The 133573-nt window shown below is 36.7% G+C and overlaps 10 protein-coding genes across 16 annotated transcripts; 4 read left to right on the forward strand and 6 right to left on the reverse strand.

Annotated features, from left to right (window-relative positions):
* Positions 1 to 27748: 27748 nt before the first annotated feature.
* rbm25b (RNA binding motif protein 25b) lies at positions 27749 to 36540 on the reverse strand. Its single transcript, XM_077510735.1, has 17 exons — positions 36373 to 36540; positions 35872 to 35972; positions 35567 to 35772; positions 35380 to 35437; positions 35062 to 35222; positions 34792 to 34974; positions 34633 to 34716; positions 31907 to 32160; positions 31440 to 31557; positions 31280 to 31369; positions 30879 to 30952; positions 30310 to 30460; positions 29735 to 30170; positions 29388 to 29668; positions 28418 to 28516; positions 28288 to 28335; positions 27749 to 28220 (listed from the first exon to the last, which is right to left on the reverse strand). Exons 2-17 carry the CDS (start codon positions 35948 to 35950, stop codon positions 28128 to 28130), a joined length of 2415 nt encoding a protein of 804 aa, XP_077366861.1. The 5' UTR covers positions 35951 to 35972; positions 36373 to 36540; the 3' UTR covers positions 27749 to 28127.
* A 1640-nt stretch (positions 36541 to 38180) lies between these two features.
* Positions 38181 to 43209, forward strand: hsp90ab1 (heat shock protein 90, alpha (cytosolic), class B member 1). The gene is made up of 12 exons (XM_077510736.1): positions 38181 to 38349; positions 39297 to 39431; positions 39510 to 39716; positions 39987 to 40146; positions 40228 to 40361; positions 40438 to 40755; positions 40839 to 41004; positions 41095 to 41285; positions 41379 to 41526; positions 41613 to 41881; positions 42197 to 42530; positions 42655 to 43209. The coding sequence occupies exons 2-12, from the start codon at positions 39297 to 39299 to the stop codon at positions 42771 to 42773; spliced, it is 2181 nt and encodes a 726-aa protein (XP_077366862.1). The 5' UTR covers positions 38181 to 38349; the 3' UTR covers positions 42774 to 43209.
* Positions 43210 to 47492: 4283 nt separating this feature from the next.
* Positions 47493 to 52042, reverse strand: slc35b2 (solute carrier family 35 member B2). The gene is made up of 4 exons (XM_077510737.1): positions 51829 to 52042; positions 50606 to 50796; positions 50372 to 50532; positions 47493 to 48486 (listed from the first exon to the last, which is right to left on the reverse strand). The coding sequence occupies exons 1-4, from the start codon at positions 51846 to 51848 to the stop codon at positions 47557 to 47559; spliced, it is 1302 nt and encodes a 433-aa protein (XP_077366863.1). The 5' UTR covers positions 51849 to 52042; the 3' UTR covers positions 47493 to 47556.
* An 891-nt stretch (positions 52043 to 52933) lies between these two features.
* On the reverse strand, positions 52934 to 60818 carry nfkbie (nuclear factor of kappa light polypeptide gene enhancer in B-cells inhibitor, epsilon). The gene is made up of 6 exons (XM_077510974.1): positions 60083 to 60818; positions 56134 to 56236; positions 55381 to 55591; positions 55164 to 55252; positions 53590 to 53838; positions 52934 to 53507 (listed from the first exon to the last, which is right to left on the reverse strand). The coding sequence occupies exons 1-6, from the start codon at positions 60388 to 60390 to the stop codon at positions 53439 to 53441; spliced, it is 1029 nt and encodes a 342-aa protein (XP_077367100.1). The 5' UTR covers positions 60391 to 60818; the 3' UTR covers positions 52934 to 53438.
* Positions 60819 to 62723: 1905 nt separating this feature from the next.
* On the forward strand, positions 62724 to 69439 carry tmem151ba (transmembrane protein 151Ba). The gene is made up of 3 exons (XM_077510973.1): positions 62724 to 63255; positions 66045 to 66958; positions 68791 to 69439. The coding sequence occupies exons 1-3, from the start codon at positions 63151 to 63153 to the stop codon at positions 69314 to 69316; spliced, it is 1545 nt and encodes a 514-aa protein (XP_077367099.1). The 5' UTR covers positions 62724 to 63150; the 3' UTR covers positions 69317 to 69439.
* A 4646-nt stretch (positions 69440 to 74085) lies between these two features.
* On the reverse strand, positions 74086 to 82675 carry drc5 (dynein regulatory complex subunit 5). 4 transcript variants are annotated; one of them, XM_077510385.1, is made up of 9 exons: positions 82562 to 82675; positions 81895 to 82019; positions 81774 to 81804; positions 81471 to 81563; positions 80565 to 80735; positions 79917 to 80482; positions 79344 to 79793; positions 77744 to 78058; positions 76570 to 77622 (listed from the first exon to the last, which is right to left on the reverse strand). In XM_077510385.1, the coding sequence occupies exons 5-9, from the start codon at positions 80710 to 80712 to the stop codon at positions 77578 to 77580; spliced, it is 1524 nt and encodes a 507-aa protein (XP_077366511.1). In that variant the 5' UTR covers positions 80713 to 80735; positions 81471 to 81563; positions 81774 to 81804; positions 81895 to 82019; positions 82562 to 82675; the 3' UTR covers positions 76570 to 77577. The 4 variants fall into 4 exon arrangements, with proteins under 4 accessions (XP_077366513.1, XP_077366511.1, XP_077366510.1 ...); XM_077510387.1 differs by lacking the exons at positions 81471 to 81563; positions 81774 to 81804; positions 81895 to 82019; positions 82562 to 82675 and adding exons at positions 74086 to 74484; positions 81226 to 81293 and having other exon boundaries at positions 77569 to 77622; XM_077510384.1 differs by lacking the exons at positions 81471 to 81563; positions 81774 to 81804; positions 81895 to 82019; positions 82562 to 82675 and adding an exon at positions 81226 to 81293.
* A 1040-nt stretch (positions 82676 to 83715) lies between these two features.
* Positions 83716 to 88484, reverse strand: rnf8 (ring finger protein 8, E3 ubiquitin protein ligase). Its single transcript, XM_077510388.1, has 8 exons — positions 88052 to 88484; positions 87791 to 87919; positions 85881 to 86308; positions 85571 to 85778; positions 84511 to 84576; positions 84329 to 84415; positions 84178 to 84255; positions 83716 to 84101 (listed from the first exon to the last, which is right to left on the reverse strand). The coding sequence occupies exons 1-8, from the start codon at positions 88172 to 88174 to the stop codon at positions 83844 to 83846; spliced, it is 1377 nt and encodes a 458-aa protein (XP_077366514.1). The 5' UTR covers positions 88175 to 88484; the 3' UTR covers positions 83716 to 83843.
* A 730-nt stretch (positions 88485 to 89214) lies between these two features.
* On the forward strand, positions 89215 to 95639 carry aida (axin interactor, dorsalization associated). Of its 2 annotated transcripts, XM_077510389.1 has the most exons (11): positions 89215 to 89555; positions 90101 to 90167; positions 90239 to 90292; positions 91577 to 91631; positions 91720 to 91783; positions 91861 to 91961; positions 92117 to 92125; positions 93956 to 94078; positions 94150 to 94272; positions 94361 to 94478; positions 94597 to 95639. In XM_077510389.1, the coding sequence occupies exons 1-11, from the start codon at positions 89449 to 89451 to the stop codon at positions 94694 to 94696; spliced, it is 921 nt and encodes a 306-aa protein (XP_077366515.1). In that variant the 5' UTR covers positions 89215 to 89448; the 3' UTR covers positions 94697 to 95639. The 2 variants fall into 2 exon arrangements, with proteins under 2 accessions (XP_077366515.1, XP_077366516.1); XM_077510390.1 differs by lacking the exon at positions 92117 to 92125.
* A 1036-nt stretch (positions 95640 to 96675) lies between these two features.
* mia3 (MIA SH3 domain ER export factor 3) lies at positions 96676 to 112375 on the reverse strand. 3 transcript variants are annotated; one of them, XM_077510531.1, is made up of 28 exons: positions 112096 to 112375; positions 110509 to 110642; positions 110348 to 110434; positions 108141 to 110250; positions 107444 to 107782; positions 106917 to 107047; positions 104955 to 105086; positions 104784 to 104805; positions 104627 to 104715; positions 104456 to 104533; positions 104261 to 104371; positions 104095 to 104166; positions 103909 to 104013; positions 103368 to 103490; positions 103206 to 103293; positions 103065 to 103117; positions 102907 to 102997; positions 102690 to 102828; positions 101975 to 102137; positions 101861 to 101896; positions 101697 to 101764; positions 101496 to 101581; positions 100499 to 100612; positions 100089 to 100133; positions 99969 to 100015; positions 98915 to 98977; positions 98246 to 98636; positions 96676 to 97439 (listed from the first exon to the last, which is right to left on the reverse strand). In XM_077510531.1, the coding sequence occupies exons 1-28, from the start codon at positions 112214 to 112216 to the stop codon at positions 97219 to 97221; spliced, it is 5259 nt and encodes a 1752-aa protein (XP_077366657.1). In that variant the 5' UTR covers positions 112217 to 112375; the 3' UTR covers positions 96676 to 97218. The 3 variants fall into 3 exon arrangements, with proteins under 3 accessions (XP_077366657.1, XP_077366656.1, XP_077366658.1); XM_077510530.1 differs by having other exon boundaries at positions 98915 to 98980; XM_077510532.1 differs by lacking the exon at positions 98915 to 98977 and having other exon boundaries at positions 112096 to 112374.
* An 852-nt stretch (positions 112376 to 113227) lies between these two features.
* On the forward strand, positions 113228 to 117530 carry taf1a (TATA box binding protein (TBP)-associated factor, RNA polymerase I, A). The gene is made up of 12 exons (XM_077510659.1): positions 113228 to 113392; positions 113503 to 113702; positions 113823 to 113986; positions 114105 to 114218; positions 114305 to 114503; positions 114695 to 114816; positions 114902 to 115060; positions 115140 to 115206; positions 115301 to 115424; positions 115500 to 115654; positions 116779 to 116814; positions 117060 to 117530. The coding sequence occupies exons 2-12, from the start codon at positions 113576 to 113578 to the stop codon at positions 117092 to 117094; spliced, it is 1302 nt and encodes a 433-aa protein (XP_077366785.1). The 5' UTR covers positions 113228 to 113392; positions 113503 to 113575; the 3' UTR covers positions 117095 to 117530.
* Positions 117531 to 133573: the final 16043 nt, after the last annotated feature.

Below are 133573 nucleotides of genomic sequence, written 5' to 3' on the forward strand. Positions count from 1 at the left end.
TGGTCGTTTAAAAAAAACAAAAAAAAAACGCCTTACTATACATGGTCGTTTAAAAAAAAATAAAAATGCCTTACTATACATGGTCGTTTAAAAAAAAACCGCCTTACTATACACGATCGTAAAAAAAAAAAATGCCTTACTATACATGGTCGTTTAAAAAAAAAAAAAAAAAACTCATACATGGCCGTTTAAAAAAAATGCCTTACTATACATGGTCGTTTAAAAAAAAAAAAAGCCTTACTATACATGGTCGGTTAGAAAAAAAAAAACGCCTTACTATACATCGTCATTTAAAAAAAAATAAAAATGCCTTACTATACATGGTCGGTTAGAAAAAAAAAACGCCTTACTATACATGGTCATTAAAAAAAAAAAAAAAACTCATACATGGCCGTTTAAAAAAAATGCCTTACTATACATGGTCGTTTAAAAAAAAAAAAAAAGCCTTACTATACATGGTCGGTTAGAAAAAAAAAAACGCCTTACTATACATGGTCATTTAAAAAAAAATAAAAATGCCTTACTATACATGGTCGGTTAGAAAAAAAAAACGCCTTACTATACATGGTCATTAAAAAAAAAAAAAAAACTCATACATGGCTGTTTAAAAAAAATGCCTTACTATACATGGTCGTTTAAAAAAAAATAGAAATGCCTTACTATACATGGTCGTTTAAAAAAAAAAAAAAAAAAAAACGCCTTACTATACATGGTAGTAAAAAAAAAAAAAAAAGCTTTACTATACATGGCCGTTTAAAAAAAATGCCTTACTATACATGGTCTTTTAAAAAAAAAAAAACGCCTTACTATACATGGTCGTTTAAAAAAAAAAAATGCCTGACTATACATGGTCGTTTAAAAAAAAATGCCTTACTATACATGGTCGTTTAAAAACAAACAAACTCATACATGGCTGTTTAAAAAAAAAAAACAACAAAAAACGCCTTACTATACATGGTCGTTTAAAAAAAAAAAAGCCTTACTATACATGGTCGTTTAAAAAAAAAAAAAAAAAAAAATGCCTTACTATATATGGTCGTTTAAAAAATAAAAAATGCCTTACTATGCATGGTCGTTTAAAAAAAAAATGCCTTACTATACATGGTCGTTTAAAAAAAAATGCCTTACTATACATGGTCGTTTAAAAAAAAAAAAGCCTTACTATACATGGTCGTTTAAAAAAAAAAAAAAGCTTTACTATACATGGCCGTTTAAAAAAAAATGCCTTACTATACATGGTCATTTTTAAAAAAAGAAAAACCTCATACATGGCTGTTTAAAAAAAATGCCTTACTATACATGGTCGTTTAAAAAAAAAAAAAATGCTTTACTATACATGGTCGTTTTAAAAAAAACAAAAAACAAAACTCATACATGGCTGTTTAAAAAAAATGCCTTACTATACAAGTCGTTTAAAAAAAAAAAAACTCATACATGGCTGTTTAAAAAAAACGCCTTACTATACATGGTCGTTTAGAAAAAATGCCTTACTATACATGGTCATTTAAAAAAAAAAAATGCCTTACTATACATGGTCGTTTAAAAAAAAACAAAAAAAAACGCCTTACTATACATGGTCGTTTAAAAATAAAATGCCTTACTATACAAGGTCGTTTAAAAAAAAACCAAAAAACTCATGCATGGCTGTTTAAAAAAAAAAGCCTTACTATACATGGTCATTAAAAAAAAAAAAAAAAAAAACTCATACATGGCTGTTTAAAAAAAACGCCTTACTATACATGGTCGTTTAAAAAAAATACAGCCTTACTATACATGGTCGTTTAAAAAAAAAAAAAAAAAAACTCATACATGGCTGTTTAAAAAAAAAAGCCTTACTATACATGGCCGTTTAAAAAAAATGCCTTACTATACATGGTCATTTAAAAAAAAAAAACCCTCATACATGGCTGTTTAAAAAAAATGCCTTACTATACATGGTCGTTTAAAAAAAAAACGCCTTACTATACATGGTCGTTTAAAAAAAAAAAAGCCTTACTATACATGGTCGTTTAAAAAAAAAAAAGCCTTACTATACATGGTCGTTTAAAAAAAAAAAAAAAAAATGCCTTACTATATATGGTCGTTTAAAAAATAAAAAATGCCTACTATGCATGGTCGTTTAAAAAAAAAATGCCTTACTATACATGGTCGTTTAAAAAAAAATGCCTTACCATACATGGTCGTTTAAAAAAAAAAAAGCCTTACTATACATGGTCGTTTAAAAAAAAAAAAAACGCCTTACTATACATGGTCGTTTAAAAAAAAAAATGCCTTACTTTACATGGTCGTTTAAAAAAAAAAGCCTTACTATACATGGTCGTTTAAAAAAAACAAAAAAAAAACGCCTTACTATACATGGTCGTTTAAAAAAAAATAAAAATGCCTTACTATACATGGTCGTTTAAAAAAAAAAAAAAAAAACTCATACATGGTCGTTTAAAAAAAAATGCCTTACTATACATGGTCGTTAAAAAAAAAAAAACCCATTACTTTACATGGTTGTTTAAAAAAAACCCGCCTTACTATACATGGTCGTTTAATAATAAAAAAAAAAAGCCTCGTTTAAAAAAACACAAACAAAAACGCCTTACTATACATGGTTGTTTAAAAAAAAAAAAGCCTTACTATACATGGTCGTTTAAAAAAAAAAACCCCATACATGGCTGTTTAAAAAAAACGCCTTACTATACATGGTCGTTTAAAAAAAAAAACCATTACTATACATCGTTGTTTAAAAAAAAATGCCTTACTATACATGGTCTTTTAAAAAAAAAAAAAAACGCCTTACTATACATGGTCGGTTAGAAAAAAAAAAACGCCTTACTATACATCGTCATTTAAAAAAAAAAAGCCTTACTATACATGGTCGTTTAAAAAAAAAAATAAAAAAAAAATGCCTTACTATATATGGTCGTTTAAAAAATAAAAAATGCCTTACTATGCATGGTCGTTTAAAAAAAAAATGCCTTACTATACATGGTCGTTTAAAAAAAAAAAAGCCTTACTATACATGGTCGTTTAAAAAAAAAAAAACGCCTTACTATACATGGTCGTTTAAAAAAAAAAATGCCTTACTATACATGGTCGTTTAAAAAAAAAAGCCTTACTATACATGGTCGTTTAAAAAAAACAAAAAAAAAACGCCTTACTATACATGGTCGTTTAAAAAAAAATAAAAATGCCTTACTATACATGGTCGTTTAAAAAAAAAACGCCTTACTATACACGATCGTAAAAAAAAAAATGCCTTCCTATACATGGTCGTTTAAAAAAAAAAAAAAAAACTCATACATGGCCGTTTAAAAAAAATGCCTTACTATACATGGTCGGTTAGAAAAAAAAAAACGCCTTACTATACATCGTCATTTAAAAAAAAATAAAAATGCCTTACTATACATGGTCGGTTAGAAAAAAAAAACGCCTTACTATACATGGTCATTAAAAAAAAAAAAAAAACTCATACATGGCCGTTTAAAAAAAATGCCTTACTATACATGGTCGTTTAAAAAAAAAAAAAGCCTTACTATACATGGTCGGTTAGAAAAAAAAAAACGCCTTACTATACATGGTCATTTAAAAAAAAATAAAAATGCCTTACTATACATGGTCGGTTAGAAAAAAAAAACGCCTTACTATACATGGTCATTAAAAAAAAAAAAAAAACTCATACATGGCTGTTTAAAAAAAATGCCTTACTATACATGGTCGTTTAAAAAAAAAATAGAAATGCCTTACTATACATGGTCGTTTAAAAAAAAAACAAAACGCCTTACTATACATGGTAGTAAAAAAAAAAAAAAAGCTTTACTATACATGGCCGTTTAAAAAAAATGCCTTACTATACATGGTCTTTTAAAAAAAAAAAAAACGCCTTACTATACATGGTCGTTTAAAAAAAAAAAATGCCTGACTATACATGGTCGTTTAAAAAAAAATGCCTTACTATACATGGTCGTTTAAAAACAAACAAACTCATACATGGCTGTTTAAAAAAAAACAACAACAAAAAACGCCTTACTATACATGGTCGTTTAAAAAAAAAAAAGCCTTACTATACATGGTCGTTTAAAAAAAAAAAAAAAAAAAAAATGCCTTACTATATATGGTCGTTTAAAAAATAAAAAATGCCTTACTATGCATGGTCGTTTAAAAAAAAAATGCCTTACTATACATGGTCGTTTAAAAAAAAATGCCTTACTATACATGGTCGTTTAAAAAAAAAAAAGCCTTACTATACATGGTCGTTTAAAAAAAAAAAAAACGCCTTACTATACATGGTCGTTTAAAAAAAAAAATGCCTTACTATACATGGTCGTTTAAAAAAAAAAGCCTTACTATACATGGTCGTTTAAAAAAAACAAAAAAAAAACGCCTTACTATGCATGGTCGTTTAAAAAAAACTAAAAATGCCTTACTATACATGGTCGTTTTAAAAAATAAAATAAAAAACTCATACATGGCTGTTTAAAAAAAATGCCTTACTATACATGGTCGTTTAAAAAAAAATAAAAATGCCTTACTATACATGGTCGTTTAAAAAAAAAAAAAAAACGCCTTACTATACATGGTCGTTTTAAAAAAAAAAGCCTTACTATACATGGTAGTTAAAAAAAAAAAAAAGCTTTACTATACATGGTCGTTTAAAAAAAACAAAAAAAAAACCTTACTATACATGGTCGTTTAAAAAAAAAAGCCTTACTATACATGGTCGTTTAAAAAAAAAAAAAAAAAACTCATACATGGCTGTTTAAAAAAAAATGCCTTACTATACATGCTCATTTAAAAAAAAACTCATACATGGCTGTTTAAAAAAAACACCTTACTATACATGGTCGTTAAAAAAAAAAAGCCTTATTATACAAGGTCGTTTAAAAAAAAAAAAAAAAAAACCTCATACATGGCTGTTTAAAAAAAATGCCTTACTATACATGGTCGTTTTAAAAAATAAAATAAAAAACTCATACATGGCCGTTTAAAAAAAAATGCCTTACTATACATGGTCATTAAAAAAAACAAAAAAACTCATACATGGCTGTTTAAAAAAAATGCCTTACTATACATGGTAGTTAAAAAAAAAAAAAAAGCTTTACTATACATGGCCGTTTAAAAAAAATGCCTTACTATACATGGTCATTTAAAAAAAAAAAAACCTCATACATGGCTGTTTAAAAAAAATGCCTTACTATACATGGTCGTTTAAAAAAAAAAAAAGCCTTACTATACATGGTCGTTTAAAAAAAAAAAACCGCCTTACTATACATGGTAGTTTAAAAAAAAATAAAATGCCTTACATACATGGTCGTTTAAAAAAAAAAAAAAACGCCTTACTATACATGGTCGTTTAAAAAAAACAAAAAACGCCTTACTATACATGGTAGTTTAAAAAAAAAAAAAGCTTTACTATACATGGTCATTTAAAAAAAAAAAAACCCTCATACATGGCTGTTTAAAAAAAATGCCTTACTATACATGGTTGTTTAAAAAAAAAAAAAAGCCTTACTATACATGGTCGGTTAGAAAAAAAAAACCGCCTTACTATACATGGTCGTTTAAAAAAAAAACGCCTTACTATACACGATCGTAAAAAAAAAAAATGCCTTCCTATACATGGTCGTTTAAAAAAAAAAAAAAAAACTCATACATGGCCGTTTAAAAAAAATGCCTTACTATACATGGTCGGTTAGAAAAAAAAAAACGCCTTACTATACATCGTCATTTAAAAAAAAATAAAAATGCCTTACTATACATGGTCGGTTAGAAAAAAAAAACGCCTTACTATACATGGTCATTAAAAAAAAAAAAAAAACTCATACATGGCCGTTTAAAAAAAATGCCTTACTATACATGGTCGTTTAAAAAAAAAAAAAGCCTTACTATACATGGTCGGTTAGAAAAAAAAAAACGCCTTACTATACATGGTCATTTAAAAAAAAATAAAAATGCCTTACTATACATGGTCGGTTAGAAAAAAAAAACGCCTTACTATACATGGTCATTAAAAAAAAAAAAAAAACTCATACATGGCTGTTTAAAAAAAATGCCTTACTATACATGGTCGTTTAAAAAAAAATAGAAATGCCTTACTATACATGGTCGTTTAAAAAAAAAAAAAAACGCCTTACTATACATGGTAGTAAAAAAAAAAAAAAAGCTTTACTATACATGGCCGTTTAAAAAAAATGCCTTACTATACATGGTCTTTTAAAAAAAAAAAAAACGCCTTACTATACATGGTCGTTTAAAAAAAAAAAATGCCTGACTATACATGGTCGTTTAAAAAAAAATGCCTTACTATACATGGTCGTTTAAAAACAAACAAACTCATACATGGCTGTTTAAAAAAAAACAACAACAAAAAACGCCTTACTATACATGGTCGTTTAAAAAAAAAAAAGCCTTACTATACATGGTCGTTTAAAAAAAAAAAAAAAAAAAAAATGCCTTACTATATATGGTCGTTTAAAAAATAAAAAATGCCTTACTATGCATGGTCGTTTAAAAAAAAAATGCCTTACTATACATGGTCGTTTAAAAAAAAATGCCTTACTATACATGGTCGTTTAAAAAAAAAAAAGCCTTACTATACATGGTCGTTTAAAAAAAAAAAAAACGCCTTACTATACATGGTCGTTTAAAAAAAAAAATGCCTTACTATACATGGTCGTTTAAAAAAAACAAAAAAAAAACGCCTTACTATGCATGGTCGTTTAAAAAAAACTAAAAATGCCTTACTATACATGGTCGTTTTAAAAAATAAAATAAAAAACTCATACATGGCTGTTTAAAAAAAATGCCTTACTATACATGGTCGTTTAAAAAAAAATAAAAATGCCTTACTATACATGGTCGTTTAAAAAAAAAAAAAAAACGCCTTACTATACATGGTCGTTTTAAAAAAAAAAGCCTTACTATACATGGTAGTTAAAAAAAAAAAAAAGCTTTACTATACATGGTCGTTTAAAAAAAAAAGCCTTACTATACATGGTCGTTAAAAAAAAAAAAAAAAAAACTCATACATGGCTGTTTAAAAAAAAATGCCTTACTATACATGCTCATTTAAAAAAAAACTCATACATGGCTGTTTAAAAAAAACACCTTACTATACATGGTCGTTAAAAAAAAAAAAGCCTTATTATACAAGGTCGTTTAAAAAAAAAAAAAAAAAAAACTCATACATGGCTGTTTAAAAAAAATGCCTTACTATACATGGTCGTTTTAAAAAATAAAATAAAAAACTCATACATGGCCGTTTAAAAAAAAATGCCTTACTATACATGGTCATTAAAAAAAACAAAAAAACTCATACATGGCTGTTTAAAAAAAATGCCTTACTATACATGGTAGTTAAAAAAAAAAAAAAAGCTTTACTATACATGGCCGTTTAAAAAAAATGCCTTACTATACATGGTCATTTAAAAAAAAAAAACCCTCATACATGGCTGTTTAAAAAAAATGCCTTACTATACATGGTCGTTTAAAAAAAAAAAAAGCCTTACTATACATGGTCGTTTAAAAAAAAAAAACCGCCTTACTATACATGGTAGTTTAAAAAAAAATAAAATGCCTTACATACATGGTCGTTTAAAAAAAAAAAAAAACGCCTTACTATACATGGTCGTTTAAAAAAAACAAAAAACGCCTTACTATACATGGTAGTTTAAAAAAAAAAAAAGCTTTACTATACATGGTCATTTAAAAAAAAAAAAACCCTCATACATGGCTGTTTAAAAAAAATGCCTTACTATACATGGTTGTTTAAAAAAAAAAAAAGCCTTACTATACATGGTCGGTTAGAAAAAAAAAAACGCCTTACTATACATGGTCGTTTAAAAAAAAATAAAAATGCCTTACTATACATGGTCGGTTAGAAAAAAAAAAACGCCTTACTTTACATGGTCGTTTAAAAAAAAAAAAAAACGCCTTACTATACATGGTCGTTTAAAAAAAAAAACACTCATACATGGCTGTTTAAAAAAAAAGCCTTACTATACATGGTCATTTAAAAAAAAAAAAAGCCTTACTATACATGGTTGTTTAAAAAAAAAAAAAAACTCATACATGGCCGTTTAAAAAAAAATGCCTTACTATACATGGTCGTTAAAAAAAAACAAAAAAACTCATACATGGCTGTTTAAAAAAAAAAGCCTTACTATACATGCTCATTTAAAAAAAAACAAAAAAAAAAACAACTCATACATGGCTGTTTAAAAAAAATGCCTTACTATACATGGTCGTTAAAAAAAAAAAAAAATGCCTTACTATACATGGTCGTTTAAAAAAAAAACGCCTTACTATACACGATCGTAAAAAAAAAAAATGCCTTCCTATACATGGTCGTTTAAAAAAAAAAAAAAAAACTCATACATGGCCGTTTAAAAAAAATGCCTTACTATACATGGTCGTTTAAAAAAAAAAAAAGCCTTACTATACATGGTCGGTTAGAAAAAAAAAAACGCCTTACTATACATCGTCATTTAAAAAAAAATAAAAATGCCTTACTATACCTGGTCGGTTAGAAAAAAAAAACGCCTTACTATACATGGTCATTAAAAAAAAAAAAAAAACTCATACATGGCCGTTTAAAAAAAATGCCTTACTATACATGGTCGTTTAAAAAAAAAAAAAGCCTTACTATACATGGTCGGTTAGAAAAAAAAAAACGCCTTACTATACATGGTCATTTAAAAAAAAATAAAAATGCCTTACTATACATGGTCGGTTTGAAAAAAAAAACGCCTTACTATACATGGTCATTAAAAAAAAAAAAAAAACTCATACATGGCTGTTTAAAAAAAATGCCTTACTATACATGGTCGTTTAAAAAAAAATAGAAATGCCTTACTATACATGGTCGTTTAAAAAAAAAAAAAAAACGCCTTACTATACATGGTAGTAAAAAAAAAAAAAAAGCTTTACTATACATGGCCGTTTAAAAAAAATGCCTTACTATACATGGTCTTTTAAAAAAAAAAAAACGCCTTACTATACATGGTCGTTTAAAAAAAAAAAATGCCTTACTATACATGGTCGTTTAAAAAAAAATAGAAATGCCTTACTATACATGGTCGTTTAAAAAAAAAAAAAAACGCCTTACTATACATGGTAGTAAAAAAAAAAAAAAAGCTTTACTATACATGGCCGTTTAAAAAAAAATGCCTTACTATACATGGTCATTTTTAAAAAAAAGAAAAACCTCATACATGGCTGTTTAAAAAAAATGCCTTACTATACATGGTCGTTTAAAAAAAAAAAAAATGCTTTACTATACATGGTCGTTTTAAAAAAAACAAAAAACAAAACTCATACATGGCTGTTTAAAAAAAATGCCTTACTATACAAGTCGTTTAAAAAAAAAAAAACTCATACATGGCTGTTTAAAAAAAACGCCTTACTATACATGGTCGTTTAGAAAAAATGCCTTACTATACATGGTCATTTAAAAAAAAAAAATGCCTTACTATACATGGTCGTTTAAAAAAAAACAAAAAAAAACGCCTTACTATACATGGTCGTTTAAAAATAAAATGCCTTACTATACAAGGTCGTTTAAAAAAAACCCAAAAAACTCATGCATGGCTGTTTAAAAAAAAAAGCCTTACTATACATGGTCATTAAAAAAAAAAAAAAAAAAAACTCATACATGGCTGTTTAAAAAAAACGCCTTACTATACATGGTCGTTTAAAAAAAATACAGCCTTACTATACATGGTCGTTTAAAAAAAAAAAAAAAAAAACTCATACATGGCTGTTTAAAAAAAAAAGCCTTACTATACATGGCCGTTTAAAAAAAATGCCTTACTATACATGGTCATTTAAAAAAAAAAAACCCTCATACATGGCTGTTTAAAAAAAATGCCTTACTATACATGGTCGTTTAAAAAAAAAACGCCTTACTATACATGGTCGTTTTTAAAAAAAAAAAAAAACGCCTTACTATACATGGTAGTAAAAAAAAAAAAAAACCTTTACTATACATGGCCGTTTAAAAAAAATGCCTTACTATACATGGTCTTTAAAAAAAAAAAAAAACGCCTTACTATACATGGTCGTTTAAAAAAAAAAAATGCCTGACTATACATGGTCGTTTAAAAAAAAATGCCTTACTATACATGGTCGTTTAAAAACAAACAAACTCATACATGGCTGTTTAAAAAAAAACAACAACAAAAAACGCCTTACTATACATGGTCGTTTAAAAAAAAAAAAGCCTTACTATACATGGTCGTTTAAAAAAAAAAATAAAAAAAAAATGCCTTACTATATATGGTCGTTTAAAAAATAAAAAATGCCTTACTATGCATGGTCGTTTAAAAAAAAAATGCCTTACTATACATGGTCGTTTAAAAAAAAATGCCTTACTATACATGGTCGTTTAAAAAAAAAAAGCCTTACTATACATGGTCGTTTAAAAAAAAAAAAAAAAACGCCTTACTATACATGGTCGTTTAAAAAAAAAAAATGCCTTACTATACATGGTCGTTTAAAAAAAAAAGCCTTACTATACATGGTCGTTTAAAAAAAACAAAAAAAAAACGCCTTACTATACATGGTCGTTTAAAAAAAAATAAAAATGCCTTACTATACATGGTCGTTTAAAAAAAAACCGCCTTACTATACACGATCGTAAAAAAAAAAAATGCCTTACTATACATGGTCGTTTAAAAAAAAAAAAAAAAACTCATACATGGCCGTTTAAAAAAAATGCCTTACTATACATGGTCGTTTAAAAAAAAAAAAAGCCTTACTATACATGGTCGGTTAGAAAAAAAAAAACGCCTTACTATACATCGTCATTTAAAAAAAAATAAAAATGCCTTACTATACATGGTCGGTTAGAAAAAAAAAACGCCTTACTATACATGGTCATTAAAAAAAAAAAAAAAACTCATACATGGCCGTTTAAAAAAAATGCCTTACTATACATGGTCGTTTAAAAAAAAAAAAAGCCTTACTATACATGGTCGGTTAGAAAAAAAAAAACGCCTTACTATACATGGTCATTTAAAAAAAAATAAAAATGCCTTACTATACATGGTCGGTTAGAAAAAAAAAACGCCTTACTATACATGGTCATTAAAAAAAAAAAAAAAACTCATACATGGCTGTTTAAAAAAAATGCCTTACTATACATGGTCGTTTAAAAAAAAATAGAAATGCCTTACTATACATGGTCGTTTAAAAAAAAACAAAAAAAAAAACGCCTTACTATACATGGTAGTAAAAAAAAAAAAAAAGCTTTACTATACATGGCCGTTTAAAAAAAATGCCTTACTATACATGGTCTTTTAAAAAAAAAAAAAACGCCTTACTATACATGGTCGTTTAAAAAAAAAAAATGCCTGACTATACATGGTCGTTTAAAAAAAAATGCCTTACTATACATGGTCGTTTAAAAACAAACAAACTCATACATGGCTGTTTAAAAAAAAACAACAACAAAAAACGCCTTACTATACATGGTCGTTTAAAAAAAAAAAAGCCTTACTATACATGGTCGTTTAAAAAAAAAAAAAAAAAAAAAATGCCTTACTATATATGGTCGTTTAAAAAATAAAAAATGCCTTACTATGCATGGTCGTTTAAAAAAAAAATGCCTTACTATACATGGTCGTTTAAAAAAAAATGCCTTACTATACATGGTCGTTTAAAAAAAAAAAAGCCTTACTATACATGGTCGTTTAAAAAAAAAAAAAAGCTTTACTATACATGGCCGTTTAAAAAAAAATGCCTTACTATACATGGTCATTTTTAAAAAAAGAAAAACCTCATACATGGCTGTTTAAAAAAAATGCCTTACTATACATGGTCGTTTAAAAAAAAAAAATGCTTTACTATACATGGTCGTTTTAAAAAAAACAAAAAACAAAACTCATACATGGCTGTTTAAAAAAAATGCCTTACTATACAAGTCGTTTAAAAAAAAAAAAACTCATACATGGCTGTTTAAAAAAAACGCCTTACTATACATGGTCGTTTAGAAAAAATGCCTTACTATACATGGTCATTTAAAAAAAAATGCCTTACTATACATGGTCGTTTAAAAAAAAAAAGCCTTACTATACATGGTCGTTTAAAAAAAAAAAAAAACGCCTTACTATACATGGTCGTTTAAAAAAAAAAAATGCCTTACTATACATGGTCGTTTAAAAAAAAAAGCCTTACTATACATGGTCGTTTAAAAAAAACAAAAAAAAAACGCCTTACTATACATGGTCGTTTAAAAAAAAATAAAAATGCCTTACTATACATGGTCGTTTAAAAAAAAACCGCCTTACTATACACGATCGTAAAAAAAAAAAATGCCTTACTATACATGGTCGTTTAAAAAAAAAAAAAAAAACTCATACATGGCCGTTTAAAAAAAATGCCTTACTATACATGGTCGTTTAAAAAAAAAAAAAGCCTTACTATACATGGTCGGTTAGAAAAAAAAAAACGCCTTACTATACATCGTCATTTAAAAAAAAATAAAAATGCCTTACTATACATGGTCGGTTAGAAAAAAAAAACGCCTTACTATACATGGTCATTAAAAAAAAAAAAAAAACTCATACATGGCCGTTTAAAAAAAATGCCTTACTATACATGGTCGTTTAAAAAAAAAAAAAGCCTTACTATACATGGTCGGTTAGAAAAAAAAAAACGCCTTACTATACATGGTCATTTAAAAAAAAATAAAAATGCCTTACTATACATGGTCGGTTAGAAAAAAAAAACGCCTTACTATACATGGTCATTAAAAAAAAAAAAAAAACTCATACATGGCTGTTTAAAAAAAATGCCTTACTATACATGGTCGTTTAAAAAAAAATAGAAATGCCTTACTATACATGGTCGTTTAAAAAAAAAAAAAAAAAAAAACGCCTTACTATACATGGTAGTAAAAAAAAAAAAAAAAAGCTTTACTATACATGGCCGTTTAAAAAAAATGCCTTACTATACATGGTCTTTTAAAAAAAAAAAAACGCCTTACTATACATGGTCGTTTAAAAAAAAAAAATGCCTGACTATACATGGTCGTTTAAAAAAAAATGCCTTACTATACATGGTCGTTTAAAAACAAACAAACTCATACATGGCTGTTTAAAAAAAAAAAACAACAAAAAACGCCTTACTATACATGGTCGTTTAAAAAAAAAAAAGCCTTACTATACATGGTCGTTTAAAAAAAAAAAAAAAAAAAAAATGCCTTACTATATATGGTCGTTTAAAAAATAAAAAATGCCTTACTATGCATGGTCGTTTAAAAAAAAAATGCCTTACTATACATGGTCGTTTAAAAAAAAATGCCTTACTATACATGGTCGTTTAAAAAAAAAAAAGCCTTACTATACATGGTCGTTTAAAAAAAAAAAAAAGCTTTACTATACATGGCCGTTTAAAAAAAAATGCCTTACTATACATGGTCATTTTTAAAAAAAGAAAAACCTCATACATGGCTGTTTAAAAAAAATGCCTTACTATACATGGTCGTTTAAAAAAAAAAAAAATGCTTTACTATACATGGTCGTTTTAAAAAAAACAAAAAACAAAACTCATACATGGCTGTTTAAAAAAAATGCCTTACTATACAAGTCGTTTAAAAAAAAAAAAACTCATACATGGCTGTTTAAAAAAAACGCCTTACTATACATGGTCGTTTAGAAAAAATGCCTTACTATACATGGTCATTTAAAAAAAAAAAATGCCTTACTATACATGGTCGTTTAAAAAAAAACAAAAAAAAACGCCTTACTATACATGGTCGTTTAAAAATAAAATGCCTTACTATACAAGGTCGTTTAAAAAAAACCCAAAAAACTCATGCATGGCTGTTTAAAAAAAAAAGCCTTACTATACATGGTCATTAAAAAAAAAAAAAAAAAAAACTCATACATGGCTGTTTAAAAAAAACGCCTTACTATACATGGTCGTTTAAAAAAAATACAGCCTTACTATACATGGTCGTTTAAAAAAAAAAAAAAAAAAACTCATACATGGCTGTTTAAAAAAAAAAGCCTTACTATACATGGCCGTTTAAAAAAAATGCCTTACTATACATGGTCATTTAAAAAAAAAAAACCCTCATACATGGCTGTTTAAAAAAAATGCCTTACTATACATGGTCGTTTAAAAAAAAAACGCCTTACTATACATGGTCGTTTTTAAAAAAAAAAAAAAAACGCCTTACTATACATGGTAGTAAAAAAAAAAAAAAACCTTTACTATACATGGCCGTTTAAAAAAAATGCCTTACTATACATGGTCTTTTAAAAAAAAAAAAAACGCCTTACTATACATGGTCGTTTAAAAAAAAAAAATGCCTGACTATACATGGTCGTTTAAAAAAAAATGCCTTACTATACATGGTCGTTTAAAAACAAACAAACTCATACATGGCTGTTTAAAAAAAAACAACAACAAAAAACGCCTTACTATACATGGTCGTTTAAAAAAAAAAAAGCCTTACTATACATGGTCGATTAAAAAAAAAAAAAAAAAAAAAATGCCTTACTATATATGGTCGTTTAAAAAATAAAAAATGCCTTACTATGCATGGTCGTTTAAAAAAAAAATGCCTTACTATACATGGTCGTTTAAAAAAAAATGCCTTACTATACATGGTCGTTTAAAAAAAAAAAGCCTTACTATACATGGTCGTTTAAAAAAAAAAAAAAACGCCTTACTATACATGGTCGTTTAAAAAAAAAAATGCCTTACTATACATGGTCGTTTAAAAAAAAAAGCCTTACTATACATGGTCGTTTAAAAAAAACAAAAAAAAAACGCCTTACTATACATGGTCGTTTAAAAAAAAATAAAAATGCCTTACTATACATGGTCGTTTAAAAAAAAACCGCCTTACTATACACGATCGTAAAAAAAAAAAATGCCTTACTATACATGGTCGTTTAAAAAAAAAAAAAAAAACTCATACATGGCCGTTTAAAAAAAATGCCTTACTATACATGGTCGTTTAAAAAAAAAAAAAGCCTTACTATACATGGTCGGTTAGAAAAAAAAAAACGCCTTACTATACATCGTCATTTAAAAAAAAATAAAAATGCCTTACTATACATGGTCGGTTAGAAAAAAAAAACGCCTTACTATACATGGTCATTAAAAAAAAAAAAAAAACTCATACATGGCCGTTTAAAAAAAATGCCTTACTATACATGGTCGTTTAAAAAAAAAAAAAGCCTTACTATACATGGTCGGTTAGAAAAAAAAAAACGCCTTACTATACATGGTCATTTAAAAAAAAATAAAAATGCCTTACTATACATGGTCGGTTAGAAAAAAAAAACGCCTTACTATACATGGTCATTAAAAAAAAAAAAAAAACTCATACATGGCTGTTTAAAAAAAATGCCTTACTATACATGGTCGTTTAAAAAAAAATAGAAATGCCTTACTATACATGGTCGTTTAAAAAAAAAAAAAAAAAAAAACGCCTTACTATACATGGTAGTAAAAAAAAAAAAAAAGCTTTACTATACATGGCCGTTTAAAAAAAATGCCTTACTATACATGGTCTTTTAAAAAAAAAAAAAACGCCTTACTATACATGGTCGTTTAAAAAAAAAAAATGCCTGACTATACATGGTCGTTTAAAAAAAAATGCCTTACTATACATGGTCGTTTAAAAACAAACAAACTCATACATGGCTGTTTAAAAAAAAACAACAACAAAAAACGCCTTACTATACATGGTCGTTTAAAAAAAAAAAAGCCTTACTATACATGGTCGTTTAAAAAAAAAAAAAAAAAAAAATGCCTTACTATATATGGTCGTTTAAAAAATAAAAAATGCCTTACTATGCATGGTCGTTTAAAAAAAAAATGCCTTACTATACATGGTCGTTTAAAAAAAAAAAAGCCTTACTATACATGGTCGTTTAAAAAAAAAAAAAACGCCTTACTATACATGGTCGTTTAAAAAAAAAAATGCCTTACTATACATGGTCGTTTAAAAAAAAAAGCCTTACTATACATGGTCGTTTAAAAAAAACAAAAAAAAAACGCCTTACTATACATGGTCGTTTAAAAAAAAATAAAAATGCCTTACTATACATGGTCGTTTAAAAAAAAAACGCCTTACTATACACGATCGTAAAAAAAAAAAATGCCTTACTATACATGGTCGTTTAAAAAAAAAAAAAAAAACTCATACATGGCCGTTTAAAAAAAATGCCTTACTATACATGGTCGTTTAAAAAAAAAAAAAGCCTTACTATACATGGTCGGTTAGAAAAAAAAAAACGCCTTACTATACATCGTCATTTAAAAAAAAATAAAAATGCCTTACTATACATGGTCGGTTAGAAAAAAAAAACGCCTTACTATACATGGTCATTAAAAAAAAAAAAAAAACTCATACATGGCTGTTTAAAAAAAATGCCTTACTATACATGGTCGTTTAAAAAAAAATAGAAATGCCTTACTATACATGGTCGTTTAAAAAAAAAAAAAAAACGCCTTACTATACATGGTTGTAAAAAAAAAGAAAAAGCTTTACTATACATGGCCGTTTAAAAAAAAATAAAAATGCCTTACTATACATGGTCGTTTAAAAAAAAACCGCCTTACTATACACGATCGTAAAAAAAAAAAATGCCTTACTATACATGGTCGTTTAAAAAAAAAAAAAAAAACTCATACATGGCCGTTTAAAAAAAATGCCTTACTATACATGGTCGTTTAAAAAAAAAAAAAGCCTTACTATACATGGTCGGTTAGAAAAAAAAAAACGCCTTACTATACATCGTCATTTAAAAAAAAATAAAAATGCCTTACTATACATGGTCGGTTAGAAAAAAAAAACGCCTTACTATACATGGTCATTAAAAAAAAAAAAAAAACTCATACATGGCCGTTTAAAAAAAATGCCTTACTATACATGGTCGTTTAAAAAAAAAAAAAGCCTTACTATACATGGTCGGTTAGAAAAAAAAAAACGCCTTACTATACATGGTCATTTAAAAAAAAATAAAAATGCCTTACTATACATGGTCGGTTAGAAAAAAAAAACGCCTTACTATACATGGTCATTAAAAAAAAAAAAAAAACTCATACATGGCTGTTTAAAAAAAATGCCTTACTATACATGGTCGTTTAAAAAAAAATAGAAATGCCTTACTATACATGGTCGTTTAAAAAAAAAAAAAAAAAAAAACGCCTTACTATACATGGTAGTAAAAAAAAAAAAAAAGCTTTACTATACATGGCCGTTTAAAAAAAATGCCTTACTATACATGGTCTTTTAAAAAAAAAAAAAACGCCTTACTATACATGGTCGTTTAAAAAAAAAAAATGCCTGACTATACATGGTCGTTTAAAAAAAAATGCCTTACTATACATAGTCGTTTAAAAACAAACAAACTCATACATGGCTGTTTAAAAAAAAACAACAACAAAAAACGCCTTACTATACATGGTCGTTTAAAAAAAAAAAAGCCTTACTATACATGGTCGTTTAAAAAAAAAAAAAAAAAAAAAATGCCTTACTATATATGGTCGTTTAAAAAATAAAAAATGCCTTACTATGCATGGTCGTTTAAAAAAAAAATGCCTTACTATACATGGTCGTTTAAAAAAAAAAAAGCCTTACTATACATGGTCGTTTAAAAAAAAAAAAAACGCCTTACTATACATGGTCGTTTAAAAAAAAAAATGCCTTACTATACATGGTCGTTTAAAAAAAAAAGCCTTACTATACATGGTCGTTTAAAAAAAACAAAAAAAAAACGCCTTACTATACATGGTCGTTTAAAAAAAAATAAAAATGCCTTACTATACATGGTCGTTTAAAAAAAAAACGCCTTACTATACACGATCGTAAAAAAAAAAAATGCCTTACTATACATGGTCGTTTAAAAAAAAAAAAAAAAACTCATACATGGCCGTTTAAAAAAAATGCCTTACTATACATGGTCGTTTAAAAAAAAAAAAAGCCTTACTATACATGGTCGGTTAGAAAAAAAAAAACGCCTTACTATACATCGTCATTTAAAAAAAAATAAAAATGCCTTACTATACATGGTCGGTTAGAAAAAAAAAACGCCTTACTATACATGGTCATTAAAAAAAAAAAAAAACTCATACATGGCTGTTTAAAAAAAATGCCTTACTATACATGGTCGTTTAAAAAAAAATAGAAATGCCTTACTATACATGGTCGTTTAAAAAAAAACAAAAAACGCCTTACTATACATGGTAGTAAAAAAAAAGAAAAAGCTTTACTATACATGGCCGTTTAAAAAAAATGCCTTACTATACATGGTCATTTTTAAAAAAAGAAAAACCTCATACATGGCTGTTTAAAAAAAATGCCTTACTATACATGGTCGTTTAAAAAAAAAAAAAATGCTTTACTATACATGGTCGTTTTAAAAAAAACAAAAAACAAAACTCATACATGGCTGTTTAAAAAAAATGCCTTACTATACAAGTCGTTTAAAAAAAAAAAAACTCATACATGGCTGTTTAAAAAAAACGCCTTACTATACATGGTCGTTTAGAAAAAATGCCTTACTATACATGGTCATTTAAAAAAAAAAAATGCCTTACTATACATGGTCGTTTAAAAAAAAACAAAAAAAAACGCCTTACTATACATGGTCGTTTAAAAATAAAATGCCTTACTATACAAGGTCGTTTAAAAAAAACCCAAAAAACTCATGCATGGCTGTTTAAAAAAAAAAGCCTTACTATACATGGTCATTAAAAAAAAAAAAAAAAAAAACTCATACATGGCTGTTTAAAAAAAACGCCTTACTATACATGGTCGTTTAAAAAAAATACAGCCTTACTATACATGGTCGTTTAAAAAAAAACAAAAAAAAACTCATACATGGCTGTTTAAAAAAAAAAGCCTTACTATACATGGCCGTTTAAAAAAAATGCCTTACTATACATGGTCATTTAAAAAAAAAAAACCCTCATACATGGCTGTTTAAAAAAAATGCCTTACTATACATGGTCGTTTAAAAAAAAAACGCCTTACTATACATGGTCGTTTTTAAAAAAAAATGCCTTACTATACATGGTCGTTTAAAAAAAAATGCCTTACTATACATGGTCATTTAAAAAAAAAAAAAACTCATACATGGCTGTTTAAAAAAAATGCCTTACTATACATGGTCATTTAAAAAAAAACAAAAAAAAACGCCTTACTATACATGGTCGTTTAAAAAAAAAAAATGCCTTACTATACATGGTCGTTTAAAAAAAACAAAACAAAACTCATACATGGTCGTTTAAAAAAAATGCCTTACTATACATGGTCGTTTAAAAAAAAAAAAAACTCATACATGGCTGTTTAAAAAAAAAATGCCTTACTATACATGGTCGTTAAAAAAAACAAAAAAAACATTACTTTACATGGTTGTTTAAAAAAAAAAAAGCCTTACTATACATGGTCGTTTAAAAAAAAAAAAACGCCTTACTATACATGGTCCTTTAAAAAAAAACGCCTTACTATACATGGTCGTTTAATAATAAATAAAAAAAAGCCTCGTTTAAAAAAACACAAACAAAAACGCCTTACTATACATGGTCGTTTAAAAAAAAAAAGCATTACTATACATGGTTGTTTAAAAAAAAAAAAGCCTTACTATACATGGTCGTTTAAAAAAAAAACCCTCATACATGGCTGTTTAAAAAAAACGCCTTACTATACATGGTCTTTTAAAAAAAAAAAATGCCTGACTATACATGGTCGTTTAAAAAAAAATGCCTTACTATACATGGTCGTTTAAAAACAAACAAACTCATACATGGCTGTTTAAAAAAAAACAACAACAAAAAACGCCTTACTATACATGGTCGTTTAAAAAAAAAAAAGCCTTACTATACATGGTCGTTTAAAAAAAAAAAAAAAAAAATGCCTTACTATATATGGTCGTTTAAAAAATAAAAAATGCCTTACTATGCATGGTCGTTTAAAAAAAAAATGCCTTACTATACATGGTCGTTTAAAAAAAATGCCTTACTATACATGGTCGTTTAAAAAAAAAAAAGCCTTACTATACATGGTCGTTTAAAAAAAAAAAAAAACGCCTTACTATACATGGTCGTTTAAAAAAAAAAATGCCTTACTATACATGGTCGTTTAAAAAAAAAAGCCTTACTATACATGGTCGTTTAAAAAAAACAAAAAAAAAACGCCTTACTATACATGGTCGTTTAAAAAAAAATAAAAATGCCTTACTATACATGGTCGTTTAAAAAAAAAAAAAAAAAACTCATACATGGTCGTTTAAAAAAAAATGCCTTACTATACATGGTCGTTAAAAAAAAAAAAAACATTACTTTACATGGTTGTTTAAAAAAAAAAACGCCTTACTATACATGGTCGTTTAATAATAATAAAAAAAAAGCCTCGTTTAAAAAAACACAAACAAAAACGCCTTACTATACATGGTTGTTTAAAAAAAAAAAAGCCTTACTATACATGGTCGTTTAAAAAAAAAAAACCCATACATGGCTGTTTAAAAAAAACGCCTTACTATACATGGTCGTTTAAAAAAAAAAACCATTACTATACATCGTTGTTTAAAAAAAAATGCCTTACTATACATGGTCTTTTAAAAAAAAAAAAAAACGCCTTACTGTACATGGTCGTTTAAAAAAAATGCCTTACTATACATGCTAGTTTAAAAAAACAAAAACGCCATACTATACATGGCCATTTAAAAAACAAAAAAAAACAACAAAAAAAACGGCAGGTCGTTTAAAAAAAATAAAAATGCCTTAGTATACATGGTTGTTTAAAAAAAAAAAAAAAAGCCTTACTATGCATGGTCGTTTAAAAAAAAATGCCTTACTACACATGGTCGTTTAAAAAAAACATGCCTTCCTATACATGGTAGTTTAAAAACAAAAAAAAACTCATACATGGCTGTTTAAAAAAAAAATGCCTTACTATACATGGTCGTTAAAAAAAACAAAAAAAACATTACTTTACATGGTTGTTTAAAAAAAAAAAAGCCTTACTATACATGGTCGTTTAAAAAAAAAAAAACGCCTTACTATACATGGTCCTTTAAAAAAAAACGCCTTACTATACATGGTCGTTTAATAATAAATAAAAAAAAGCCTCGTTTAAAAAAACACAAACAAAAAAGCCTTACTATACATGGTCGTTTAAAAAAAAAAAGCATTACTATACATGGTTGTTTAAAAAAAAAAAAGCCTTACTATACATGGTCGTTTAAAAAAAAAAAGCATTACTATACATGGTTGTGTAAAAAAAAAAAAGCCTTACTATACATGGTCGTTTAAAAAAAAAACCCTCATACATGGCTGTTTAAAAAAAAACGCCTTACTATACATGGTCTTTTAAAAAAAAAAATGCCTGACTATACATGGTCGTTTAAAAAAAAATGCCTTACTATACATGGTCGTTTAAAAACAAACAAACTCATACATGGCTGTTTAAAAAAAAACAACAACAAAAAACGCCTTACTATACATGGTCGTTTAAAAAAAAAAAAGCCTTACTATACATGGTCGTTTAAAAAAAAAAAAAAAAAAATGCCTTACTATATATGGTCGTTTAAAAAATAAAAAATGCCTTACTATGCATGGTCGTTTAAAAAAAAAATGCCTTACTATACATGGTCGTTTAAAAAAAAATGCCTTACTATACATGGTCGTTTAAAAAAAAAAAAGCCTTACTATACATGGTCGTTTAAAAAAAAAAAAAACGCCTTACTATACATGGTCGTTTAAAAAAAAAATGCCTTACTATACATGGTCGTTTAAAAAAAAAAGCCTTACTATACATGGCCATTTAAAAAACAAAAAAAACAACAAAAAAAACGCCAGGTCGTTTAAAAAAAATAAAAATGCCTTACTATACATGGTTGTTTTAAAAAAATAAAAATCGTCTTACTATCCATGGTCGCTTGAAAAAAATAGAACTCGTCTTACTATACATGGCCATTTAAAAAAAAAAGCCTCATACATGGCTGTTAAAAAAAAAAAAAAAAAAGGCCTTACTATAGATGGTCATTTAAAAAAAAAAAAACGCCACATCATTTAAATAATAATAAAAATGCCTTACTATACATGGCTGTTTAAAAAAAACAAAAACAAAAAAAACGCCTTACTATACATGGTCATTTTAAAAAAATAAAAATCATCTTACTATCCATGGTCGCTTTAAAAAAATTTTAAATCGTCTTACTATACATGGCCATTTAAAAAAAAATGGCTCATACATGGCTGTTTAATTTTTTTTTTTTAAATGCCTTACTATACATGGTCGTTAAAAAAAAACAAAAAACGCATGGCTGTTTAAAAAAAAAATGCCTTACTATAGATGGTCGTTTAAAAAAAAAAAAAAAAAACATACTATACATGGTCGTTTAAAAAAATAAAAAACGCCATACTATACATGGTCGTTTAAAAAACAAAAAAAGAAATGCCTTAGTATACATGGTCGTTTAAAAATAAACAAACAAATAAAAACCGCCATACTATTCATGGCTGTTTAAAAAAATAAAAATAAAACAAAAATAATTGTATTTGTACTAACGAGTTGCCCAAGCAGGGGTTTGAACTCAAATCTTCCAATGTGTTAACCAAGTGCTCAAACCGCTGACCTCACTTGTCAACATGTACACGTGTTTGGGAGTGAAATGCAAAGTATTCAACGTTTTTGGGTTTGTGAATTGCTCATTTAAAACTTTCAGTCATAAATGGTCAAACAAAAAAACTCTTGTGAAGATATTTTGTGTGAAATTATTACAAAGAACAACTTTAACGAATTTATACAATGACTACTATGTGAAATCAAAGTTGTGCTAAAACATTTCCTAAGCAGGAAATGAACCATGTTCTCCCACAGGCCAATCCATTGGTTTAACCACTCAACTATCATGGACATGGAGGTGGCTGTGACAATGTATGATATTGTATTTAGTAGTCAATTGTGTAAGGTGAAGCTATGGATTAATTTTGAAAAAAAGTTTGTCAAATGACATTTAACGCAATAGATGTTAACTTGTATAATGACTATTCTGAAATTGGGTGAAAAAAAAAAAAAAAAAAAGGTGCTCCAGTCGGGGTTTGAACCAGCGCACCACTGGTATGGCTGTCTTTGCAATGGACCTGGTTCAAGCACTTAACCCCATGAGCTAACCTGAATGACCATGAATCAGAGCGAATTGGCGTATTTGTAATTTTTTTGGGGCTTTTTTTTATTTTATTTTTTTTAAACAGCCATGTATGAGGCATTTTTTTTTAAATGGCCATGTATCGTAAGCGTTTTTTATTTTTTTAAATGACCATATAATTTTGAAGGCATTTTCTATTTTTTTTAACGACCATGTATAGTAAGGCATTTTTTTTTTTTTAAACAGCCATGTATGAGGCTTTTTTTTTTTTTTTTTTAAATGGCCATGTATAGTAAGGCGTTTTTGTTTTGTTTTGTTTTTTTAAACGACCAGGTATAGTAAGGCATTTTTATTTTTTATATTTTTTTAACAGCCATGTATGAGGCATGTTTTTTTTTTTTTAAATGGCCATGTATAGTATGGCGTTTTTTATTTTTATTTTTTTAAAACTACCATGTATACTATATACGAAGGCGTTTTTTTTTAACGGCCATGGATAAGGCTTTTTTTTTTTAACAGCCTTATATAAGGCTTTTTTTTTTTTTTTTAACGACCATGTATAGTAAGGCATTTTTTTTTAATGGCCATGTATAGTAAGGCATTTTTATTTTATTTTTTTTTAACAGCCATGTATGAGGCATGTTTTTTTTTTTTTAAATGGCCACGTATAGTAAGGCATTCTTTTAAAAAAAAAATTTAACAGCCATGTATGAGGCATTTTTTTTTAAACAGCCATGTATAGTCAGGCGTTTTTTTTTAACGACCATGTATTTTTTAAGGCATTTTGTATTTTTTAAAACGACCATGTATAGTAAGGTTTTTTTTTTTTTTTTTTTTAAACAGCCATATATGAGGCATTTTTGTTTTTTAAATGGCCATGTATAGTAAGGCGTTTTTTTTGTTTTTTTCAACGACCAGGTATCCATCCATCCATCCATTTTCTTGACCGCTTATTCCTCACAAGGGTCGCGGGGGGTGCTGGTGCCTATCTCAGCTGGCTCTGGGCAGCAGGCGGGGGACACCCTGGACTGGTTGCCAGCCAATCGCACGGCCAGGTATAGTAAGACTATTTTTATTCTTTTAAACAACCATGTATAGTATGGCGTTTTTTATTTTATTTTATTTTTTAAACTACCATGTATACTAAGGCGTTTTTGTTTTTTTACGGCCATGGATAGTAAGGATTTTGTTTTTTTAACAGCCATATATAGGGCTTTTTTTTTTTTTTTAAATGGCCATGTATAGTCAGGCGGTTTTTTTTAACGACCATGTATTTTTAAACTACCATATATACTAAGGCTTTTTTTAACGGCCATGTATGAGGCGTTTTTTTGTTTGTTTTATTTTAAACGACCAGGTATAGTAAGACGATTTTTATTTTTTTTAAACAACCATGTAAGGCTTTTTTTTTTTTAAACGACCATGTATAGTATGTTTTTTTTGTTTTTGTTTTTTTTAAACGACCATGTATAGTAAGGCATTTTTTTTTTAACAGCCATGTATGAGGCATTTTTTTTTTTAAATGACCAGCTATAGTCAGGCGGGGTTTTTTTTAACGACCATGTATTTTTTAAGGCATTTTTTAAAACGACCATGTATAGTAAGGCATTTTTTTTTTTTAAACAGCTATGTTTGAGGCATTTTTTTTTTTTTTTTAAATGGCCAGGTATAGTAAGACGATTTTTATTTTTTTAAACGGCCATGTATAGTATGCCGTTTTTTTTTATTTTTTTTTAAAACGACCATATATACTAAGGCTTTTTTTTTTTTATAACAGCCATGTATGAGGCATTGTTTTTTTTTTTTAAATGATCATGTATAGTCAGGCGTTTTTTTTTTTAAACGACCATGTATAGTATGGCGTTTTTTATTTTTTTCAACGACCATGTATATTTTAAGGCATTTTTTATTTTTAAAAATGACCATGTCTAGTAAGGCTTTTTTTTTTTTTTTTTAAACAGCCATGTATGAGGCTTTTTTTTTTTTTTAAATGACCATGTATCGTAAGGTTTTTTTTTTTTTTTTTTTTAAACGACCAGGTATAGTAAGACGATTTTTAGTTTGCGTTTTTTTTTATTTATTTTTTTTAAACTACCATGTATACTAAGGCGTTTTTTTTTAACGACCATATATAGTAACGTTTTTTTTTTTAAACAGCCATGTATGAGGCATTTTTTTTTTTTTTTTTAAATGGCCATGTAGTCAGCCGGTTTTTTTTTAAACAACCATGTATAGTATGGCGTTTTTTTTGTTTTTTTTTAACGACCATGTATAGTATGTTCTTTTAATTTTTATTTATTTATTTATTTTATTTTATTTTTTTAACGACCATGTAAGTAAGTATAAGTTTAAGTATATAGTAAGGCATATTTTTTTTAACAGCCATGTATGAGGCATTTTTTTTTTTAAATGGCCATGTATAGTACGGCGTTTATTTTATTTTTTTTAAACGACCTTGTGTAGTAAAGCGTTTTTTTGTTTTTTTTTAAACGACCAGTAAGGCTTTTTTTTTTTTTTTTTTTTAACGACCATGTATAGTAAGGCATTTTATTTTTATTTTTTTTAAACAGCCATGTATGAGGCATTTTTTTTTTTAATGGCCATGTATAGTAAGGTTTTTTTTTTTTTTTTTCTTTTTTAAACGACCTTGTATAGTAAAGCGTTTTTCTGGGGTATTTTTGGGGGGATTTTTATTTTTTTAAACGACCATGTATAGTATGTTTTTAAAAAAATTTTTAAACAACCATGTAAGGCTTTTTTTTTTTTTTTTTTAAACGACCATGTATAGTATGTATAGTAAGGCGTTTTTTTTTTTTTTTTAAACGACCAGGTATAGTAAGACGATTTTTATTTTTTTAAACGGCCATGTATAATATGGCGTTTTTTTATTTATTTTTTAAAACGACCATATATACTAAGGCTTTTTTTTTTTATAACAGCCATGTATGAGGCATTGTTTTGTTTTTTTAAATTATCATGTATAGTCAGGCGTTTTTTTTTTTTAACGACCATGTATATTTTAAGGCATTTTTTATTTTTTTAAATGACCATGTCTAGTAAGGCTTTTTTTTTTTTTTTTTTTAAATGGCCATGTATAGTACGCCGTTTATTTTATTTTTTTTAAACGACCTTGTATAGTAAAGTTTTTTTTTTTTTTTTTTTACACGACCAGTAAGGCTTCTTTTTTTTTTTTTTTTTAACGACCATGTATAGTAAGGCATTTTATTTTTTTTTTTTTTTAAACAGCCATGTATGAGGCATTTTTTTTTTTTTAATGACCATGTATAGTAAGGTGTTTTTTATTTTTTTAAACGACCAGGTATAGTAAGACGATTTTTAGTTTGCGTTTTTTTTATTTTTATTTTTTAAACTACCATGTATACTAAGGCGTTTTTTTTTTTAACGACCATATATAGTAACATTTTTTTTTTTTTTTTTTTTTAAACAGCCATGTATGAGGCATTTTTTTTTTAATGGCCATGTAGTTAGGTGTTTTTTTTTTTTTTTTTTTTTTTTTTTGTTTTTTTTGTTTTTTTTTAAACGACCTTGTATAGTAAAGCGTTTTTTTTGGGTATTTTTGGGGGGATTTTTATTTTTTTTAAACGACCATGTATAGTATGTTTTTTTAAAAAAAATTTAAACAACCATGTAAGGCTTTTTTTTTTTTTTTTTTAAACGACCATGTATAGTAAGGCTTTTTTTTTTTAAAAGCCTTACTATCTTGCATCATCTATCTTACATGTCATTTAAAAATATATACATATATATCTTACATCACGTTATTAAGTCTTACTACATATATCATGCCATTTTTAAAGTCTTAAAAAAATCGTCTCTTAAAATGTCATGTAATTTTAAAAAGTAGTGTAACTATCCGTCTTTTTCAAAATATAACGTGTATAATATATAAATATATTATACACATCATGCAATCTAAAAGAATGTTACTATATATAATTTCATCTTAAAAAAAAATGTCTTCCTCCCTGTCATTTTAAAAAGGCTTACAGCATGCAATTTAAAAAGTTTGAAACCCTTGCATGATTAAGGAACAAAAACTGTTCTGACAAATATAAAAGGCCAGAAAAAAATCCATATCATAATTGTGACCATATTACATAAAATCTTAGAACAAAAGGATTAACACTGTCCAAAAAAAATGTGAAATCAGCCATCCTTACATACTTTTGACAGAAATTGCAAACAGCAACAGCTCAAGTGTATTCCCACACAAAAAGTACTCACAATTATTACGTTAACAGATTGGGAACATGCGACTTATTAATTGGATGTGTTGCGTTGATGCAGTGATCCTTCCATCATGTGTGACCTGGACTGGACAGAAGAAGAGCAGGCCGTGCTTATTGACAACATCAACCGGCGACTCACTCCACAGGCTGTCAAGATCCGAGCAGGTGACAATTTAAAAAAAATAATAAAAAAAAATAAAAAAATAAAAAAAATAAAAAATTAACATTTACCCACTGGGTGTTCACCAGTAGGATCTACTTTTGTCTGTTCGCTTGGCATTATTTAAAAAAATAAATAAAATAAAAAGATCTGTGTCAGAAATCTCATTTCACAAAATCAACACATTTAAGCCATCACGAAATTGGGGGCTTGACAAAGTCAACAAAAACTACCAGTAGTATAAAACAAATCATTTTTATTGAAATGTTCACCAATACAAAAAAGAAATGGAGAGTATCTTAACTGTAACATTGTCCTGTAGTAGTTTTAACAAATGTCTTGAGGTGACATGAAATCCATTTAGCTGCAGGTGTTAAATTAAGCTAACCACATTTAGAAGGACACGTTGAAGGCAACCCTGCTCTATTCATTTGCCCACAACTAAAAATTCAAGTAAGCTTTTAAAAACAAGCAAATGGTCATTGGAAGGATTATTTTTTTAACCAAAGAATGACATTTACAACCAAGATGGTGAGCAATGACTCTCCTAAATTTATGATACATTATGATTTAAAAAAAAAAAAAAAAAAAAAAAAATAATTCCATCATTTGGAGTTATTTTACCAAACCAATCTTCTTGGCTTCAGTTTCATAGATGAGTAACCGCCACATCTTTACGATGAACACTTCAGCCTCTTCATCAAGAACCTACAAAAAGTTGCCAATAATTAATTTGATGCAAAACAAAAAATGTCCGCCCATGAAAATGACTCACCATAGCGACGTCGTCCAAGATGCCCTGCGGGGTGCCGTGAGCCATCACCTACGGAGGAGACACAAGCGTGAGACGAGTGCCATCCACGAGACATCTGGTGCTTAAGTCACCCAAGGTACGAGATTGATACCTTGGAGCAGACAAAGTCCACTAATGTTGGCTCCTCCTCTCCGATGTACTCGATGATCTTTTTATTGATCCACGGCCTCACGTGTCGTTCCATTAGCGCCTGCGGAATAACAAGCATGTCACGGCGTGACTATCATGAAGTAAGTACTTTTTACTTCCTGCTTACCGTAGGGCTGCTTTATTATGGGAAAAATAATAATCCTGATTATTCAAAAGATTATTTATTTTTTGGTACAAAACAAGAAAATGTTCTAAGCATTTAAAAATATTAAGACCAATTAAAAAATAGATACAATTATGTCAGTTCCTTTTGGACAAAATAGAATTTCTAATATATATTCATAATATATATTTATTTATGTTGGCACTTATTTTTTGGTACAAAACAAACTAAACATAAACAATATTTTTAAATTGAAAAAGGTGCACATGTATAAATTCAAACAACTAAAAAATTACTATTAATCTTTTTTTATGATTAAAATGATTTTAGAATTGTGGAGTGCAATAATTGAAATGGAATTTCGATTAATTGCACAGCCCTACAATATTTAGTCACTGTTCTTCCCTCAATCTTCCATTGGATAAATACATTAGAATATATATATAGATACTAAACTAAATAAAACAAAGCATTTAAAAATAAAATAATATAAACTAATAAATATAATAAAGTCAAAACAAAATAAAAGCCCGATGATTTATTTTTTGGTGCAAAACAAGAAAATGTTTAAATGTTAAAAAAATAAATAAATGAATAAATAAATAAATAAACACTAATTATGCAAGTTCCTTTTGGATGAAACAAAATGTATTAAATTTAATTTTATAACTTAAAAAAGGTGCAAATGTATAAATTTAAATTAAAAACATTTTTTTTTTTTTTTTTTTACGATGTTGATTTTGTAATTGTGGCGTGTCATGATTGAAATCATAATTGAATTTGGATGAATTGCATGGCCCAAGCTTACTGTGTCCACCATGGACCAATCCAGCGGGTACGAGAACAAATCGGGCTTGGCGGTGGGAATCTTTTCGATGAGGCTCTTGATGTGTTTGCGCTTCTCCTCCGAGTTGGGCCCCTTGGCGCTGTCCGCCGCCAGGCTCTTGTCCTCGTCGTAGTCCAGCGGCACCAGCTTCCTCTTGCGCGGCTGCTCCTCCGCCTCCTCGTCGTCGAACTTGCCGAAGACGCTGTCGACGGGCAGCTTCTTCCGCTTGCCCGCGTTGGGCTGACCGGGACTTCCGCTCGCACCTGCGTTGGGGAAACGCACATGTTCATTTCCTTCCGCTGGCTTTCCTCGCCGATTTGTCAACTCACCCAGTTTGAGGCTGAGTCCAATCTTGGGTCGGTTCTCGTCCTCGGGCAGCTTGTTGGGGGGCGAGTTCTCGTGCGGGATGATGATGCCGCACGGCGACTCGTTGCCGGGCGTGTCGGGTGAGGCGTTGCCGCTGGCCGACGACACCGAGGGCGCCGCTGTGATGGGCCTCATGGTGGGCTTGAGGCAGGGTTTGACTTCGGGGTTGTCTTCCTCCTCCGCTTCCTCATCGTCGTAATCGTCGTCTTCGCCCTCCTCGACTTCCTCTGCCTCCAAGCGGGCGGGGTGCGGACGGTGCTCCGGTCGGTCGTAGCGGCCGCCGTGGTTCTCCCTGCGGTCCGCTCGGTGGGCCCTGTGCCGCTGCTCCCGGGGCTCCTCGGGCTCCGGCTCTTGGACGACGGGAGGCCGTCTATAACGCTCCTCCTCTTCCTCCTCCATCTGGACCAATAGGATGCGCCGGAGGAGAACACGAGTGACATGGATCAACGTGACCTTCGGCGGCAGCACCCGCGCGCGCTCACTCGCAGATTCTCTCGCACGCGGTGAAGTGAGATGATGTGAGAGATGAGCGTTTTACCCTGCGCAGCTCCGCGTCCGGGTCCGGGTGTCCCTCGTCGAGCAGCCGCTGTCGGATTTTCTCCAGCTCCTCCCTTTCTCTCTTCCTGTCGCGCTCATCCGCCTCCTCCTCCTTCTCTCGGTCGCGGAGGCGCTTCTGCAGTGCGCTGCCCCTAGTGGCCGCATAGAGCAGTGACATGCTTCAGAACAATGACTGCAGTTTTTTTTTTTTCGTTTTTTTTTTTTTTTTTGCTCCATGTCTGCCACCCAAATGTAAATGTAGGTCATGGATTGTTTGAGTTTAAAAAAAATCAATTTTTTTTTAATTAAATTAAAATCATTTTAGTATTATTACAAATAATATAAAAAAAAACTCCTGAAAGAGTAAAATCCCCCAAAAATAAATAAATAAAACAGAAAATGTCCCCACAATACTTTTGTGGTGTTTATAGAGCTTTATTTAAAAAAATAATAATAATAATGAACCAAAAAAACAAAATACTTAAGAAAATAAAATTCAAAATGGTCTCACTTGAAATTGTGCTCACTGGTGATTATGAGACTTACTCTGTTGACTTTCATGACACCTACCAGTAGTATTTGGGGTCATCTCTGTCATCGTCGTAGTCTGCCAGGAACTCTTTTAGCCGTTTGCCTTCCTTCCCCTGACAGAAATGGCAAAAAAAAAATTGCTAGCATTTTCCAAAAGCATCATGCCAGGGAGAAGAATGTGAAATAAGAGCAAATACAAAAAACTTCAACGAGTGTTGGGATGATTCATCACCAAATGACTTTTTGAAAATCAGTGTCAGCTATTTGATTTGACTAAATTGCGACCTCTTGTGGCACACAACTGCATGGCACCGATTAACCGGGAATCCAAAGTATCCAGGTGGGCTATAATCACTGAACGGATTTTCCGAGGGGAGAAGGAGAAAGACCCAAGTAGACATTTTGATTTCAGCAGAGCCGAGTAACAAAATCCCTCTCACCATCTCTCGCCGGCGCTCGTCTTCTCTCTCGGCATCTTTGGCATAATCCCGCGCCTTCTTCCTCTCCCTGAGCTCCCAGTTTTTTAAGCGCTATGAACAAAATGGTGCCAGGTGAGCCACGACAACAACCAAAGAAGCATCATCTCGAGTCCATTTCTACCTCCTGATAGGCCGCTTCTTTGTCTCGGAGCTTCCTCTCCAGCCTCCTGCGTTCGTGCACGTCATCTTCGTCGTCTTGCTCTCGTTTCTTTTCGCGCTCTTGGTCCCGACTCTTCTCCCTGTGGCAAGCAATAATGGTGGCTAAACATTAACACTGGGCATTTTCACGTCGGGGTGAACTCAGAGGCGTAGCTTGCCATCAGGAAAGGTAGGCAATTGGGGCCAACAGATTTGACACAAACCACGTATCCTTCACATTAGAAGTGCAGCAATGGTAACTGACCATCACTATTAATGGCTGTATTTTCAGTTACTTTGGGCATTTTCACTGAGGGGTGTACTCACTTTTGTTGGCTTTGAGGGAGCACTGGTTACCCTCATTTAATAAGGTTTAACCCTTATTTAAATCATGAAATAAATCATCGTTGTTTCCTGCCCATGCGTTTAAAAGCGAACTTTTCACCTTACCTGGAGTGGCTGCGAGCAATACTCTTGTCTCGGCTTCGGTCCCTCTGCCACTCTCGCTCTCTGGTCCTGCGCTCGCGGTCTTTGTCTCGGTCGCGCTCGCGCTCTCGCTCCCTCTCCCGTTCCCTCTCGCGCTCCTTCTCCTTCTCGCGGTCTCTCCGCTCCCTTTCGCGCTCGCGCTCCTTCTCCCGCTCGTGCTTCTCCCGCTCAAACTCCAGGCGCTCCTTCTCCCGCTTGTCCTTCTCCTCCTCCCTTTTCTGCAGGGGAGGAAAGCACAGCGAGGTTTAGAGGAGCTGGTCGGAGTGAGGCGAGCGTTTGCACTCAACTTGCTTAAGACGTTTCCAGACTGCGACGACAGACGAGTTTTCGTATGCGCTTACTCGTCCATGCAAACGGCTACAAATCCTCAAGCTTACTTGCGCTATAGACAGTATAAAATTTAGAGTAGACGTAACTACAAAATACATACGAGAAACAACAAGGGGGGAGAAAAAAAAAAAAGGCGCCGCAATAGAAAAAGCTTAAGCGTGCCTCTCTCAGCACAAGGAAATACAAAAACAAAGAACAGACGTCAGTCTTTGCTTGAACTTGTTGTTCGGGACTTACAGGTGATGAACTATGGACTCAGCCCTTCGCTGCCCCTATAAGCCTTTTAACAGTTAGGCCTGGGAGGAAAGCAGGTTACACGGTATACACGTTATGTTCTTTTTTTTTTTGGTTTACTTCAGCATCATCTACACTTTTTTTTATTTCATTTTGCATTCTGATAAAATCAGGAACATTTCTGCACAGATCAATGAAAAGTATTGTAGAAACTGTCTTACCCCCTTGCAGAAGTCTACGGCAGCTCTTGGCGACCCCCAGACGCACACGAGCACACACACACACATATATATAAAAATACACAAATCAACTCTGCCTTTAACAGCATTACACACAAGGCTTTTGATGGGAATCTGGTTACTCAAGAAAGCAGCATCCAGAATGAGTGACACACGATCTGCTGCCAAGCTGTGATGGACAAGCCTTGGGTCTAATGCAGCGCTAGCACGGATAAACACTGGAAGTTGCTGTAGCAACACATTTGCTATTATTTTCGTGATATCACACCAGAATCTGCTTACTGTATACTACTTACCTCTCTGGAATACAGGAACAATAATCTAACTCAGAAAAATAAGTTAACATTGTGAGTTGTAATTTTGCATAAGTGGCAGAACGCTGGATGGGTGTGTCGTTTACAAGACATGTTAATAGTTTACAACACTTATTTGTGGCATTTTAGCATAAACTACTAATGTTAGGTTTATTTTAAAACTGATTTAGAATTAGGATACATTATTGTTGTCTGAACATTTTGCACAGGAATTATTTTTGAATAAATGAAAGCTTTACAAAATGTTTGTTGGGTTTATTCGATTAAAAACATAATCGTCCTGAATCAGAGAAAGAAATAGAAAAAAATATATATTTGGAGATTTTATTTTTTTGCCATATCGCCCAGCCCTGATTTCATAATACTTCGTACAGCAATTCAATAAAATATAAACTATAGTCATTTATTTGCATTGATTGTTTACTAATTGAACAGCTTACCAATTAAATGTCTGCTACTTTCTAAACTTCAGTAAATAAACAACCCTGGTGTTCACTAACTTGAGATGCCGTATAATAATCATAATCATGTAAAAACGTACATCTTACCTCTATCCAGTACTTTTCACAGTTGATTAATGAATGCCATTGGTAACTAGTTGGTAAGATAACAGTACACCAAATATGTCATGTTTTAATGGTCTTTTCAACTTTCTTGGTTTCAACGACTGATTTAGGCAAATCACTTAACAAAAAAAACAAAATCAGCCCTCCTAAAATGTCAAGGCTGAGATTCTATCAGCTTGAAACCTCGACTTGCATGCTCAGTTTAACTTTAACACTAAGGCAGAGCGAGCCAGGCACTGACAGACAAACGATGGAAACACCTCAAAACGTCACCACATGCAGAGGCACGTACCTTCAAAGTCTTCAGATCACTGTGCTGCTGTGAAGAAGGGCACCCCCCTCTCTCATGAGCCCGTACTTAGTCATCATATTCAAGACTACGGCCACAGTGACTGCGGCGGTTACAAATAGGTTTGTGCTTTCAACATAAGCGTCATGATTAAAACAACAGTTTACAGAAGACTCGCAAAGGCTCACGCACTCTTCGGCCGTCGGGGTTGCCACTAATGGGCACAAGATGTTGGCGAGAAGGTTGGTCAAACGGGGCCAAAGTGCAGTGCAGTTGCCCCCCTGCGAGACCTCAAGAGGGGGGCACCCAGTTGATATAGAAAATAAAGGAAGGCTCATACTTACATCCTATCCTCGAAACTTTTTCCAAAGCTCTGAGATTCATCTTGCTTTAGTCACCATATGATCACTATCATAATGGTGGGGTTTAATCAATAGATTAGCTTTTAAGTAACTTTTCATCGTCTCCATGCATTGTTTGTGTGTGTGTAAAAAATGCAAAATCTATATGTCACTGCTAAATAGATTCACTACACAATTCTTTGGAGGTGGCTCAACATTAAAGATGAAATGTTGCATAAGTGTGAAGCAAATTAGTGCCATCCAATTCCTGAATATTGGTCAAATGTGTCAACTGTTTGTGAGTGTGCAAGCTACATGATCAGCTGCTGTCCAAACAACCTGTAATGTCAATTCGAGGATCAAAAAGGTGATTTTACCTTGTGAGTGTCTCGAAATTTACTAATCTCTCTGGTAATCAGGTCTCTCTTGTCATCCTCCATATCGATTGTGTTCAAGTCATCCTGTGGATTCAAGCAAATATGTCATTCGGTGCATTGTTTTTTACGCTAGAAGTCTTCAAGATGGGCTTGTCGCACCTCATCTTTTCGGTCCTTTCTTCTTTTTCGCCGCAGGGAGTCTTCATCCGGTGAAGGCGCGCTGAGCTCTTCAGCGTATTCCCTCATCAAGCCATCAATGGCACCTTGGACGACCTGATCCTTTTTCTTGGTCTCCTCATCCAAAACCTCCTCTTGATCTTCTCCATTTTCTGCGTCTGGTTTCTGGTAATAAAGACATCTTAAAGTAAAAACTGAAGCATCATTTAATACAACAACAACAAGATTACAATAAGACAACAACATTCCTACCCCATTAGCACTCTTCTTCTTAGCCTTCCACTCATCTAGTTGTGCTTCAGTTTTAGGATCCACTCTGACAAGAAGGTTTTTGTCCCCAATGTGCATGTCGTGAAGCAGCCGCAGAGCTCGTAGCGTGGACTCTGGTTCTTTGTACTCACAAAACCCAAATGCTGCCAAGAGATGAACGGAATAATATTTAAAAAGTCCAGCTGACTGACATGTTACTTAAAACACAGCCTGATAAAGCTTTTGTATCAGTAAAAGTTTGCCAATTTCCATATCCTTAAAAGTTGGGGTGGTGGTGGGGGGTAGAAAATTCATCATTACCTTGTAGCTTGCCTGAGGCTCCCTGAACTCTTTTCCAGCTCAAAACTATTCCACACTTCTGTAACAATGACACAAACAGACCCCAAGAACAAATGAGTTTCACAACATCAAATGCAGCCATATACAGTACATACATAGGTCAGATGGCATTGTTATTAATGAATAAATCATAAAACCCCTCGATTACCGCTAGCAGCTGTCGGATGAGCATGTCTGAGGCTTTTTCAGAGATGTTTCCCACAAACACTGTGGTTGTGGGGCCAGCCTCTTCATCTTTGGTTCGCAGGAGAGCGTCCTTCCTATGGACCGGAGGTTTGCTGACCACAGGCAGAGACGACACTATTACAGGGCTGGGCGTCATGATGCCCATGTGAACTGGGATCATCGGCGCTCCTGCAATAACAAAGCAGTGCATTACTGTCTGTATTTAACATTGTTATGTAAATGCTGTAATTGATTCAGTACAAGCATGTGAATCCTTTGGGGTCTTACCTGCAGGGAAGCCAGCATACTGAGGGGGTAACCCAGGAGGGGGTAACAGTGGCCGGTTTAAATGTGGGGGGAATGACATCGTGGGTCTAACTCGGACCGACCTGATGTGGAATAGTGACAAAAATGTTTTACTCAGAATATTGAACAATGAAACTTAAACGACCACTGAAACTTTACTGTTTACTGTCGTCGTTCAAAGACCCAGAATCACAAGCTAACAGTTGCGAATCGTGCTAGGGAAATAAACCAGTAGTTAGGTGTCAAAGTCCAATGCTTGAGTGAAAGCAGACATCGCGTCTCTTTCAGCTTTCGTATTTCTTTACAAAAGTGGTCATAACAAGAACGAACTCGACTGCGGCGAGGCCAATCAAAAGGTGAAGCGACCATAACCACGCGATATTACCTGGCATGGATAAATAGGCTAAGCTACTATCTGCTAATAAACGTTGCCAGTCTGGCGTTTGAAAATAGCCCAATAGAAGACAACAAGCATATACCTACCCCGAAATATTCCGTGCCTTAATGTACTAACACGACTAAAAGTTGGCTTTAAATGTATAAGGCTTTCAAAAACTGTTAAATCTGGATTAGCACACTAAATAGCTGCCGGCCCGCTATTACACAAACGCAAGCACATATCGAGAAGCAGAGCAGGAGCGCGTGGTTGTTATTCAGGAATGTGGCCGGCGGGCGGAGCTACAATTAGTTCCTTTTACTACTCAACGGAGAGCAGCAATTGTATTTGAACAAATCGAACAAACCTCGCGTGGCCGAGTAGGCTAAACACGCTTATAAATGTATTATGTCGTAGTCTGTGATGTTTGTGCATGTTTATGTACAATAAAAGGTCAGCCGCAGAGCTGGGAAATACTTGTTCATTAATGGCCATTTTAAAAAACATTTAAATTGGGAAATTGAAGCATTACATGCGCCCGGAAGTGTGGATTCGAGGATGTTTGTGACGTCATTTGATTAGTCGTCGTTCAGAAAATCAACATGGATGCCATTGCATGATTTTATTTTTTTGTTGATTGTTATTTGTTGTTGACATTGTGGCTTGAAATTTCGATTGTATATATTACATTGTTCAAAAAAATAAAAAATAAAAATCAACATGGATGTCCACCGGAATGCCAACAAACACAATCGTATGCTTTAACTAAATATTTTTGGCATAATCAGTTTACATGTTCGCATCAAAACAAAGATCATACGTAATTTTTATACGCAATCATTAAAGAATTACGTCACAGATACACGCGTTTTTTGTCCGCCCTTTAACGGTGCTGCAAAACAAGTGTTGCGCTGTTCGTTCTATAAAAACAAATTGTGCACCTTAATTAGAACGATATTTGCCCATCTGTAGAGAAAAGTTTTGAGTGCACCGTGAGTATTTCCTATGGTATTTTAAAAATTCATAATGAATTCAAGTTTAGTATCTAATGACACTTAAAACAATGTTCGCTGAAAAACATTAAAATACAGTAATCAAACAGGAAATAAATTAAGTCATTTGATGTTTTGAGCTATTTAGGACATTTATTGAAGCATTAATTAATCAGATATTGTCTTTTTTGCTGTTGTATCCTTGCACTCAAAACAAAAATGGAGCACAAGGTTGCCATGGTGTTTGTATTATTAGTTTGTGGCAGCTGTGTAGCGAGGGCTGCAGTTGACAAGATTTGTGACGTCACTTCAGGCGCGGGTTTTGTTTTTTTGTTTTTTTTTCATTCTAGAAAGTGCTGGAAGAAACGCAGCACAACCTCTTCATTCCCAGTATCCCTGCGTCCGATTAAAAAGGCCCTGGTGTTTTTGTCGATGTATTCCGATATAAACAACGTTATGACAAATTAACTTTGAGTAAATTTCTTTTGATAATTAAAACATGTTTATTTCGATAATGTGCGTCGAAAATATTTAAGGACTAGTATGCCCTCATAAAACGGTCTCGAATGCTAAATCATTCGTGCTGCCACAAGATGGCAGCAATACATGCAACACGTATGACTGTGCACAACTGCACAAGGTTATATGTAGGCGTACTGAAGATAATCAATATTATTACAGTATTATATAGTTAGTATAATTTCAAAGCAGACGTACTTTAATAAGTACTAAATTGCACGTCAACATGATGTAAAATATCCCATATACGTTGGTTCTCGGCCTTTAAAAATTTCAACACGTCATATGTACATGTGAGTTAATTTTATATTATTTTGCGTGCATGTACAAAGAAGCACTAAAGTCCTTTCTCTATGACTTTTCTCTGTAAAACATAACGAAAAAGACATGTACACATTCAATGGCACATAGCGCACCGCGGATGGATACGAGTTGCACATAGTCGAAACTCATGTGTATAAAGATTCCGGTCTATTGAAAGGAAGTCCTTTTCTTTTTCCCAGCAATCAGAGAGCAGAGGGGGACATTTACTTGTTTGCATTTTATTCAAGAAAAGCCAACACAACAAACAAGGTTGGTGCACACACTTTCGATCGTGGTCGTTGTTAGTGTGACATAATTATTTTTCGGATTTGCGACGTTTTTCGTGCCAATGTGATGCGAGTCCCCAGAGTCACGACGATAACATGAGCATCGTTTGTCTAAGTCTTATTTCTGTCTTAAATGGTAATAAATATGCGCGATATGCTGTCATATGTTGTTTATTTGGCGTTTTGACGCATTGTCTGGCTGTGTTAAGGATGCAGCAATGCAGCTCGAGGTTGGGTAGAGGTTTGATTGCATAAAAGCAGGTGGGGTGGTTTTGACGATGGTCGTGATATTTAGCTAATATTTTAGCTCACTGGAAGGTCATAATGGAAACGCTCAATTAATCAAAATGGCGACACTTACGTTATTAAAATCAGCAATTGTCATTTTTTCATAAATGTTAACAGTAATTTGCATAATTGTAAATCCTCAACCGTCTGTGTCGATTGTTAGTCAAATTGATGTTAAATTTCAATCAGTCGTTTAAGGAACGCTGTGTCGAATTACAAAAAAAGAAAAGAAAAAAAAAAGACGCTACTAAAAAGAAAATGTGGCGTATGTGTCGACTTTACGATATCCGTGCTTTTGTGTGGCTTCCGGTTAACTGTACCTGCTCAACGACATGAACACTTTAAATTGTGCGTGTTGTCGGTGAACCGTGGCCACGCATCTCGTGTCGTTGGGGGATAAAATGGTTTATTTGGAGTTTTTCTGTGTAAGCACGTGCTTGCCGGGAGCCATTGTCTGTGGCCGCCATGTTGGTTAGAGACTACTTCCGCCATCTGCAGCACACGGGCGACTGCCTTTAAAAGTTTAAGAAACCTTTTGAACTATGCTTTACTGCATACATTAAGTTTATACTATTTCATTATTTTTTTAGTATTATGAAAACTCATATGAATTAAATTTAACACTTTCTCTTCATTGTGCAGATGCCTGAAGAAATGCAAGAGACTGAGACCTTTGCCTTCCAGGCAGAGATTGCTCAGTTGATGTCCCTGATCATCAACACCTTCTACTCCAACAAGGAGATCTTCCTCAGGGAGTTGATCTCCAATGCCTCTGATGTAAGTCTGACAGGTCTTGAGAGTTCAGAGTTGGGTGAATTCATTGGCGCGGTAACGTTGCCGTTTTAATTCCATCAGGCTTTGGACAAAATTCGCTACGAAAGCTTGACTGACCCGACCAAGCTGGACAGCGGCAAGGATCTGAAGATTGACATCATTCCCAACAAAGTCGACCGCACCCTCACCATCATCGACACTGGCATTGGCATGACCAAGGCTGACCTGATCAACAACTTGGGAACCATCGCCAAGTCTGGCACAAAGGCCTTCATGGAGGCCCTGCAGGTAAATAAAATAAATTTGTTATGTATTGATAAAATGTTAGACCAATTAAATTTCAGATGAAAGCTCAACTTTTGAGTTATATTAGTCTTAACTGGTCATTGTGGATGTAGACATAAAGGAAATTTTAAATCCAGCAATTTTCAAATCTTGAATATTGGCAATATTTAACTTTTGTAAGTTCATGTAAACTTGCGTATAAAACCCGATTTTAAGACCCCTAAGTTAGCACTTTTTAACGCAAATTAAATTTTACTTTCATTTTTCTTCCAGGCTGGAGCTGACATCTCCATGATTGGTCAGTTTGGTGTCGGTTTCTACTCCGCCTACCTTGTTGCCGAGAAAGTGGTCGTCATCACCAAGCACAATGACGACGAGCAGTACGCCTGGGAGTCCTCCGCCGGTGGCTCCTTCACAGTCGCCGTCGACAATGGTGCGTTGTCCAAATCGTGGCGCGCTGGAGTAAGAAACTCGTTGGAACGTGGTGAATTCATGGTTGTGCAACTCTCTGCAGGAGAACCGATTGGCCGCGGAACAAAGATCATCCTGCATTTGAAGGAGGACCAGACAGAGTACATCGAGGAGAAGAGAGTGAAGGAAATTGTCAAGAAGCACTCACAGTTCATTGGCTACCCCATCACCCTCTTTGTAAGTATTGCTAGCTTGTTTTGCGCATATTAAGTGACGCCACACTCTAAATTGAACCGGCTAATGTGGCGGCTAGGTGGAGAAGGAGCGCGACAAGGAGATCAGCGACGATGAGGCCGAGGAGGAAAAGGCTGAGGAGAAGGAAGAGAAGGAGGAGAAGGAGGAAGGCGAGGACATGCCCAAGATCGAAGACGTCGACGAGGATGAGGAAGATGAGGCCAAAGACAAGGACAAGAAGAAGAAAAAGAAGATCAAGGAGAAGTACATCGACCAGGAGGAGCTCAATAAGACCAAGCCCATCTGGACCAGGAACCCCGATGACATCACAAACGAGGAGTACGGCGAGTTCTACAAGAGTCTGACCAACGACTGGGAGGATCACCTGGCTGTGAAGGTAATGATCGCTGCCAATTTATTTTTCACGAGTTCCCTTGCATGAGACTTGGAAATAAAGTGTTGGTCGTGTGCTCCTTGCAGCATTTCTCGGTGGAGGGTCAGCTCGAGTTCCGGGCCTTGCTCTTCATTCCTCGCCGTGCGCCTTTCGACCTCTTTGAGAACAAGAAAAAGAAGAACAACATCAAACTGTACGTTAGGAGAGTCTTCATCATGGACAACTGTGAAGAGCTCATCCCAGAGTACCTCAGTAAGTTTGCTCTTCGAACGAGCATCACAGGGGTTGACTGGGCCATTCGGGTTTTTGAGGGACAGAATGTCCATTTGTGTTCCCCGGCAGACTTTGTCCGTGGCGTGGTGGACTCTGAGGACCTTCCCCTCAACATCTCCAGAGAAATGCTGCAGCAAAGCAAGATCCTGAAGGTCATCCGCAAGAACATCGTCAAGAAGTGTCTCGAGCTCTTTGCAGAACTGGCCGAGGACAAGGAGAACTACAAGAAGTTCTATGAAGGCTTCTCCAAGAACATCAAGGTTAGCTAGTCAAAAAATGTTAAATGAATATAAATTGTGGGCGATTTTTAAGTAGTAGTGAGGTTTTTGACAAAATGGGTTATTTGTCTTTAGCTGGGCATCCATGAGGACTCCCAAAACCGTAAGAAGCTGTCAGAGTTGCTCCGCTACCACAGCTCTCAGTCCGGAGATGAGACCACCTCCCTCACAGAATACCTCACCCGCATGAAGGAGAACCAGAAGTCCATCTACTACATCACTGGTCAGTCTTCCGCTAAGGCTTAAAGATCATATTTTGAGGCTTGATTCTGATATTTTTTTTTTAACTTGAAATGAATTCTTCCAAAGGTGAGAGCAAGGACCAGGTGGCCAACTCTGCCTTCGTGGAGCGCGTTCGCAAACGCGGCTTCGAGGTCCTGTACATGACGGAGCCCATCGACGAGTACTGTGTGCAGCAACTGAAGGAGTTTGATGGCAAGAGCCTGGTGTCCGTCACCAAGGAAGGCCTGGAGCTCCCAGAGGATGAGGAGGAGAAGAAAAAGATGGAGGAGGACAAGGCCAAGTTTGAGAACCTCTGCAAGCTCATGAAGGAGATCCTGGACAAGAAAGTGGAGAAGGTAGGAACCGACAGAATTGTGACAAATTTTACGTTTGCTGAAGCATTTGGACTTCAACTGCAGTTTTGTTACAACAGGTTCCTAATTGAACATTACTTGTAATCTGGTGAGTCCATCCTGCGGCGTTTTGATGAGTTCCGAATGCTGTTTGACAACCTAACTTGTGAATGTTGCTTAACATTGCCTGGGTTGAACATTTTGGTTTTACATAAGAACATGAAATCAAGCAATTACCAAAGTGGATGCGACTTACCCTGATAAGTCTTGCTGTTTTGAAAATCGCATACCTGAAGTGCCATCATCCTCCCCGCCCAGGTGACCGTTTCCAACCGCCTGGTGTCGTCGCCCTGCTGCATCGTGACCAGCACGTACGGCTGGACGGCCAACATGGAGAGGATCATGAAGGCCCAGGCCCTCCGGGACAACTCCACCATGGGCTACATGATGGCCAAGAAGCACCTGGAGATCAACCCCGAGCACCCCATCGTGGAGACCCTGCGGCAGAAGGCCGAGGCCGACAAGAACGACAAGGCTGTCAAGGACCTGGTCATCCTGCTGTTCGAGACCGCCTTGCTGTCCTCCGGCTTCTCCCTGGACGACCCCCAGACCCACTCCAACCGCATCTACAGAATGATCAAACTCGGACTTGGTAAGAACATGCAGAGTGATGGTGGGAGTTGCGTTCCAGACAAGCCAGATTTTAGACTCGACACCAGATATAGATTTTGCTTTTGTTTGAATATCTCCCAACTCGTGCTTGCTTTGTCCCTCAGGTATCGACGATGACGACGTCCCCACAGAGGAGACCACTTCCACATCTGCCCCAGATGAGATCCCTCCACTAGAAGGCGACGGCGAGGATGACGCTTCACGCATGGAAGAAGTCGATTAAACAGCCCCCTCCCCCTTCCAGATTTCTATCACTCGGTCTCACGTTTCTATTGTTCATCCTTTAAACTGCAGTAACTTTAAAAAATAATCATTCATGTCGTTTGGTGGACCAGTGTTGCTCTTGTTGTAGAGCGTTTATCTGCAAGACCCTCCTTTTTAAAGAGAAGCAGTTTGTTTTTGCTGTAAAGTTGGTGGTAACCGCACATTTTGTTTTATTGAGTACCCTGTTGCACTGAGTTTTAAAATGGAGTAAACATGGGAATGGTACATTCCATTATCAGGTCTGGTGACGGTTTGGGTGAGTTCTGATCATGGGCAACACTGCATGCTGCATGGAGAAAGAGGACTGACTAAGATTCCTTTGCCTGAGTCCAGGCTTGTCTGTATTCAAGTATTGTTTTGCAAAAAATTAAACCTGCAATAAATACTGAACTCGGTCTGGCTTTTCTCTTCACTTGATTGTGCTATTCCTCTATTAGCCACTAGGTGGGCATCTTGTACTGTTTGAGGGCAGTCACCTTGAATGTATGTTGCAACTGGGGGGACAAAAATTAAGTCAAATTGAGTGTGACTGAAGTTATCCTTTTGATCATGGTTGAGTACATTGGCTTTTAAAAGACCTTTTTTCACAGCTTGACATTTGAAATGGGAAACTGTACAATCATCTGAAAATGTCACTAGTTCCCTTGAGTTTTGCATTTTCTCACACTGTACAGCTGCAGAGGTGGTGGAAATGACCTCGCCTCTGTGGGAGTGTCCTTGAGCTTATTCATTTTAGTTATTGCAATGAGGAAACTAGTTACCAACCTGCACATTTGAGCTAACATTTTTAGCTACACTGAGTCAAATGGATGACAATTCTTTGAGACATAGTCCACTTTTTTTTTTTTTTTTACATGTTCAGTTATAAACCCACAGTCTTAATTGCAAAAGAAAATTATAGAAATAGTGAATTTCATGTATTTAATGAATCTACATCCTGGAATATGAGCTTCACTTTCTTTGAACTAACATGTTCCTTAAGCCAAGTGTGTACTGTGTAGTACAGCTAATAAAAATTCATAAAGCGTGCCTACAGGCTTCCCATCTGGCAGTGAAACATTCACCCTGTTTGACTTTTCTACATCTTGTGGAAACTTAACTATTATCAAACACTACTACCCACAAATGTGCTAATTTGGTGAGAGGGGGTTCCTCAGGGTTTCATCAGTGGGCTGCGTCGCACCTTTTGGTGACCTTTGCGGCCTGTTGCTTCAAAGTCTGGAAATGATGCTTAAAATGGTGACCGAGGGTACAGCTACTTACCATGTGAAGATTCCAAACAGTTAGCTTATCTGTTGCTATTTCATTATGAAACTGTTCTATATTTTACAACACAGTTTCATTCAAATAAAGCTAACCCTGAAAATTTGACATGCCAGCCAGGAAATTCTGACTCGTGAGCAGCTGTATGATTGACAAAGAGGGCGTGAAACGAGTTCCCGCACATGACAGTCAAAACGCGGCCTTTAGGTTGATGCACAGTGAATCATACGTGTTGAGGTTTATGAGTCACACAAGGGTGGGTTTAAACTGCTAAAACAGAAGAAAAAAAAGAGAACACGTAACTATCACACTTCCGGGATATCAATTTTGAGCCTAACAGCATAGTCATTTTTTTAACTTTCTGTCACAATATCAATAAAAAACAAAAACACCAATGTGTTCAAGTTAATAACTAGACATTTGTTTAATTTGTGTTATTTTATCTTCCAAACATTGACCTAGGAAATTAAGCTATTACGGTACGCTAGCTAAAAATAAGAAATCGCAGGTACTGGCCTTCTAAATGTAATTTCCTGTTTAATGAGTCTATAATGAGTCTGAGTCTTCTTACCCACGCCACAGTTTTTTTTTTTTAAATATTGTAACGTGCCAATTCCCAACAAAACTAATCTTATTATGCAGCAGGCTTAGAACCCCGTTCCTTATAAATGAAAACGAACACCACTATGCATTATTGTGTATTTTATTATTAATTCACTTACCATAACTGTATTAACCCATGAATGTGTTTATGAGGGTCATTCCCACTTATTCACATGGAGAAGTTGAACACAGGATGCAGTGCAAACGACATGGTGGATATAAACAACTTTAAAGATATATTAATGATTTGATGGTGTGATGTGAAGACATTTTAGAAAGAAAAATAAAAGGGTATTAAAATTAATGTGGCAGCCAAAAAAAAAAAAATTCCTTGCAGCATGTCTTTTGGTCAGATCAAGTTCCCAATATTGAATTCTGAAATTCTGGAATTAAGTGTTCAAGCTAAATGTGCCGTTTCCGAGTACAAAAGACACAAAGGCCACTCGCTCGCCATATGGGAAGCACATCTGGCAATTGGGAAACAAAGACGTAACGTTTTTATGATGTTGACCATCTTTTTTTCAGCGTTCATGTCTTTAACTGCTTTAGCCATAAAGCTCACAAAGTGTTCGGGATATTCCACTTTCAGGTGGAATTTCAGGATGAACTTAAATGCAGTTCAAACCTTTCCTAATTAGAAATTTTAAACATACACCTGTTCACTTTAGGAGTGTGACGATATATCGATATTGCGATAAATTGTCTCCCGATAGATTATCGATACACCTATGTGATATTTGTAGTTATATATAGCCACTATAAAGGCCATTGTTCATTACTTATTGAGCAATTACTTGGCGGGCCGCTAGGGGGAGCACCTCATAAGAGTGACGGGGAAATGGACAGAAGCACAGAAGTCTTCAGGCAAGAAGACTCAAGAGCTTACTTTTACTTGTGTAAGACATTTATCTGTCCAGCAACTGCCTCAATTTTGCATACGTTTCTCTGAAAAATGTGTATTTTAATCTTCAATTTTAACACCTATTTTATGTTTCAACTTTGTGAAACACACAATTTCTGAGGAATATTATGTATTTAATAATATCTTATATACTTTTGCAATGTTACACACAAAAAAATTGTCAGTTTAGAAAATGAAACAACGGGGAACCGCACGAATGCTATTTTTAACCGCAAGGCCACGTGACTTCAGCACCTTAACTTATCAGGAAGTGGGTCAAAAAGAAGCTCGCTCATTGAAGAGCCATGCAAATAGTGCTTATGTTCTCGTTTATCTTTGCAAAAACAACATGTCGAGTAAACACAGCTGTTATGGAACTTCCAGACACTACAATCGTCCACGTATGAAGGACGTATTCTTTATTCGTTTCCCGAAGCCAAAAATTCAGAGTCCTAAATGTGAACGGGGATCAACTTGTGCGGACGTCCAAAAGAGCAGTTCAACGGCAGCGAAATTAAGCCTTTCACCTTCATATGTAGTAAACGTTTTGTTGGGGGGCATGCATGCATGCTACTAGATGACAAGGGGCATATGGTGGTAAAGGAAGGATAGTTTGTTGAAACTGGAGAATGTCAGTGTCAGTTGCTTAGGACGATGTTTTGAAGGGGAGGGGGGGGAAAAAAAAAAAAAAAAAAAAAAAAAAAACTACCTGTGGATCAGTTCCTCGTCTTTTCTTATGACGTCTATGCCAGTGAATTTGACAACAGGGATATCATTCTCGGACAGAATTAGTATATTTAGCGCAGCAGACATCTCGCTAGTAGACTGTTTACATTCATTCTAGCATGACTAGCCCGAATATTGTAAATATTAATTAAGTGTGGAGACACGTATCGTGCGGTTCCTCATTGAATATGTAACTGACTGACAAAAGTGTTTAAGAAAGACACATTTGTTCACAAAAAGTTGTCTCTGTTAAGTCATTTGTATTTGTTTAAAAAAAAAAATACACTAAAGTACCCACTTGCGAAGAGGACACCAGTTTGATGAATATTGTGTTTCCGTGATGGTACAAAAAGAAACAATTTTCTCATTGAAAAAAAAAATCGGTTTATGTCTTGAGTAGTTTTATCGTAGATTATCGTGGATTTATTACCTGACTAATATATTGATAATTGCGGTGTTGTCATACCGTGAGATAATCGTTATCGTGAGCCTTGTATTGCATATCGTATCGTGAGCTACCCAGAGGTTCCCACCCCTAGTTCGGGCCACATAAAATGATGCAGCGGGCCGGAACTGGCCCCAGACCCTTGGATTTGACACCACTCGAACTCAATTTTCCTGTGCATTTTTGGTTTATCCTGAAATTTCTCCCAAAAGATGAATATGTAACTTTTTATGGAGTAAGATTTCTCAGTAACTAGCAATGGTGGTTTCAAGGGATACTTGACTCATTGAACAATTCGGGACAATTCGGAGCGCCCAATTAACCTGCCATGCATGTCTTTGGAATGTGGGAGGAGACCGGAGTACCCGGAGAAGACCCACGCGGGCACTGGGAGAACATGCAATCTCCACCCAGGAAGGCCGGAGCCTGGACTCGAACCCGAGTCCTCAGAACTAGGAGGCAGATTTTAAAGGTACTAATTGTACATAAAAAAATAATGAAGTCACCATATTAATTATAGACAAAATATTCATAGTTGTAACTTTTTACTGCTGAAAATGGCTCAATGAGTCAAGTATCCCTTTAAAAGAAAAGAACATCGTGTGACTGAAACAAGGCCGATTGTGAAACAGCTTCAAAATCTCATGAACCGTTTGGAGGCACAAAAAAACAAAACATCCCTTTCAGTACCAAACAGACACGAAAACAAAGGACGCGAGCCATTTAAAAAAAAAAAAAAAAAAAAAAAAAAAAAAAAAAGCACCACCGAAAACGTGGCCTCAGTCCTTCAGTTTGCCGCAAACGCTACACCTTCTGCGGCGGCGCCTGCCGCCGGCCCGCCTTCGCCCGACCGCGGGCGTACACGCGCAGGAAGAGCGCGAGGAACACCACGCCGACGCCCACGCCGCCCACCGGCGTGACGGCGTGGCCGTACAGGAAGCATGAGAGGAGGATGGCGAACGCCTGCCGCAGCGTCATGATGATGGTGAAGACGGCGGCGCCGAAGCGGTTGATGGTGTAGAAGATGAAGAGCTGCCCGCACGCCGAGCACACCGACAGCAGCACGGCGTGGACGGCGAACTCCGAGTGGCGCGTCATGAACGCCAGCGAGTCGAAGAAGGCGCCCTGCTCCAGCAGCGAGAAGACGGTGAAGAGGCACGAGAACAGGTTGACGCCGAACATCATTTGGACCGAGGACATCTTGTGTTTGAAGAGGTTGTCCTGCCAGTTGGACGTGAAGCTGTCGAAGACGATGTAGCCGCCCAGTATGAGCACGCCGCTGAACGTGGTGACGGTGGACGGGCGCTTGTCGGAATCGCCGCTGGACAGCAGGAACATGCTGACGCCCAGCGAGATCAGCGCCGCCGTCAGGTACTCCCAGTACTCGTAGCTCTTCTGGGAAACTATCTTGCCCATGAGCATGACGGGAATCACCTTGGAGGCCTTTGCCAGGACCTGCGTGGGGAAGCTGATGTACTTGAGCGCCTCGTACTGGCACCAGCTGCTCATGATGTTGGAGAGCGAGGCGAACGAGTACTTGTACATGGGCGTGCTGTGGCGCGGCTGCTTGAACAGCAGGCACCACAGGCCCGACACGCTCAGCGCCAAAATGCGGTTCATGAAGACCAAAAACTGAGAGTCCTTGAATCGCTCGCCGCCTTCCTCCGGGGTGGAGGCGCCGTAGGATCGGGTCATGACCCGCTCCTGCAGGACCCCCCATGTCAGGTACGACGCCTGGCACACCAAAACAGCCAAGTGAGCGCAAGGTGGGTGGGGACTAAAAGGGGGGGGGGGCTGAATATTACATCAAATTCAAGTGGACATTGCAACTCATTTTGGATTTCGGTACCTATGCATTTTATTTATTAGAGCTGTCGCTATCAAATATTTTTAGAATCCATTATTCAATCGATTAATCAGATTAATTTCAACTTTGCATTAAAGTGTATTACAAAAGCATTTATTTTCCCAGATTACCATTTATTGACCAGTGATTGGTGTTTAGTTCTTACTTTGTATTCGTATAGAGATGTAAAAAAAGGGGGATTGATGTACCACATTATAGGTTCAGTCATTGTTTTCCAAAGTACTGTAAAAACAGATGTTTGCAAATGTCTTATTTTGATTAAACTCAGAAGAAAGACTACAGAAATCGGCGAACAATTAGTTGATATGCTAAAATCAGAGGATTTGGACAATTTTTAATTTAAAAAAAAGGGCTACTCAATTATTAAAATAGTTGTCAATTAATATTATAATAGATTACTTGTCGATTAATCTTGACAGCTCTAATTTATATAGTGGTATGTTCCGTGCGTAACCCGTAGGCCATATCTTATTTTGAAATGACTTGGTCAGAACCATCAAAAAGCCCAAAACGGGTCACAATACTGCCTACGGGCTAATAGAGCAAGTCAATCTTTCTGTTGCTGTTTTTATTTTACAATATGTTCTATGCGCTCCCACTAGTTTAAAACACTTGCATTGTGATTCATATTGCATTTGTGGAACATGAGCTGAGCAGCAAAAAAACACTTGTTTTTAATCCATCTCAGGTTCCAGCCATTTTGTTTTTGCCACTTGCTGTCGACTGAAAATGACATCACAGTTGCTCAGGGCTTATGTTGCATTCGAGAAAGGCGGGAAGTTCGGCCTCTTCAGACCTCATACTTCCACTCTGAGATTCGAATTGCGAAGTTGGGGGAAAGAAACAGACAGACCGAAATGGCAAAACATGATTTACAAGATTTTAACTTATGTTACTTTGACTTAGTTATTTGACATAGCCAACATAACACAACGTAATTTGTACTGACTGCGTTAACCAGGTCAAAAAATTATCGGAATCAGCCATCTTTGTTGTTTACATTTGCCTTTAACACTTTAAGTTCAGAACCATGACAATCTGAGTGAGATAAATACAACTTCCCCCCTTCCTTGAATGCAGCACCAGGTAACGACCAATCGCGGCTTACCTGTCTTCTGAGTTTGGTCACGTGACGTGCGCGAGCTGAGCCATGATTGGTCGTTGCCTGAGTCCTAAGCAGGTGCCATTTTGTTCGACAGCAAGTGGCAAAATGGCGGCCCCCTGAGATGGTTAAAGCGGGTGGATTTTGTGTACCGTGTTTAGATTAGTGGGGCTGCACATTTCATATCATTGTAAAGAAATTTACCTCTAAGAAGTGCACTAAACATGTTTGCACGTCACTTACTCTGGAAACATTGTAAAGTTATTTTAAACTGACATATGACATACTGATTTTTGTTTACGCCGCATATGTTTGGTTGAATTTTGTGAAGATGTCATAGAACACTTAAACGACTGTGTATTTACATAAAAAAACAACTATTTTCTTAAAAACTGTCTTTCATATTAATTCATGGTTCATTTATCTTTATTTTAGTACAGTAACACAGGACTCTATATAAGCAAAAGACCTGAAACCAAACCGTCAGTGAGCTTACTCATAGCTAAAACAAACATGAAACAAACCTCCCTGTATCTGTGCAAATAGAAGCATAAGGATTCAAGGATCATAAAAGGATTAGGTCATAACTGACTCATTTTTAAGCTTACCATACATATATATTGTTGTGTATTTAACGGGTGTATCCTCACCTGAAGTCCAGCAGCACAAAAGAGCAACCGAACGGCCTGTCGCAACAACGAGCCCGAATCCCCCTCGTTCCTGGAGAGGACTGACACGTCGTCCAACAGGCCCGTCTTTGCCTCACTTCCAAACACACACGCCTTGATGACCGGATAGAATAAGCCACTACCTGAAAAATATGTCAACAACCCGCATGAGGTATCGATTCAAAATGGAGCGGGATGACAGCAAAACAGACAGACCTGTGTCCAGGTAATTGGTGCGCTTGAAGTAGCGGATAAGGAGGTAGCCGGGGATAATGATGGTCGAGTATCCCAGGATGTTGACCAGGAACCGAAACAACCACACATCACGCCAGCCATCCAGTAGGGAAGACTCTTCTTCCGTGGCGGCCACGGATGGCAAGAGAAGCAACACCAGGGCGGGACAGAACCTGTGAGGCATTCACACAGTTTAAAAGTTAGTTAACTTTATGTACGATACATTTTGATTGAACCATTATTCAAGTACAGCTGCAGAGGGCAACAGACTGAGAAGCCTGGCGGTTCACAAATTAACGCCCCAAGTTTCCTTAGATGGAAAAAAATGAACTACTGTATTTTAATGTTGATCATGATGGTGGTACTTAAGAGTGGTAAAAGTTTGAACACATCTAGTCTACACGATGCAACAAGTCGGAATTAAAGTAGCATTGTGACAAGCGGCAGCATCTTTGTAGAATTTTCTAAAAAAAAAAACATTGAACAAACATTTCAAATACCTCCAAAATAAATAATTTCTCACCCCCGCCCAAAAAGACCAAAAAGAACACATTTATTACTAATTGAGTATTAATGATGACACCCTTAGCGCATGAATGAAAAAGGTGTGCTCCTTTGCCTCCGTGGCAGAGGGATCGGATCCCATTCGGGGTGAGGTCCGACTCACACAGAGTGTCTTTGTGCGCTTTGTGGCTTGGACTGCCAGGAGCCCACTGCAGCAAGACCTGGGACCTGTACAAGCAAGAATGTTCTGCGCAGGTCGGCCAGCAAGCTGCAACTTTAAACTGCGTTCATCTCTTATGAAAAGAAAATGAACAGAAATATTTTTTTTTCCAGACTCAACATTTACTGGCTCATTGAATGAAGACTATGTATCAGAAAACATTTATATTGCATTCTGCAAAAGATGTTCTGATACAAATATAGTAGGTTTCTGACCCTGCTTTGAAACAACGTTGCAAAATTCAAACTGCAACATCTGCTCTCATTATCATCATCAATATGTCACATTATGACATCTCATAACGAGGATTTGGTCTTCACAATAAATTTAACATAATTCTAAAATGAAAAAATATATATACATAATGATGACAATGACAAATAAAACGTAAGCTATTCAAAAGTCAAAATATTTTATATTTAGCTCGTCAAAGGAAACGAACTTAAGCTAAAGTTAAGGTTTGCTAATGGTGCAAAATTACCTCCGTGAAAAAGATGACATTTTCCTCCTGTGTGGCCCGACACCCGGCGAAGCGCCGACACATTCAAACGCCGAAAGGGAACATAAAGTCGGTCCGTCGTAAAGACGGAGGTAACATAGGAGGGTTTGTTTTCTCCGGGACGAGTTGCTTTTAGCCTGCTAGCTTCAACTTCTGATGAAAAGCCGATGTGTTGACTTCAGTGGTTGACTCAAACAGGAAAAGGCGCCCTCCTCTTCCCAACATCACGGGTTGTGGATGAATTGATATTTACATAGCGCCTCCTGTCCTCACGGAGGAGTCATTGCAATGTTGCTCGTCGATGCTGACGTCATGTTTTAAGAAGAAAAAATCCATACACGTCATTACGTGAAGCTACCACATTTAACATGCTAAGTTTCACGTTTCATTTACGCTAAAATATGAAACCTATCATGTAAAAACCTGAAACTTAAATAAAAACGTGAAAATTATCATGGTAAAACGTGAATAAGCCAAGTCACTCGTGGAAAAAAATATGATGTAAAAACGTAAAAAATAATTTGAACTGTATTATAATTTTGTTTTAATTGGTAAACGTTTGATTATTTTTTTGTTTACATTAACTCAATTCATTAGTAATTTATTGAAGTAAACTTGATAAAACAGCTGAATCAATGCAAAATCATGCAATACTCATTTATGCTCGGCATGGTTAGCATTTTTTTTTTTTTTTTTTAATTTTCCAAACCTAATGCCAATTAGTAGTCAAGGAGACGATAACCCGTATTTGGAGCCTATATTCATTTTCACGAAAATGAAATTATTTGTTGAATTATTTTAAGCACATTGAGCAACTATTGCAAAACTTTTTTTTTTTTTGTCAATAGTGTGAAGCTTTTAAACCAATTATTCTGTACAAGCTCCTGGGAAACTTCATTAACTGTGCGAAAACTTGTGTCGTTTCGAAGGCCACAAGTGGAATCCACTGGATATGATTATAGGTTGTGTACAAATATGAAAATGTTTGGTGAGCTCTTAAGCCGATGTTGTGCATTGCAGGTAAAATGAATCGTTTAAAAATATTAACGTGTCACAGAGTCACATTCACACAAAAGGGACATGACACTTGTTTTTTCATCCATTTTATTACAAAATAAATGAGCATGAAATTATTTCCATCAACTAATCAGGGCAGTGCAATTAAAACCAAATTGTAAAGCAGAAACAATTTACTGTCATAGATAAAACACTTCTATGTGGAATTATGCAGCCTATAGCAAAAAGCTATGCTTGAAAAAAAAAATCAAAACAGCCAAACAAATTAGGTACTGCGGTGAAATTTAAGAAAGAGGAAAAACAATATTTGAAATTTTGATTACTAGCTATTGAAAGTGTTGATGAGAAAGAGGTAGATCTTTTTAGAAATTTTAATGGATGTGCCTGTGAAGAGCAGAGTATCAAGCTGATTGTTTTCTGTGTTCAAAATGATGAAGACAGACTTTTAAGTGATGCAAACATCTGTCTATAGAACATATAAATACAAACTCAATCACAACGTACTACAAATAGTACAGTTCAAACACTAACAAAAACTTGTGGCCATCGTACAGTAAACCCGACTCAGCAGGAGCTCAAAAGTTCACACCAACCACTGACCTCCCCGAGATCTGAATGTCATCAAATGGAAACAGAGCCAGAATCTGAAAAACAACAAAACAGCGCTTCAGCAATACCGTATTGTTACTGGAAGCATTTTTTTTAATTTTTTTTTTGCCATCTTACATCGTTGTTGCCGTCGGCCAGGTCCAGCGCCGTCTCGTCCTCCACGTTGCGCAGCATGGTGTCGGCGCCGGCCTGGCAGAGGAGATTGGCGATGGCCGCGTCCTGCCTGCCCACGGCCAGATGGAGCGGCGTGCAGCCGTTGAACATGGCGGCGTCCACGTTGGCGCCGCCGCCGAGCAGCAGCTTCACCGACGCCGTGTCGTGAATCTCCACGGCGAGATGGAGCGCCGTTTTGCCGCTAGTTCCCTCCTGTAATTGATAAATATCGTCACAAATGGGACAAAAAAAGTATTATTATAAATATAAATTTTATCGCAATTCAATCAGAAAAACAAATAAACAAAAAAAAAGATTAATGTGCAGACTGCTGCAGTGCGTTTACAAGTTCCCTACGTTGTGAAAGGACCCTGAATGCACCATATAGCTTGTAGCTAGCCCGGAGCGAATCAGTGCGATTCTGCCGTCCGTAAGTGTCCTTTAAGCTGTTTAATGACACTCCAGTCAAACTAAACACACGATAAGAAGAATTACATACAGGCTACGTTTTTAACACATCGCGAGCCTAGCGCAAATGCTAACGCAAGTGAATGGAGGATCCCATTCAAATGCTAACCGGAAGTTAGCATCAACTTCGGGAGTACTTGTCCTTCAAATAACAAATATTCACACACAAATACTGTTGAAACACATACCCACTGATAAGATAACACTATTCAAAGGCACAAATTCTTCCCAATTTGTGACAAACGAGTTATAAGAGGCCAAAACGCGCAGGAAAACCCATTATTTGTTCTGTAAATACTGTTTTACTACACAGTACTTTAATTTGACATTTTTTTATTGTAACTTTTTTAAAATTTAAAGAGTTGCAGAATTTTCTTTTCCTCAAAATTCAAGGATACATATATATTCAAGGACTTTTTTTTTCCTTTATACCAACACACATTTCCACATGCAGCACAAATTACAATCATTGAGGTCCCAGGTTTGCCCACAAATTCACCAGGACTTGTGAAAATAACACAAGCTAAAATAAATAGGCGGCACGGTGGTCGAGTGGTTAGCACGTCCGCCTCCCAGTTCTGAGGACTCCGGTTCGAGTCCAGGCTCCGGCCTTCCTGGGTGGAGTTTGCATGTTCTCCCCGTGCCCGCGTGGGTCTTCTCCGGGTACTCCGGTCTCCTCCCACATTCCAAAGACATGCATGGCAGGTTAATTGGACACGCCGAATTATCCCTAGGTGTGCTTGTGAGTGTGGATGGTTGTTCGTCTCTGTGTGCCCTGCGATTGGCTGGCAACCAGTCCAGGGTGTCCCCCGCCTACTGCCCAGAGCCAGCTGAGATAGGCGCCAGCACCCCCGCGACCCTTGTGAGGAATAAGCGGTCAAGAAAATGGATGGATGGATAAAATAAATATGATACAGAGGGTAATGTAATGCTTAAGTTTGAAAATGAAGAATGCTGATACGTTTGAATTTCATATATTTATAAGGTTATGACAAAAAAGAAGTTCAAGAGTTCAAGAATAAAGTGTTCAATGTGAAGAGATGACTGAACGGAAGGCTTGTAACACTAACCTTGACATTCAGGTCCGCGCCCTTTGCCATCAAGAATTTCATAATCTGGTGTTGCCGGCTGAGCGCTGCCAAGTGAAGACAGGCAAGACCTGCAAGCGGATTTTTGTAGTTTGAGATGTGGAAATTTAATAAGAGACAGCAATGTTGTTATTTGGGAAACCCACTAACAACAACAAAAAGCCACCAGATGAGTTACATCAGCAAACACGACTCTCACCTTTCCAGTTTTGGGTTTCCAGGACCAGGGCCAGCTCGCTGGGAGACATCTCGCTGGTCATCTCTGCGGCACAAGAGGTCAGGCCGTGATGGCAGGCCACGTGGAGGGCTGTGTTTCCGTCCCGGTCTTGTAGCTCAACGCTGATGCTTTTGGCCACGAGAGTCTTGACCACTTCTGTTAGGTTCAAGTAGGTGGCCAGATGCAAAGGAGTCTGCACAATAATGAATTCGAGACATTTCTGTTATGTAAAACATGAAGGATCATGCACTTAAGACAGCATAACTAGGCAACGTGCGTGGGTGGTTGCCATAAAAAAAAAAAAAAAACACACACACACATTGTACAAATGTTAGCATGTCTTCAAATGACTACCAAGAGGAAATTAGGCAAGCAAAGTGGACTGAGTCATTGCTGAGTATTAACTTTGCATCTTCTGAGGTTTCCACTGACATGTTCTGTCACTTTTCACAGGCAAAAACCTGATCACAGTTTGGCAGGACTGTAACAATTCGCTGCGCTGTTCTATTTCTACCGAGGAAGAGCACGGGAGTTTCCGCTGAAAGCAACTAGTGAGCCAATACTGGAACCACCTACAGGGACGTCCCAAAGGGAGGCTGGTCCTGACTGTATATAAAAGAGGAAGAATAGTTCTCTGGAACTATATAGAAGGGGGAGAAAAAAAAAAAAAAAAAAAAAAAAAAAAAAAAAAAAAAAAAAACTTCCACAATCCACAGTGGCCACCCACGAACGTACCTGATACAAATAGTTTTGTATGTCCAGGACTTCTTTTGGGAATAATTGGATCAACTGCCGTGCAATGAGTGTGTCCTCGTGGATGATGGCCAGGTGCAGGATTCTACACAAGATGCAAAAAATAAAAATAAAAAATGCCTGTCAAATTTACTCACAATTCATTCAAACGTTTAACAAACAGTCAAATGTTGTTGTTTTTTAATTAAAAAAGGATGGAAAATAACATTTAATAGCAAAAAGAACAACAACAAAAAACAGAGTAACCTCATAGCCTGAAGGGGAAGTTGTAGCAAATTAAATGTTGTGTTGTTGTGTGCAAAAGACAGGAAATGGAACCAAGCATTCGATCTTAATTTAGACTAAAGAACAAGACAAGCATTTGAGACAAACAAAAATGCTTTTCAGCATGACATCCAAGAGCCAAAACTTTTAGTGCTTGCTTACACACAGCAAATCAAGTTGCAGATACATAGCTTGTTTTATTTAGTTTCAGTTAAGCACAGCAAAAAAAAGAAGAAAAAAAAAAGAAGAGAAAATAATAATTAGTCGGGCCTGCCTGACTGAATTGGTGATTATAGCCCTTCAATCAGCCAAAATGATATTTGCTGATTGTTTTTCTTAACCATTTACAGTTTACTGTTTACATTTACAGTTTTACACACTACTCTCATTATTTATTACTATTAACATAACGACCGCGTAAATTAATAAATATATATTTATTCATATTTGTTTTGGCCCTGTGTGTGTCTTCATTGGGAACGCTGTTCACGCTGTACATGACTTGGCCACATAGCGGCAGTGTGGGTCCTCGGATTAAGATATGCGAAGAAGGTAGCGCTCAAGATTTGTCAATAAAATACATTTATTTTTTATTTTTTTGCAGCGTTGGTAGAGGATATGCCCGTGCCCAGCTTCCAGGTTCTTGTCTGTGTACCTCCCACAGCGCTTGTGCATGAATTCCCGTTATTTTGGGGGATTTGAATGCCGCGAGTAGCGTGCTAATTTTCACTAGCGGGTCAATGGCGTTTTTCATTGTGTATTAGCTTTAAGCTAGCTACGTTGGGGTAATAACAGGATACATAGTGTGACTTGTATTTGTGTGTATTAAAGTGTAACTCTCCGTTTTTATGTGTTTAATTTTACAGTTAACTTCAACTGGAGAGTGTTAAATATGACAATTGGTAACACAAACACAAATTATGACAAGGATTAATGTCCTTACAACTTAATTAAATGCATTGTGCCATGCAATGCATTCTGGGAACTGAAGAGTAACGTTTTTGTTTTGTTTTTTTTCAATGATATATTCAAGTTGACCGTCACTACACATGAGAAATATGGACAATAGAGAAATTCATATATTAAAGTGTAACTCTCCGTTTTTATGTGTTTAATTTTACAGTTAACTTCAACTGGAGAGTGTTAAATATGACAATTGGTAACACAAACACAAATTATGACAAGGATTAATGTCCTTACAACTTAATTAAATGCATTGTGCCATGCAATGCATTCTGGGAACTGAAGAGTAACGTTTTTGTTTTGTTTTTTTCAATGATATATTCAAGTTGACCGTCACTACACATGAGAAATATGGACAATAGAGAAATTCATATGATCGGCCCGCATGAGTCCTGCTTGAAGTGTTTTGCTCATAAAAAACAACAAAACATAACAATGTAGTTGGTGTTATCTCAATCTCAGTTGCATTTGCTATATTGTGTTTACAACCATTAAAATCTAATGCATTTGAAAAAGTACGAAAGAAACAAGTTATATATACATATTTATATATATATGACCGCAGACGAGTGGGTCAGCCATGTGAACGTCTGCAACAAGACATGACTTCCTGGTTTGAGTCAGCATTTGATGAATAAGTACCCAAAAAAAATAAATAAATCCCACATAGGAAAACTGAAGTCTGCATGACTTTTAATCTGAGCTGCAGCGCATTTTTTGTACGCTTCATGAGTCTCCTTCCCCTTGCAAATATTGACACTACGTGTATGAGTGAAACCGCATGGCATCATAACTGATGAGCATCAAGCGGAAACAAAAAGAGGTCAGACGCACAACAATAATTCTGCAACTACATTGACTGCTGGAAAAGCCTGCGATGTCAAGCGAGGCCGACTGGTGACATGGCAACAATGAAGGATGACATGCAGATAAGGCCTACATCAGGTCATAACGCTCGCGTGCGACAAATTACAAAAGTGCAGACTGATAATAAGAATCGAGGATTAAAAAACAAAACAAAAACAGAACCATTACTGTGCTATCTTGATGAACAAGTTTCTTGGATGAAAAACTGCCAAGCCACGCTCACAGCGGCACGCTTTGTCTATACCGCGTGGGGAAGTCCAGGAGGCCTCGCTGCTCGCTCTTTCACTTCTGTTTTCTTACTCCAGAGCTTCATAGCTGCCTCTCTGCAAGTCCACTCAATATATGAAATCCCCTACAATACCAGCATCAAGGGCAAATGCAATGTTGTTTTCAGCATACGCGCTTGCGTAATGGGTAGTTAGCTGAAATATTTTAAAATAAAAGGTTGACTGATACATCAGAAGAGTTAATGGTAATGAAATCAGTTTCACATTCAAATTGATTCAGATGACATAATTCCTTCCCAGCTCAACAAAAAAATACAGCCATTTTGTGTGTAAAGAAAAATGACTTTTTTTAAGTGCATACATACTGTTGTTGTATTTGTGTGTTTACTGTGTGACTTCAAGGGGTGTGGCCTAATAGGTGACATCAGTAGCTGGATTCAAGATGGATGGTTATTTATTTCACTGTTATTTCATTTGGACCCGAGCTTCATGAAAATCTCTAAGTACTGTTGCGGCCCGGGGTAAAGAAATCGGACAAATAGATTGAGAGACAATTGTGACTGTGGCCAATGCCCCTCTGGACCCCCACTTTTGCACACCACTGGTTGGCATTACACTACTTTACTTGTAGTTTTTTTTCCTAAAAAAAAATAGACGTAGGGCAAGAGAAGGCACCACTGTATTCGTTTCTCCAGTAAAGATGGAAGTTACAATTGATCCTCATGCCACAAAATACCCAATGATGGACCGAAGCCTGGATAATGATTAATTTGTCAAGACACCGTGAATTTGCGCCATCCAGAGGCGAGGAGCAACACATGCTTTCCATCTGAGCAATTTGATTGGACTCAGTTGTCCTCCTGACTACCAGCAATTCAAATTTGTCCTCTGTAGTGGACGTTTTTAAACCTGAATATCTCCCACCCAGTGCATACGATTGAATTAACTCCTTTTGATGACATTCAGAGCTTTACAATAATACCAAATGTGTAGGGGTGGGTACCTTTGATTGCACCATAAAAGAAAATGGCTTCCCTCAGTGCAAGCACTTTTTAGGGAAGAGGAAAAGTGTATAACACTTTTTATTGAACAAATGTAGACTTGAAATGTTGTTAGCATGTTTTCTATAAGCCTCTTAAGAACACATTAAAGTATTGTTTGAATTATTTTAACTGTATTTGAGCCTAGCATTTAAGTTAAAAAAAAAAACGTCCTCTGTAGTGGACACGTCATAGCTTAAAAATAAAAACTTCTTTTGTTTTTCAAAAAAATATTTTGCAGTATTCCAATTCACAAAGATTGGGGAATGTCAAAATAAACATGATTTCACAATTTTTTTTTTCCTGGTAGTCAGGAGGATATGCTATGATCAACCTGCAATGGCATGCACGACATGAGTCATTTGCATAATCTCATCTGTTACATTTAGAAAACAATCTGACATGATTTATTTGCACACTCTCACCTGTTACGTTTGGAAAACGTGGTTAGGAGAAAAGCTTAATTTTCATACTTGTCATGTGTTTTGAGTTCATGTAAAAACCTTTATAAATACAAAATAAACTATATTTGCTGTATTATACGCTATATTTTATTTTTTTTTAACTTACGTATCTCCATCTTCCGTAATGGACGTGATAATGTTCTCCTCCTGTTCTGAGAGTGCAGGGCCGGTCTCCGGTGCTTCCTCGTTGTCCAACGTGAAGCCCTCGACTATTTCTGCCAGGCTCTCCACCGTCAGCGACGAAGACCCATATGCCGAATCCAAGCGCTCTTCCGCGGCTGAGAACTTGTCCCTCGGCCCGCTGAGCTCGCCGCTGCGTTCCTCCGACTTCAGTATGGAGCAGTAAGAGTTAATGCCCGAATCCACACGATTCTCCTCCAGAAAATCATCTTTGCGACAGTCGCCGCTCGCCATTGTGGAGCTCCCCGGCTCGTTTCTACTTTCCGGATGCAATTCAAAGACTGGCGGTGGGAGTCGCCGCCGGAGAGCGGGACTCCGAGGACGAAGAGACCACCGCTTGTGGAAAGAACCGAGGGAGAGAGCTGGTGCCTTTCATGCCACTGGACGACTAAAGACGTTCATCAAAGGCTACGATTACTCGCTTGTGACGTGTTGTGCTGGCGACTTTGAAAGTTTCAACGCACATTACGCACGCGAGAGAAGCGAAGCGGCTGCCTGTCGTCGAGATATCCGGTTAGCGGGGCGAGCTCCGCCGGGCGGGGAGCATATGAGCAACGCAAAGCCAGAAGAGGAAGAGACGACATGTGAAGAGCTGAGCTGTTTTTGTCACGCGGGGAATCCCCAGTGCCAGACAACAAGGGGGGGAAAAAAAAAAAAAAAAAATTACAACTGCGCATGCGCACTAAACAGACTAGATTCACTAGAAACTGCTTGTCACGGTACTTTGGACCTTGCTAGCGGTGGCATAAGTACAGATAGATAAAATACACGTGTGAAAACCAAAACAAATTTGATACAATTAGAAGTTAAGAGTTAAAATGCAAAAGCACACATTAATTTTTTGGGTGAATAGTTTATTTCTGGTTCCAGGTTAAAGTTAATAATTTGAAAAATGAAAACGGAAAGAAATTAGTGCCTTCAAAAACAGTCTCAAAAGACCCACGTTTTCATAAAGCTTTACAATTACACGTTTTGTGAATTTACACAACAAGTGAGTGTGCTTCACTGGTCTCAAACCTGTGGCCTAGGGGCCATTTGTGGCCCGTAGGATGATATTTTGCGGCCACCTACTTGACATCAAAGTCTATTGTTAGTGCGGCCCCCCACGTTCTTTTCCGTGTCATTGCCGTGGGTGTTTTGCTTTTTAATTTTAGTTAAATCAGTTATGGAAGGGCAGAAGTAAAAAAAAAAATATCCCGTCACCCAGTGCTAGTCACGTCTTTCTCAAAAGTCAAAACCTGCCATGAAGCAAAAGGTTGGCGACAAGAACACATAATGTCTTTTTGTTCTGTCTTGAATGCATAGAAAGTTGCAGCACTCAAGAAATCAAACATAGACGTGCTAAGTAGTATGCAAAGTACCAGGGAGTATTCAGTGATTTATCAGTCGAAAATGTTTTATTTCCAGTACATTCCACATTCCAATTGTGCTGAATATATTACATGTATGTGTTACTTTTCATTTTTAGCCAAAAGGCATTGTGAAATCTAATTGCACACTTCTCCTATCCAAAAGGCGCAGGAATAACATCTTCTTCCACCGATTTCCTGTTCTTGCTTGAAAATGCTTATTGTGGTTTGGCCTTACACAGCCGAACAGAGGGAGCCAGATTTATCCCAAATATTGCCTGTCAGAGGAAACATTGTTGCTGCCAACAGCCACCATCTGTTTTTATCCACTGTTATGCTTGCTTATTTTATTTTATGTAGAGTCATACAAGTGTACACTTTAAGGAGGTGGGCATATGCTGCCCATATAAAACATACGCATTGACCTTGCGTTTATATTATTGTTTTTACTCACACATCAGACATTGAATGTAATCTTGATTGCAACCCACTGATTAGCTCCTCACACAATCTGTTTGCCCTGTTGCCATAAGGTAAAAGGTCCGGCTGCATCAGAGCCAGAACCACAGGGTTCTGGAATAGATTCTCTCCCCCAAGCTGTCAGAAATCATGAACATTCCGCAATAACTTGTCTTTTAAATGTTTTTTTTTTTTTTTTACACTATAATAAATCTGAGCATTTATAAGACTCTTATGTGTTGTAATGTTTACTTGAATATAAACAGAATTTGAATTGTATATTATTTTCAACACATTCCAACTTTCAATGTAAAAGTATAAAAAAAATGTCTGTCATAAATAACACGGAAGAAGAAAAAATTATATATGTATGTATGTGTGTGTGTATATATATATATATATATATATATATATATATATATATATGTGTGTGTGTGTATGTATGTATGTATATATGTATATATATATATATATATATATATATATATATATATATATATATATATATATATATATGTATATGTATGTATGTATATGTATGTATGTATATATACATATACATACATTATATAGAACGTATAGGTAACAAAAAAAAAAAGCACCACAAACAAAATAACGATCTGTATGCATTTCCCACACAACAGTTGGCTTTTGTCGTTTATTGTTTCCCCACCATTTATACAAATTAAAATCGACGATTGTAAGGTGTTTGGTACCTGCAGGTGAGAGTGTGCCAAATATGGCAGCGTGGGGGTTCGCTTCCGCTGGGGCAGCTCCGCCCCCGCGTGGACGTGAGACGTGCACGCGCCTGGTTGTTAGGTGGCGTGGAGATGTCAGCGCACACGTGCCCGTCTTCTTTGTCCCCCCTCACGACCACAACCGGGATCGGGAAGCTGGCCCTAACCCGACCCGCCGCCTTTGTCATTTCCGAGCATCCCTTGAAGTGCTCTCGTCTCGGCGTCCAGACGTCGCGTCGCTCGGTCCGTCTCGGCGGTTCCTCCTCCGCCACTGTTTTCGTCTTCCCTGGCCACATGGAAGATGTTTCAGTTTAGCCTCGGAGTTCCCCTGGCTGGACCGCTTTGTCAGGTGGCTTCCCCGTGTGTTTAGGTTTTCGGGGACAACACCCACCCACGCCCACTTCGTCCTATCCCAACTGCAGCTCCATGCCCGATTTTTTTTGTGCATCATGTCCCCAGCATCGGCCGCGGCGGCCAGTGAAAGCAGCACTTGCACAGTCGCCCCCGAAGAGGAGCCGGAGCCGGAGCCGGAGCCGGACAGTCCGAGACTTGAGGTGAGGTGCGAGGTATAATCGGGTTTGTTTGGATCTAAATGGGGCGGAAATTGAAGCCTGTAATTGGCGTGCTCATGTTGCTCCTCATAAGATGGGGGAAATAATCAGATTGTGGATAACTAAATGGTTTATTTTTAATCACGAGTGATTTTGAGCATCACCGGTGTCCAAAATAGGGTTCAGGGACCTCTTATAGGTTCTCTCTTGACATTAAAAACATTTTAGTAAGTAGGTTGTTCCATTTTTATTTTTTTTGTTAGTTACAGTATTTATCAAGGAGTATAGAAAAGGAATACATGGCTATAATAGATAATATACAGGAATTAATGGTAAAAAATTTGCAACACACATGCTAACCATACACGGAAAAAAAAAAGAAAAAAAAAATCTTCTGTGTCCAGGACCCAGATGTTGTTTTCATCCAATTGCACAGTTGAACACAAGCAGGATTTAAATGACCGGTAATCAAATATAGAATGATGGCTCAGTCAAACTTATAACCGCGACATATCAATTACACAAGAGGGCTTTTTATATAACATGACTGGTCTTATTATGTCAAGAGAAAGTGTCTATGAGTGTGAGTGTGGAAGCGACACTTTATAGGCAAAGACATCACATGGATTGTTCACCATTTTATGGCTTTGAGGTGGACGTGCATTTTTTGAGGGAAATTCATGTTGTGTAGATATTTTTTAATATCAAGCAAAATGATCCTTTTGTAATAGTAATAATAAAAAAGCTAATTTAAGACACAAAAAAATTCTATAAGGTGAGTCAATATATATTGTACATATACAGTATAATGTGCATTTTAAATATTCCTATTTAACCCCAAAAAATTGTGGCTTACCATTGAAGTTCATATTTCTCGTAGTAGCCCCTTCCGACCCGCATTTAAATATGATCACTGTTGAATGACTATAGCAATAATCCGACCTTCCTTGGACTTTTGAATCCTCGCCAGGTTTGCATGGCAGCCTTCCCCAAAAAAGCGTGACTAACTCATGATCCAGGCACTCTTCCCCGAGGTGATGAAGGACGCCACCAGCTTTATGCTACACAGCCACTCATCAACGGCTTGGCATTGAATATGGACTTGAACTAGCGTGCACATTGACTTCAAACAACATGCAAAGTCAAACAAACACGCATTGTGAACCAATAGGAATTTCTGACCATCACGGGCTAGTAGTCTCTGCATTGTAATATGCACAAACTGTGACATGTGTGACCACTCATGCATAAACTATGAAAAAGCACTTACAACACTGAATTTTGAATTAATATTTCATGTGCACAAGTCTGATTTTGAGACATTTTCAGCTTCATAGGGATATTTTCTCACAGCTACTCTTTTTTTTTCTCCTTCTTTTGTTGTTGTTGTTGTTGTTGTTGTTGTTGTTGTTGTCATGGGCTTGTACATTCATATCCTTTACGCTTTGTCATTGCTATATAACTTAAACTCTTCTTTGCATGGTATCATCCTAAAAAGTTAAATATTCATGATGTCACTGTTGGGCTAAAACGTTCTGTCCAAATTTGGTCAATTTCATATTTTTCAAATATATTTATATAATCTGTTTATATCAGGGTTTGTGTGTGTTTGTACAATAAAGAAGGTAAGATCACAACCATCGTCTGCTGTAAACATACTTGAGAAACGTTACAGCACTGTATAAAAAAAATAAAAAAAATCTCCAATAGAAACATAATTGAGTCCAATTGCGGCCGTCGGGGACATCCGGATTTCATGATGATATTTGCTTGTCCTCATGGGAAATGTGGTTCTTTCAAGGGAAATTCAAGGGAAATCAATACCTCTCTTGTCCATATGGTGCCGCCATAATCAACAAAAATTGAATCCTGATAAGGATTATTAGTTTTGGAATTTTTCATTTGAGTTAGTTTTGATTTCGTTTTGAGTTTTGTTTTATAAATTTAGTTTTAATTAGTTTTCAGGGTGGTTCTGTTATTTTTTTAAATTAGTTTTAGTTATTTATTAAATGCTTAGTTTTAGTTAGTTTCAGTATTAGTTTCAGTTTTAAAAAAAAATTGTTTTCCTTGTGCGCAATATTTAAAAAACACCATGTACGACATCATCTGAAGGTGCTTTTCTATTGGCCGCTGCTCGTTGACATCACTTCTGTGTGACACTTTCAAATGTCTTTCCAGTTAATATCAAAATAAATCTACCAGACTTAAAATCACATTTAAAATCATCCTCAAAGGCTCGTGCATTAAATTAATTACCAAAGACTAAAACAAAGTACATTTTTGCTATAATTATAGTTATAGTTCATTTTGTAAACATAAAATGTAGTTTGTTAGTTTTCATTTTTTTTAAAGCATTTTCGTTTTTATTTTATTTCATTAAAAAAATTGTTTTTCGAATTTTAGTTTTAGTTTTTCCATTAGTTTTAGTTAACTAAAATAACCTTGTTTGAAGCCGATCACGGATTTGACATAAAATGCACATTACCGGTTGATTCTGATCCAGCCGATCAGATCAGTGTAAAATATATACTGTACACAAAATCGACCAAATGAAAGCACCCTTTCACCAGGAGCAAAAAATAAATAAATAAATAAAAAATACAAAAAATAAAGTGAGATTCTAGATTTTTCCATTTTTTCACAAAATGTAGCCATGGACTCACAAACTATGGTCTCATTCCTAAACGGGGGATCGCTGCCACCTACTGGTGGTTGTGCATAAGTAAAGTTGTTACCATGTATTGAAAAACAAATGTCATCAAGTGACCATGTTGGTCTCCTCTTGCGTACAGCTGCAACCTCAGAAGCAGTCCCTGCTGAAGTCCTTGTGTCAGGAGACACACTGGAAATGCCTGCTGCTCTCCCTGCTCATGTACGGCTGCGTGAGCGCCCTGGCCTGGTGCCGGGCGGCCACCGTCACGCGCCTCAACTTCGACAGCACCTACAAGGTCAAGTCCATGATGTACCACGACAGTCCCTGCTCCAACGGCTACATCTACATCCCACTCGCCTTCCTGGTCATGCTCTACGTGGTCTACCTGGTGGAATGCTGGCACTGCTGCACCAGGAACGCGATGCGCTACAAAGTGGACGTGGCCGACGCGGCCGACCGAGTGCGGCGGATGAAGCAGGCCACGCCGTGCATCTGGTGGAAGGCCATTAGCTACCACTACGTGAGGAGGACGCGGCAGGTGACGCGCTACCGCAACGGCGACGCCTACACCAGCACTCAGGTCTACCACGAGAGGGTCAACACGCACGTGGCCGAAGCGGAGTTTGACTACGGGAACTGCGGGGTGAAGGACGTCTCGAAGCGCCTGCACGGTCTGGAGTGCTTCGCTATGACCAAGCTGAGGTTCACAAAGTGCTTCAGCTTTGCCAACGTGGAGTCGGAGAACTCCTACTTGACGCAGCGGGCCAGGTTCTTCACGGAGAACGAGGGTCTGGACGACTACATGGAGGCCCGTGAGGGGATGCACCTGAAGAATGTAGACTTTAAGGAATACATGATTGCCTTCACTGATCCACATCACCTTCCCTGGTACGCGTCGCAGTCCACTTTCTGGACAGCGGCTGCGTTGACTCTGTCCTGGCCTTTACGGGTGCTGATCGAGTTCCGGACCGCTTGTGTCCACTACCACGTGGAGAAGCTTTTCGGTTTCGACTTTGTGCCGGCCACGCCTTCAGAGGAGCGTCCTTATTGCAGGCTAGTCTTCATTTTATCAGACATTTTGAAATGTAGTCTCAGTTTTAGTCCGGTTTCAATCACACTTGTTAGTTTTTAACTCATTTGCTCCCAAAAATGTATAAATACGTTTTATTTTAAATATTACCACACCCCCAAAGACGTATTTATACGTTTTTTTTGTTTTCTTATGCTAGAGAATACAGAAGGCTTTGATGCAGCTTCTGAACTGAAGATAATGTAATGGCAATGGTAGTTATTACAAAACGGCCAGCAGGTGGCAGCAGAGTATACGAGATCACCAAGGGCCATGTTGTTAAAGAAATTTGTGAATAATGATGAAACTTAGCTATATTCTAATGCTAATTGCTACAAAACGGAACAGATACAAATATACCTTTTTTTTTCCCTGATGAAAGAAGAGACTCTAATCTTTCTTTTGGTAGGTTCCATGTTTTTATAGCAATAGAACACAATATTTTGTGGGCCTTGCAAAATCAGTCAAAATCTAGTAAAACAGCCAGGAGCGAAGGGGGTTGCTCCACCGAAAATGACTGGGAGTGAATGAGTTAATCATAGTCGGTCAACCTCATCCGATTTTTATTCAGTTAACTTTTAGTCGGCTATAAATCTAGCATTTTAGTCCAAGAAAACATAATTTTATTTGTCTAGTTTTTGTCAACAAAAACTGTAAACGTTTTAGTCAGGACAATCAGTTCACCCCTGTGTATTTATTTATTTATTGTCAGCAGATAATGTTGAACATTTTGGATCTAAAACTATTTCACATAAAATTTTCTCATCTTTCTGATGAAAAATAACTTCACACAATTACAGTACAATGTGGCTACTTTGGCTCCATGCTATGAGCTAGTTAGTTATCTAATATTAGTTAGCGGTCGGATTAACATTATTGTTGGTAGGGGTGGGTATTGATTCTAATTTCATCAATCGATTCAATGTCGAGTTCAGTTCAATTCGATTCACTTCACTTCCATCCGATATTGATTACTTATGGAACATTAAGTCTTATTAAATATCAAGGACATGATAAAAACTCCACAAACATTAAATTCCAAATTAAATTTTGCAGAGGAAGTAACTGGTTAAATGATTTAGTGTTATAATCACTTAAGTGTTACACAAACATCACCAGGGGTGAGATGACAATATTTTAAGAATTCTAATTCAATAATTAAAAAGATTCTGAATTGTCTTTAAGTGCAATAATCAGGTCTTTCGTAAATGTAAGGAAATACTTTAAAATTCATGTGAGCAGTACATTTCAAGAAAACAGTACGATACAAAAAAAATGGCCTTTAAAATAATATTTTCTTATAAATTTATGGGAAATATAGTTCGAAATAACCGATTCATGGCTTTATGACTTGATATCAGGCTCGAAAAGGAAAATCGACTATTGATTGTTGGATTTTTTTTAAACCCAGCCCTAATTGTTGGACCGCTATAGCCGCAGGATTAATGATACGTTATAACTATATATATATATATATATATATATATATATATATATATTTTTAATATATTAAACCTTTCACCTTGAATCCACCTCCTGTCTGTCCCATGTGTTTGTGCATGTTGCACTCGTTACATGTAGATTTGTAGATTTCACAAAATCACGCAATTCATCTTGTTGTTGTTCATGAATTAAAATGTCCATAGATTTTAGTCCAGTTTTTATTAAGTACATTTTGTCTCGTCTTCATTAGTTGATGCAAATGCATACTAATTTAGTCCCACTTAATGTTTATTATTGAGGGTTTTATTCTAATCTAGTTTTCTTGTGTTGACGAAAATATTATTTTTCGTTAATGAAATGAACACCATTACAGGCAAATCCCACGGGTCAACACCATCGACAGCACGGAGCTGGAGTGGCACATCCGCTCCAACCAGCAACTGGTGCCCAGCTATTCCGAGGCGGTTCTCATGGACCTGGCCCAGCTCTCGGGCGGCTGCCACAACTACTCCGTTTGCCACCGCTACGGAAGCTACCGGCAGAACTGCCGGCGCTGCCACCACCGCGCCATCAGCAGCTCCTCCATCTTCTCTCGCAGCGCGCTAAGCATCTGCAACACGGCCAGCCCGCGCCTGCCCTTCAGCGCCAGCCGCTTCTCGCTGTACGGCTCCAGGCGGAGCTGCCTGTGGAGGAGCGGCGGCAGTCTGAACGAGCCCCCGGGCCGCCCCACGGAAAGCACTCGCTGCCTGTCGGAACAGCAGGACGGCGAGGAGAGCCCTCCGGCTTACCGGGATGCGCTCTACTTCCCCGTGCTCATCGTACACAACGACGAAGGCTGCCTCAATCACAACCATCGCTCCCTGCACAGAAACGGCTCGTGCGTGGAGACTTCGCTATGACCCTTGAGCTGGATGAGGCTGAAAAATAGAACTTGATATCATGGTATTGTTGGTTTATATACTGTATTTTGTCAGACATCATCTAAGGAGTCATTGTCATCATAAAGCATTTCATTAATTGTACAGTAGAGGCAAATTTATTGAACAACATCAATCAGAACAAGCCATTTTGTACACTTTAGATTGGTCAATAATTTGTAAAACTGTAAAAAAAATAAATATATATATATATATATATATATATAAACGCAACAAAAAAAACAAAAAAACTTTTTGCAACATTTTTGCTTCCATTTTTTATGATGAAATCAAAGATCTAAAACTTCGACATACACAGTATCACAATGTCTGTCTAAATTTGTTCACAAACAAACCAGTCTAAATCTGTGATAGTGAACACTTCTCCTTTGCCGAGATAATCCATCCCACCTCATAGATCAAGATGCTGATTAGTAGGGATGTCACGATAAGGGCAATATTGTGATATTAAAACTGCCACAATATCGTCGTCGTCATGTTCACAATATTTAAAAGGAACACATGCATCTGTTAAAAAAAAGTCAGGCTGATTTCCATTTGTGCAGTTCTAGCACCCTCTAGTGGCTATTTTATTAGTGCAATTTAATTTTCATTAGGGATGTTTTGGCCTTCTATGTTTAAAATTATGCTAACTGTCAGATGAAGGGGAACCTAATTTGCTTGTGAAGCGATCAATGTGTGCTTGCATTAGCAAGTAAGAGCCTCAATATTGTTATTAGCGATTGTCGGTGGTTTATATGCATTGCTGTTATGTACAAAAGCACACTACTTAGCTTTTTTTAGTATGAGCTTTTTTTTTTTTTTTTTTTTTTACAATATTGTGATCTTTTTTAAATATCGCCAACGCCCCCGTAATATCGTGATAATTATCGTATCGTGACCTTCATATTGTGATATCGTATCGTGATGTTTGGATATTGTTACATCCCTACTGATTAGACACCATGATTAATACACAGGTGTGCCCACAATAAAAGGCCCACTGTGAAAGGTGCAGTTTTGCTTAATTGGGGTGGAGGACCCAGAAAACCAGTCAACTCAGTACTGACTGGTTTTCTGAGTCGCCAGGATCTCGGCAAAGGAGAAGTGCTCACTATCACAGATTTAGACTGGTTTGTGAACAATATTTGAGAGAAATTGTGATATTGTGTATGTAGAAGAATTTTATATCTTTGAGTTCATCTCGTAAAAAATGGTAGCAAAAACAAGTGTTGCGTTTATATTATTGTTGAGTATATATTAGTGTTGTTCCGATACAGTTTTTTGGCCCCCGATAGCAATCCTGATACCCAGCTTTGCAGTATCGGCCAATACCGATACCATACCGATACCTACGTTTTTTTTGTTTTTTTTTCCTCAACATGAAAAAGCTGTCCTGCCATTGGTTCAGAGCATTCAAGGGCCAATAGGATATCTTAGATCGGCATGCAGTGAACATGTCACATATCAGTGAATGTCGTGCACGAGCAAGACACAAGATGCTGCATCCAAAATCCTATATTAGAGTTGGAATTATTGGTATCGGCATGTTACTCGTGAGTACTCACCGATACCGATACCATTGTTTTAATGCAGTATCGGCGCCTCTGCCTATACCAGTACTAGTATCGGTATCGGAACAACACTAGTATATATAAAATAAAATAATTATAATGTCTAAATTTACTCACAATTTACTTACTAAAGTGCGAGATCTGGATTACTTGAACCTTCTGCCATCTAGTGGATGAGCATTTTATTTGTTCTTCCTGTCAATATATGTTGATAGCATAGATAGATGAAAAAGAAGATACATTATTTTTCATGAATAATGTATCATTTTTAGGATCAACTAAGTAAAATTTGGTAATTTCCTGTAATACACCAGAATTTTTTTATATTTTTTGAACACGGCACATTAGCGTGCTGCAACTCTGGTTGGGAAACACTGAATAAGCATGTTTGAAGTAACATTTCAACTTAACTGTTAAGCATGTTAAAAAAAACTGTCAAGCATGTTAAAAAAAGTTACCCAAGTTACCTTTATGAATGACAAAAGCGTAACACGAAGGTTACTCGCTTCTCAATGTTCTTAACTGTCACATGAGCACAAAAGTTTACCACAGTTATACCGAACAATCAAAATTTTTAATAAGTAATGTGTTGGAAAAAGCCTCATTTTGATGCTCACTGAATTGAGATCTCATCTGTGCAAATTTTGAGCCATATTGTTTTTGAACAAATACTGAAACATATGCGCTAGCTAAAGAAATTCCTGAAAATTCAGAGAGAAAAAAATCGATTTGACATAATCTGCAAAGGGAAACAAATTGAATGCAGGAATGACAAAACTGGTGCAACATCAAAAGGCTTCCTGAAACCTGATAACGATGCACAATATTTCCCATTAGCAGAAGTGGCTCGCTTGCGATGACATTACACTTCCTGGCTTGGTAAATATAGCAACACGCATTATTAATAATTCAGCAGAGGAGCGCTAAAGGACACAAGCACTACACTCGTTTCTTCAAGGCTTTCATACTGGCTGTAAATTTTGTATAAATGCCAATAACACACTATTAAGTAGATAAATGTTGAATATTAGTTTTTTTTTTTTAATTGAGCCTACCTCTTTATTTAAGTGCCTAGCAATTGAGCTATTAGAAACAAACATCTTAGTGTCCCCTTTTTTATGGTTTTGGATACAATTACGTTTTTTTTTTTTCTTTTCCTGTCTTCCTGATGGTAATGGAGCTGCGTCGTAGCTGGATGCTGCTGCAGCTGCTGATGCGTATCATCAGACAGGCAGGCAGAGAGCCGGCTCTCAAAGATGCTGAAAATAGGCAGGGGCACTGCACTCGCGACGGATAATGTCACATGTAATAATACGAAAAGATGGCTGGAAAGAACTGAGAGGCAAAGTTGGAAAGGGGATGTTCATGAAAATCTGGAGCGCCGCTACTTTTTGAAGAGATATGAAGTAAGACGTTGCTCTCAGAATGATGAGGGTCAACTTAGGAGTAAGTCTGCACAACATGTAAAATGTTGTAGCTACGAATGGAAATTTTACAATTTAAATCGCAGATGGGGTAAATCAGTCCATCTTTTTTTTTTTTTTTTTTAAAGTTTGTTTTTAATAAATGTAGTACTTTGATGAGGTGTGAGAATTTTTCTCTTCATGTTCTGTTTTCATGTCGGTGTCATATCGAATACAATAATGCAGCCCGGAGGACCATAGTACTGTGGCAATATTGTCTAATATAGGCTATACTACAGGGCGTTTCCAAAACAGTGACATCATTCCATAGTCCAACACAAATGATCTCAATTTTAATGTAAGAATTTGTAAAAATGAACTAACTTCAATGTAAAACAGAGGTGTCCAAACTACGGCCCGGGGGCCATTAGCGGCCCGCCGTCCATTTTTTAGTGGCCCGGGACATATGCTAAAAATGGCATTTGCATAAAAATAAAATAAAAACAAAAATGTTTGGAGATGGTCAAAGTAAGAAGGGAGGGTATCAAAAAACAGGTGCCATTAAAGGTTATTTAACTAGTAGTAAAAAAACAAAAACAAACTAGTAATAAAATAAAATAAATAAATAAAAATAAACTTAAATTGAAAAAAACAGCATCGTTACCGAAATTAAAAAAAACAAAAAAACGAAAATGCTTTTTAAAAACGAAAACTAAGTGAAACTACATTTTATGTTTACAAAACTAACTAAAACTATAATTATAGCAAAAATGTCCTTCGTTTTAGTCTTTGGTAATTAATTTAATGCATGAGCATTTGCGGATGATTTTCAATGTGATTTTTAGTAGATTTACTTTGATATCAACCGGAATAATGACGTTTGACAGTATGTCACACAGAAGTGACGTCATCTAGCAGCAGCCAATAGAAAAGCACCAAAAGATGACTTTTTTTTTTTTTTTTTAAATATTGCGCTCAAGTAATACACATTAAAAAAAAATAATACTGAAATTAACAAATTAAACTAAAACTAAGCCTTTTTTTTTTTTTAAAGAACGAAACTAATAAAAACTAACAAAACCACCCTGAAAACTAATAAAAACTAAAATGAAAAATTCCAAAACTATAATAACCCTACTGCCATATTACAAATAAATTGGTTTATATACTGTAGCATTTTTCTAAATATGCAAAAGCACAAATAAATTATTTGTACAATTTTTAGGACAAAACACAATGTGGCCCTTGCGTCCTTCTGATTTTCTGTATGTGGCCCTCAAATGAAAACGTTTGGACACCCCTGATGTAAAACTTATGTTTAGAGTTAGTTAAATGTATTGCTTTTTTTTCAGAGTGAAGAATAACATTCATTCACTCTCAATGAAAAGGCATTTTGAAGGAATCTCATAAAAATACAACTGCAAAACTGATTTGGATACGGCATGAAAAATCTTCAAGAGACAAAGGCGGGACAAATATTGCACCTTTCTGAAGCTTTCGGCAATCAGTTATGAACGCTGACGTGCCATATAATCATTTGAAATATGATATTGTACTTTAGATAAATAAATCTTAGTTTTCACTTTTCAACATGGATCCCATTTAATTTCATTCGTCTAAGACTGAGGTATGTTTAAGGGTACTGATATTGCAAAGGGCTACCAGAAATTTCTGAAATAACAAATAACCTCAAAATACATTTACCTGTTGTTATTAATTGTGGGAATGCTGAAAGCATCTCACATATGTTATTCGGATTTTTATTCTCACTTTTTTTTGCCGAAAAACAACTCCCATATAATACTTCCGATTTACACCGTTAAAATTTCAACTTGCTTCAAAAATTCACGCATTCTGAGGTCTGGTTCCACGTTACTTATAGTACTCACACAATTTGACGTTAAATATCAACTTTTCCCCATTCATTTTCTTTTTTTTTTGTAACTTATTTTTTATTATTTCCAACACAACAACAATTCAAAAACAAAATGAACAAATGGTCAGTTAGTATATAACGTCCACTTTTCCCAGTAATCTTCATACACTGCTTGTCGCAACCTTATGATAAATGTGAGTCTCTCCATCATGTGAATTTCTTCTACAATGTCCTTCCAATCCTTCAGTGTAGGTGGATCTTCTTTATACCACTTTCTGGTAATAGCTTTTTTTGAAGCTGCAAGCAAAACCTTCATCAAATAGTGGTCCTTATGAGGAAAACCTTGCCCATTAATATGTCCCAAGTAGATCACCAAACCTGTTTGTGGCAATTTGTAACCCAAAATTTTTGCAGTTTCTTCCCAATACTTCAATAATTTGTTACATTGCCCAAAAATATGTGAATGACCTACATTTTGCTCTCCACACTTTCTCCAACAGGGTTGGTGAGCTGATTGGGAAGCTTTTTTAATCTTTGGTGTGATGAAATACCTTACAATGTTTTTCCAACAAAACATTTTCCAATTCTTGGAATTCGTCGTAGTAATTTGAGTTTCACAAATGTTGAACCATGTATCATCACTTATTTCTTCTTGGAGTTCATTAACCCATTTATCCCTGATATATAACGTTGATGTTTTCCTATTGACAACCAACCCTTTATACAATTTGGATATTAATTTCCTTCCCTTATTTAGATATACATCTCCAAGTATTTCTGTAATTACATTTAATTCACCTGGAAGGCCTAACTTTATGTCTTTGTTGTAATGATCTCTAACTTGGAGATACATAAAGAATTCTTGATTCTCCAAGTCAAAACTTTGTTGCAAGTTTTGAAAGCTTGCCATTTCTCCTTTTTTGATGAATCCCCCATTCATTTTCAATGGGACTGACATTAAACTTTTTCTACGTCCCACTTTCCACGCCTACTTCCATACATACAACTGATCATCATTACCAGCTCTGTGATACTGCTCAGTACTTTTTATTCATGTATCTCTCAACTTCAATTAGAACTTTGTAATTTTCACAAATTTGATCTTTCAATTTACTTCATAAGCATTCAGCTTAGCATTCAGCTATTGGCATTCAACTTTCAGCATTCCCGCGCAATTTCTCCGGAAATTGCAGTTAGTCTAGTAATTCATAATATTCACCTATTTGAAGACCCTGATCTTTGTTAAAGCTTTCTCACAATCATTATAAACAATAATCTAATTATAGGATTAATGGTGTCCAAAAAATTGGAACACCTTGTAAGTACTATAATGTGATTTAGTAAAATAGCTACTTTTGAGCATGTTTATTTGACATCATTTGCAAACGTGGCATGTTAAGATTTTTTTTTTTAATTACTCACATTATATAGTAGCCAGTCTAATTTTATGCATGATTTGATTGTTTTCTTTGTTGTTTATAAGAAGTTAGCACTAAAACCAGACTGAATGTGTAAATAAGTAGTAACATTTAGTTTCTTTGTTTATAACTATTTGTATTGTTATCAGTTTTGTTGAGGGTAATTTTTGAGAATTTAGCCTCCTTTGCATTTCAATGTAAGGAAAATAAAATGTTAATTCTCATATTGGTATTTAATCTGACTATATGCTTGCATTTTTTTAATGCATAAAGACACCATATTACAAGTTTTTTGGCTCACATTTGTACCGCCGTTGTTTCAACATAAATTGCAGTCGTGCATCTAACTGCAACAAGCTAATGGGACCAAAATCTCAACCAAACTAGAACAGTTCATAAACGAGTGGAACATGATTTACTGTATATGACGGTTGGCAAATGCACTGAACGCTTTCTCATGTCATAACTCAATTTGATTGTTTTTGTCAAGCGCTCACTGGAGTTTGTCTTTTCAGGCTACTGTGCATAAAACAGGCAAGGGTCCAATGTGACTAAAATAAAGGCATCACTTAAAAAAAGGCTGTTTGGCAAAATTTTGTTGAAATCATTTCATTTCATAAGATTATGACATACCACTGATGGTAATTAAAATTATGGTAGTGTTCAAAAGACATTTTGTAAACTATGCTACGATAAAATTAGCTTTCCGGCCAGGTGTTATGTTTTTTTTTTTTTTAAGGTACACTTGACTCATTAAACAATTTTCAGCAGTGAAAAGTTAATATTTTGTCCAGAATGAATTTGATAACGTCATTATTTTTCATGTTCAATTAATGCCTTTAATTTTATTTTTTATTTTTTCTTCCTACTGTCAACGGATGATGACATCACTTGTGCTGAGGAAGTAGGTAACGGCCAATCATGGCTCACCTGTACTCTGGGTTTGGTCAGTAAACTGAGCCATGATTGGTCATTACCTACTTCCTCAGCACAGGTGATGTCATCATCAGTCGACAGCAAGTAGAAAAAATAATTTTTAAAGGTATTAATTGTACATGAAAAATAATGAAGTTACCACATTAATTATTAGGGATGTAACGATAATGGCAATATCATGATCTTGCAATATTAAAACTGCCACAATATATTGTCGTCGTCATGTCACAATATTAAAAGCAGCACATCTGTTAAAAAAAGTCAGGTTGATTTCCATTTGTGCAGTTCTACCACCCTCTGGTGGCTAGTTATTTAGTGCACTTTCCTTTTCACAAGGCATGTTTTGGCCCTTCTATGTTTAAAATACAGGATAATGGTCAGATGAAGGGGAACATAATATGATTGTGAACATAGTCAATATTTGTAGGAACTTAATGTGCGCTTGTATGAGTGCCTCAATATATATATATTATATTTCTATATAATATTTGTAACATTTTTCATTGCTGTAATGTACGAAAACACAATATTGTGTGTGTTTTTTTTAGTATAAGCTCATTTCTTTACAATATTGTGACCTTCTTTTGTATCACCAACCTCGCCACAAGATCGTGATAATTATCATATCGTGACCTTCATTTCGTGATAATATCGTATCGTGATGTTTGGATATAGTTACATCCCTATTAATTATGGACAAAATATTAACTCTTCACTGCTGAAAATGGCTTGATGAGTCAAGTATCCCTTTAAATGACAATACTCGATTCACGCAAATTTACTTGACCACTTTATCTTTTGTATTTTTTACTTAACATGTTCTTCTTGTTCAGTGCAACTAAAATATTTTTTTATATTATTTTTTATTTTTCTTTCAACCATTCTTCCAAGCAACCATTTGTGAGTTATGGATGTTTATTTTTTATGTTTTTTGGGGGGTTTTTTACACTTGAATTTGCTTGGTTGGCTCATTATCACCAATATGCTGCATCAAAATATTCAATAAAATGAAACAAAGTACATCTACCTAACAACCTCAGATACTGCTGGTGGAAGTGGAACTGGTTACTTCAGATGTTGCCTGTTGATGCAAAAAGAGAAACTGCGTTCTGTTATTTTGCATTCACAGGACTGCAAAATTGAACAATAAAGCAGTTTAAGAGAATAAAAGAGGGTTTTCACATGGCTGACGTCTACTGTACCTGGGCATCTTCTTGCTGTACTTCTTCAATTTCCGGTTGTACTTCATCTTCTTGTTCTTGTACCTCGTCATCTTGTGGCTGCACCTCGTCTTCTTGTTGGGGTTCTTCTTGCATTATTAAGCTCTGAGCGGTATCAACCGGCTGCGGAGGAGCGACGGTGCGAACCACCTTGGTGGTTTTGAAGGCACTCTTATTGGTGCCAACCACCTGGTTAATGACGGCGACGCTCTGCTCGTCGATATCTGTCAGACGGACGTTGCATTCTGTTAAGCTGCTGTTTTGAGCTATGGCCTCCTCCAGAGCTTTGCCTCCATCCTGCTCACATACAGACAAGGGAAAACAAATGCAGTATTTTATAGTAAATATTACTATTTATTTACAGTATATTGAAGGTGATTTATTGAAGTATTCAAGTTTTGCTGATAAGTTTACAGTGGTGAATGGTAATATATACAGTTTTGTGACAATACTGTATATTCATTCACAGTCAAAAATTGGAGTGTTAAAATATTGGTGTTAGGTGTTTCAGTGTTGATTTCAATACTGTCTGATTTAAATGGAAGTCAGAGTTGATTTATTTAGTGTTAAACCAACTCTTGAGGCGAGTTAATCAAATTAAGCTCCGCCCACTTCATTACAACTGCTCTACTGCAAAGACGTCTGGGATATAAATAACATGATCGGTAAAAATGTTATTACAATTATCAGTCATACAATTCCCAAAAATCGTAGAACTATGCTGGCAAAATTGAGGAAGAAGATTACGTGTCAAATATTGTCAACCCTCCCTGCTCCATTACGCTTCGTTTTTAAAAAATTTTTTTTTATTGTTTTTATTTTTTATCATGATCGGATTTTGTTTGTGGGCGGCACGGTGGATGACTGGTTAGCACGTCCGCTTCCCAGTACTGAGGATGCAGGTTCGAGTCCAGGCTCCGGCCTTCCTGGGTGGAGTTTGCATGTTCTCCCCGTGCCTGCGTGGGTCTTCTCTGGGTACTCCGGTCTCCTCCCACATTCCAAAGACATGCATGGCAGGTTAATTGGGTGCTCCGAATTGTCCATGTGTGTGCTTGTGAGTGTGAGTGGTTGTTCGTCTCTGTGTGCCCTGCGATTGGCTGGCAACCAGTCTAGGGTGTCCCCCGCCTACTGCCTATAGCCAGCTGGGATAGGCTGCAGCACCCCCCGCGACCCTAGTGAGGAGCAAGCGGTTCAGAAAATGTTTGGATGGATTTTGTTTATTTTACACTAAATGTTTTCTGCGCATGCGGGTCACTTTGGAGACGCATTTGGTCACACACCAAACAAGATGGAGGTCGTAATTCATATGTAATGCAAAACATCGCCTGAATAGCCTTTGACCCAACAGTTTTAAGAGGGTAGTTTGGTGTTTAGCCAGGGCTGGACTGGTGTTTTGACTTAGGCCCACCGGCCCAGCAAATTCTGGGCCAGTCTCCTGGGGTAAAATGTCGGAAAAATTATAATTAAAAAGAACTCCAAAAGAGGCCGGCCCACCGGGCATCTGCCCTGTATGCCAGATGGCCAATCCAGCCCCGTGTTTTAGCTGTAAACAAAAAACAACAAAAAAGGCATGTATACTCACCACACCCAGTTTGTTACAGGAGAGGTTGATGGTCTCCAGCGTTTGATTTTGAGCCAGCACTTCTGCCAACGTTACAGCGGTGGGCGCAGTCAGGAGGTTGGCTCCCAGGTGCAGATGACGCAGGGTGCCGTTGTTCAGTAAGGCCTTGGCAATGGCTTGCCCGCCCTCGTCGGTCACGCGGTTGATTCTTAGGTTGAGCGATAAAAGGCTGTAGTTTTTAAACAAGGCTTCGGCAATGAAGTTGGCTCCCACGTCTCGAATAATGTTGTCGCTCAGGTTGACGACCTCCAGTTTGCTGCTGTTGAGCAGAATACTGACCGCCTTGGCCCCCTTATCGCCGATCACGTTGTGGGAAAGGTTGAGCTCTATCAGGGAGGGGTGCCCCGTTAGGTGTTTAGCCAGCAACTTGCACTTTTGGTCATCAATGTGACTTTCATGGAGACGCACAACCTGTAGAAATAATATTTCCAAATTATGACATTATTGTTTGACAATTTGTTTCATAAAACCATTTAAAAAAAGAAAACTTCGGAACTAATCTTGTCCTCAATTTGCTTTGTCCAAACACGATACCTTCAAGGTCTTGCAGTATTGAAGCGCCATGGCGAGAGTCTCGCAGTCTCTGTCAGCCATCTCAAACATCTTCCATTCAAAGTTCATCCCGCACTGTTTGACCCAGTAGGTCACGTGAAACTCCTCCAGGCAGCTCAGCTTCTTCAGGAGAAAGCGGAAGTCATAGTGTTCCATGTGGCCCGCGTCCGAGTCGGTTTCGCTCAGCCAGTCCATGTTGTCTCCCTTCGTAATCTTGGCCTCCTTGATGGGCGGCAGCATCTGGGTGATGACCAGCCTCCTCACGTAAGCCTCGCACAGTGGGATCTCATCGGCGACTAACTTGAGGGCGGTCGTCTCCGGGATGAAGTTCTCAATAATATTTTCCAGGTGCCTCTCGAAAAACATTCGCTTCCAGCTGTGGTCATAGTGAGACACGTCGCAAATGTCCCAACGTTGCTCACAGCACCGCCGCCAGTAGACGCCATCTTCAATCAAGTTGGCGGTCACAGGAAGGGGCAGAGAGGTTGACAGTCTCTCCTGCACAAAATCTCTCTGGCTGGGTGAAAGCTCCTCGTAGATGGGGGTTTCTGCCACACATAGAGCTTTAAGTTGGTGACTATAAAATCATAGAATATGATATGAAGGACACTAGTAAAAACCATGGCATACCCTCAAAGTTTCTCACAATACATTCTAGGCAGAGATTTGATAAAAAAGGCACAAGGCCCAAGGACCAGTTTGGAATTTCAGCAATGATCCTCCTCAATCTTCTGCTGTCCACAGTCAGCACTGTTGGGCCTCCGGTGAGCCTTGACATGATTGCAGGTGGTTTGTGGAGAACTACATTTAAAAAATAAAAAAAGAAATAAATAAATAAAATTATAGTGCACTTTGTGGAAACATGATTGCAAACCACATTTTATTTTAAACCTGTGTCGTTCATTATATACACTTAGCTTAAAATATGATATATGGGTTAGCAATACATGAGAAACAATGTTTAAACAAAGTGAATTATTTGTAGTGCAAGTAGGCCCATTACGAAAGCGAATATCAAGTAGTTTGTCAAAATATGATCACGAATTTTGCGCCACTGAAATGCTACAACATTCTAGCTAGATGCCATCCAGTCAGCACAAAAGAAGCAGTTAAGTTATAATGCTAACTTTAAGTTATGCTAATTCTTTATACTAAAATGAGAGCTGACCTTCAGAAACTGTGACTAGGTACTTCTTCTAAAAAAATTTTTATAGTTTAAGACTCATGGAAATATAACTTCATCCGCTATTGGTAAAGCAAGTTATTATATTCAGTGTCTGAAGTGACAAACCTGCAGTCACGTTGAGCAACGTGTTTCCATAGTTACCGAACGCTCTTCAGGCAACGTTTCAAAACAAAAATGCTGCCACCTACAGGACGGTAGGGGAAGCGCAACGAATTGGCATCAACAAATGGACAAAGAATCAGCGAATTAAAAAAAATGAACGTTGATTTTTTGTTTATTGTTTTTAGTTTGGAAAACATTTTTAGAAACTAAAACAACACAGATCTGTTCTTGATGTGTTTTTGGATTACTGTTAGGAGGCGGTAATCCCAGAAAGTCCAGTTGTGCAGTTATGGACAATGGCTATTAATCGCTGTTCTCATCGTGATAGGCGATCCTCATATCTGCAAAGTACATTGGTATAAAAAAAAAAAAATCCTGTATTCATTGGTGTTGAGCTTCCAAGACAAGTCGTATGTAATACAAAAGTGTTAAAAATAAGTTCACCCCTAGGGAAATGACAGTGTTTACTGCCCCCATTATCTTTAATGACAGATAAAAGGTGTCACTATGGGCCTCCATCCTCTTTCTTATTTTATAATTTGTCAACTCACCTTAGCCATAAGAGCATCCAGAAAAGTATCACTAGATCATGAGATTGAAATAAATCAGAGAGAGAGAGTTCACAGTCAAGTCTTCATCAGTACAATTACTGGACTTCATCTGTACACTCACATAGGAACTGCTGCGAAGAGATCTGGAGGTCCTGCTCGGACTGCCTACAGTGTCTTCAGAAGAGCTGCTATCGCTCATGCTTTCACTACTACTGTTGCTCTCCTCATCATGGTTTCCAGACCTATCTGCTAAACAGAAAAATAAAACTACATTTTTCACATTACATAAAAACATCTCTCTCCTGAAGTACTGACAAATGACATTTTTAAAATTTGAATCCAAAAGATGAACACAACAACGCGCTATTGCATGGTACCTGCCTCTCACCACATACACAATGAACGGGTTTAGAAAAATCTACTTTTTGGAGCTTTTAGGTGTGTTAAAATACTAATTCCTCACCAAAAACATCACTGATGTGGTGATTTCCTCCAATCGCCCCTCTATGAGAAATGCTAGGCTATTCTGCACCCCAAGCACCAGCCCATCCCAACCCGAGAAAATGAACATAAGGTGTGGACACCCCCCCGCACCGCCTTTGCAGACTAAACGCACGCCCACTTTCTACTGACACCTCCATGGGATGGTGACAAAAGCAGCCTTTATCAGGAAACATTCATGCCAAAGTGCAATGACAATTGTTGGCTAACACTTGTGTAAACTACAAGTAAAACGTTAGCACTGTTGAACCTAACTGAATGAATAGTATAGTGCAGTGTTTCCCAACCCTGGTCCTCGGGCACACTATCCAGCCTGTTTTCCATGTCTCCCGATTCCAACGCAGGTGAGGATTGTTATCAGGCTTCTCCAGAGCTTGCTAATGAGCTGTCATTGGAATCACCTGCGTTGCATAGAGAGACATGGAAAACAGGCTGGATAGTGTGCCCTGAGGACTAGGGTTGAAAAACACTGGCATAGTGGTTAATGAGCTAGCTCTGTAAGCAGCAAGTCCCTGGTTCGAGACCAGGTCAGGCCCCCACCCCCTCTTCTTTCCTCTCCTCCTCCACGATTTCTTGTGGCAAGGAGCCGTTTTGTTTCAAATGTTTATTGAAGAACTGATGGCTTGCATTCGGAGGAGTGCTAAAACGCAGAGCTCCGACAGCAGACTGCAGTCAGCTCGCCGGGAGCGCGGCAATCACACGGACAGAGGCGGGGTTTTACTCAACCGGGCGTTTTACTTGCGAAACACCAAATATTTCATTTTTTAAAAATTATATCGCCATAGTGTCAAAGGTAAGATTTAATCATTATATGCCTATAGTTAACTGTTGGAAGGACTTAAAATACCGTGGCGGAATTCCATTAAGTGCAGTGTGAAATGGACTTTTTACTCCACTGAGGTCATTTTTTTTTATGTCAAACAAACAAAACAAAACAAAAAGAAAAAGCTCATCAGATGCTAGCAAACGTCAAACTCACTATGAGAGGAACTGCTGTGATGAGGACTGGAGGTCCTGTCGGTGGTCCCCACAGAGTATACAGAACTGTTGCAATCACTACTGCTCTCCACAGTTTCTACTGAGCTGATATTGTGATTGCTGCTGTTGCTCTCATCATCTTGGATCACACTCACATGCGCAGTGGAAGCTGGTGGCAAACTAACAGGGAAAAACACATTGCTCATGAAACGTGCAGAGAATTACTGTGTGACCTGAAGAGCAAACGGATGTTACATTTCAAAACCAACAGAAGCAGTTTTTAAAAATTTATGGAGTCTACGAATCCACGCAATCTTTTCGTCATTAAGCATTCTGTCTAATGTTAATTGCTTAATGGGTAGTAATGTTTATAAATACTAAATAACGGTGAAATTAAAATTGAGCTTCCCTTAACTTCTTTATGGTTGAGAAGATAATCGCGGAAAAAGACCAAATGTAACGCTGCAATTTGAAATATTTATTAACATTACTGTCAGTATTTACTACCGTCACTGTCATCCCAACAGGTAGTGTCTTTGTAAAAAATGTGTAGGGAAAAAAAAAAAAAAAGTCAGTCCCAAAACGAAAACATTATGTTGAGGTTTTGGTGCCTCCGTCGTGGATGGTTTTAACGCACATCTCTTCTCTCCTCTCTGAGACGAGCGCCTGCCGCTTGGTCTTCATTTCCAGGCTGAGGTTCTCCACCACGCTGTCGATGTAGTTGTCGAGCGCCAGGCATCGACTGTGCGACTTGATGGCCTGTCGGCAGATGGGGCACTCCTCTTTCTTTTTGCGCCACTGCTTGATGCAGTGGCAGCAGAAGCTGTGACCGCAGTTAAGAGTCACAGTCTGAAGATACATAATAAGAAAAAGTCATCCCTTTTTGTTTGGTCGTGAAACGTGAGCGGGCTATACGGACTCGCACCTCAATAAAGAGCTCGGAGCAGATGATGCACTGAAGTTCGGTTTCCAGGACCTTGGTGACTTGTGTGACAACTTCCTCCTGCGCAGAACAAAAAACAGTATGAGGCGCTACAAATGCAGCGCGCTAAGAGATTCCTGGTGTCGCAACCCACCTTTATCACAAGTTCTTTGTTTTTGGCCAGTAGGATCTCTTCGAACCTTGTCCGAAAATGCATAAGCTCATCTATTACTTTCCTCTGCTAATGGGTGTTGAGAATAAATTGAGCAATGAAAAAAAAATAATAATCCAATGCAACGGGATGCATTACTCAATCATGTGCGATTTGGTGCTTACCTCCTGCAGGGCATCTTCCAACTGTTTCTCCATCAGCTCCTTTTGCACCTTTTGTGTTTTCTTAGCCTTTAAATCCATAAGAGGAATAAAACAAGACTTAACTTATTAAACAATAAACACTGGAACCGCTAATACTATCTGTCACTGGTAATGAGCTGAGACACCGGCGACATTGCTCTGTTGATTAATGTGTCCTAAAATGGGAAGGAAAAAAAAAAAGGCCAGCAGGTCCTAGTTAGCCCCAAGAACAATTGAGTATCTCACAGGTCTGTTCTAAAAATAGCTCACCAGTGATGGGACACTGACTTACTATGAAGAATTAAAACAGAAGAATATTAACATTTATTATTTTATTTTTTAAGTTCAAATTGTACGAGTTTCTTAATGTATTAAATATTATATATGTTGTTGAAAAATGAAATAATGTGCAATGGAAAAAGATGCTGTTTTTATTCATCCAAATATGTTTTTTGAAAAAACAAATATTTTGAACAGATTTGGAAAAACTATTTTTCAATATCAGCTGCTATGCAATGTTAACATTTATTTTATTTAAAGTTAACATTGTACGAGTTTCTTAATGTATCAAATATTTATGATGTTGAAAAATGAAATAATGTGCAATGGAATTTTTTTTTTTTTTATTCATCCAATTTTTTTTTTTAAAACATATTTTGAATAGATTTAGGAAAACTATTTTTCAATATCAGCTGATATGCAATGTTAACATTTATTTTATTTAAAGTTAACATGGTACAAGTTTCTTAATGTATCAAATATATGTTGTTAAAATTTTTTATCATTTTTATCAGAATAATGTGTAATGGAAAAAATCTGTTATTTATACAAATATTTTTTGAAAAAAACTAATATTTTGAATATTTAGAAAAAATATTTTTCAATATCAGCTGATATGGAATACTTAAATGCTTAACAGTTAACAGTTGAACCTTTATTATTTTTGCACTTCCTATACTAGATGCACTTGATTATTAATCATTTGGTCAGTCTGTAACACAAGATTTTGATAAAATTTATTTTTTTTTTAGCATTTTCTGACCTCTTGTTGCCTCATATTTTCACTGTAGGTCTTCTCAAACATTTCCATTTTTTTCATTTTGGCTTGGAGGCTCTTCAGCTGCCCTTGCAGATTGTTAATTTGTTCCTCCCTCAATGGATCGGAGGATCCGGGTTCACCTTCCAGCGAGGCGACCTGCATCTGTATCATGTCCAACTGCTTTCTGAGCATCAAGATGTTCTGGCTGTAACTACAAGAGGGAAGGCAAATAGTTATAAGGTGATATTTATAGAAATAAATGTGTATCGTCTTGGTGAATGCAGAATTTAATGTCAGTGAGAAAGACACGTACATTTGTAAGCTGTCGGGGTCAAAGGGGACATCTTTGACACCACAGGCCTGGTCCACATCTCCCAAAAATAGAGTGGGAGGGGTCTTGTCCAACTGAGGGCAACTGTGGTGCAGTGCAAGAGGCAGAGGGCATGGATGCGCCAACGACTTATCAGGAAATGAGCAGCGGTACAATTTGGCCGTTGAAGTTGATGGCTCCACTTCTTCGAATGACAGCTTCCGTTTGGAATTCTTACTTTGTATTGTTTTTACAGCATCTTTTGCCAAATTGTGTTTAACTTCTCGGAGGGGCCGCTGCACAAGCGTGTATTCAAACTCGACTTTGGACCCAGTGACAGGCACACCGAGATGTATGGAGTCGCCTAGCTGAAGCAGTTGGGGTTCTTGAGGGGGTATGCGGATCCCATTCACCCATACACCATTGATACTCTGAGAGTGAACACAAAAAGAGAAGAAAACATACTTCAGTTCATACATCACAAACATCATGGCTTCATGTGCAAACATCATGGCTTTCTGTACATACCGAAATATACAAAATAAAAATTTACAGTGGAACCTCATTACTGTACTAAGTATGATTTTAAAGTTAAACGTAAGACTTTTTTTCTTTTAGCCTAGCTTTTAACTAACCACTTTATTACAATGTAAAAATAAGTCATGGCTAAAAAAAAAGAAATACATCGGAGTTTTTTTAAATTTTTTATAAGTAAATAATTTCATAAACGAGAAAGGTATCCATTATTGTACTTTTCTCTTGTGTTAACTCATGTGTCATGTTGTGCTGAAGTTTGGGAAATGTATATAAAACAAATATAGACCCAATTATTAAATTACAAGAAAAAGTGATTAAAAATAATAAATAAGGTTGGCTACAGATAATGAACTAATCTATTTATAGTAACTGGTATTTTTAAAATCTAAGAATATTGTGTATTTGAAGGGCGGCACGGTGAATGACTGGTTAGCACGTCCGCCTCCTAGTTTTGAGGACTTGGGTTCGAGTCCAGGCTCCAGCCCCCCTGGGTGGAGTTTGCATGTTCTCCCTGTGCCTGCATGGGTCTTCTCCGGGTGCTCCGATCTCCTCCCACATTCCAAAGGCATGCATGACCGGTTAATTGGGTGCTCCGAATTGTCCCTAGGTGTGCTTGTGAGTGTGGATGGTTGTTCGTCTCTGTGTGCCCTGCGATTGGCTGGCAACCAGTCCAGGGTGTACTACTACTACTACTGCCCAAAGCCACCTGAGATAGGCTCCAGCACCCCCGGCGACCCTTGTGAGGAATAAGTGGTCAAGAAAATTGATGGCTGGATGGATGTGTATTTGAAGACACTGGAAATGCTTTTCATGTAGAGAACAATAGCCTGATTTTGTGTCCATGTTTCTTTTAAATTAAGAGAATGAAACTATAATTTAAGGGGTTTGTTTATGTTTGGAACATTTAAAGTGAGGACCAACATGAAACACAGACGTGTTTCAGTTTTTGGGGTAAAATTAGGGAATAGACTTGACGACATGTTGAAGCTCATGTGTACATATTTTGCTGCTGGGGTTTAAGAATATACCGAAATTGAAAGTGTCAAATATTTTATGCTTATAGTGCCATTGATTAAAAAAGAAAAACATGTAGGAATTATAATGTGAATGTAGTATTTATTTATTTTGTTTTGCAACAATTCTGTGTGATTCATGGGACTGTATAGTAGAAGCGGACTTTATAGAGGATAGGCAATAATGGGCCTGGTACTTCAGCCTATTCATTTTTTTGGTTAATTGATTTGTTTGAAAGTATGTTTGTGTTTTCTTCTTCGTTACATGTGGAACAGAAAATAAGCTATTCATAAAGAGTGCCAATACTGTACATTTTTCATTTGTTCTATGTTATTTATAGTGGGTAGTACAGTCGTAGGTACCTTCTTGTCTGTGACTGTCCAGTGTCCATCTTCCCTTTGCGAAAAAGTGCAGTGCAGCCTCGAAATCATTAAAGGGTACGTTGGAGACAAGAGTTGGTAGGTCACATCAAAACCACGGCCTACAGTAACCTAAACACAAGAAAGTACGACTTAGTGGCACGATATGTATTGTCAGTCAGGGGCTGGCGGTTCAAAATGACAACATGATATTTATTTTGAATGAGCTAGCAAACGAAGCTAGCAACTGCACCTACTACGTACTTCTGTGTTTTCCACCAATCGAAGCCAGCCTGAATTCCTCCCGACTCTCATTAAACAAACAACGTCTGAGTCCAAACTCTCATCCTCATCAGTCGGAGAAGAGTCCGTCGTGACTTTAGCCATCTTTATCTCGTGTTGTGTCTCATTGCTGTTGCTTACTAAAACAGCGTGTTCGTGCCGTGGCTGACGTAGTAAGGTTGACAGAGCCGCGTAAACGTAGCGTTACGACATCTACAGCACCGGAAAAGATCTACGATATTTTCAAAGCAAAGGCGAATTTCACGGACGTGCTGGAAATTACTGTAAAGTTTATATGCCTGTATCTGTATAAGATATTTCTAGTCTACCAACGACATAAATAATGAACTAATGTAGTAGGTTTTACAACCTTAATGTTCTGGCGTACAATGATGACCACAGATACAGTATGGACGTAGAGCTGTGAAGTATTTCCGGGACAATCTCATAAGGCACCACAGTTTCCGGTAATGACCATCGCCGTTTTCCTTCAGAGAACCTTGGTCAGTTTTCAGCATTTTGGAGTATTTTTCGTCATTATTATTGTTTTTTTTTTTATGAGTGTGGTTTGCGTGCGTTTGTCAAGGCATCGAAGAAGAGAAGAGACAGTACATCCAGCGACCACTGCTGGGTGCCCAGATAGACATGTTCTAACTCTGCCTAGTTTTTTCTCCTATGCTGAGCAGCGGGGACTGTGGCTTTGTCCAAACACAAAGCTTGGTTCGCCGAAGGCCGAATTTGTCGGTTACATGACGTCAATCCCGGCGCGACTTGACAGCACACATGGACAACAATGTCTTAAAGCAAAAAAAAAAAAAAAACACTCTGTTGTATTTCATTATTTACTTTTATAGTTTGTTTATTTAGTTTTATAGTTTATAGTTTGTATGTGAAGTACTTTGTAACTTTGCTTAGAAGGCAATGTTATTACCCCACTACTACTATTACTGCAACTGGCAATGATTCAAATTTCGTTTAAATGGTTTAAATTAATATATTTAATATTTCGATATTTGTAATTTATAATAACTGTGCAAGTACTCGGATTTGAGTTCTCAAGGCAGTTCTCTTTTTGTCGCCCACTCGTGCAACACCGTGCCATAAATCGCGCGCACCCTTCGCATTAGGGCGGGACTTCCGGTGAATTCTCCTCCTCGCGGATGGGACTTCAGGGTGAGCGTAAAGCAGACAGAAAGGGTTTGGTCCGTTCCGGTTATGGTTAGGGTGTCACCGTTCGCCGTGTGAGTCAACGCGGCCCCGAACTGTTGCAGACAGCCCCGCGGCGGAGGCGCTCAAGACCCGAAGAAGCCCGCCTCGTAAATGAACGTCGTCCTCGGCTATGCTGCCCTGAGTCTCCCGCCGGTACCCGCCCTGCCAACATGTCTGATGTCAACAAGACTCTGCTGAAATGGCATGCCAGTTTCAGAAAAGGCACAGACTTTGACTCGTGGGGACAATTAGTGGAAGCTATAGACGAGTATCAAATGTAAGTGTTTGTCCTGCCTCTCACATGCACATGCACAGGCACATGCATGCAGCGCTGTATGGGTTGGAGCGCTTACAAGTTGCACCCTGAGCTGTCAGTCAGTCCTTGGGAGGATTTAAGTGAATCATCCCCACACATGACGTGATGTGGCATTTGTTGTGTGCATGAGATCGCGCGTGTTGTACTGTCTTCCTCGATCAGTGTGTGAGCGTTTCTCTGCAGAAATTCACCAACAATATTCCTCAGAGTATTGAGAAATATCAGCCACACCCTCTCATTGTTATGGGTGGGTTTCCTGTGGTTTGACAGGAAATACTTGACAATAAAAAAAAAGACCCATCCCTCAGGAAAACCAAAATAAATCCTGATATTTTTCCCCCCAGCTAAGTAAGCGTAAAATTGCATGTATACATTAACAGTATGCTGTCATTGTAAGCTTTGAGATTGTGACTCCTTTCGCAACGAACACCAGGGGGTGGAAATGTGCACCCCACACCAGTTTATTTTGTTTGATCACTTTTTCTTTATTCTTGTTTAATCTCTAGTCTTGCAAGGCAACTGCAAAAAGAAGTGCAGTCATCGAACTCAACAGACTTCACAGAAGAGCAGAAGGTGGACATTGTGTAAACTAGAACGTCATGTTTTTATCATAATCTTTACATGTTTTTATTTTTCTATTTAAGAAAACTCTAGGGAAGATTGCAACATGCCTAGAGATGAGGAGTATCAGTTTACAGGTTAGTGTGACGTGTATCAGTAACATTGACAATATTTACTCTATTTTGGAATTTGGCTGTAGCATAAAATGTGGAGAAAAAGTGAAACGCTGTGACTACATTACATATCGTTACTGTCATTTGAAAGGAATTAGTTGTAATACAATATTACTTCATTACACTAATAAAACCATGGAATTCTAAGCATGACTTAACTTTAATACATTTATAGTAAGACAACAATGAAAATGGACAAAACAAACAAAACTGCCACATATAGACAATTTTGAGTTTTCAATCAAACTAGCCGCTTGTTTTTTGGAATGTGGGAGGAAGCTGGAGTACCCGGGGAAAACCCACGCGAGCCTAAGGAGAACATGCAAACTTCACACAAAGACGGCCTGAGCTGACATCCGTTAGACCTTGTTTAACTTAAAATTGATCATTTAATAATTTCAGTCTGTCAACAGTACATATTGTCAGATTTGTTTCCCCCCTCCTCAAAAATAAAATCTTTACAAATATTTGCTTTTACTTTGAAAAGCATTGCTAAATATATTTGACTATTTTCTAACATATTATGGACCAAACTAGTAACTGAATCTTTTTTTTCTGTACTGTCAAGTTGAAATAATGAAACAGGTTTTCAATAAAGGAAAAGAAATTAAAACTTTTTAACTAATTCAAACCCGCCCCCCGCGACCCTTGTAAGGAATAAGTAGTCAAGAGAATAAATGGATGGATAATTCAAACACAAAAACGTATAAATATGTTTTTTAATAATTTGTCCTTCACTCCCAAAAACATATTTATGCGTTTTTTATTGTTTTGTTTTAATGCTAGCGCATACAGAGGATTTGATGCAACAGCTTCTGACCTGAAGAGGTCGCTTAAAGCAATGGTAATTATTACAAAAAACGTCCAGCAGGTAGCAGCAGAGTATAAGAGATCAGCCAGGGCCATGTTGCAACAAGCTCTTTTTGCCAGTGTTTTCAACAGGTTTGTTAATAATGATGAAACTTAGCTATATTCCAATGCTGCAAAACGGAAACAGGTACACATACTTTTTTCCTGTTGAAAGAAGAGACTCTAATCTTTCTTTGGGGAGGTTCCATGGTTTTTATAGCAATAGAACACAATAGCCTGTGGTCCTTGCAAAATCAGTCAAAATCCAGTAATACAGCCAAGAGCTAAGAGGGTTGCCTCAGTGAAAAGCGCGTCAATAGTCATTGAAAAGCCAGCCAATGACAGTGCTTTTCATGCAGTAAAGCGGTAAGATGCAGTAATTGTCATTTATGTGTTTAGAGCACGCAGTCAACAGAAGAGTTCAAGTTGGAAGATTTAAAGAAGCTGGAAAACAGTGAGTTTTTTTTTTTTTTTTTACCATTTGTTTGCTTTTTAGTGACAATCCTGATCATTTATGCATCGTGTGTCCTTTTTGTCCATAGTCATTAAGAATTTATTGACGTACAACAAAGAATTTCCCTTCGATGTCCAACCAGTACCCTTAAGGTAATAAGCATCTTTCAGTATGTTTTGTACCACGAATATCGTTGGTGTACCTCATGTTTTTTGCATGTCCTCATCAGAAAAATCCTGGCTCCCGGTGAAGAGGAGAACCTGGAGCTGGAGGGAGAAGACGCCGCCGCGGTCGCCGGTTCCACAGAATCGTTCCCCCCGAGAGCTCCCGGTACTTTTGAAGCAAAACAAACACGGCGTCCCTTTTGCCTGCCTGCTTGAGTCACGAAGTCCCCATTTGATGTGGCCGTTTGTGTTTTCTGTCCTGTCCTGTTGGCGCTGTGCATGACTTCAACTCTCATTCTTGCCTGCCTGCTTTATTCACAGCTTCACAAGGTAGGACTTTCGTATCAAAGTGGATTTGTGGTGTGACACGGAACGATAGCCAATTAGAAAGTAAACTAAGGCTCACAAATAGAAGAGCAACTGGTTAATGTTGAGTGCTTTTATGCCTCTCAAGTCAATCGCCACTATAAAAATGACAAGAAGCGCTTGCAACTGCAGATGTAGTTGTCAGAAAGGCTACCAGTTAGCCTAGCATCCTCTATTTCTTCTTCTACTACTTACCTTACTTCTTTTTTATATTTCTAGCAGTATAGATTCAACATAATCTCACACTTATATCACAACAGCACAATTTAGGGTAATCATAAATTATAAATATATACTTTTTAAGGTTATGGGCCACTCCACGTGGCTAACGTACATCACAACAGAAGTTAATTCATTTCCGGTTCAGTTTAGCGAGTGATTTTTACTACAGAAGTCCATACAGTTGGGAATGTTCCTGCAATTTTGCTGTTCAAAGTTGGATACATTTTATTTTAACGTAGTTCATGCCAGACATTAGTGAAAAGAGTACGGTAATCAATCACCCAAACACTTAATTGCGGTGCTAATCGCACTAGCCGAGTCAATCTTAGGCTACCTTAGCATTTAGCATGGCTTCTCCGTTGTTTCTCATCATCACACATCCATAAATGTGGCTTATTCGCTGTCACACAGGCGACGATTATTGACAGGAGAGACTCCGCAACATTTTTAGGCACACTAGTAGCCAGCCGAAGTTGTTACTAGCGAGCTGCTTCTGAGTGAGTTGCACAGAGCGTTAGCTTAGCGGAGCATTTTAGGGCCATTCTTCTTATGATTATTATACTTTTTTTACTGTTGTCTCTACGTTTGATTCTCAGTTTTGCTATTCAATTTGGTAACGTAGATTTTGATCTGCAAACTGTGTTTCTTGAGTACACCACACTTAGGGTGGCCACTTCTGTAAGGTCATTTAGGTCAAAAAGGAGGACATATTTAAAAAAATTAAGCGTTCTCTCGCTATAACGCGGTTCACTTTTCATAGCCTCGCTGGTATCTTTGGAATGAATAATATGAAAGAATAAAGGTTCAAAACATACGAATAAAATGTTAATCTAATGTAATGTGATGTAAAACTTTTATTTACAATATGTTCTATGTAGCCACGCTAGTCTAAACACAGTCCAGTATTCTGAGTTTAACAGCAAAATCCACCTGCTTTTATCAGACTCGGGGCGGTCATTTTGTCACTTGTAATTGAATAAAAATGATATCACAGTTGCTCAGGGTAACGACCAATCGCGGCTCAGTTGTGAATGTCACATGACCAAACTCAGAAAACAGATGAGCCGTGATTGGTCGTTACCCTGAGCAACTGTGATGTCAGTTTCAGGAGACAAGTGACAAAATGGCCGACCCTGAGGTGGGGGAATAAAAACAGGTGGTTTTTGCTGCTTAGTTCATGTTCCACAAATGAAATATTAATCAGAATGCTGTGTTTACCTGTATACTCGTAAAAAGTGTTTTTTTTGGTTGACTTTAAAAAAAAAATTGTTTTCTAAAATTTTGTTCTTGCACTGTACGCTATTTTACTGATTTTAGTAACCTATATTTTATTTATTTACTTTGGCTGTTTTTAACTGCTTTTAAATGTACTTTTATTTACAATATGTGAAGCATACTGAGTTTTTTTTTTAAACAACGTGTAGGTACTGGTAAACATCTAATCAATGTGAAAAAATTTAGATTTCAATTTGAGATCTTTTTTTTTTTTTTAATTGCCAAAAAATACGTGTTATTCGCGGGATTTTACAGTACACTTGTGACTTGGATTTGTGACATCATTGTCCTCCGCAGGTACCTTGTTGCCACGGTTACCCTCTGAGCCCGGAATGACCCTGCTTACGATAAGAATAGAAAAAATTGGTCTAAAAGATGCCGGGCAATGCATCGACCCGTACATGACCATTAGCGTCAAAGGTACTAAAACACCAACAGCCCGTCCTTATTGTGACAAATCGGACACACAATCACTGTTTCTGTATGTGCAGATTCGAATGGGGTGGACTTGAACCCAGTGCAGGACACCCCGGTAGCCACCAAGAAGGAAGACATCTACATTCACTTCAGTATGGACGTCGAGATCCAAAGGCATCTGGAGAAACTACCGAAAGGTGACAAGACAGGCGTGGCTAAATTTCCAGAACGTGCTTAGGGTTTAAAAAAAAAAAAGGAAAAAAAAAGTGAACTTGTCATCCACAGGGGCAGCTATTTTCTTTGAATTCAAGCACTACAAACCCAAGAAGAGATTTACCAGCACAAAGTGTTTTGCCTTCTTGGAAATGGATGAGATCAAGCCTGGACCAATTGTCATTGAGTTGTAAGTCTGGGAGAATGCCTTGTTTGACTAAATGTCCTTGATGAGAATAATGTTTTTTTGTTTTTGTTTTTCTTTCAAGAAAGTTATAACAAGGAACCCCGTAATTTTGGATTTTCAGGTACAAGAAGCCCACCGACTTCAAGAGGAAGAAACTGCAGCTTCTCACCAAGAAACCGCTTTATCTTCATCTTCATCAAACCTTGCACAAGGACAGTTAAGGCCCGATCACGTACAATTCAGCACATTGTATTTTTTTTCTCCGTGACTATAATAATTAACACAGTAAAGGGATGTTTTTTTTTTTTTTTTAATTAACAGCGAATGGACTATTTGGAGGACATACTTCATTCAGCAACCTTTTTAACCCAATGTAGGGTCGGACTCAACGCGAGGTTGTGTCAATATGAGGTGCTCAATTATCTCTTGTTTGCACTATTGGACCTTGAAACAGAAGCGTGCAAAACGTGCTGCCACAAAGCCGACGTCACGTGTAGCAAACATTAAGCTGGGACGCTTACGGAATCATTTAAAAGGCAGACACTAACAGCAAAGTGCATCTTCAAATGAGTCCACAAGGAGACATTTTGGTGCTTATTATCATTTCAGATTCTATTGTTCCGTTTAAAATTTGAAATAAAATAATAGAAGAGGAACTTAGGCATGCAGAATTGTTATTTTCACCAAGTCTTAAATAATTCATACATACAAGATCTGCCCTGTCACCAAATTGTATATTAATAGAATTACTAACAATCCAGTGTATGTAAAAAGTTGCAATAAAAAAATTATGAACTAATGTTTTCCTATTCAAGCTTCACCAAATGATCATATCATTACTGTAAATTCAAATACATGTACAAATATATCAAACTCAATAAATATTCAAATTAACACTAAAAAATTACAGCATGAACTAGTGATAAATTGTAATACCAAAATAATATAAGCTCGACACCGTCACTGAATTTAACATTTTAAAAATGACTAAAAATTATTTCTTATAAAATATATATATATTTTATTAAGTGATTGAATATGTTCAAGCTAACTTGCAACCCTAGTGAAGATAAGCAGTAAAGAAACGAGTTAAAAAAAAATGATTACAACTTCATTTCAAGCCCCTTCCAACTGTAATAAATTATCTTTAAAAAAAAAAAAAAATCCTGGTTCAAGCTAGCTGGTTCACCCTTTACCAAATTTGGAACAAATAGTAGACAGCTCAGAGTGAATTAGTTTCACAAAAATATTTTCACGTGAGCTATTTAGGAATTACCGCCGTCTTTCAAAAGTATTTGGACAATTGACTGAAGGTGAACAAAGGAATAGAACATCAACATCTGAGTTGATATCAGGTATTGAGTTTGACATTTGGCAGCTGTTTGACTGGAGCAACCCGAACGAACAAATGAAGCCCCCCCGAGACACCACGGGGCTTTTAATGATGTTTGGATTTAAGTGGCACAGTTATTCATTCACTCTCGTGTCTTTGACCTTTATTTTCTGCTCATGTCAGGTGGCATTTGTCGAGTAATAATATCGCATTTGTGTTGGCCTTTGTTGCAAAACTTAATTTGAGCGTCACGTGTTTGCACAAAATATATTTCGACCTCAAGCTGACAATGTGATGCGAATCATGCAATGAGGTCTGCATGTCATCTGGGATCTGGACTTTTTTTTTCTTTTTAAGAATTGATGTCACCTTTATATGATGATCTTCATTTTGATTGCAATACTTGATTTTTAGATTTTATTTTTGTAAGGTCCAGGATTGTAAATGACCTATAAGATACACTAACTGATGAAGATGCAGTAACTGTATATGTGATAAGACTGACAAGCAATTTGATCAAAACATTCATTTCTAATAAACGTGGAAAAAAAAAATGATTGTGCTTAATTTCAGTTTTGAGATTTTCTAAATATACATAATTTGCTTTAAAACATGCAAAAACTGAGTTTCAGTGCTCATATAATTTCATTTGCATTAACTACATCTTCCCTTCCATTAGTCCACCAGTGTGACCAATTTAGAGTGCCTCATCGTCTGCTGTGAGTGTGCACACATACATCACTGAAAGAGATTATAGAGAAGTTTTGGTGATAGTTTATCATTACCAGGTGTTTTTGGTAATTCCTTGACAACTTCATTTTTGCATGTAAATATTTCTGAAAGTCAAACTGCACTTAACTGATAATGTAAGACCAACAGTTTTTGCATTCTTTATTATTAAAAGGTTCCTACCAACATAGTAAAATAAGTTACACATCTGGCCATCAAATTACACATTTGCTTTACAGTCGGCTCCAGAGGAAACTTTAGAGAAAAATGACGTTTGATCCTGAAATGCTAGAAGCGAAACCTCGAATATTCCCGCTTTTAAAAAATAATTTCCACAGGAAATGACATTTAAAAACCTTTAAAAACCATTGCTATATATATTTTTTTAAAACACAAATCCTTTGACATACAATGAATTATTGCACAATAAGATGTTCAAAAAAAAAAAGTGGCAACCCTTTCAGCTTGAGTATGTGGAATTTTCCACACAATCACTGACAATGCTTTCATTTAAGGACCAATGTTTATAAATAGCGTTTCAGTTTTTATTTCATGGCTGAAATATGAAAGTCATGATATATATATATATATGGACTTAATCTTGGTTAACATGACAAGTTTGTGGGGAGTGTTCAAGTCCACTGCCACATTTGGTGGCAATTTTCTTTCTTTTTTTTTTTTTTAAGGCTCAACCATGGCTGGCCTCGCTGAGTCCTGAGAGGCCTCCCGCTTTGGGGGCGGACCTCCTGCCGAGCCGCGAGTGGCGGCGGCGGGAGGTTGGCCAAAGGCTTCACTGTGACCAGGATGTGGCGGTTCCGGCATGGGGCCGCCGTGCTCGCGCGGTCCTGGGAAGCGCATGTCAGGAGGGAATGGGGGGCGCGGCCCCATAGGACCACGAGGACCTGCGACGGAGAACGTACGTGAAATTGTTTCAATTGTACTTTGTTCGACAAAAAAAAAAAAAAGAAGAAAAGTGTAAATCTAGATAGAACCAAGGTTATTTTAGTTAACTAAAACTAATGAAAAAAAAAAAACTAAAATTCAAAACAAGAACTAACTGAAACTACATTTTATGTTTACAAATCTAACTAAAACTATTATTGTGGGAATGCTGCAGCACATATTACCAGATGTCTGATACTGCTCGGTGGCACAGTTGGTAAAGCGAATTGTCCAGTTACCAGGAGGTTATAATTTCATAATTTATCTCTCAATGTGGTTTCAGCATTCCCACGCGATATCTCCAGAAATTGCACTTCGTCTAGTTATAGCAAAAATGTCCTTCGTTATAGCCTTTGGTAATTAATGCATGAGCCTTTGGGGATGATTTTAAATTAGATTTTAAGTAGATTTATTTCAATGTTAACCGGAATAAGGACGTTTAAAAATGTGTCACACAGAAGTGACGTCATCTAGCAGCAGCCAATAGAAAAGCACCTTGAGATGACGTTGCTTCCATGTTTTTTTTTTTTTTTTTTTTTTTAAATACTGCGCACAAGTCATACACTTTTTTTTTTTTTTTTTTTTTAAACTAATACTGAAACTAACAAACTAAACTAAAACTCAGCATTTATTAAATAACTAAAATTAATACAAACTAACAGAACCACCTTGAAAACTAATTAAAACTAAATTTAAAAAACAAAACGAAATAAAAACGAACTAAAATGAAAATTCCAAAACTATAATAACCCTGGACAGAACATACCAGGTGGCATCGGCCCATAATGATGAGGCGGAGGTGGACGGAACAGTGGCGGCGGAGGACCCCGTGGATCCATGATGTGACCTGGACCGGGCCTGGGTTGGAATGAGTGTCCGTTGGCGGGGCGGGGCCCAAAGTCTCCGCCCATCGAGCCGGGCGGTGGCATACCCGGGAGCCCGTTGGTGGGCAGCGGCGGCCCAGGAGGAGGCAGAGGCACATTCGGAGGGTGGTAGAGGGGCGGCCTCGGAGGTCTGTACGGACCGCCGGGCGGCAAGCGGCCGTGGGGTCCTGGCGGGAAGGGCGGGTCGTGGAGTCCGGGACCGGGTGGCGGCGGTCCTTGATTCATGTGCCCAGGAGAGTCCCTGATGGGCGATGCCAGGAAGGATCCAGGACCCTGAGACAGAAAACAAGTGTGATGATGTTGATCATGACAAAAGCTCCCAATAAAAAAACCACAGACAACTCACTTAACCCTCTAACCAGACCAAAATGATGAGGCGACAAATAAGCACCACCGTCATTAGACTGCTGCTCGTTGTGGTCGTGTTAAAAACACTCAAAACACAACATGCATCAGTCCTGTTAAGCAAAATCCAGGTGCGGTTAAACAAAAGGGGGTGGGGGGCCCTTGCACACCTCACACCGAGACCACCGGACAGCCTCTTTACTCACTGCCTCAGGAGCCTCATTGGAGGCCTCATCCTCCCCTTTTGTGTGTGGATCTACTGCTTGGGTCTGCTTCACAGCAAGGACATATAGAAAAAGGAAAGTAAGTATTGCTAGAAAAAACCCCCAAAACATTCCATTGTTCTTTAAAAAAAAAAAAAAAAATGTACATGCATGTGCCAGTATGTACTAGTTAACCCCAAGAGCAACATGAGTAGCTCTTGGGTATGTTCTAAAACACGTGTCAAGATCCGGTCCTCGAGGGCAGTCCTGCAGGTTTTGGATATTTTCCCTTCTTCAACACAGCTGATTCATGATCAGCTGATCAGCAAGCTCTGCAGAAGCCTGATAACGAGCCTGTTAATTTGAATCAGCTGCAATTCGAGTAGGGAAATCTATAAAACCTGCAGGACTCTGGCCCTCGAGGACCGCAGTTTGCCACCCCTGTTCTAAAAATTGTTCACCAGTGATGGGACAATGTGACTTGCTCAGATTTAAAACAGAAGAAATATGTTCCCATGCTACATAAAATAGTGTAATTTTGTACACTTTTTTTTTTTTTTCAACCAAATATTTAATTTTTAAAGTTGTAATTTTAATACAATGATGATACTGCAATATTTTTGCTCACCGTTATCGTCAGAATCTAATATTGACTCAGTCATGCCTATTATAATTACCCATTATTTTGCTTTTGGTATATAAGGCAAAGTTGAATCCATCAAAAGTGGAACAATTTCAAGTCAACATAAAAACTGCACCCCAAAAGTCAAAACCTGCTTTATGGATACTAGCAATAAAACACCACTAGGTGGCAGTATTGCTATGCAAGCGTTCTCCTGTTTTCTACACTGTTTTATGACTTACAAGGTGGATAAACATTTTGATGCAGGCAGCATGATCTACAATTCATTTATTTTCCATTGTTTGGAATTTGCAAGTAAACTCACACACTGTCTTCAAACAAAACAATATAATTATTATGCCCATTTATAATAGGAACAGTAAGCAAGACACACTAAAGGGAGGGCTACATGAAAAATATGATAATGTGACTTACAGAAGCATCCAAGTTGGCAGGTGATGAACTGCGGGGACCCGACATGTCTAACAAGGAAGAAGAAACAAAAAGGTTCAGCATTGGTTTACGTTAGAGGTTTTTAATAAGTAATAATCTTACCCATCCCAGGATAGCGACTGTGTGGGTCCGAGGGAGGGCGCGGACCTGACAGATGACAAAGAAAAGATGATGAATAATGAATTAACAATAAACCTCCAGCAGACAGTACCTGAAACTGTTATTGGGTAGAAAGAAGGTCAGGATTTAGATGCAGAAGAACAACACAAATCAAATGACAATCACAAAGAAATGCCTGAGGAAGAGGAAATCAAAACACAAATTTTGAAGAATTCAGGAAATGATGCAGGTCAAAGAGGACGTGAACAACCAAAACCAAGAACTAAAGAGTGGAGAAGGCTGAAGAGAATTTGAGGAGAAGGCTGAAGTGGAGGATGGGCGAGGGAGGGGCGTAAAAGAAAAGAAAAAAAGAAATAAAAATCAACGCCGTTGAAGGGTCCCGCTGAACTCACCATACGGGTCAATTCTTCGCCCCACTGGGGCCGAGGGAGGGCGCCTGGGACCCTCGATCATTAATGGAGGGGATGGCGCCCCCCCACTCACTGGGGAGGGCCCATATGAATCGCCTGTTGTGATCAAATCAGCAGTTTACCACAAGAACAAAACACAAGCTGCCACTTTCACTCACAAGTTGAAACTCAGGTAACCTAAAAGATGAAATCAACCCAAACATTTTCTTTACAATAATATTTTATAATCACCCCCAGTTTATGCAAGACGTGTCAAGTAGGGCTGCACGATATTGGAAAAACATGCGATATAGTTGCTGAACATAACGATATCAATATTATTGCAATATTTAACATGCATCTAAAGAAATGAGATTTGTATTATCTAAGGAAAGAATTAAATTTTTTCATGCAGCAAAATAATCAAACTCAATGTATTCTTAATTGTAATTACCTCTTACTATTGGATGGCAGTGCACATTTTTCGTTAAGTGCACTGTGTTCCAACTATGTTTTGCATTATTAGGGTTGGAACACCCAATGTAACTAGGGGCGTAGAAACCAAATAAAAAGAGAGGGTGAGGACTGAGGAGGGCATTTTTTTTCCCCCCCAGAGTGCAGTAGTGAATTGTATCACTCAGTTCCTCTCCTCTCTCCTCGTGAGCTTTGAACTGAGTGCCTTCTCTCCTTTTTTTGTCATGTTTAATAAATGTCAAACAGTCTGACTGTCAGACTGACTGGTCAAATTCAGATAAAAGCATAAAATTCCATATAAAACTTATTGCATGTTTTTGCGATGTGCACATTGCATAGGCCCTTATCGCGATATCGATATTTTTTCAATATATTGTGCAGCCCTAGTGTCCAGCAGCAAGAGGACAGCCATTTTGCCACTTGTCGACTGAAAATGACATCACAGTTGCTCAGGTAACAACCTTTTTTTTTTTTTTTTTTTTAAATGTCATCTTAACATTTGCAAGTAAACATGTGGCCAGCTCACCTTGGCGAGTGTTAGCAGCTTGTCCCGAGTTGGGCCTGAAGAGAGGAGCGCGGCGCTCATTCAACTGCGAGGTCAGTCCTGCCAACCTGTGAGGGGAGGACGCCACAAAGCAAGGTCAAATTTTTACATTCTGCCATATTACGCTGCTGCTAAAAAAAAAAAAAAGTCAAATTCATTTTTCAGTCCATTGTGTCGACTTACTTCTCACGCAGCTTGGAAGATTCAAGCTTCTCTTGATTTAAAGCCCTTTCTGCGTTACGAGCATTCACCTACAAAAAAAAAAAAAAACAAAAAAAAAAAATGAAGTCAAGATTAAAAACAAAACACGCATTCCTCACTAAGTGGAAACACTTTTTCCAGTATACCCAGTTGGAGTGAGTCTTGTTTTCCTGTTCTTTTATCTGAAAAAAACAAAACAAAAATCAACTCTGTCGGGCTTGATATGAAAACGTTGCTGTATTAGCTCAATGCGAGTCTACCTGCTCTTTATAGACTTCCTCAGTCTTCTTCATCTGCTCCTCCATCTCATTAATGCGCTGACGCAGAACTTTGACTTGCTCCTCGGCCTCCACGGCTTTGCCGCCCACCTCCGACAGCATGTTCTCTTTGCTGCGACGCTCCAGCTCCTCCTTCGTGAGCCTCCTGCGAAGAGGTCAGGGAAAGCGGAATATTGAGATACGATATTCCGTTAACGTTGAGAAATATAGTTTGGTGTCATCCGCGTAGGCATGATAACCAACAGCATCCTAAAGGATAAAATAAACTAAATAAAAGGGGTGCAAGGATTGACCCTTGAGGGACTCCACATGTCACAGCTATTTCAATGGACTGAATTGTAAATTGCTCTAACCTATTGACATCTTAGTTTTTTTTGTTGTTTTTAAATTTTTTATGTATTTATTTTTTATTCTACTTATTGTATTGGCCGTTTTTTATTTTTAAAGTTGATTCTACTAGATTTTGTGTGTATAATAGTGTGCGTATCTCGATGTGCAACACTTTGGAAATGCTTGTTTATAAAATGTGGTGTAGAAATAAAGTGGATTGGATTGGATGGATAAAAAATAAGTGTTGCACCCCAACCCAGAGACCCTCAAGTGGATAAATAACAGTTGGCGACCTTTACGGCTCTAATCACCTTTACTACCCCATGTTACGGTGCACATTCCACTGACATTTATTCACGCAACTTACTGCTGCAGAGCGTTCTCCTTTTGCTGGTACATCTCCACCATGATTTCATTCTTCTGCTGGAGGACTTTGAACTGGTTTTCCACGTGGCTCTTCTCACTTTTCAGGGTTGCGATGCTGTGTTCAAGTTCCTGGTGTTTTTCTGTGGCACAAAATCACATTCTGGATAAGATATTGTTCTTTGCGGCAACATTCGTGGTGTTTTACATGATCCACACACCTTCCAGAGCTTTTCTGATCTTTTCCTCATTAAGCAGCTTGGACATGAAGCGGTCGCGCTCCTCTTCGATCACCGTGAGCGTGGTCTGGACCTGGAACGTGATCACACAAAACGTTATTTGCAACCCTACCAGAACTATCGAATTTGAGTTTAATTACCCTGGAGACATCCATCATCTGTTTAATCCTGTTCTTTACTGCAGTCTTCTTATCTGTACAAGCCAGGAGAATGACATTGTAACCCACTTTATTAATTAAAAAATGTGTTTTTCAGTCCGTTCTTCCTTATCTTGGACTTACCAGGTGCTACTTCGCCATTCACCAATACTTTGCCATCGTTTTTCTGTAGCTCACAGGCGTCGAGGTCTGCCAGGAGTTCGGACAAAACCTGCCATGAAAAGCTTCAAATGTGAGCTGATGATTTAGTGGAACGCTTTGTTGAATATAACAAAAGTGCAAGACCTCCACGTTGTGATCTTTGAGCACCACGGAGTCCTCCAGCTCTTTCTGAGCCTTCTGGTAGACTTTTATCTGCTCGCTCAGTGCTGTGTGTTTGTCCTCCCACTCTTTTATGTTTACTTTAAGCTGGAAAAATGAGGAGAAAAAATACATTGTTAAACAACACACAATCTGCAACTCGGACCAATAATGCTCTCTAGTTCAAAATAATACCGCAAATAAATAATAGAGGAGACCCAAGGCTACCCTGTACTGGCAGTAGGCCATGCTAAGGAGATTAATTTGTTTAGAAAATAGTCTAAGGGCAAGAAAATGGACCACCATAGCAAGGGACTGGAGAATATACCACAGGGTAAGCTAAGGTTAGCATGTGTGTTTATAGTTCTCATTCTTTCCACATAATCTCACATATTACAATTACTGCTTTGGTCAATAGAAAAGTGTCAACAAGAAGTGAAGCCACGTCAAGCCAAAATAAACACCGATTGCCGCATAACAATTTTAAGGACTTGTACTGGTCTTAAACCACACAAAATATTCTTACGTTTTTATTCTCTTCTTTCAGTCCTGCATACTCCTTGTTGAGACTTTTGTGCTGAACACTGCGTGCATCTTCCCGGATCTTGGCTTCATCTAGGAGGACGGTCGTCTGTTGGAAAAAACATACTCCGTTTATTATTAGACCGCTTGAAATCAAATGCGGCCAAAAAGATTACGTAATCATTTGTACCTTAGCTAAAGCTTCCTGAACTTTCTTTCTGCTCAGCTCAAGCTTCTCGTTTGACTTCTCCAATTTTTTAATCTGTTTAGAGACAAGTTTGCAGAGTTAATCAGACAAGACAGTTTATACATGAACAATTCTTTTTATTAAAAACATCAACAAATAAATAACACACCTTATTTCCAATTTGTATTGAGTTTTCTTTTTCTTCATCAATTACTTTTTGGTATGTCTTCTTTTCCTCCAGCAAGCTCTCATACCTTTTTTCAGCCTCCAAAATCTGACTCTACAAAAAAAACGAATATGAAATACTTTAATAAATATATTAAACTGTAACCTGCATATAATAATATTTTGTGTAAAGCATTACCTCCAATTCTTTCGTCTTTTTCACTGCACAACTAACAACTTCTGCAGAGTCCTTTTGGGTTTCTTTCAACTCTTCAGTCTTTTTTTTTTTTTTTTTTTAAATATACACAAATAAACAAACATTTTACAAAGTACACTATTGAAGCATGTTGACATTTTGTTCCATACTTACCTGTTTCTGAAGATCATTCATTCGGGTCAGTGCATCATCTTTCTCTTTTTTAAGCGCTTTCATTTGATTGGCCATCTGTTCTTCATCCACTTAAAAGGAAAGATGTCAGTTAGCTATAAAATGACTTATCAATTTGTCCTGTGAAAATAAAACTTACCAAGATATTCCCTTCTCTTTACCTGCAAAGCAATTACTCAAGTCAGTGTAATTCTTATCTGTAGCACAATTATACCCACAACAGGACTGTTAAATGTCTGATGTAAACATTGTACTGTACCGACAGAACTGAAAAGCACAGAGCCTCGCTAACATTAGCTAAAATGCTTACCACTAGCACAGATTTCCAGAAGAAGATGGTGAAGGTCAGGAGGCCAACCAAAGCAGTGATTATGACAGCCTGCCAAGGACAGCCATACAAGGTTTCCCCAGGCTTCCACTCTTCCGGCAGCAGTGAAATTATCTGAGCACATACACACGAGTCGACCAATGAAGTTGAGGAATAAGTAAAAGGACTATATGGCAGGGAAACTCATGCTTTACCCCTTCCCAAAACAGGGGAGTTTATGAACAGTCACTCATTGGATCTCAATCACTCTCTAGCATTGCAAAATGAAGGTGCACAATTTTCAGTTGTCTGTTGAGCACATAAACATAAAAAAAAAAAAAAAACTCCGGAAGTGAGAAATTCAGTCAAGTTGTTCGGTGTGTAAATCATTAGCGAACGAGGAGGGGGGCTGAGCACGCATAAGCCATTCTGCTTTTTAACACGTCAGCGCATCAATGGGCATATGCAACGTTTTTTTGTTTATACTTACATGTTGAAGTTCCGTTAGAAAGAACATGTATACATGCTCGAGTTCCATGAAAGATCGTGTTAGTATATCGCGCTCCATGTCGCTCTTTATTCCTTATAATAACCCAAGTACGCTAGTTTAACATTTGCTAGCTTCTGATGGTTAGCTCAATCTACGATGCTACAACGTCGAAGGCGTACGCGTGTGAATAAACAACAAGGGGAAAATATTACATCAAGACGAGTGTAAAATTGAAATCCTTAACGTCAGTTGAGCTAACGGTAATGAACATCGAACACATAGGGTAGCTGGCAAGCAGACGTGGACAGATTACGTTACAAAAAGCAACACTGGCACGAAGCTGTATTAAAACAAAACAAACAAGTAGGTCAATGATTGAGTGTCAAGATGATTATCCATGCCAAAATAAACCCCAGCGTTTCTGCTAGCAAGCAGCTAAGCTATACACCGGCTGTGTTGAACTTCAGTCTTGCCAGTGACAGGGGGAGGGGCTACGTGAGACGTTCAAGACAACTCGGAATTTTGCAACATTCAACCACAAGTGACACTGGTAATAGTGCCAAGCGGATTAAAAATAATGCTGTAAAAGTAAAACCGAAAATATATAAGCTTGTTACCAAGCGTAAATTAAAAATGTATTTGCTAATACAACGCACCAGTCCTCTGAGGTAATACTGACTCAATACAGTACTTCCCCTTTGAATTTATTGTTTGATGCAACCACACTACAAAAAAAAATGAAAAGAAAAAAAAGATATTGCTTGATTTAATTGCCTCAAAAATATTAACAGCCACTGTTAACTCATTTGCTCCCAGCAGCCATTTTCACAGAAGCAATCCCCTTCACGCCCAGCTGTTTTACTGGATATGGACGGATTTTGCAAGGCCCACAGAATATTGTGTTCTATTACCCACCAAAAGAAAGATTAAAGTCTCTTTCATCAGGAAAAAAAAAAAGTATATTTCTATCTTTTTCGGTTTTGCATTAGAATATAGCTAACTTTCATCATTATTCACAAATCTAATTAGAATTGTGAGTGAGCTTTTTTTCAAAATGGCCCTGGTTGATCTCTTATACTCTGCTGCCAACTGCTGGCCGTTTGTGTAATAACGACCATTTCTTCAACTGTTCTTTGCAGTTGAGAGGCTGCATCAAAGCCTTCTGTATGCTGTAGCATTAAAAAACAAACAAACAAACAAACAAACAAAAAAACGTATAAATATGTCTTTGGGACACTTGAAACATTTAAAATAGGATATTTATACGTTTTTGGGAGCAAATGAGTTAATGTATTATCATATATTTTAAAAAAAGGCAAGTATGTAAAAACGTACAAGGAATTTGTTTCTGGTAGCCTAAGCAACACTGGTATTGCAGTACAAGCATCAATAACAAATCATTCGAACCCAGGTTAAGAACCACTGGTGTAAAAGGAAACACCCTAATGAAACACATTTTTAGCTGTGATACTCACAAGAATAGTCCACTCTGTAACTTTAGCCTCAATCTCTGTAGCAGCCCAACCCAGAAAAGTGAACACATCTGAGTGTAATCCCACTTGATCCTCATTAAATTCAGGCAAAGGCTCGATGGAGTCCAAAGACCCTGTATCAAAAACATCAGATGACATGATGGAATTGGAAGTGTTAGTGGAACAGACATTAGTAAGCTGCGGATATCTATCACTCTCATAATTTTGGGGAAGCCAGCCACAGGTACTGCATAGAAGAGACATATTTTTTGATTTACTCATCCTCAGTGCATGTGAATTGGGTGTATCTGCCCATCCTGTGCTAAAACTTGAGACACCTGAAAAACTGCTCTGAGTGAGTCCACCACCAATTGTCACCAAGCACAGAAATGAGCCAGATGCAAGGAACTGCAGAGTTAAAAGGAGTTTTTTCATAGAATACGGCATCCCCATTGATGGGATACAAAGTAGTTCAACAAGAAAATGCTAAATATTAAAAATATCTTGTTCAAATGTTTTGGATGACCAACCTGAGGACGAGTGCTCCACTTCACCAAGACCCTTTTCTAAGGGACTTTCCAATGTGGCGTGAGGAAACTTCTGCATCTCATCTGCCACGCTGAAACTTGGCTGGCTTTCTTTGTTTTTATTGAAGTGTCCGCCATCTTCATCCACACTAATATCCGGTGTGGTATGCTTGTCATCCAAGCGGTTCTGCACTTCTTTATCAATTTCTACCGCCTGTTTCACAAGCGCCATTACAGTATGGTTTCCGTCACTCTCCATCTCTGGCATGTCAGGTTTCTTCTCCAATTCAACAATGTGAGGCAAGTCATCTTTGACGCTCACGTCAGGTTTGTCTGAAATGACTGAAAGAAGATTGTAGCTTTAGAATAGAGATCATGATTAGGGCAAGTTGGAGTTAGACTATTAACTCCTTTCATAACCCATTAAATGACTCAAGGATTGAATCAATTGTATGAAATTGCTAGTTAAACAAAGGTGACCAAAACATGCCTAATTAAACTGCACTAATAAACAAACCACCAGAGGATGCTGGAACTGCACAAACGGAAATGAATCTGACCTTTTTAATTAAATGTTAAAGTTGAGATAAAATCAAAGGGAAGTCCACTACCATCTATGAATGATTTATTCATTTCCCCCACAGTCTATCAAGGAAATGTCAAATAGCTAAACATAATCCCAAGTAAAATTCATGCATACCCTCGTCATTCCTAACTTCTGTTTTCTCTTCTGCAAGAGTTGTGCTATCCATTGCTGCAGGATGCTTCTGTCTTAGACTGACCGCCAGCTTCTGGAAGTCGTCCAGTATGTCCGTTCCGTGAGCTATCATATCCTGTCGCTGCTTCTCATCATATATGGAGTGCTGGCTATGCAGAATCTTCTCATGCAGAATCTTCTCAACTTCATCCAAGATGGTACTTTCCGAGGTTTCCAAGATGTTCCCAAGCACAACGTCGAGGTCTTGCGCCGTCCCTTTGTGTGTGAGACGCGTGTCCTTTAACTCAGTGTCCAGGTCCGAGAACATAGACTCTACTTTGTAAAGATTGTTGAGACCAAGAAACTTTTGTAAACGCAGCATCTTCTCTTCAGTGTGATGACCGTGCAGTAGAGTCAGCCTCTGTACGCTGTCGCTGTAGACCGGCTCAGGGTTTGAGGTATCGTGTGGACTTGTTTCTGGCAAGGGGTTTGCAGAAAGTGCATTTTCATCTTCAAGTAGGTCTTCTCTTTCCTCACGTTTGTCTTCATCTATCTCTGTTTTTTCCTCATCAATATGTGGCTCGTTCTGTTGACTGCGTTCAGAATCTGAAAGTAATTGCTTTTGGAGTAGGACATCAGCTCCGGCTGCTTCATTGTCAAGCTTAATAAATGAATCAAGGGATTGCATCTCCTTTGAAGGCACATCACGGTTAATTTCAAGAGCTTCATGTCTTTCAGTTTCACTTTCAAATAAAGCTTCGTTCAATTCCTTTTTATCCTCCATTACAACGCTGTAGTCATGCGTCTTTTCTTTAGCAGTGCCGACTTCTTCTGTCAGCTCTTTCTTTGGAGTGTGTTCTTCTGTTAATTTCTTGTGCAATTCAGCTTGATGTACGGATACAGAATCAAATGTACTGTGAACGGTTCTCTCGCCTTGACGTTCCAGCTCATCAGCATGTCTTGGTCTTTCAGCTTGAGGTTCCTCAAGCTTAATCGCTAGGCTGCCATCATTCTCCTCAGGATCAAACAAGACTTCCTCAACCACTGTTTTCGTTTGAGCTACATGAAGAGAATCTCGTGAATCTGTAGAGATTGGATCTAGGTTATCTGGCTCTGTGTGATCTTTAGGATCTGAAGAAAGAGAATCGAGTGACACTGTATTGAATGGATCAAGGTTCTCAGGGTCTTTGTTTTCTTTAGAATCAGGTGAATCTCCAAGAACTGGATCATCATTCTCTGGTGTAGTATCGTTTTGTGGTTCCTCTTCACTCAGTGGTGTTTCTGACTCCAGCTCTTCCTCCAAATCTTCTTCTGAACTTATTTCTTGGTCAGTCCACTCAGGGTCACTCTCAGAAGAAACACTCTCATCAAATGGGGTTGACGTGACCTTCTCATCATCAGGTTTTGATTTGTCATCTTCTGCAACTACAACCGTGTCAGCTTGTTCCTCTGAAAAAGAAAGCAATGGAGTTGGTCGTTCCTCGTCAGCATCACCGTGTCTGTCAGAATGATCTTCAAACACTTCATTCTCCTCCTGTTCATATGGCGTGACTTTAATGGTGGCTTCAGCATCTGTGGTGACAGCATCAAAAGTTGACCCAAAGGTAGTTCCTAACTCAGATATTTTGTCTCCTTGAGAAGTTGAAACTGTAATATGTTCCGACGTAAGAGCATCTTTGGGTAGAGATTCCTCCTCGCGTTCTTTGTGAAGATCTTTGGTTTCATGCTCTAACTCAGCATCTTCAAGAAAATAGTCTGTGGTGGTTATTTGCTCATTCATGTCGTCATCAGCAGCATCGTCAGTGTCATCAGGTGTAACGTCTGTGTCAGGCACGTTTTCTTGTTCTTGAGATTCATTTTCCAAATCGAGTTGAAGAAAAGAGGCACTTTGATCATTTGAGGCCATGTCATCCTCAGTTCCTTCTTCACTGTCATTCACTGCCTCCTCCTCTCGTGCGCTTGTGTCTTTCGCAGCGTCCTCTGGCACTTGGGTTTCATCAGGATTCTGTTCATTTTCAACATTACTCTCCTGCGTTGAAAAGCTCAACAGTGAATCTATGTCGTAGTTATCAAATTGGTCAAATCCTGTGTCGAAACAGACAAAATCTGTTTCCTGTGAGGGAAAGATAAGACATTATTTTTCTTTTCAAACAAATTCAAAGCCAAATAATGTAACTAAAAAAAGATTATTTAATCTTAACATGTTCTACCTCTGTTGGAACTTCAACTTCATTACCCGTATAAACATGGTTGACATCCAGGAGGTCCATTGGGAAATATCCAAAGAGACTTCCAACCTGTGGCAAAAAGGTGTACCCATGAATTGACAGAATTCTCCTTAACATTTAATCAGAAAGTAAAATATACTCACGCTCCCAGCCCACATGTCAGCCCTTTTCCCTGACAATTTGTAATATACATAGACAGTTTCTGATTTCTTGAATGACAAGAACCGACAGTCTGGTCCTTTGAAATCTTCTACTGCTTTTCCACGACAAAGGAGCACTAGAAAAACGTGTAGAATTGTGAGTGTTAACATACACAGGCAAGTACAGTACATCCTTTGCTATGAATCCAAACATTGTCCCTTTTACAAATGACACAATGATGAATGAAAATCAGGTGTTTGTATACAACTATGTAAATATAGCCTTGCACAGCTTCCCAAATTTAAGAATGAAACAAATGAAAAGTAAATCGTTGAACAATCTTAATCACCCCTTCTATATTCGGAGACTGCCTAGGATTTTGAGTCAAATACCGTGGACCGTAGCAACGAGTCAGGTTAGAAGCCGTGCACTTCGAGGGTCAATATCAAAATAAAAGCTAACCAACCCTGTTGCATTGACGTCCATGTATTAGTTGGTAGCCATTTATTTTGGTTGGCCTTCAGCAGGCAGCGATGTGGTGACTATCTTGACTCGTCCTCGCACTTGATCTGAACGAGTTATGGCTCATTGGGACCCCATGGCCACTGGATGATTTGTTTCATTTTATTTATCTATTTTTTTATTCATTTTATTGTGCTCTATGCAAAATGACTTTTATGAGCAAATTGTAAAAACATAATCGCTATTAATTTCAAGCAATTTTAAGGAAATTTGCTATAATTCGGATATATAGGTCTTTAAAATATATATATATATATATATATATATATATATATATATATATGTGTGTGTCATTGTTTTTTTGGAAATTTTATGTGTCATAAGTATTAGTGGTATCAGCACTTAGTATCAGCTAAATTATACTATCTGCCACATATACCATCCTGCAGATTTTGTAATGTCAAACCAATCTAAAGAACTCTGTGCCAACCACTATACCAAATGCTGCCCGCTTTGAAGTAACAAAGTGAACCTGAGCTTTCCATAAACACTAGTTGTTGGATTTTTTTTTTTTTTTTTTTTTTTTAATAAACCTCTACAGCCGTTGCATGCTTTATTTGATATAAAAGTTATATAACAAATGAATAAGGAAAAATATCCAGAACACTTTGATTTTGTTTGAGGGTTCTATGCAGTTTTATTTACAAATCTGACAAATAACACGTTTTGCCTAACAACATAATAGGTAAGGTATGTTGTTGACATAAATTGTGCTTACAATAGCCTCTGTTACTCATCGTTTGACATTTGTTATTGTTTGTGGTGCTATTAGCGATTAGCCGCTAACGTTAGCTAGTAACACAGGCCGGAGCCACCAGGAAACCGGCCAACCAAGCTGCATCAATGCGAATAACCTTTCCCAGGGATGGGAAAACATTCAATTTAGCGAACTGGCCAACAATTGCAAAGTTGTCGCAAAGATAAAACAACAGCAGTCCGGGTTATCACAGTCGCAAGTATCGACTGTCAACAGGTCAAGAGATAAGGCTCAGTTTATGGCTAGCTGCTTTGGGATGGATGAAGGAGACATCCCCGAGGTTCTGTTTAACTATGCAGGGAAAACTTACTGCTGCACTCCTCATCGGCGCATCTCTTAAAGTCGGAGAATCGCTTCTCCAAGGCGGCGGTTGAGATAAAATTAAATAAAAGTAATAAAAAGCCTTTTCGGTAGAAGTGTTTAGCTGCCATGCTGGCAGTAGTGGTGAACACTCGGGAGGGAGGCGACACGTCAGCAAGCAGATCAGATCCGGCTGGGTGTAGGCAACAAGGCTCTGTTTTCCCTGCACGCTGGCCGGTTCACTTTGGATTTTTTGGCTGATATCTGAGTCAATGTCGCCCATATGTCACCTCAAAAACCTGAGATTTTCTACTGAACTTCATATCTATTAAGTAAATGCTGTTGTGCGTATTGGACACCCTCCCACACTTTTTAAACTGCATGCAGACAACGCACTGTACATGCAAACAGCAAAATTGTGAGCTTGCTGACCAAGTGGACAATGACAGGGTGGACATTTCAGAGGGTGTTTGCATTTTATGAGCACGATACTAAGCAATCAGTCAATATGAAAACAAATTTAAAGACTCACAATAAAACCAAGAGTGTCATCATTCTGTTACATTCTCATGATGACTGAGTACATTTGTGAGATTGACCCATCTGTGGGAAACACACTGCTGGAGCTGTGGCGATATCAGCAACATGTGCAGCACGCAAGTTTCTTACCTGACAATCCATTCCTGATGACTGATGATAGATCCTTATTGAGTACCAAGTGGGAATACATATTTACATCAGTTGATGTTTCTCATTTCAAACAAGTACTTTACTGTTAGCAATAACGTGAAACATGCTTTAAATGCCACAGTTAAATAAAATTATATATCCTTTATTGTCATTATTTTTACAGACACAGTCCATAAACAAAAACAAGCCACACACGAAAAAAGAAAATAAACGATACAACTATTATTGATACCCAAATGAGAAATTATTTAAGACATTACAGCAGCTAAATAAACACATCAATAATTAAGTTAACTAATTGATAAATTGATGATTTTTCAGATTTCGAGCAAGAAATTATTGTTCAGTAGAGCACTGCACAGTCTTGAAATTAGCATTTGCCACAATTGTTATTGTTATATATTGACAATGTCACATGCGCGCCTTCTAAATTTGACCTGTAGGGGGAAGCGTCGTGCAGTATGAAATATTACCTGCCTAAACACAATGGTAGAAGAAGAAGGTTCTCATGTGGAAGAAAGACATTTTTTGTGGACGTTTGTTTTCTACAACTCTATCTTTAACGAAGTCAACGTTTTAATTTAACGTGGACGTTCTGTAATACGAAGAGTTCACAGGTAGGAGCCAATTTCAGTATTTAATTTAAAAAAAAGAGAGGCAATTTTGACACTGTCGTTCATAACGTTAAGGGAAGTACTTTGACAACATGTTATATTTCAATCCCCAGGTGGAGGTGCTACTGTCATCAAGCACTTGATTAAACATATCTGTCAACAAGAAGAATAACTGCTGGGCTTACAATGGACGACCTGGAAAATGAGCTTTGGGCCCCTGTACAGTTTGATGAGGACAGCGATTCATCAGCGAAAAAAGTGACAAAAAAACAGAAACAGTCTAAGCTTCCACTGGCAGATCCATTCCTTGTTGGTGAGTAGAACATACACATTCTGAAGACTTTTGAACTGTTTGTTTGGATCTCATGAGAGTTTGCTTATGTATCTGTGTTAGGGATTATGCAATAGAGTTGTTCTTCCTTTGTAATTTCAGAGACGGTGAATGAAACGGGCTTTCACCGGACCACAAGGATTTGTCTTGAGAAAATCAGGGAGGCGATGCTGCATCACAGATGGGAGGAGGCTGCAGAATATATGGCGTGTTACCCTCAACAGTTAGAGGACACAACAGCTGGCCAGGGAATACACTACAAAGAGGTACATTTATCTTTGGTTAGGGTCTTCAACAAATAAAGGAGGACTAACAAATGAAACAAATGGGAGTAACTTGTCAAAAGAAATAGTAAGTAATGAAGGGTATTTGTTTGCTTTTCAGATTATTTGGAGAACCGCCATTGAAATCCTCCATCATCACCCAAACTCAAAGATGGACGACTATAACGTCATCTATGAGCGAATGAAACATTCAGGAGTTAGACATTACCTAATGGTACATCAACATCATCACCGTGTGCATGCACCGTTCTCCTAAAATGTTGCACTGTACTGAAATTGTCCACATCTTCACATTTCTAGATCTGTCTGGAACATTCCTTCCACCTGCTGCTTCATGGTCAGATCGAGAATGCAAAGCGTCACCTCTTGGTCGCTGAAAGCTGGAGGTATGGCAAAGAGTCGGCACGTCAGTTTCAGGGGGTTAAACTGATCCAGGCCTACCGGAGTTTGCTGGATTACATTATCTGGTGCGACAAGAAAAATGCGCCCTGCAACACCAGTAAGATGAAACTGCTGAGCATGTATTAGTCTTATGTTACAGTTACAGATAAACATGCTGCATTCATTGTCTGGTTTAACACTGCCACCTACTGGTTAGTTCCATTATTAATGGAGCTTACCTATGTACACAAATAGACAATTCTGTATTTTTATTTAGCAAATAAATAACCGTTGTTTTCTATTTTCAAGGTTTTACAAACCCTGGAAGCAACCAAGAAATGCACAATTACTTTAGACAGGCTTCAGTCAATCTGAAGGAGATTTTAAATCATCCTGGGGTCTGGGATCCCTTCATACTGAGTTACGTCGAGGTAAACAAATTCAATATGCATTTTGCTAATGTAAATCTTGAATTGTGCTCCATTATCTTGTACATGTGAACATTTTTTTGGACAGATGCTGGAATTCTATGATGCTCGGGAGGAAGCAAAGAAAGTACTGGAAAACTACGCATATGACAGCACGTTCCCGGCAAATCCAAATGCACACGTTTATCTGTACCAGTCCTTGCAGAGGCACAACGCATCAGTGAGGAAATTGGTGAAAGTTTTAAAGGTATAGCCAAAGTGTGATTAGAAGTTCTTTTAAGTATACTTGCAAAGAAACTCAAAGTAATTTTGTTTCACACCTTTAGGTCCTCCATACTTTAGTTCCAAGCCATGAGCTGATGTTAGACTACAGTTCCTTCCTGCTTCACTCAGGTTACGAATTCTGTGCTGAAGTATCTTGCTTGAATGTAGAAAAACATTGACGATTTGTGTAGTATTAAATTTGATATCATTTGTATTTCTTCAGAGAAAGCAGGAGACAGCAAGAAGGCTCTTGGAGTTCTCCTTGAAATGCTTGATTATGCCTGTTGGAGGACAAGCATGGACGTGTGGAAACGTTTAAAAGACGTTATTGACAAATTACAGTTACAGTTAAGACATTTCATTCGCCTAATCCAACAAAATCAATGTGGGCTTTATCCATCATCTTCGTTGTGTCAAAACAGAGAGGACTGGAAGGAGGTTGTTGCTGAGCAGATGGCAGCAAGAAAAGGATGGTGGCCCGCACTGCACTTTACAAGGTTTCATGCTACTGAGGATGCAGCGCAAAGGCCACAACTGATGGTGGTGAAGGCATCACTCTCCAAGATCCTCTGTCCAGGTGAGATAATGCTATGCTGATTGTTTTTCATGACTTTCGAGATGTTCGAAATCAGCTTTATGACCTCATAAGCCGTGGTTGAGCTTTTTCAATTTAAATTAGATCAGGTGAAAATACTATGTAAGCAGTGTGTCTTCCAGTGACTTGATTTATTATTCATTTCCCTCGCAATAGAAAACAAGAATCTGATGGTTCATTAAATATAGATTGACATTTTTCTACATAGCAGAATACAACTGAAAGACATTAACTATATACGCACATAAGCTTTGAAAGAAGTTACACATGCAATGTGTTGTTTTGTTCATATAATTAGTCATTTTTATGGTCAAAACTAATTTCTTTAAAGATATTAAAACAGTATAATGAATACCAAAATATATCTTTCTGTTAAAAAAAAAAAAAACCCATATATTTTTAGGTCAATAATTTTTGGCAGAAAAAAAATAAATGATTATGATTAATTTAAAAGAAAATATTGAATGCATAAAAAAAATACAATTTAAAAAAAATAATGCCCAGTGCACCAGATTTTCACTATTCGTGGGCCAGCCCTATTCCCTGCAAATACCGGGAGTCAACTGTATATACACTGTTCAAGAAAATATATCTTTAATTTTCGGTTCCCAGAATGCATTGCGTGGCACAATGCCTTTTGATTTTTAACATTAATCCTTGTCCTATGTGTTTGTATTACCAGTAGTTAATTTGTGTTGTGTGTCATGTTTAACACATTTATGTTTGATTTAGTTGCACTATGTATTTATTTAAACAAACCGTGACTTTAGGTTGTGTGTAAGATAGTGACATCCAGGTCAATTCCTTGCACAACTTGCATTGCTAACCTAATCGCTGTTTATAAAATTAAGAAGGGATTTGCTTCAATGACAGGTCGTGAGTTTATGGTGTATATTTATGCATAATAAATAATGAAACCAGTGTCACCTGTGTACAACTGCTGTAAATGGTCAGAGTACATAGAGGCAAAAATAATCAGCAAATGTTTTAGACCAAAATGGGCTGATTCAATTGGGCACCATCTGAAATAAACCGTTTTATATATGTCAGAATACAGATTTTATATATTGTCTTTGTTGTTCATTTCATTATTTTTGTACTTCCAGACATGAAACTTACATACTCTGCTGGACAAATAAGTGGTGAGAGAACCTGAAGACCACAAATAATTTATTTTATCGACTAACTTGGTGATGATGATCAAGATCAATATTCACCGCATTTATTTTGGAGCAAGACAAGGTAGTACCCTCTTCATCCACCTTGGGGCGCTCTTGCACTTTTTTTGTTTTTGTTTGACTTGGGTGGTTGACATGACCACCTTATCTGGACAGAAAGCACATTTAGCTCGTAGCCAGCCCTCACGGGGATTTTATGTTTCTTGTAGCATTTTGTTGGAAGTCTTCCCCTGTCCTCGGCTGACTTTTTGCCGCACCACTGAAGCTACAAGTCGGCACGTACGCACACAACACACACAGCCTCTGTAAGCTGTTGTCATGAGAGATTACTCACCCAGCGCAGACCTCACAACAACCCAGTGTGCTTTAATTTGGACAAGCATGACAGAGTGTTGACAGCCCCATGTGTGTCGTAACAATAGCAGTCATAAACAACGTAAAATGAAAGGGAGCTTTGAAATTGTGGTTAGGTGGCGCTAATATTTAGCACACACAGTAAATTGTGGCCAATCTCCCAGGCTAATGTCATATTTTGGAGCGTACAAAAATATTTTTGTATGGCAACATTAGTCATGGCTTTCCCGACATTATGTTTACTCTTCTGGGGCCTTTGCACCAAAGCGTGAAATAAAGCCTGCATGGAGCAGCATGCCAATTTAATAAATGAAAGTGTTTTGTAATGATTCTGCTTACTTGATTCGGCTTGCCACAATGTTGGCTGTGCGTCGTGTGTGTGTTAGTGTGTGTGTGTGTGTGTGTGCTGCTTTGCAGTCATTACATAAACCAAAAAGCCCAAAGCACTTGCCTGACCATAGAAGCAGCTGCTGAAGAGATCCGGGGATACAAGTCGCATGTCATTTAACAACTCAGAACTCCAAATTTCAATTGTGCGCTTTTTTTTTTTTTTTTTTTTTTTTTTTTTTTTAAATTGGAAAATAGTTTCTTTCACAGTCCATTTTTACACTGTGATTACACAAATGTGACATTGTCACTTGGGCCTACAATGTCACAATTGCACCTTAAGGTTTCGCTCGGACTGGGTTGCATAACCAAACATGGAGATCCATCCACTAATTACCAAGGAGGTTCTATTTCTATTTCCACTAGTCAGACAAAATTCATTTTGGTAAATGGGACTTCATTTATATAGTGCTTTTCCAACTTACAAGGCCCTCAAAGTGCTACTGATGATGCAACATTAGGAGCAACTGGGGGTTCAGTACCTTGATCAAGGATGCTTCGATGCGGTCAAAGTGGACCGGGATTGGAAAGTATTAATAGATTTTCACCAATTGTTGGTGGGTCTTTAAATACATGATGATGCACATTTCATGAATTATCATGTGGGGCGACCTAAAAGAAAAAAAGCAATCTGACTTTTATTTTGAAATACATTTAAAGATAGCAGTTTGTATCATCCACATGACAGTCAAGAACACATTTAGGACTTTTATTTTGAAATACATTTAAAGCTAGGAGTTTGCGTCATTCACAAGACTTATCAGTTTTGTACTGTCTCACAACTATGTAAAAAAAAAAAAAAAAAAAAGTTATTCATATGGTAGTGGTATAACATTAAAAAAAAAGTTTACTTGTATAGCACATTTCATACACAAGGCAACTCAATGTGCTATACACAAGGAAAGGCAACACATAAGCATCAACAAATAGTAGTTAACAGTCAGAGGAAGAAAAATATATAAAAATAGGTTACAAAATTTACTAAAAAAGAACATACATTGACACTATTAAAACATTATTCAGCCAAGTATAAAACATTTAGCATAAGGAAGTTTAAAATAAAAATAATAATTAAAAAGGAGGGGAAAAAATCAATTAAAGCTGTTTAAAAGTCCCTAATCAAAGGTATGAGAAAAAAAGCAAAGTTTTAAACCTGGATTTAAAAGCATTTACACTCAGGGCTGACTTCACTTCTGTTGGCAGCCTATTCCATCTGTGTGCAGCATAATAGCTAAATGCAGCTCCACCATGTTTGCTTCAAACTCGGATTCGAAGAGTTAACAACATAACATAATAATAATAAAACATAATAACATAACATTTATGTTATGTACAAAAGCACAATATTGTGTTTTTTTAAGTATGAGCTTTTTTTTTTATTTTATTTTTTTTATATACAATATAGTGACCTTTTTTAAATAACGCCAACCTCCCCGCAATATCATGATAATTAGCGTATCGTGAGCTTCATATCGGGATAATATCGTATCGTGACGTTTGGATATCGTTACATTCCTAATAATAATCAAGAATAAGCATTTTATGTATTTTTTAAAATAAACAATACGCTAATTGTGCTGGTGATCCTTATCCATGATAAATGGGGCTTGACTGTACCTTTAAAAGTATTTTTTTCTTTGACCAGGTATCGGCATTATTTCAAGGTATCGGTACAATGCTCGCGACAGTGGCCAATATCAGTATCAGCTGCCATCTTGTGGTCATCTTACAATCAGGAACTAGAAATTAGAGGAATAAATGCAATTTTAAGGAAAAATGCTGTATTGGTATATAGGTCTGTCTTCAAAATGAAATGTCATAGTTTTTTTTGTTTTTTTTTGGGTGGGGGTGGGGGGTGTTATGTATCAAAAGTAATACTGTAGTTGTGTACTTGATATCGGTATTAGTTTCGGTCTAAAAAAGTGGTATTGAACATCCGTAAAATCACGACAATATAAAGATTTTACTTTTCTGTAAAATCACTACAATAACATGTCTGTGCAAAACACAACTATGGCCTCAATCACCAGCTCCCAACAACTGCATGACAAACCCTTCAAATACAGCAAGCTGGTTCACGCACACTCATCACAGCATAAATGGAATTTAAAGACAGAAACATCAGACAATATAAGATCTATCTCTTCCCTGCAAGAAACCATAAAGGAAGCTAGCTAGTCATCAAACACCCCCTTTCATTTTTTTTCTTCACATATAAAAATCCCCTTCACCACCAAATCCCGTGACTTAGCCACACGGTCCCCAAATATCACTTCAACACGCTACACACATGCTCATTAACGCTAATTTTTGTGTAGCTGCAAATTTGGGTTTTTTAGTTTGGAGGTTCCACTGTATTTTTTTTTTTTAACAGCAGGTTTCAAGGTGACTGTGATAACACAAAATGGTGAAGAGAAATATGTTTAATTCATTGCTGAGTCTAGAAAGGCACTGTGTATTTCTTTGTTGTGCGAGTTTGACATTAATTGAATTCCCCCTTCCCCTCCTTACACTTCCACCTCATCTTCCTGACACAGGAAAAAAAAAAACAACAGACAGCAGTTTGTACTCGGAGTCTTGCTTGGCTAGGCTCAGTGGATTTGTAACCTCAAATCCAGACTGTGACAGCGCAACTTCTCAGCAACTGCACGACATTTGGAGTCGTGTACGTGAAGGGAGTGCAGGGTGTTAAAGGAGATGTGGAGGGTGAAACGCTCTTAAATCAGCTTTGCATCTGGGGGCTTAACATACTGATGTGCTTTGGCAGCGCCGCGTTCTACAAAGGCCAACCAGCTAAAGGGAAACATTAGGCTGCAGCCCGAATCTTCAAAACGCTGCACAAGATCAAACCAGCAAACAAGGAGTCAAACGAAAATCCATCAGAAGTCAGAATGAAAAAGAATCAGGATTAAGTCTGATAATTGCATTGCTTTGGTGCAATTATTCAACGCATAATTGGTATATTGTTACAATGATGGCCCTTTTGAACAGTTTCACAAAAAGCTTTCAACACAAAGTACTGGCAGATGCTGAGACAAAATCGCTTGAGGGGAGACATGTCTTGCGGAAGTTTTGGGAGGAAGAGAGAAAACGAAGATTCCCAAAATATCTCCCCCGTACTGTGAAGTTGAAATTTGACAACCAGCGAAGCTTTGTTCTCAGAGTGCAAAAAATAGCTTTCAATAATGTATTGGAGGAATAACGATTGGGATGATTTCTGGGGAGCTCAACTGTGGTGGGCTCGGATTAGAGTAGGAATGTTTGATACCACTTGTTTCAGGCCGTTACCACAAGTACTTTTGCAACATAAAATATCCCAAAGATCATTTTAAAGGGATACTTGACTCATTGAGAGCCATTTTTATTAATTTATGTGGTAACTTCATTATTTTTCATGTACAATTAATACCTTTAAAACGTACTACTTGATGTTGACTTATGATAACATCACCTGTGCTGAGGAAGTAGGTAACGCCCAATCATGGCTCAGTTTACTGACCAAGCCCAGAAAACATGTGAGCCATGATTGGCTGTTGCCTACTTCCTCAGCACAGGTGATGTCATCATCAGTCGACAGCAAGTAGAAAATTTACTTTTTAAAGTAATGCACATGAAAAATAATGAAGTTATCAAATTAATTCTGGATAAAATATTCACTTTTCACTGCTGAAACTTGTTCAAGTTTGGTCAAGGATCCCTTTAAAGAAAGACTTGTATATCCCAATATAGCATTTTCTCTTAAATTTGCTTGACATTAATTACGGATGGGCGAGTACCGATACCTGGCCTTATTTCATGATACCGTTACTCGCAGCAGCAACCGATTTGTTGCTGTTTTACGATCAGGAACTAGAAATGAGAAAAATAGAAAATTAGGGCCAGACCTTTGTTGATTTTTTATTTTATTTTTTTAGGCCAATGTGATACTGATTTTTGGCAGGAAATAAATATACATCGATTACCGATTAATAGGCCCATATTCATAAAATTAATATAATGCTTTTCAGTGGGTGTCAGTTGTGCAAGTGCAAAGGGCACTCTTGCATAAAAATGACCATACAAGCATGGCACAAAACCGTTGAACAAGAAACCAGCATTCATAAGAACTCATTTTGCACATTCATTTTCATAAAAATTAACTCTCAAATATTTATTACAGAGGTAGTTTGTCCTGCATATCATTTCAAATCAGCATTCCCCACCCCCCATACTCTCATTATTATAGTACAGAGCAATATAAGACCCACTGTAATTGCAACGAAGACGTGTCTGCCATCTAGTGGTAAATTGTGATATTACAAATTAAAATTGCGCTCAACCCCTACATATTGTAAGATTTTTTTTAATGATATTATTTTTATTATTTTATTTAGTTTTTTAATTATATGTTACTTTAAATATTACATGTACATTAATAAAAGTTTTAGGGTGGGAAAAGTCTGCCCTTTGAGCTGATTACCGTGTTTTTATTTCCTTTATTGCTCATGGGAATAAATTGTTTAGCAATCCGAAGGAATTGGGGGTTGTCCAGAATTCCAGAACGGATTCTTACTGTGGAAAGTGGAAACTCCTATTTTCTTTGCACCAAACTGCACTGAAACCAAATTAACTAGCTATTTTAGCTAGCTTTCATGGGCTATGTTTGTTGGCAGGCAAAATTTGGGGCAGTCCTTGCGTCCCCACATTGCAAAGGAAGGAAATGGACATGTGGCAGGGACACATTAACATAAAAAAAATATATACAACCAATCACAACAATAATGAGCATGTTGAATCCTTGGACAGAGTCAATCAAAACTGAACATTCTAATCTTCGCAAAGGCAGTTAAAGTGGACATACAGTATATATCGATCTATGCTTCTAAGCACGAGATGTCAACGCAGATAAATCCTGAAGATTTGTAGTCCAAACATTGCATGGGCTCACAACAGAGGCGGACAAGCACTGCAGTGCTGCGCATTAGTGGAGTGAGTGAAATGCAAAGTGCCTCGGCCAACAGCGCTCACCTAAGGCTTTAAGGGATGTAATTTATTGCATTCCAGGCGTTTTGATAAGTGGCAATCCAAATCTTGTGACTTTGCGTCCAACTCTGCGAATGTGCTACAAAATAGAGCATGTGCAAGGGAAATGATTTAAAAAATTGAAGAAGGGAAGGAGAACAGAATTCCAGGCTGACATGAATTATTAAGATTCCGCCGGCATCCGGATTGGCTCAACACCTGTAGTTTATGTTTGTACAGTTTAATTTCGATATATTGGAATGGCAAACAATAATCCTTTCTATTTCCCCTGCACATCACTTTTGAACATTTTTTTTAAAATTGTATATGAAATATGTTTTCCCTCAGTAACCTAGCTACAATTAGGTACACCCACTGCAACTGTACCTTTCTGGCTAAGCATATGTGTGACCTGACCCTTGTGGTCACAGCGGGAAATTGAATGGTTGGAAAATGTTATAAAGCCACATGTATTTTTGCATGAATGTGGGAGTGTGCTTTTCCACCTCTCTCTTTTTTTTTTCTGCTCATCATTTTTTCTCTATAAACTGTACATGATGTGTCATGATATGTAAATGTGTCTGTGCTCCATGATATATCTATCATTTCAAATATGACGGATAGCGCTTGCCATTATTTTGTTAGTTACTTAATACATTAATGTTTTTTTTTTTTAAACTAGAGAATGCAATTTTTGGAGAAATTGTGTGTGAAGGCTGAGAGGGTGAATGAAAAATTGTGGAATGATAGTGACTGATATACAATGGTTTAAATTGGTCAAAGAATTTAGAAATTAGAGGAGAAAAACAACATAAAAATGTTTGGCTTTTGTACTGAAATTTTGAATAACATTTGTGGTAGGGATAAGATGAACAGTTTAAAGTTGGAATGGTTTGAATTGGTAAAAAAAAAAAAAGTTCAAATTAGAGGAGAAAAACAAAATGTAACATTTGGCTTTTATTTTGGGAAAAATGTGGCAGGAATAAGCGGAACAATTTAAAGTTACAACGGTTTTAATTGGTAAAAAAAAAAAAAAATGTAGAAATTAGAAGAAAAAAAAATAATTTGGGATTTTATTTAGAAATTTTGAAAAGATTTAGTGGTAGGGATAAGATGAATAATTTTAATTCTGAATGGTTTGAACTGTTTTTTTTGAAAAATGTAAAAATTCAAGGAGAAAAACAAAAAATAAAATTTTTGACATTTTGAAAAGATGGTATGTTTGAATCAGTTAAAAAAAAGGGGGGAGAAAAACAAAAATCTCATAATTTTTCTACTTTTATTTTGAAATTTAAAAATAAAAAATAAGATAAACTCTTTTTAAAAAATGTAGAAATTAGTGGAGAAAAACAATTTTCTTTTTCTCTTACATTTTGAATTATGGGATAAGCTTGAACAATTTAAAGTTGAGATGTCTCATCAAAATCTCATTTTTGAATTTTTTTGCGGGTATTTTAATCGCGAAAATTTTTAATTTTTGCTAAATGTGTATTTTTGGCATGCGCTAGACTTGTGCTGAGCATAAAAATAGGGTTCAAACGTGCTAAATTGAAACTTAGAAATTTCTTCTGGTTATGTCCAACATCTGACAAAAAAAAAGAAGAAAAATCAGCTCAACCTGGTTATTATACAGTGAGGCAGCCTGCAATATAACCAAGCAGCTGTTGTTTTTTGATTTAAAAAGTGAACTTGATTCGACTTTGATTGTGGAGCCACCAGCAAGCCAGTCATTGAAATCCTTCTCCCTTGCAGTGAATCTGTCTAATGGTCACTTTTCATTGCCCGACCTCAATCAAAACGCTGCTCTTTTGTGCCGGCTTTGGTCTACGCCAGCTTTTAAATGTGCTGTTTGTGTAGCTAGCTGCGCGTTAGGTCAGATTAACAAAATGTTAAGGCCGCTGGCGGTCTGAATGACAGCATTAACTAGAGGACAATGGGAGCATGGGACAAAGGCCTTTCACGACCTGTCTGACAGCTTGTAGCGTTGATGTCATCCTCTGACTCAGGGTGTTGCCGCCGTCTCTTGTCACACTGGACGCTCGGATGGATGACATCACCGAGTGACACACATCTCTCACCTCTTCTGTTTTCTTTTTTCCCCCCTCTACTTTTCTCGGGTCAGTAATGACTTCATTAGCTTTCATGTATTGTAGCTTCGAGGGGTGTGAATTGCCAAGTACCTGGTGATTCGATCCGCATCACGATTCATACGTCATGATTCGATACAGATTAATCCCGATACGAATCTATAAATTGATTTTTGCGATTTTTCGAAAATACTAATCAGTAAACTTGTACATGTACACTGTAAGATTTGTATGAAAATGTATGTATTTATCTGAAACTTCAGGCTTATAACTGAGCCACTATTTAACAAACAGGTTGCAGGCTGTTTCATGTTTGAACAGCAGGGAAATAAAATATTAAAGGTTAATGTTCCATTAATATAACATTCTTCCATGCTTAGTGTGAACCTTAACCCTGAAAACGTAATATTTCCATCAAAAATTGATGTTTAACTCATTTGCTCCGAAAAACATATATGTTCTATTTTAAATGTTTTAAGTGTCCCAAAGACATACATATACGGTTTTTCTGCTAGAGCATACGTAAGGCTTTGATGCCTCTTAACTGCAAAGAATGGTTGAAGAAATAGTAGTTATTACACAAAGGGCCAAGGGTAAAGGAGATGACCCAGGACAATGTTGAAAAAAAAGCTCAATTACTCACAATTCTAAATAGATTTATGAATAATGATGAAACTTAGCTACATGCTAATGCTAATTGATGAAAGAAGAAACTTTAATCTTTCTTTTGGTAGGTTCCATGCTTTTATAGCAATAGAACACAATATTCTGTGGGTCTTGCAAAATCAAAAATCCAGTCAGACAGCCTAGAGCGAAGGGGGTTGCCTCAGGGAAAATGGCTACGAGTGAATGCGTTAAACATCGATTAGGCTGCATACTGAATTGATTCGAGAATCGCGATATATTGCCCAATCGATTTTTTTTTTTAAACACCCCTAGTAGCTTCTGTTCTGTCACAAAAAAAAAAAGAACATTTACCAAGATATAACAAGGAAACGAATACAGTGTAGGCCGTTTTTCGTACCAGAGCCATGCAGGGAATGTTAACTACTACTACTGCCCTTGTTATATGCATGACTAGTAAACTGTTCTTCATGTGTGAATTCAGTGGACTGACATTTGAACGCAACCTTAATGGCAGCCTATTGGTAGTCGCACTGAACGGAAATAACAATGTAACGCATCATTTTATGAACACAATAAACTCAAAACCGATTCATTTTTCAGCTCGTTCCACAATGCTCACACACTCGTTATTCACAAAAAGTCTTTTATTTGTGCTATTGCATGCACCTGCTGTCCTCTTCCATCTCTCATCTCTGTCATAGGAAGTGAAGCGTTTCACATTTCTGACAGCTTGCGTCCAATTTTCTAGGGAGTTAGTCTGAACAGTTGCTGCAGAGACAGCAGAACAAGACTGAAGACAGCCGATCAAAGTTACCCAATCGCACTTTACGAGTGATACAAAACATTTTTTTTTGTTTTTTTGCTGAGCTAGTGTTGCAAGAGTTCTATCTGGTATTTGTAATACCAGTCGCAGCCTCTTGTGGGACAATCCCATGTCCCACGCATGCAGCAGGTGACCCACCACCCCCCGTCCTAGAAACAGTTGCTATTTACACACGATTAACAACGGCTGCTTGGGGTGTCATTGTTATTTATATTTAAGCCGTGTGTTTGTGTCAGAGGTGGAAAGCAGCAAGTGTTTTCTGACGAGCTGGTCTGTTGGCGTGCAGTTAAATGTGCCATTTTTTTTTGTTTTGTTTTATAAACACATGTTCCAGTGTTGTCACAATACCAAAATTCAGACTTTGGCACTATACCAGAATCAAGTACTTCAATATTCATACTTGAGTGTGGTGCTTGTGGGTAGAACTAAACCTGTAAGCGAGACGATTTGAGAATGGTTTGTATGAGAAGAATATAAAATGCTTGCAAAGCGGAGTCTATTTTGATCGTTTTGTACAACAGTCAACAGGAAAAGCATTGTATTCAGATAAAAAAACAAAGCTATTAGAACAGTCTTTGTATGTACATACATTTTCTATATGATGATTTTACATTAATTCAAAGATTTTACTCGTAATATCTGTTACAAGCTTTGAAGAAAATAGTATTAGAAAACTGCGATTAATCGCGATTAACTCATTGACACCCAGCCAGTTTCATTGAAGAAATTAGTCTCTTCTTTCATCAGGAAAAAAAAGCACATTTTTATCAGTTTCCATTTTGCAGGCATTAGCATTAGAATATAGCTAAGTTTCATCAATATTCACATTCCTGATGAAAACACTGACAAACAGCGTGTTGCAACATGGCCCTGGCTGATCTCTTGTACTCTGCTGCCACTTGATGACCGTGTTTTAATAACTACCATTGCTTTAAGCCACCTCTTCATGTCAGAAGCTGTATCAAAGCCTTCTGTATGCTCTAGCATTAAAACAAAACAAAACAAAACAAAACCGTAAACACGTTTTTGGGAGTGAATGACAAAGTATTAAAAACGTTTTTACATGTTTTTTGGCTCCAATCAGTTAATTATGGAATACTGTGCGGTTAACTCATTCACTCCCAGCCATTTTCACTGAAGCAACCCACTTTGTTCCCGGCTGTTTTGCTGGATTTTGACTGATTTTGCAAGGCCCACAGTATATTGTGTTCTATTGCTATAAAAACATGGAACATACCAAAAGAAAGATTAGTCTCTTCTTTCATCAGGAAAAAGAAGTATATTGTATCTGTTTCTGTTTTACAGCAATTAGCATTAGAATACAGCTAAGTTTCATAAATATTCAAATTTTTATTATTATTTTTTGTAATAACTACCATTACTTTAAGCCACCTCTTCACGTCAGAAGTTGCATCAAAGTCTTCTGTGTGCTCTTGCATTAAAAAAAAAAAAGCGTAAAAATGTTTTTGGGCGTGAAGGACAAAGTATTTAAAAACGTCCTTACACGTTTTTGTGGTTGAATGAGTTAATTAGTTTAAAAAAATGTGGAAAAAAAGAATTCTTTTTGTCATACCTTGATAACATGCAGTATATAGTCTAAATACTGAATTACCAGCAGCGGTGTTTACATTAGTCATTTGTTTTTCCTTTCAACAATTCGATCACACCGTGTTATTTCTATAATTATCTGTTTGATCAATAACAAATGATGTCACAAGGCTTTGTTGACAAGAACATGTCAGTAAAGCATAAGAGCTAATCGTCACTATAAATACATGAGCTGCAGGTAATTAGTTACAAAAGACAGACAACTACTGAAATTATGAAGTAAAGTGAAGAGGTTCAATGATGACACTGGTATGTGATGACTATTGTTTTTGTTTTTATTATGTAGATTTAGACTGTGCTGTTATATGGAAATACCAATTTATATAGTGGTTAGTCCAACTGTAATTACAGATGATAGTTCTTGTGTGTCTTTGATTTAAAGTTACCAACCTAACCTTACCTGTAGCAACAGTTCTGTTCGCATCTTGTACGCTACATTGGTTTAACAACAGCTAACTCAAAATAATGATGTAAACGACAGAGGATTATAACGTACAGCAGATGTTTTGATATAGATACCGTGTTGAAAAAGTTCAAAATCAAAATACACTTCTTGGATGTTATATTATCGCCCATTAGCAACATAAGAGGAAACAATAAGTGGAATAATGAGGCAAGCAAATCAACAATTCCTAGGAATCGAATTACTGGGCACCGTTTCTCAAAATAACCGGTTTTGGATTCCCATTTTTATACAAATATGCTCTAATTCATCTGTGTGTGTTCCATTCTGAGAGAAAGTCATGATTAATTGGTCTCGCACCCCAGGCAGAGTGACAATATTTGCTTTTCTTGAACTCATCAGCTTACATGTCACTCAAGATGGGCGTTACATCATCATATTGATGGCCAATGTCAATGATATAGGCTGCCTTTATGCATAACAATTGCACATGTGCACCTTTTAAACGCAAGATATACAATATTTACTAGTTGCTAGGTAACTACAGGGATGATTCAGTCCTCCCCTTAAGGGAAGGGACATGCCAACGTGATTGAATAATACGGTGAAGGCCAGCTCAGCTCAGGGTAAATAGGTTTGTCCTTAATTCAGAGATGGAGATCTTATGATAAGGCGGCATTATGTTTGCCTTGTTGATGTGTCACTAAAAGTACTCGAAAAGTCGCCATACTGCATGCTTCTACTCCAAAACGCTCATCCGCCGTCACATTTTATGACCATCGTCAAGGGAAGTGCCAAAGGGACAGTCTTGAGACGTGGAAGGTTTGAGGTTGACGAGAAACAGAGAAATCCACTCTCAGTTGTTACGTAACCGGTGAAAGCCAGTGAATAATGAGGCCAGAAAAATGTTCATCATTTCTCTTCAAGCATTTGAATCAATTATCAAAAATAATGTACTGGGATGGCTGCATGAGGTCTGAGGTCACCATGGGAACAAGGCAAGGCAGATTTGTTTATATAGCGTGTTCTATACAGGCGTTTACAAACAAAAAATCTGACAAAGTGAATCTATTCTCTTAAAGCCCGTATCCGACTGAGGGCAAACTTTTGCGACCCTAATGAATGTTTAATTGGCGTTCCAGGTCATAACGTTTCCTAAACATTCTCTAAACGGTCTTAATGATTGTTCTTGTCACAGGGAAAGTTCCTTTATTAGAATTAGAGAGTCAAACTGCTGCCTCCCTAAAAACTTTACATAAGTAAGACTTTAAATTGTATAGTTACCTTTAACTTTTGATATTGACTAAAAAAATGTATGCGGAAGTGGAAAGATGAACTGCTAAGGGGAATCACGATCTCATAATGTCATTTTCCTCTTTCATTAACTCATAAACTCCCAGCCATTTTCACAGAAGCAACCCCATTCGCTGTTTTGCTGGATTTTGACAGATTTTCCAAGGCTCACAGAATATTGTGTTCTATTGCTATAAAACATGGGCCAAAGGAAGATTAGAGTCTCTTATTTCATCGGAAAATGAAGTATATTTGTATCTGTTTCAGGTTTGCAGCAATTAGCATGAGAATATAGCTAAGTTTAATCAATATTCATATTCCTGGTGAAAACACTGACAAAAAGAGCTCGTTGCAACATGGCCCTGGCTGATCTCTTATACTCTGCTGGCACTTGCTCTCCATTTTTTTGTAATAACTACAATTGTTTTAAGCCACCTCTTCATGTCAGAAGCTGCATCAAAGCCTTCTGTATGCTCATGCATAAAAAAACGTTTTTGGGAGAGAACAAAGTATTAAAAAAACAGAGTTACACGTTTTTGGGTTTGAATGAGTTAATATTATCAACCAATTGTGCTGAACAGCCATGACGCAAAGGCGTGCATATTTCCCATATCGTAAGTTTCATTTCCAGGTTGTCTGGTCACTGTCACATTTTTGCTCTTTGGCTTGCCACCATTGGTTCCCATTTATGGTGGCATTTGGAACACGTATCACAAAATAAAAAATAAAAAACACACTAGGGGACTGAGAAAATTGTTCTATTTCCATGCTCATTACCCTTTTCTTCTTTTCAGAACAGATGCTGATGTCTCGGGTGAGGCGATGCATGACAATCGGTCTGGATTCGGAACTATTTTCACAAAATTTAGGTTGAATTAATAATTCGTTTGACCTGCCAGATGGTTGTCTCGTAAAATAACAATAAACAAAACAAAAAAACTACATAAAATGTGACTTATTAGTCTAGTTTTCAAATGACAATTAGATCTGTCAAGTACTTAGACAAGTTTCACAGGCTCAAGCATCCGTGACGCCAAATGGCGAGAATCTAAGACGGCACACGGCGACAGGCTGTTGAATGTTTGGCAGCGTCCCTCCCGCCTTGCTTTTGGTGAACATGTTGGCTTTCAGGCTGTCGGGATTTCAGTAGGCCCATCTGTGCCTCATATGTCCCCTCATACTCGCAAGCATCGACAAAGTACTTCACTAGATAGTGTGGAATATTGCAAGCAAGAGGCCAGTCAATTAAATAAAAGGCTAATTCAAGACTTAAAAACATAAATTAGCGAACCCGTCCGTTCTCAACCTTATTTAACAACCCCCCCCATGCTTTGAATGTGACATTAAGTCTGCACCTTGTTAAAGTCAGGAAGTGGTTTGTGTCTTCTGGGCCAGCAAATAACACGTCAACATCAGTCAGATTTTCCACGCTTTCAAAAAAAAAAAAAAAAAAAAAAAAGCTAACCACTTGACAGTATTTTACTTCATTTGTCATGATCTCATACTGGTGTGATCTCAAAACTGATATAGAAAACCACATTCAGTCATATTTTCCACTGGCTGACATTTCGGTAAGCGAAATGCGGTTTGAGCGCTTGCAAAAGTTCAAAATAAATAAATAAATAAATAAATTAGGGCAAAATCTCACTGAAAATGAATCATGAATGACGTGAAGCATCTGACTGTTTTTTTTTTCCCCACCGCCCATTACATAATTGTAATTCCACATTAAACTCAGTATATGTTATGTCTTAATTTAAATCAACAGATCATTTGAGTGAACATGTAAGATTTTAGAACATTTGTCATATTGACTATATTGTCTTTATTGTATGCCCATGATAACATATTTTGTATACTAGAGAACATATATTAGCAATTGACTTTCTTTCTTAACTACATGATGCTGAATGCTGAATGTACACTTCAGAATGGGACAATACAGTATTATGTTTCTGTTTAACGTAAGCCGAACGAAACCAGTCGTACAGGCACAACTGGGTGAATTTACATAACTGCTCAGCCATCGTCTCGACGTCTTGTTTCAAAAACGGCAAACAATCACTACTACTACTACTACAGGGTCATTGACGGCAACTCAGTTTATACAAGCGCTTTAATTAAGTGCATTGCTTTGTAATAAAGAGGAATTATCGGTAATCTATTTCTGTTTTTGAGTGGCACATTTACTGGCTTGGCTTATTTTAGCTTAGCCGATTGTCAAATGCATTATGGTTGCACAATATCATCAAATCAAGTACAGTTCAACATATGTAGCTAAATTGTAAAGTCAAAACAATCTATACGAACTTTCAAAAATTATATGAATCATTGCTATGACTCAGTCAATTTATTACCACAACCACGCCATTGGCTGATCAATAAATACCAATTGTGAAAAGCATTTTACTTTTGGGGAAAGGTTGACTTACATAATTGAAGTGGTCTGTTGGAAACCAAAGCTTTGTCACAATGCAGATGTTCAATCTTGATTTGGATTTATTCCAGGCACGTAAAATATTACTTCATCTGGAAGATTTCATCTAATTTATTTGCGAATGCTTTCTAGACTTTAATATTTATGGGTATATCGCGATTAATGTTTTTTTCTTTTTTATTTGCTTGACCTGACATTATTGACCATAAATCAAATATAATAATAATAATAATAATAATAATAATAATAATAATAATATTATTATTATTATTATTTTGAGTGGGTCACACACTTTATCACAAAGTAAAAAAAAAAAAAAAAGTCATCACAGTGAAAAACAAGAAGAGCTAGCAATCCATTGCGAATAGGCTTGTGTCAATTTATAAATAAGTGCACAGCGCACTAATAATAGGAGCAGTAATAAATGCCCAGCATTGTTTCGGGTTGCAGCTGAGGATAAAACGAGAGCTCAGAGTATATTTCGGGTTTTAAAGCCAGAAAGTCCCAGCATGCGGTCTTTCGTATTTGACTATGAAGTCATCCAAATGGGCTCTTGCTTAATGGCACGTCTACCAAAAACATCAACATTGTTGATGTAAAAAAAGTTTTATGATTTGGTTCTTTTAGTCACATAACATAGATGCCTTATACCCATAAATATTTTTTTATGGTATTGCTTCCGTTGTGACTGCTTTTCGTGTGCTGCAAGTTTGAAAAAAGTAGGACAAGGATAAAAAATAAAAAGTGGAATAAACAATACCAAGCTCTCCTAAAATAGAATCATGTATTGTTTATTCTCTTAAGCCACATTCCTTTCACATAACTATGTTTGAAAAGTAGATAAAAAACCCCATAAAACTATCAGATGTCTGCAATGGAAAATCTGAATTAATATTTCATAATGTATTAGTGCCTTCAAAGGAATTTTCAGTCATAACATATCTATTTTTTCTAAGTTGAGAAGTTTTAGTAAAATATTTGAATGGGTGGAAACAAGCATGTCAAACGAGACCTCAGTAAACACAATTATTTTTGCTATAGCACATAACTCATGCAATGCAAATTATATTTGTACATTAGCATTAACAAAGCCCCGTGACCAAACGGCTTATACTGTGTCGTTTGCATGTGTGCCTGCAGCAAAACTGTTTAATGGTGGCCACCTTGAATTTGTATCAAAACAATTACTTAGAGCAACTGCTATTAGCAATAGTTTACATGAGGAGGTTTACAGCCATGATTAATAACTAACTTCATGAATATAGGTCAGTATGCACTCTGCGGGGGGAACAGATATTTAATTTTTAGTTGCACATGGTTAAAATGTGGTAAACTGATGCAATTTTCCTCCTTTCCTAAAAAAAAAATAGAATTATATATATTTCATGCATTTTAAATTAATCACGTGCAACTGATGCATTTTTTCCAAATTAAATGAATATGTTTTTTTCCAGTATAAGTGCATCTAAATAAATTTTAAAATTGTGGAAATTGTAATTTATTTTAGTAGTTTAGTTCAAAAACTGAAGCTCATGTATTTTATAGATTCACAAAAATAGGACGTAATGCGTGTGCCCCCCCCCCCAAAAAAAAAAAAGTTTTGACGATGGCTTACAGAGGGGAAAAAGCAGCAAAAATTCCCAGATGCATTTAAAATGATTTTAATATAAATTATATAATACATGGAGGTAATTCATTGTAAG

This window comes from Festucalex cinctus, chromosome 21 (assembly GCF_051991245.1).
Source record: "Festucalex cinctus isolate MCC-2025b chromosome 21, RoL_Fcin_1.0, whole genome shotgun sequence".
In the NCBI taxonomy this organism is placed as follows: Eukaryota; Metazoa; Chordata; class Actinopteri; order Syngnathiformes; family Syngnathidae; genus Festucalex; species Festucalex cinctus.

Excerpts from the sequence above, each read along its gene's own strand:
- rbm25b (XM_077510735.1), bottom strand. The coding sequence starts at position 35,950 with ATGTCATTCCCCCCACATTTAAACCGGCCACTGTTACCCCCTCCTGGG. Across the intron at positions 30,461-30,878 it reads GATGACCCCAAATACTACTG|GGGCAGCGCACTGCAGAAGC; the intron begins GTAGGTGTCATG and ends TGCGGCCACTAG. Across the intron at positions 28,517-29,387 it reads ATTGGTCCATGGTGGACACA|GCGCTAATGGAACGACACGT; the intron begins GTAAGCTTGGGC and ends GTTATTCCGCAG.
- hsp90ab1 (XM_077510736.1), top strand. The coding sequence starts at position 39,297 with ATGCCTGAAGAAATGCAAGAGACTGAGACCTTTGCCTTCCAGGCAGAG. Across the intron at positions 40,362-40,437 it reads GCTACCCCATCACCCTCTTT|GTGGAGAAGGAGCGCGACAA; the intron begins GTAAGTATTGCT and ends TGTGGCGGCTAG. Across the intron at positions 41,527-41,612 it reads GTCCATCTACTACATCACTG|GTGAGAGCAAGGACCAGGTG; the intron begins GTCAGTCTTCCG and ends ATTCTTCCAAAG.
- slc35b2 (XM_077510737.1), bottom strand. The coding sequence starts at position 51,848 with ATGTCATCTTTTTCACGGAG. Across the intron at positions 50,797-51,828 it reads ATGTCATCTTTTTCACGGAG|GTTCTGTCCCGCCCTGGTGT; the intron begins GTAATTTTGCAC and ends AATGCCTCACAG. Across the intron at positions 50,533-50,605 it reads CACCAATTACCTGGACACAG|GTAGTGGCTTATTCTATCCG; the intron begins GTCTGTCTGTTT and ends CATATTTTTCAG.
- nfkbie (XM_077510974.1), bottom strand. The coding sequence starts at position 60,390 with ATGGCGAGCGGCGACTGTCGCAAAGATGATTTTCTGGAGGAGAATCGT. Across the intron at positions 56,237-60,082 it reads ATTACGGAAGATGGAGATAC|AATCCTGCACCTGGCCATCA; the intron begins GTAAGTTAAAAA and ends CATCTTGTGTAG. Across the intron at positions 53,508-53,589 it reads TGGCCGACGGCAACAACGAT|ATTCTGGCTCTGTTTCCATT; the intron begins GTAAGATGGCAA and ends GTTGTTTTTCAG.
- tmem151ba (XM_077510973.1), top strand. The coding sequence starts at position 63,151 with ATGTCCCCAGCATCGGCCGCGGCGGCCAGTGAAAGCAGCACTTGCACA. Across the intron at positions 63,256-66,044 it reads CGGACAGTCCGAGACTTGAG|CTGCAACCTCAGAAGCAGTC; the intron begins GTGAGGTGCGAG and ends TCTTGCGTACAG. Across the intron at positions 66,959-68,790 it reads GAGGAGCGTCCTTATTGCAG|GCAAATCCCACGGGTCAACA; the intron begins GCTAGTCTTCAT and ends ACACCATTACAG.
- drc5 (XM_077510387.1), bottom strand. The coding sequence starts at position 80,712 with ATGTCAAGGCTCACCGGAGGCCCAACAGTGCTGACTGTGGACAGCAGA. Across the intron at positions 80,483-80,564 it reads TATTGTGAGAAACTTTGAGG|AAACCCCCATCTACGAGGAG; the intron begins GTATGCCATGGT and ends TATGTGTGGCAG. Across the intron at positions 77,623-77,743 it reads TACAGCAAGAAGATGCCCAG|GCAACATCTGAAGTAACCAG; the intron begins GTACAGTAGACG and ends TTGCATCAACAG.
- rnf8 (XM_077510388.1), bottom strand. The coding sequence starts at position 88,174 with ATGGCTAAAGTCACGACGGACTCTTCTCCGACTGATGAGGATGAGAGT. Across the intron at positions 86,309-87,790 it reads GGACAGTCACAGACAAGAAG|AGTATCAATGGTGTATGGGT; the intron begins GTACCTACGACT and ends GTTCACTCTCAG. Across the intron at positions 84,577-85,570 it reads AAAATATGAGGCAACAAGAG|GCTAAGAAAACACAAAAGGT; the intron begins GTCAGAAAATGC and ends ATGGATTTAAAG.
- aida (XM_077510389.1), top strand. The coding sequence starts at position 89,449 with ATGTCTGATGTCAACAAGACTCTGCTGAAATGGCATGCCAGTTTCAGA. Across the intron at positions 90,293-91,576 it reads TGAGGAGTATCAGTTTACAG|AGCACGCAGTCAACAGAAGA; the intron begins GTTAGTGTGACG and ends TTATGTGTTTAG. Across the intron at positions 91,784-91,860 it reads GTCCAACCAGTACCCTTAAG|AAAAATCCTGGCTCCCGGTG; the intron begins GTAATAAGCATC and ends TGTCCTCATCAG.
- mia3 (XM_077510530.1), bottom strand. The coding sequence starts at position 112,216 with ATGGCAGCTAAACACTTCTACCGAAAAGGCTTTTTATTACTTTTATTT. Across the intron at positions 104,534-104,626 it reads TGAATGATCTTCAGAAACAG|ACTGAAGAGTTGAAAGAAAC; the intron begins GTAAGTATGGAA and ends AAAAAAAAAAAG. Across the intron at positions 101,765-101,860 it reads ACAAGACTCACTCCAACTGG|GTGAATGCTCGTAACGCAGA; the intron begins GTATACTGGAAA and ends TTTTTTTTGTAG.
- taf1a (XM_077510659.1), top strand. The coding sequence starts at position 113,576 with ATGGACGACCTGGAAAATGAGCTTTGGGCCCCTGTACAGTTTGATGAG. Across the intron at positions 113,703-113,822 it reads GGCAGATCCATTCCTTGTTG|AGACGGTGAATGAAACGGGC; the intron begins GTGAGTAGAACA and ends TTGTAATTTCAG. Across the intron at positions 116,815-117,059 it reads CTCTGCTGGACAAATAAGTG|CATTTTGTTGGAAGTCTTCC; the intron begins GTGAGAGAACCT and ends TGTTTCTTGTAG.